General features: G+C 48.5%; 2 protein-coding genes across 2 annotated transcripts; one reads left to right on the forward strand and one right to left on the reverse strand.

Moving 5' to 3' along the window:
* Positions 1-7,775: 7,775 nt before the first annotated feature.
* Positions 7,776-73,189, reverse strand: LOC144161454 (superkiller complex protein 2-like). The gene is made up of 24 exons (XM_077692111.1): positions 73,026-73,189; positions 72,333-72,424; positions 66,782-66,911; positions 62,330-62,384; positions 61,245-61,390; positions 58,701-58,766; positions 56,790-56,912; positions 54,481-54,626; positions 51,998-52,144; positions 51,383-51,467; positions 46,016-46,122; positions 43,206-43,331; positions 43,046-43,103; positions 41,049-41,375; positions 40,388-40,524; positions 38,359-38,578; positions 36,272-36,607; positions 34,373-34,441; positions 31,814-31,965; positions 19,462-19,663; positions 14,863-15,195; positions 11,372-11,512; positions 10,396-10,609; positions 7,776-8,423 (listed from the first exon to the last, which is right to left on the reverse strand). Exons 1-23 carry the CDS (start codon positions 73,116-73,118, stop codon positions 10,400-10,402), a joined length of 3,501 nt encoding a protein of 1,166 aa, XP_077548237.1. The 5' UTR covers positions 73,119-73,189; the 3' UTR covers positions 7,776-8,423; positions 10,396-10,399.
* Positions 73,190-92,367: 19,178 nt separating this feature from the next.
* On the forward strand, positions 92,368-101,729 carry LOC144161450 (uncharacterized). The gene is made up of 2 exons (XM_077692108.1): positions 92,368-92,667; positions 100,205-101,729. Exons 1-2 carry the CDS (start codon positions 92,560-92,562, stop codon positions 101,693-101,695), a joined length of 1,599 nt encoding a protein of 532 aa, XP_077548234.1. The 5' UTR covers positions 92,368-92,559; the 3' UTR covers positions 101,696-101,729.
* Positions 101,730-144,179: the final 42,450 nt, after the last annotated feature.

The raw sequence follows: 144,179 nt of genomic DNA on the forward strand, positions 1-144,179 counted from the left end.
ATTACCCATCAATTCTGGGCTGTGTTCCTTTATTGGTTACTGCGGCTGAGGGGCGCGATGTATTTCCCGTTTGAGCCCGGGTACACCAATATTCACCTCCGCCAAACCCCGTAGTTATTCACTTCCGGCCGCATGTACGGTAGCCCATTTTGGTTGCCTTGACTCCTGTCGGTTGAAAACAGTGAACCTCGAGATATCTTGAATAAATCGGGTGAAATCCAAAATATTTTGGGACGTAAAATGTAAAAGTATACTGCAATTTCAAGGCGCGGCACTGGGGCTGTATGCGTCTTGGCGGCTGTTTTTCTCGGTGTCTCAAGTTTAGAGCCGTATCCGAAAATACAGGTCGTTATAAGTGTGGAAGCTGATGCGTAATGCCTGCCACAATGTGCAAATAGCGGTATACCAAAATGAGGATCATTCTGAACTTTAAAGCGCGAATGCGTGGCGTGCATTTATCATCGTCATCGATATTTTTTTGGAAGGAATGCGTCCTTGTACTTTCCACTATTCACTTCATCTCCGTAGAAAAACGAGTCACCACATACCTTCAATCCCTTCAAGCGCACGATACTGTGGGCAGAGGTCAGCGGAATCACTCATCAGTCCACTCACTCAGACTCATTTGGACTCAAACTCACACGTGATGATTCGAACACTTCATAGGTCAAGTGGACACCGACGTGCCGGCAAAAACCCGACGCTTGAAGATGAACTGGTTTATTGCAGATATGCGTAAAGACTTGAAATGAAAGCGCATCTCTGCAATAAATTTGTTCGTCATTCAGCTCTGCATGTGTGTTTTTGTACACAAATGTGGCAATAAATGCCTTACAAAGCAGAAACCCCACTGTCTCCTTGCAAAGAGAAGCCGGAAAACGCGGCTAGGACATTCACCACAGCAAATATTTGTGTTCACACGTGTAACAAAGCGAAACAAAAGTTATTTGAGCTTTTTATATTGGGATGTAAAATATACGGGTCTGTGACACCATATGAAATCCCTATATGAAAGAAGCCCTATATTTTTCCCCCCATATCACCATATACCCATATCCAATAATGCCATATATATGGGCCCCATAAGATCCCATATACGGTGTTTTTTGGTAGGGGAGTTTGAGTTTGAGTGAGCGCAAGGCTGTGGCATGGTGAGTTTGAGCTTGAGTGAGTTTGAGCCCGACTGAGTTTGAGTATGCCTGAGACCGAGTGAGTTCTGAGTCCATTTAGAGTTTTGAGTACATTTCGAGTTTTGAGTACATATTGAGTTTCAGTACATTTTGAGTTTGAGTACATTTTGAGTTCTGAGTACATTTTGAGTTTTGAGTACATTTTGATCATTGAATCCGAGTGAGTTCTGAGTTTTGCGCTCACTGTGAGTTTGTGTTTGAGTGAACGCAGATGCGCTGCTCAGCATTGATTCTGAGTTTGAGTGAATGGTGATTCGAAAAAAAAAAAATTTGTGAGTCAGTTCGAGTGAGCCGCGCCAAATTTGCCAAGATATGGCTGTGGCTGAGCTTGAAGATCAGGTTGACGGAGGGAGCTGTTTTCTCAGTTTGTACATGCAGTAATAGAGCTGTCGCTTTAAAATTAAAAGCTACAAAGCTGCGCATAACAAATCAAAGGTGACAGCAGAATTGACGTTGTCCTCTTTGCGCGCAGCAGTTTTCATTGCAGCGTCTCCAAGCAAATAGGCAATTCAAGATGGAGAACTCCATCAGTATCACTGCTCAGTGCAAACTACGAAGCGATGTAGAATCCTTGTTATTTGGCACCCATTTCAATTACTATTGCATCCGTAACAGTTGCACCATGAGATTTATGAATCACAGAATTTACCTCGCAGATTTGAACACTACAAGCCCACGTCGCCCAGTGATGATGTCTTCAATGTGTGCAATAGCGGCAGAGGCATGGTGAGAGCACTCAATGAATATCAACGTATACATATACGTTGACACTACGATGTGGCGAGTCTTCCATTGCCAGGTATCCAACTTGAAAAAGTTTTTTTTGCCGCTAATTATGAAAACTTCCGCCGTCATAATGGGAAGTGGAAGCATTAGCGTACGAGATTTATGCAAATGATGTGTGGTTGTTACACCTACATTATTTCCATTCTTTAAATATATCATCTATTTTTCCGCACATGCAATTCGTAACTTCTCCAACTACGTACTCCACGAAAGCAGAGAAACTAAAGCCCCTGTTTCTTAGTCCTAAATTAACAATTTACTCTGGTGATAAATTTTTTTATCCCGCATCGACTACGCGCTACAAACTATTGGGAGCCTTTTTTTTAGGTGATGGATTTTTCTGAAGCTATCTTGCATAATGCGTTGAAAAAGCTTTCACCATTGCTCGGCCTTCGCTTCCGTCTCCAATTTCGTTTGCCCGTTCGCCTATAGTTTGTACGTGTTCTTGCCTTGGCCAGCTCCTCATATTTCACGTGCAATTTTCTTCGGCAGGCGCGGAGCACAAGCCCTGGAACGGCTCTACTGCCCTACCACACTATTGGAGGCAGTCATGCAACAGGCGTCCGTAGGAAGCAACGAGGCGGCTTCGATGGTACGACGAGCGCTGCAGACCATCGAAGACTTTGACGGCTTTATGAGAATCTGCGGCGTGGTGAGGGATCGGGTCGTCTGTCTCCCCCGCCGGGATGGTCGTCCACAGTTGGACAGTCTGGACGCGTACTGCTGGTGACGAGTGCAGAGATACCTGCTTCTTGAAGACGTGCACACTCCGGCCGACTGTAAACGTCTGAACGCGTTGCGGTTCGAACCATCCTCAGCGGTCCTGGTATCTTGTCCGTTAGTTAGGTTATTACCCTGAAAGTGAAAGCGAACGTTTCCGGCCGTTACCGAGGTTCCTTCAGTAGAAGGGGCCCATTCAGAGGAAATTATAGGTGAACATTAAACGCTACATTTGAAGACTGCCCGATCACAGTCTTCTTGGTTTTCGTCTTTGACAATAAAGTTGCTTTTCATACTGAGCTTGCCGAAGAACTTTTCTGACGTAAGACAAATTCACATTTGAAGGGATTTTCCTTGTCAGGTTCTCAGTAGCAGCTTGCTTACTTCGTAAATACATTGTTTCACCAACCTAATTAAAATGGTTTGCCTCTTTTGTTCTGGCACCACGTAACAACATCTTAGAGTGCTGCGTTGCGATCCGCAACCGAGGGAATATGAGCTAGTTGTGAGATGTACGTGTTGATATGTTCTGCATATGTAAGCCCTGTTTCTTTGTTTTTCAATTCTAGCAACTGCGCACTAAATATTATAACATTTTTTTCCGACTTCCTCAACACACTACGAATGCATTTCATTCTCTCTCTGCGACAACTACATCCAGGTGAAAAAAACTGTGCAAGTCGCATGCTGTGCACGCCGGCCACGTAAGAACACCTCTGCACCAAACATCAGCTGAGCCTCAAAATATTCATCCCGTTTCTACCCACTTCGTCCCAGGTTCTTCAAGCGAAGCTTTTTACCTCTACTCGCCAAGGGTTCTGTCGCGACCTTTCGTTAAAACAGAAAACCCCCGCGAACAAATAACAAGTAACTTGGCAACGCCAGGATTCGAACCTGGAACGAATAGAGGAACGGAGCGAAAGCCGTTGTCTTACCTATTGAGCTAGCTAGGAGCCGACGCCGAGACGGGGTTGACGGTGCACTCACCTAGCCCATCTACACGTTTATTCCCTGCGTTCTCCCCGAATTCCACGTGATAGCGTCACGCGGCCTCTCGCGCCGCTCTGCGCTACACCCACGGCGCATGTAGCAGCTGTGTGCGTGCCTTGCGCATGCTCTAGGCGTTACAAAAATAAAAAAAGTTCATACCAATGCATGGCATTTCACTTCTCCGTCTCTGCCGCCAATCTCGCCACCTCTGTCGGCGGCGGCAGCGACGGAAGAAAAGTGAGATCGTCGAACCCCTGGTCCGAGCTTCCTTTAATTTTCTTAAAAAAGTTTCCACTCATGTACTTTAACCAGCCACCGTTCATGTATCATGCATTGATTTAAAGAATGCATCTGTAAGATATGAAAAATCTGAGGACGTGGTATACGTAGACGCCACTGATTACATTGCTCGCGACGCCATGGCCCTCGCAGAGGTCAATTTCCGTGGGGATTCAATTGCCTCATGCTCAGTCCGCACGACGGACACAGAGGTGGGCGAAGAGGTGGCCATCGCCCTGGCGATGACAGCTTCTCCAAAAATTAAATTCATTGTTAGCGACTCTAAGTCGGCTATTTTAAATTATTCGAGAGGGCGAATTTCACCCGAGGCATCCCAAATCCTAAAATCCCGATCCCATGACGAGTGGAACGGGAAGGTATACTTGATACGGGCACCGGCCCACTCCGGCCTGGCCGGAAACGAGTGTGCGCACGATGCGGCTCGAGGCTTTACCGACCGAGCTGGCGTCGACACTTCTGACCCAGACACTCACTCGCTTCACTGGATGGGCAGAGACAGATCTTACAGGGAGCTGACTACTTATTACCGGCTTGAACGAGCCCGCTGTGAACGATCATTTCTGTGAATGTCCCAAACACGCGAAAGATAGTAAAAGTAAACAGGTAATAACTAAATGATAAAAAGATAAAAAACTGACAAACACAGCATGGATTGGCTCCAATCCATGCTGTGAAGGTGGTTGGAAAGCAAAGCTGTCAACGAAAGCCACAATTGCCCATGTGGCGTCACTCAAATTCACACACGTGGCTCTACAAACGAGAGATTCTGTCGCTTGGAATTCACGGGGGCGGCGTCCCAAACGCAGCAGCGTCGGCCATGGCTGGGCTCTAGAGCGGTGGATGCTGCCACCGCAGCCCGGCCGTGTGTTGGCAGATAAAAAACGGAGAGCAGCGTCTTTCAAAGGGTGAGAGAGCGGAACCTAGCCATCCTGATGTGCTAGCTCGGGCCTACATCACTGCGCGACACAAGGGCGGACACCGAAACAATTCTGCACATGAGCTTAGTGATTCCAATTTATACCGATTTAAACTAGTTAGTTTAGTAACTTTGAGAATTGCGAGAAGGCTGAGGGAACTCTTATAATCGTTATTTATCAGAACCAGTTGCTCCTTTCGCCTTTTGTAATACATACCTCTTAAAACAACCGGACTGGTTTTCACCAATTTAGAAAACGGAGTCCCATTCGTGGTAAGCAGTGCACAAAAGGTAGCGTTTCTCTAGCGGCCAGATGTGGCTATGTGGTTTGTACATTTTGTTTTCGTGCCCGGCTAACCAATCTTTAACGTATCTTTGCCGTACGACCACTTCATTCCGCCTAGTGCGGGTTACCCATGCCATTAAGCACGGCAAAAACATTCTCTTCAACCTTATGAAGAAGACAAATTGCGGTTCCACACAAAATAAATTTACTTAATTGGCACTTTCAATGTTTAAAACCATCCCTGATACAAGGTGTGCACTCCTTCCGGGTCTGTGGAACATTGTTACCCTTCCGCAATTGCCAGATCGCCTTGTGGCCATCCACATCGCCGAAGTGGCTTACGTATCTTCGTACAACGTCCAGTTTTATTGGATTCTACAATTCAGTTCAAAGTTGACAGTGGCAGTCAAAACTCTTTAATGAAATTTTTTTTCTCAGGTCGGTTCATTGTTGATTAGCTGAAGAAAGTCAAGTTTGTCTTTAAGTGAGAGGACGTTCTGTTTTCTTGACAGCGGCCACCAATGGCTGTGGCAAAGGCAAACAAAGTCTGAAAAATAGTAAACTCTCTAGCAGAAAACACGTGCAACAATGTGTACAGGTGCGGTCGAGAGTTCCCGTTCCTGTGCGAATAGGGTAGTGACAACTGTGACAGTGACAATGATGATGATGCCTACAGGTGCTGTACTGTGCCCTCTTATTTCCGGGATTTCTGTGGTGCACCAACACAAGTTGCTGGGGGCTACACAGTTCTGTTTTTTCTGGGCACTTTTATCACTTTAGCTACATTTTTAATATATCTCCCCTGTAGTTGCAACGTATAAAGAAGGAATGTTGTCGTATTACGACGGATTATGTGGGTTTGTAAATTTTGTAATGCAGTAAATCCTGGATATATTGAACACGGATATACCGAATTATTGCATATATTGAACAGCCTTAAAAATACCCTCGAAGATCCCATACAAAAGTAAAGCACTTTTTGTATGCGTTTATCGAACTCTTGTCCTTTGTCCCATTCGATATATTGAACGCCACGCCGCAAGTGTACCTGCAAGTGCACTTCTCCTGATGGAGTTCTGGATAATGGTAATGACATCTCGTGCATCGCATCGCTTCAGTAGCCTTTAGTTGTTACTAAGAAACTCTATGCTCAACACCTGCCATGCCACCTGCCATGCCACCTGCCATGCCACCTGCCTTGCTCGATGCGCTAGCATGGGGATAGCCTCATAAAAAGGAGAACGCAGGGTGTGATTGGATGTGAAAGGGGATAAAAAAGGGGAAACATGCGGGAGGCATTGGGACGTAGCGGCAAGTGTGCTACCTCTGCTGGCATGGAGACCGGTGCGGCGTGGTGCGCTTGTTTGGCTCGTGGCGACCTGTCTTCAGAGCTGTGGACGCGAAAAGAACAGAAGAATTTGGATTTACCGAGGCAGGCAAACCTCATAAGATGGGTGGAGGCCAGTGAAAAGTAGTCGTCGAAGTTTCCTAAGTTTATCACAGCTTGTTTGAGCACACCACCGCACAGCAAGCCGACTTAAGGCGAAGGCAGTGTGGCCCGGCCATTATGGAGCATGTCGTGTGCGTGGTCCTGCCGTTGGTTCAGCAAAGCAGCTTCGTAGCACCTCCAGGAGAGAGGCATTCGGACAGAGAGCACAACAGCGTTGAGTGCCTTGAGAGTGAATCAGAGAGGCGTCCCCACTCCCATGTGAAATTCCAGATGTCGTAACAGCACACAAGTTCGCAAGTGCTCAGGACAATGTGCTGGCTATGGTGGATTGCAACGATGTGGTGATCGGCGTTACCGAAGAAGGGAACCTTGTTAGCGACCATAATGACATTCCCAACCGCCTACAGCAGCCGAGCTTGTGTCAGCATTGAGCACAATGCGCGGCTGTGGCGGCGTTGTGGACTGCGCTGGGCTTTCTTGTTTCAACGGAATGAGTAAGCTTGAAGACAGTTTGGTGAACTTTATGACGCAGACAATAAAGCAAGCAAAGCTTACAGGCTTTTTTCGTGTGGTGGTCATCGGGCCATGTTTTTTAACCTCCATTCTTTGATTCACAAATCGAAAAGCTACCATTAGTCGCGATATAGGAAAGCTCTCAGTGATGTGCGGAGTTTTCAGATAAGCTTCAGAAAGGTATATTTTATATTTTGAATTATTGATATATCAAACTACTTCGCAATCCTCTTGGAGTTCGATATATCCGGGATCAACTGTACATAGATGTGCATGAATATTTCAGTGGGACTACGTTACCCCCATGTAATAGCCAGAAAACGTAATACTAGTGAGGAACGTATAAGTAGGGTTCTGCTTTACGACATAATCTCTGGTACCTGAATTTTCTGAAACATTTCCGACTATGAGTAGGGTACCGAATCTCAGAAATACTTCAGTAATGTAGCGCTTTTAATTATTAGTATTCAATTTCCATGACAATCCAATGTCATAATACATTTGTTTCGTTATTAGTATTAACTTGTGAATGTCTGCCCATTCCTTAGGAATGCTACAAGCTTTCCTATCAGCTAGCACAGCATAGAAGCAAGTGTGGTTTCAGGAATGGAGACTACGCAAGAATATGCAGCTGGCAGTTTTTATTGGCAGGAGTGTAAAAAAAATAAATAGAAAGAAACAAATTCCTTGTGCAAGACACACGTCACGCAATCGACACAAATGCGAGCATCAGCAAACACATAAGTGAACGTAAGCACACACTGCTCCCTCTCAGTGACAAGTACCACACGTAACATGGAAGTATCACAGCAAACGAAAAGAAAAAGAAAACACCCTTTTTGAATCCAGACGTTTTACTCAGCCGTAAAACAACAAGATGGAGAAAAAAACGCAGAAGTGCCCAGAAAGTTCACCCCAATGACACGTGAATAGAGAGCAGAATTCCAGCAACAAACCGGGAAATCTGTGCACCAATTATGGCGCAGAAAAGTGCAAAGAGTAGAGGTGTGCTTAGCAGAGACCTCACTTGCAAGGCTGGAAGACTGCTGTACTTTGCAGCTAAATGTAACCCCCTCACTCGTAGCCCACCTTTTTGACATATCTAGCACCTCGAGAAGTGCCAGGCGGCTACTTTATTCGCATAACAAACGCACGCAACATGGAGCTACAAAGAAGGCATCTGGTGACTTCATCAAGGGTCCATAGAGGTCAGTGCACCGGCAGAATCACAGTCCACGCCTGGGCAACCAAAGCCAGGCAGGTTGTTTCCAGCTGAGAGAAAAAATGTCCCATCTGAACAGTTGTGACGGGCAACTATGACAAGTGATGAGGGCATTTGTAGACGAGTGAACACCGATCCATCCTGCATGCTATTGCTGGATATGTGGCTCTTATGGCCGTATTTCGAGTCTGTCCTTCACTCCATGCGTTCCTTCCCTCGACTCGGCTAAGTGGAAGATAAAGCAATGTTTTTACATTCGAAAATCGCTCTCTGTGATCTCCTCCACTAGAGGCTTAAGTGGAGAAGGGATTAAGAATACGGAGGTTAGCACTTTCAGTCCTGGTGTCGTCATTTGACGATACCATGAAAAATACACGCCAGAACATCGAGAACAAAACAAAAACTGCTAGTTTGCTGGGCAAGAGTTCTTCAAGGATGCCTCTTGCGATAGACATCACCACTTCTGCGCTTTCACAAAAATGGATGTTATGAAAAAGGAGAAGCTCCATTGGACATAGGATAGGACATTGGACAGGGCAGGTAAGGAAACTGAAATCCAGGATTGTGGAAATGTTCATAAATATGTAAATTCTTGCCCTACTACCGTTTTTTTTCCCCACGAGCTGAGAATGTAGCAGTTTTTACGAAAACAAGAAAAATACTTCGTCTACACGAAAGAAAATTTTTATTGCCTCATGACCTAATTGACAGTCATGCATGTAAATTATAAATACTTTCCTATCAGCTCAATGTTTTGTTTTTATGCTTCTGAAGTCCAAAACTGTATGAAAACATGCAGAATTTTTGCTTAAAAAATATAAAATCCTGGGCTGAAAAGGTTGGATTGCAACTTTGCTCCTCAAAAGGGCTGCAAAAAAAAAAGCCACCCAAGAAAATTATTATTTAAAATTAAAATTAGCTGTAAAATTAATTCCAAGCAGTGCACCAAAAAAAAAAAACAGTTCTCTCATGCATTCACCGTGGCTGATAGTACTGGAAAATGTAAAGATTACCGTTTTACAGCAAACACTTTTTTTCCTATTGTTCCTCCAAAAATGACTAATCATCTCTCATTATCTTGGTAACTAATTGACTGACTCAAAAAATAACGCCATATTTAAGATCAGTGTAAAAAAAACAAGTTTCACAGAGTTTACTTAACAATTCAAGGAGGCTGTTTTAAAGGGACCCTGCAACACTTGCCATCGACCACTAGTACTGTATTTTGGGATAAAGTCTATTGTCCCAGAAATCTCCTCCCGCAAGAATTATGAAAATCCGTTCACAATTAACGAAACTACGCGCGATGAGAAATCGCGCATAATTGTTCCCTCTCAACTCGAGCGCGGACAAGGCGACGAAAGCTGCGCGCTCTCTCCCGGAGAAGGGGGCGGCTCGCGGCGTTCTCTTCGGCGGCCTTCGATATATCACATGCCGGGTAGTTTTCTCCTTTTCTCCGCAACGCGGAGGGGCCTATTTCCGGTCTGGTGCCACAAAAAAGCAGGCACGGGTGCCTGCTCGCAAGTGCGCGCTCGGGCTGGTAGGGCGTTTTTGAAGCAATGAACGTTTGTAGTCAAGTGGTCCCGTTGAAAGGGAAGTATTGAGCTCATCACTCAAACTCCGCGCGCACTCAAAACACAAAATAAACGGCAAAACTGTGCCTACAGGTTCAGGCATAGAAGAGGTTCGTACACAGCGATGACGACGACGGAAATGGGAGAATCTAGCCGCGAAGTTGACCAGTGACAGCCGATCAGGCAGCCATGGCCTATGTGACATCCCTTAGGCCATGCATAATGAGGACAACTGAAGAGAGAGCGGTTTGTTTTTCCGCGTCTTTCACATCGATTTGCGCGCTCACCGCTTCACGTGCACGTGTAATATTTGGCTCAGGTATTCCTGGCAGTGTAATCTAAACGTCGCGCAGGTTTACTCGCACTGCTCAAAGAGTGTTGCAGGGTCCCTTTAAGAGCAGTCCCTCCTCCGCCACTAGCACAGGGGGGGATACGGCATGCGGTATACCTGGTCAGTTAAGGTAGAGGCTCCCCGGGTAGACGATGTCTCGCTGCAGCAGCCGCAGGGTCTCCTTCATCTTGTCGCAGATCTCGTCGTTGCCCACCAGCTTCGCGGCGGCCGCGGCGTCCTTGAGCAGGTCGTACAGCCGCTGCACGCACCGCACGATGGTGCCCTCCTGGACCTCCTGCTTGCTGGCCACCCTCATGATCTCCACAAAGCTCTGCATTGTTTGTTATTTTCGTGTTAATTATTTATCCTCACGTAAAAACCACATTTAGTCACAGTAGGAGCATCGATATTGTTTGCATAGAATTTAGTATAAAAGTTCAATGGGTTCAAGTGTATCAATTCATGAGGTTTAACGTGCCGATGCTACACAGCTGACGAGGTGCACCGTAGTGGAGTGCTCCGGATTAATTTCCACTACCTGGAGATCTTTAATGCGCGCTTAAATCTCAAACGCACCGGCGTATTCGTGTTCTGCCTCCACCAGAAAAGCGGCCACCATGACTGGGAAACCGTTTAAGGATATCGTTTACACTGTTTGAGTTACGAGACTAATCACCTTCACAAAATCATCCCTGGGTTAATTTAATTCATTCATTAATTAGGTAAGAACCCTGCGATTATGACGTCAATGGGAACTTAAGGCGCTACTATGTGCAAGGAAGCTGTTGGAATATTTTCTTTTTCACTGCGCATCGAACGAAACGGATTGAGTGAAGCTTTTTTGACACGAAAGCTATTATTGAGAGTTTTGTTGTGCCCGCGGAAAGGAAAGTGTGGAGGGCTGAAACCCCGATGAAGCAAGCGAGAGAGTGAGAGAGATGAAGAGAAAAGGATAGAGAAAGAGAGAGAGGGGGAGAAATAGGGAAAAGGGATAGAGAAAAAGAGAAAGAAAAAGAGGAAAGAAAAAGAGGGGGAGCGAGAGCAAGATAAAGAGAGAAAGAGAGAGAGATGGGGGGCGATCTTTTCCCCCTACCGTTTTCTTGGCCCACTCGTAGACTGCCTCACAGAGGCTGAAGCTGAACTGCTCGATGTAGTCCCCAGGAGGGCTCTTGAACTCGCACTCATGCTCCACGTCCCCGATGTGTCGCGCCATCAGCCGGAACTTCTCCACGGCCTGCAGCAGAAACAGGGAAGCCCAAGAGCAGTTTCCTGTTAATCCTACGATGGCATAAGCACAAAATCAAGAGTCAGTATTACTTCCAGTAGGGTACTCGTCACTCCGTCAAAGCGACAGAGAGACCCAGATGTAAACGCGTTTTGAAAAAAGATTGTGCTTAAAGGGACCCCGAAAAGCTTTGTGAAGGTGGCAATCAAATGCATTCAGGTGGTAGAACACATAACGGGGGATTTTTGAGCCAAGTGTGAGCCCCATACGTTGTACAGATAATTTGTAAACAATTTTTGAAGATCGCCTTTCTCAGCCGATGAGTGCGACGCTGCAGCGAGCCGACCGCAGGTGACGCAACGGCGACCGCGGGTGACGCAACGGCGATCGCTGCTGACGCAACGGCGAAGGCGCCCCCTGATTCGCCCAATCGCCGGCAAGGTCGGCCGCCGGCGGCGTCACTGCCATTGGCTTCCGGCTGCTCTTCCTCCTTCCTGCGCGATCCCGAAGCAAAGGCGGCACAGGCGGGTCCGCAGTGATTGAGGCGAGCCTAGGCGCAGGAATGCTTTGAAGGAGGCAGAGAGGGAGGAGGAGTCGATCGGCAAGTGGGGAGAGGTGCATTTAATTGCTTCTGGCGCAGCTAATACTGAATGTAGATCAATAATTCCAACGGCATTCCATCGCTATATTGGTGCTACGTGACAATACAGGCCTTTTATAACTTTTACAGCAGGCTTTTCTGGGTCCCTTTAAGGGGTCTTAAACCCAAAAAGTTTATTTTTGCAGTTATGATAATGAAAATTGCAGGGCGTATGTAGTTTTGCATTCTCGTTGTAGATATAAAATTTGTATTTGAGTGAAACGACTACACTCAAATTTATTTGGAATTTTATATTTGATCTTTTGACAGCCTCTATAAAAAAAACCCTGGAGGGATGCAGATGAACAAGGTACCAGTGAACTGTGCACAAATCACGGAGCGCAGTAAGACTAACATTATCATTGTATCTGGTCTGTAGCACAAGTTACAACCGTTTGAAGTTTGGGCTTGAACGATGGAAACACTGTTTTTCTGACATTGTTTGTCGTTGCTGCAGTAATTTCTAAGTACGTTATGTCTAAAAAATCGCAGGAATGACTCGACTCATGTTGAAAGCGCTCGCAATAATGCCCTTTTTGCAGAGGCAACTCCTGCTGTTCTTCAGTTGTAACTGGGTATACCATGTGCAGCCTCTTTTCAATGACTGGAGGGGTCAGTAAAATATGCGCTCCCTTCTCTAGATGGCATGTTGAGCAACTTATATTTCTTATGTAAACATAGACCAAGCTGTTGTTGCTCTGCTTAGCCATCTACCCTTAATCCTTTGTTTTGAAGTTTTTCCACAATTTTCTTGCCAAGCACTACCACGTGAACACCCAGACCTGTGAAGTCCTGGCTGCCTGAGTTATGTTTTTACTTTGGTTGCCACGTTTCACAGATTCTGTACACACTAAAGCAAAGGTATCCATATCTTAAGATATTAGATTCAATTCGCAGTCACTATTAACTACTGGCATTCGAATATATTCTATACACAGTTGGTTTTTACTTGTTGTCATTCGATTCGCAGTCACAAATTTGAAAGTTTAACACGCCTGGAAGAAACATTTTTGTTCTGGAAAAAATGCACATGTGTACTTCGGCATCACATGAACTTTGCAGAATTCACTCTCACCCACACCCTTTAGCCTCTCAAAAATCACCCCCACGCTACTGCAACTAATCCTTCAACTGCATAGTTTTGTTTTTCGTGCTAAATGAATGCATTCCCCTTCCCAATTTTTCCCTTGCTATCCATGTGTGCTTTTACCACATGTTTGATCACATGCCAAGTCACACTTGCTTCACGGTGTTAAAGAGGAAGCGTCCTTTTTTTTTTTTTTTTTCCAGCACGATCGAAGTGGACGAACCCAAGGCGTCCCTCCTTACCAAGGTGCCCCCACTGTGGCAGCAACGAGAAACCCAACCTTTTCAACCTTATTTGGTCATGTTCAGCCTTCTCAGACGACCATACGCAGTTGCTAGCAAGCGCCACGGTTCCGACGTCGGCGTTAGAGCATGTCGAGTATGTTAGGGTCAACCCAGAAATGTTAGAAAAAATCACAGACTTTGCCCTAAAAAATGGTCTCTATAAGATGGTTTAATGGCTGACCGACTACCTGTTCAAGTTCACCAGTCACAAATGAACACCGGTGCGCATCCGTCTTGCCCCACCAACCGTAATGTGCCATCAAGAGCTATGCCGGACACCCCCTCCCCTCAGGGGAAGGCCAGTGTGTGTGTGTTGCCCCAACGGAACCTCGAGAGACAGCTACATTGACCGCTACAGTGAAGCATGAACATTACTTAGTTGTACTACAACTTTCCCAATCCTACTTTCCATTCCCTACCCACAGGGCTTTATAGCCTCCTCCCTGAAATAAAGTCATTCATTCATTTCCAGCACAAATGAAAAAGCGTGCAGCGCGGCCAACTCTGCTTCCAGTCTTCCTGTGTGGCACTGCCTTTGCTTGTGGGTGATTTCTACTGTGAATGCATGTTGGTGGTCCCTACGAAAGCTTTCCTGGGTATCACTCACATGCTAGCGAGTGAGTGAAGAGTCCTCGGACATCTCTGCAGACTATCTGCAATGAATCTGTGACTACATCGAAGAGCCCCGATCTTTTACAATAACATTGTGTTTTTTCAGCCGCAGGCAATATCAAAAATTGTTGGCAAACTATGCCGAGAACGAGTGGGACATTAACCTGCCCGGTATGTACAGTCCTTGTCAAAATTTTCTAGGCCAAGACGGAAACGCACAGGCCTAAAAAAATTCAATGAACAAGCTTACGTTCCGAGTGAGGCTGAAACTTCTTATGCAGGAAAGCTCGAGAAAACACCTTTCTATCCTACTGTCATTATATATTTTTGTCACATTTAAAGGTAAAGCTCGTTCTTTGAATTCTTCGCGGTTGAGAAGGCTTAGTATTGGCCCACAAAAGTTTGACAAAGGCTGTACATGACTGCCCACTCACTGAAGTGCAGCTTGCCGATACACTAGCACCAGATTTCCCTCCGGCATATATTAGTACCAGGAGTGTGCGAATACCGAATAGAAGCTTTCGAATCAAATACCGAATCGTATTTGTATTCAAATCGAATCGAATTTGTATCAAATCGAATACCGAATCGTATTAGTATTCAAATATTCACACACCCCTCATTAGTACAAAGCTCTACGGAGCATTTGACGGCCTGTGCTCCCAGTTGCCGTCTTGCAGTTCTGTACATGACAGTAAGGACGATGCAGTCAGGTGGGAGTGGGCCCTCATCTCACCTCCTTGAGGGGCTTGGGGATGACGGGTGCGTACTTGCGCGAGCGCTGCTCGCACACGAAGCTGGACAGCAGCCCGGCCAGCTCGGCGTGGCCCAGGGCCATGAGGGAGTCCTCGAGCAGCACCTCGGTGAGCATGACCTCGTGGGTGTGCAGGGTGCGTGCCAGGCGGCCCTTGATGGTCAGCGCCTGGTCCCCGTCCATGAAGCCCAGCCGCTGCAGGGCCCGCACGTGCCGCCGGTACTCCGCCATCGACACCAGGCTCTCCTCCGACAGCAGGCTCTGTGCCTGCTCCAGCTCCGCCGCCAGCCGGCCCCTCCGGCACTCCTGCACAAACTGCACAGAGGGAGGGAGGGCATTCAAACGCACGTTGTTTTGGGGCTTTAAAGGGGCCATGCAGACAAAATACAAGTTTGTTTTAATCGAAAGATTTAGTGTTTTATAGGGCCCTAAGTGCTTGTTCAGCAGGAAACGATGCTTTATTCACTGCGAAATTAAATATTTTAAGTCAAAATTTCAATTCTCCTGCTAAATTGTATGTTTTCATGACGTCGACCAGAGCTGCTGCTATTTCAAAGGTGCCTGTTTTGATTATCTTGTTTATCGCCCCTTTCATAGATGGAACTGCAATACTGCTGAAGTGCCAGTGTTTGGTTATCTTGTTTATCACCCACTTTCATAGATGCCGCTGCAATACTGCTGAAGTGCCAGATTCGGATTTTGCTTCTGGCCGGACTTCTACACCTGTCTTATTTTTATTACGGTTCATACTAATCGTTTCCTAAAACTCAAGCTATGACTCGGCAAACATGGTCACGTAAGCGACCGTGCCACTTGTGTCAGTTCGCCAGTGTTGTTTCAGGCAAGTCCAGCGTGCCCGACGACTGTGTGAGCGGTGTCAGCAGGCGAAAACCACACTAACTGCTTCGGTGTTTACATGTTCGTTTGTAACTTTAATTGCTCACCCCACAATTCTTACTGCTATAAAAAGAATGTGCCCTACATTTAAGCGCAAATAGCTCATTCGCCAAGCTTATAAGCCCTGCCTAATTTGCGTTTGCTCTTGCCAGCCTCAGCCAATCGCACAGCAGGGCTTATGACACCATACGTTCCGTTGTGGAAAATGAGCTTGTGGGTCGCATGGTCATATCCTTTTTTCCTAATTATGTAGCTTATTAGAGTGAAGTTTACGTCAAAAGTGGTGTCAGTATGATTCTAACAAGGCAATCTTTCAGATGAGCCAAACGTGTTTTGTCTGCATGGCCCCTTTCATGTGCCGAAGGTGCGCCTAGTGGAGGGCTCTGGATTAATTTTGGCCCCCTCGGTATCTGTAACATGCGCTGAAACCTCGACAAACAGGCATTTCCACTTTTCACCTCCATCGGGAAAGCGGCCACCGTGGCCGGGATTGCATCCGCGTACTTGGGAACGGCGGCACAACACCTTAGCCACTAAGCTGCCCCGGTAGAAGGACGAAGGAAGGAAAGAAGGTTAGGAGAAATTTTTGAAAAATTCAGAGTACATACACACATGAACTGTGGAGAGAAAGGACACCACAGAGCACTAACTTCACTAGACTTGCAATCATTTAAACTCTGACAGTTCAAACTTTCGGTCAATTCGAATAAATTTCAAAGTTTTGGTTGGCCCACTTAATTCAAACTGCCGTATTCTGTAATTTCACCCAACCTGTACTTTTTGCTTGTCCTTGACGAAAAATAACTGCTGCTTGTGCCACTTGTAGCTGCACATTTGCATTCTTATAGCAGTAGCAGCCACAAACAAAACTGATTACAATAAAACCCATTTATGACGATCCCACATACAATGACATATCGGCTAGAACGATGGGATTTTCGCAAAAATAGAAATCCAAGGTCCTCCCCCATTGAAACTGCTTCCAGGTATAACGACCGCTTTACACAACTGCTTACTGTTACAACGAGCCCTCAAAGCCGTCTTTGTGGAAAAAACTTAAAAAGAAGTGCAAGGGAGATACAAAACATCATCAACAGCATGCCTTCAGATCCTGGGAGTGCTGCACACGTGATCATTTCACCCACACTGCCTTTTAAAATGTGCTCCCATGGCGCACGCGTGATTGATCGGCTTCACTGTAGGGCCTGTTGGCGCGCCCACGTGGTCTGTGCATGCGCGCCCATACCGGCACAAGCCAGCACGGAGGTCATAGCCTCGCTACCATATCGCTACATTCCTTTGCCAGCCCTTGTATGAGGCTACATGAGAGTCTTGTATGAGGCTACATGAGGCTACATTGGCTACATCAGCTACATTGGCTGCGTGGTGCTCGTGGCCTGTGGCGGCAGCACTGCTACATTTTTGTCCGGCTCTGGTTTGTGTGTCCTTTTTTGAACGTGTACAATCTTCTTTCATTCTCTAACTTGAATTAGTCGGCTTGGCAGCTACCAGCGGAGCGTAATGGCCGCAAACGAGGGCCATGCGCCAAACAAACGAAAAGCCATCGATGTTGGTACCAAGGTGGAAATTATTCGCAAGATGCGCTCATAGGTGAGAAACGCTGAAGTCTCCAACAGGTATGCACTGTTGACACCTACAGCTTCGACTGTACTCAAAGACGAAAAGAATATCTTAGAATCGGCAAACCTCAACGGTCACGAGGAGAAACGGAAGCGTTTACACGAAGCGACATACCAGGATGTAGAAGACCCGGAACCCTGTACAGAAACCCTGCCCAGAAACCCTGTACACGTGGTTTCTGGACATCAATATTTTGCCAAGTGAGAGCTGGTCTGCAGTTGGTCTCATTGTCTGAGCACAAAAAAGGCAAGCAAGTTGCGGGCCAAAATTTTTACGGTAGGTCTCATGAACATAATAAAAATAATAAATAAAAACATAATAAAAACTCCGCACACTGCCTCCAGCCGCTTTGCAAAGTGGTGCAAAATGCAGTGTTTTCATGAATTACGGAACGTGCCGGAACGAGTTTGCTGCGAGGTGACAACCGGGCGACCAATAAGTGGCTGCCACTGTCCCAGTGCGGGACATCAAAACAGACATGGGGGCCGACGTAGCAATTAAGCTGAGTGCATTTTTTTCTTTGTCTTGCGAGTACATTATGTACATTTAGTGAGAATTTCTTCCTACCAATATTGAACACATGCTTGCCGATATCGCTAATATCGGCAAGTCTGCGGCAACAACATAGCCATGTCCGCTTTGAAAGGGAAGGAAACAAGAGGTAAGCATGATCATCATCAGCTAGACTTGGCACACATACAACATACTGCTGCGGCAAGTTCAGGGTGCATTCATTGTGCGGGAAATTTAAAAAATCGAATTTTGACGACAAACTTCAGGGGTGCGAACATTACGCGAGTGCGATCATTATGCGAGTAAATACAGTAATGACGACTTTTTGCGGAATTATTGGGTTCGTTACAAGTGGGTTTGACTGTACCTGCCAAAGCATGTCAAAGCGAAACTCTCGCAATGAACTAGTTGCCCTTTCTGGCATCTAAAGCTTTGTTTTGGTACATGCTGCATGATCCCTTTAATAATTTGCACCTTTCAACCGGTCGTTCAGACATCAGCCAGTTTGACTTATGTATTGCTTCCTGCATGACAGAGAGAACCTTCCCCAGGATGTTTCCACAAAAGAGTAAATTGACATTCACCCAGCGGAAAGCGCTGTACACAGCGCAGTGATGGAGAGGACAGATTGTACTCGGTTGACTGATGCGCTCCCACACTACAAGCACCCAGCCCCACCCCCAGTAGCTCAGTTGGTAGACCACCCTAGACTTTATTGATTGATTTTAGGGTTTAACACGCCGATGCAACGTAGGCGATGTGGCGTGACGTAGTGGAGGGCTCCGGATTAATTTTGAACACCTGGGCATCTTTACCACGTGCTGAAATCTCGTACACACGGGCATTCTTGCTTTTCGCCTTCATCAGAAAAGCGGCCGCCGCGGCCGGGAATCAAACGCGCATCTTTGTGCTTAGCAGCACAACGCCTTAGCCACTGAGCCACCGTGGCGGGTAGACCACCCTAGACAACTACGGCCCCTGCACCAAACAAACCCTAGAACAGGTCAATTTCTGCGCTCACTAAAATGTTCCACAAAAAGGGCAACTTCCCTCTCCAGCTGTAAAGCTCGAGGATTTGCTCATGTTTATTTGCTCAAAACATTCTCTGCAGACAGTTTCATGTGACAAGAGCCACACAAAAAGAGCAGGCAAACAAACAAGCACCCCTCCGTCTACGGATGGCGATGGCTGAACGCGAAGCTTTTTCGTGAGGCATTCCCCTATTGATACGAAAAACTAAAGCAGGCTTCACCTGTGAAAGAGTATATGGCAGGCAGAGTACACTTTAAACGTGGAAGTTGACTTTCCTGCATTGGGTTTTGAGGTGGACTACGGACGCCACCAGAGAGACATAGAAAGCTTCGCTTTAAAATCAGCTTAAATCAGCGGTGGAACTTGAACACTGCGAAGTGGTGCAAACTTGGCACAGGCACATGAACAAGGAAGTAGACAGACCACTTCCTTCTTGATGTGCCCGTGTCGAGGTGTTCAGAAACCACTACCAACTTACAGAGCCCTCATCACACTCACGTGGCTGGCAAAGAGCGGGCACTTGAGGCAGGGGCTGGCCAGCAGCTTGGTCTCGAGCGCTTGCGCCTGCTTGACTGCGTCCACCAGGTCGAAGTGGGAGAGGCGCAGGTCCTTGACCACGTTGATGCTGGGCAGGCCGGCTGGGTGCCGCTCCACCAGGTCAAGCAGCTGCTGTGCCAGCACCTTCTGTTGGTGGGCGCTCCTGTGTTTACAGGGAATGCGAGGAAAGAGAGGAACGTTAATCAATCGTCCCTTCTTCCAGGGGGGCTCTCAAAGGAAGGGGACACGAAGACACAATGCGAGTTTGCTCAACCCTGAAAAAATTAAAGCCGTTCCACTCAATCAATGTGAAAGCTGTCGGAAGTGCAGAGCAGTGATTTGCCATAATGGGCTGCGGCACCGTTATCCACTCACTGCTACCACCCAATGCAATTCAAATTTCCCGCCTTCGCAGTGCTCGCGCGCCCCCTGTCTGAAAGTGTGCCAGCGGGAGTTCTGTTCTTTTTGTGCTAGCTTTTCCTCCCGCACGTGCTGGCGTTGCACTGCCACTTTTTTTCGCTTAGTATCGTAGAAACGAACCCAATGAGCGTTCTTAACTAAATGAACGCAGCCGCTGGCGGTTAATTATGCATATTTTGCCTCAAATGCACCTACAGTTTTCTTTGCGCTAAACAACGGAGAGATGTATGGCAAGCGCCAGCGGTTCACGAGTTTCGAAAGCTTATGACTGCATAAACCGCTTGGCATTCAGTATTTCTCGCAGCACAGTCAGTATGCCCTAAGCCATAGATTATATGCATTGGTATCAATAATTTCCGTAAAAAAATCACTGTTAAATGCTGCGACAGTAAGGTAAATTTTTAACGCAGAGAACATATTTTTATTTCTATATTCCTAACTCAAACCTGTTTGCATGATTATTACAGTCGAATCCCGCTACAACGAAATTGACGGGACGTGCGAAAAATTTCGTTGAAGCGAAAATTCGTTGAGGCGAAATCTGCCCCAACACACCACGGAAAGGCCAGAAAAATAGCCCCGTGCGTTTCCGCAACATTGGCAGCATAATACAATGTTTAGAAAAAGGAGTGACGCGCAATAACTCATGTTTATTCGGATAACAAACATACCAATGGTTATCTGTTTTTTCACCACCCAAAGAACGCGTTACGGAGGGGGGTGAAGATATGCAGGCGCAAAACGTATCGCTGTACAACAAGGCGTGTCCACCGAGCTGATTACTTGCAGATAGCTGCTAGGCCGTGGGAAGCCCGCCTCTCGCTTGTGGCAGGAGCAGTGCCGTTATCTTATCCTCTGACAGGGCACGGCAGCTACTGACCTTGGCAGGCAAGACGCGCGCGCTTGCATTTAACAGGACCGCGCGCTCGCGACTAAGATAGGATGACTAGGCTTCAAGACCAAACGCGCAAACATGATTTTCGCTCTTGGCTATGAAGAATGGTAGAAGGAAAACGGCAAGGACAGCTGCTCACAACGCATACATGACGGCACCGCGCCAGCAGCGGAGCACATTCATGCAATTTCAACTGGATACGGATTGGCTGTAGCTCTGGGGCTCCGCCTTGGCGAAGCGGGCCTGCGCCTCGTGTAAAGACGGCCAGCCACATCGTTATCACCATCAAGCAATGGCGTGCGCCCATGAGTTATTTTTTGTTTTGTTTTGGGTGGCGGTGTGGTCGCAACGCGCATTTTCGGTGAGACTAAGCGTCCTGGATGTATAAAAAGTTACAGATAGCTGGCGCTATGCTTATTTTATTGTCAAATAATTGTTCAAACCCAGCCCAAATCATCGAAAATTTCGTTGAAGCGAAAGCAAGCCTGACAAATGGTTCGTTGTGGCGAGGAATTTGTAGCATTAACTTCTATGGCTAGCTGACGGGGAATTGGAAATATTTCGTTGAAGCGGAAATTTCGTTGAAGCGGCGTTCGTTGTAGCGGGGTTCGACTGTAGAAGTGCACAGGAAACGTTGTGCAAGAAAGGCGATATGGCTCGCGCGCATCGTAGCACACGCATACCGCGACATATTGTACTTTGATTGTCCCTGATATGGCTTGTCAGGATGGTTTTAAGATTATATCTAACGTCGCAGGCATTAATTACAGCTACTGGCGTTCAATGGTAACCGGTTACGCAGTCATGCGATGCTCCAATGCGCGTCGGCTATGCTGTGCGTGCCGCTGCGTTTGACGTGTCGACCGTTTCTTTCCCAAGGCTAGCGAGCCCACAATCAAAACACAGCAATAACTAAGCATGTAAACATCGCAAATCTGACTAAAAGTTCACTTCACGAACCGCTATCACAAGCGCGCACACCGCGTCACCCTCCGGGGTCTGACGACGGTAGAGTCACGCGCACCTCGAAGCGTTCGATGACTTCCGCCTTTCGAGCCACACAACTTCCCGTAATCTGGCTCATGATCTCAGGCCTTCCTATCACGATAACGTCCGTGTTGAATACCACAAACTGAACAGAAAGTTGGCCAAGCGAAGCAGCGAAAATGAACTCAAACCGCCCACGCTACGCAGCTCAGGCGGCGCCTTCTTGCGTTGCACCGCGACAACCAATCAGGAGGGTCGTCTTAGCGCGCCCCGACCGGAGGACGAATAGCGCTTCAGCATCTATTTCTAGCTTCGTTTGTGCGGCGTTTCTTTTCTGCCGTTCACGCATTTGTAAATGAATGAAGATAAAAGAGACGAGCGGAACCGGAAAGACGAATGCTTGGCCGATCTAATGATATCAAAATGGCCGCGCCCGGTGGCACCGTTGCGGAGATACAGCGCTCCGAAAATTGCCGTTTTTTCGCTCTTTCGCGCTGATAGTTTGTCATTGCGCCTGGCAAAACTATTTTTTTATGCCACTTTGCGACGCTTTTCAGCAGTAAAACTTTGCAGACGCACAGAATAGGAAATATAGAAGCCGAATATGTGGCTTTAAAAAACAACGATGTTTTGGTAATTTTTCTGAAGTTGAAAGTCGCGTCCCCCCTTAAGGGGGGACGTGGCTTTCAAAATCAACTTTTTTATTTCTTTGTGGATTTTGATGAAAATTGGCACAGCAACTGGAAATGCTTCCGTGATAACACCATAAAAATTTCAAACTAATATTTTGAAAACTTTTTTATGTATTAAATTTTCTTTCTGTTCCGCTTGTACCGAGCTTGAGCGGCTTATAAAATACGATAGAAAACTTGTTCGAAGTGCTTTGCATTCCCAAATGAATGGACGAGGTCGTGACAGTTTTAGAATTTTTTTTTACAACACAATGTTTTTTAGTTTTCATTTTTTTAGAGGTTAATGTGCAATAGGCATGTTGACTGTGAACGATTATTTGAATAAAAAAATCACAAAAAACAAATCTGGAAAACCAAGAGTGTCACGACCTGAACTGTTTATCAAGGAATGTAACGCAAGAAACGAAATCAAAATAGACCCAGCGGTCACAAAAAAATCCCTGGTACAAGCGACGGAGGTGGCAAAAAAAACTGTTTTGAGAAAACGGCTTCCGAAGTTGCAACATAGGTTTCACTTATCAAAAGTCGTCACGGTTGTAGCCTTTCATGTCCTTTTGAACATGGGGCTTCTGGGATGCCTTGCCTTGAAATTGGAGTGCCTTTTACAGCCTTTTTCTTTCCAGAAAACATCATTTTCAGCTCCTCCGTGAAGAGTACATACCCCACTTTGCAGACCAAACGAAGGGGGAGATGGGTTTCAATGGGCTTTCAATGCAAAGTAGGTTAGCTGGTTGGCTGTATCGCACTGAACAGCCTCCTTTTGCAGTGTTGTCACCATGGCAACAAGTTGAGCATTTTTTTAACTTAAATTTGAACATTTTTGGCTTTTTTTTATGTTTTATCATCTTGCCTGGCACAGCAACTTAGTACTCATACGTGCAGGTGTTCATTGCCAAAAGTTTGCATATCACAAGGATGAAAATGAGCTACTTTGAAGCTTGGTAGAGTATTCTGCATAACTCCCAACTTCAATGCAAGAGCATATTTTTTTAATACTTTTGACATTCAAGGCATCCAATATTTCTAGCAGCAAAGCCAGTATGCCCTAAGCAATGGTATCAATAATTTCCCTAAAAAATCACTGTTAAATGCTGCGACAGTAACGTACATTTTTAATGCAGATAACATATTTTTATTCCTATATTACTAACTCAAACCTGTTTGCATGAAAATTACAAGTGCACGGGAAACGTTGCGCAATACGGGCGATATGGCTCGCGCTCATCGCAGCGCACGCTTACCGCGACATATCGAACTTTAATTATACCTGATATGGCTGGTCAGGTCGCTTTTAAGATTAAATCTAACGTCGCAGGCATTAATTACAACTACTGGCGTTCAATCGTAACCGGTTGCCCAGTCATGTGCTGCTCCCGTGCGCGCCAGCGCGTTTGACGCGTCGACCGTTTCTTTCTCAAGGCTAGCGAGTCCACAGTCAAAACACAGCAATAACCAAGCGTGTAAACATCGCAAACCCGACTAAAAGTTCACTTCACGAACCGCTATCGCGAGCGCGCACACCGCGTCACCCTCCGGGGTCTGGCGACGGTAGAGTCACGCGCACCACGAAGCGTTCGATGACCTCCTCCTTTCGAGCCACACAACTTCCCGTAATCTGGCTCGCGATCTCAGGCATTCCCATCGCGATAACGTGCGTGTTGAATACCACAGATTGAACAGAAACTCGGCCGAGCGAAGCGGCGAAAATGAACTCAATCCGCTCGCTACGCAGCTCAGGCGGCCGCCATCTTGCGTTGCGCCCGTGACATCCAATCGGGAGGGTCGTTGTTCTGTGCCCCGACCGGAGGACCAATAGCGCTTCAGCATCTATTTCTAGCTTCGTTTGTGCGTCGTTTCTTTTCTGCCGTTTGTGCGTTTGTGAATGAACGAAGATAAAAGAGACGAGCGGAACCGGAAAGAAGATCGCTCGGCCGATCTAACCATATCAAAATGGCCGCGCCCGGTGGCACCGTTGCGGAGATAGAGCGCTCCGAAAATTTCCGTTTTTTCGCCCTTTTGCGCTGATAGTTTGTCACCGCGCCTGACAAAAGTATTTTTTTATGCCACTTTGCGGCGCTTTTCAGCGTAAAAACTTTGCAGACGCATAGAATAGGAAACATAGAAGCCGAATATGCGGGTTTCAAAAAAACGATGTTTTGGTCATTTTTCCGAAGTTGAAAGCCGCGTCCCCCCTTAAAGTTCGTAGACTTCCTGCGCAACAGGTACATCATCAAGAAACGAAAATCTGCTGCACTTAGACATTTTTTCACTTGTAGAGCGCAACGAAAATGTCAATGGCGTAACGCACCATTCGAGGGACTTGGAAAAGCTCGCGTGAGCATGCCTGTCACAAACTCGAGCGTACGACGTCTAAAAGTACTTTATAAATTTTCCATTTCATTGTACAGCGCCTAATTCTTCTTGCAGTCGTTCGATTCATTCAGTTCGGTTCCATTCGCCCCTAGACAATATGGAGCTTTCTCGAACGAAGAGACGGTAACACGATCACTCGCCGGCTCGCCGGCGAGAAAACAACAAAAATAAAACATCCGCCGCTCCGGTTTCGTCGAAGCTTCCAGTACTTTCGAGGAGGTGCGCGTGGCCTTGCCAGTGCTAAAGAGCGGCGATGATTCTAGAAGGGAGAAGAGTGAAGTTATTCGCTGACGGCGGCAGGCGCGTTGTGTGTTGTGCTCTCCCCCCTCCGCGCCGGCGCGCCTATAAAAAGAGAAGCCGCGCCTAAACAAACCAGCTACGTTTGGACGTCGTGATTGACAACTGCACCTGCCAGTTTGTACATCACACCATCGGCGACCCGCGCCCTGGAGGACTCCAACGTGCTCCCGGGCCTCGAATCACCGTGATCGTCTCGGACGGCCTGGCCTACAGCGAAGCCACGCTTCCCAGGTAGCCGACTCGCCTCCGACAGCGGTGCATCGTCCGGCCCGGTCGGTGAATATGCTGGGACTCTGTCTCTCATATGCATCGAACTGTTCATTTTCTTTTAGTTAACTGCTCCGATTTGTAATATTCATTTCTGAACGCTCCTGTTTGTATCATTTTATCGAATTGGACTGTTTCTTGTATTTGAATTCCATCTAAGTTGTCTGTCATTATCGATCTGCTACCTCGTGCTTGTATTTGTGATTTGCCTGTCTGAATATAAGTCTTTGTGCTGTTTTCCGTTCAAGGCTCTTGCTCATTCTTGCCGCTCTGGTCGGCGAAAGCCGCACATCAGACGGCCACCCCCTTTGTCACCTGTGCCCTGTGGATTCGGTGGGGTTTGTTGGCTCTCTTGAATCGACTCCCCATATCTTCTGGCAGTGCACCCTAATTTAAGGAAACGGGTGACAATTTCTGGCGTCCGCGACAGGACCTCTGATGTGAGCGGTAGGGAGGAGAAAGAGCCTGGAACTTTTTTGGCATAGGTTGCTACTGCCTTCATAAGTTGGTGCTCTTGTAAACTTTCTCTGCGTAGACATACCTAGCTAGAGGCTAGAGTATTGTGGCTAGATTGCGATACATTTGCAATCATGGATTTAGAGAAAATAGTAGCGTTGGGCTGTCAGCTGGGCCTGTCAGGGGCCGAATTACGGAAGTGGGTCGCGCAGAAAGAAAAGGAAGAAAACGAGAAAGCAGAGAAAGCAAGACAGGCAGCACGAGAAGAAAGACAGGCAGCACGAGAAGAAGCTGAGAGGGCTGAAATAGAAAGAGAGAAAGAATTTCAGAGACAACTTCAGTTGGAGCGAGAGAAAGCGGAGCGAGAAGAGAAAGCCCGCCAGGCAGAGGCAGAAAGGGAGCGAGCGAAAGCGGAGCGAGAAGAGAAAGCCCGCAAAGCTGAGCTCGAGATTCTGAAAAGCCGACTCGAGATACAACGGTTAAAGGCGGAATCCTCATCAGATGAGGAAAATGCGAGAGAAGGGTATAGGGGCCTAAGTGTCAACCCTGAAACGGCAAAAGAATGCCAGGATAGCTCCGGAAACGAAGAGGCGGAAGTATCCGCAATCAGGGAGGAAATACCTCCAGAATTGTGCGAAAGCGCACCACTTCAGACCTGGAAGGACGATGATCCTACAGGTGATGCGGAGCTTGAGGATGGAGATAACATCCCGGTTGTGGATGCCATCACGACGTCGGGGCCGAACCCTCTAGACGAAGGGGTACCCGATATTGCGGGGAGAGTGCCCGAGGAAACCGTTGTCTTTCCGCAAGACGCGGGTAGTTACACGCTCGTTGTGCAGGAAGACCCAGCTCGAGACTGCGGACTCTCTGGGCAGACTAGCGCCGCGTGCGTAACTGACAGCTCGAGGAGCAAAGAGACTGACTCTAAGGTCAAGTTTGAAACCCCCGTGCGAAGCGGAGCCGCACTCAGCGGAGGGAACGCGCCGTACATAAGCGTCGGCGACGATCCTGTGACTTCAGCGGTGGAAGAGAAACCACCCGCTGTTTCGAAAGAAGAACCCCGATTCGATGCTTCGGAGAGAGGCGAAGCCGTGCTCGTCGTAACGCGAGCACCGGCAAAAGCGAAGCTGGCACATTTCCGGCGCCCAAAGTCTGCGGCCCCTGCGACGGTGCCGCTTCGAAGAAAAAGGAGTGCCGAAGGGCCTGTAAAAAGCAAGTCAATGAAAACCGGCCTCCCAAAATTGTGCAAGCAGCTGAGCTGCCGAAACAAAGAGTTCAGGTTTGGGCTCAAGAGTAAGAGAAAACATCTCTACTGCCATTTGTCCCGACGGACAGGTGGGAAGAAGCGCCAATCCGTTATTAGCCACTCGGTCGTTCACCAGGTGAAGGCCCAGGCAGTGAAACATTTTCGCGAGACCGCTATCACGGTGGTCACGAAACAGTTTGTCGCTTCGCGCGACCTTTGGAAAGGATCTTCTCCGAAGAGAAGAATTCCGCAGGCGCAGTTGCGCAAGCGCCCGATAGACACGGGATAAACATGAAGAATGCCAATTTAGGTATGCACGTGGGATATCAGTGGAATTGTGTAAGACAGAGTTGTATTTTCACGTCGAGTACTGTATACTTGAACGTTGTATTCATGGTTTCTCTGTTGTACTGTACGCGAAACTTGTACTTATTTTGTCACTCTGGCTGTACAGTGTATATTCACGCACTAGTTGCTTCTTGCGTGAACGCTCGCATTACTTCTTGTACAGTACATTTTCTGTTACTGTGTAATCAGGGTGTCGAACCGGAACCGAACCGAACCGAAAACCGGAACTGAACCGGTATTTTTGCCGGAACTGAACCCGAACCCGAACCGTTATTTTTTGAGCACGCTGAACCCGAACCGGAACTGAACCGAAAAAAAAATAACGGTTACCGGTTCATGCCGAAACGGTTCGACCCTCCTTTGTTGACACTGCACAGTCAATGCAATTCAGGCCTTTTTTTCTTCCACGTACCGTCAACTTCGTACCCGCTCGCGCACTTTCCCCTCCAGACAATTGAACGCTACCACGCTCTATGTAACAGCAAGAGAAATGAATGAGCACCAATGTAGCAATGGTCTGTTGCTGCTGGAAGCGCGAGCGTAGTGCAAGCTTACCAAACGAAATGTAATTCTCCGCAGCTTGCAGGGGATATAAAACGACTTTGCCCTTCTCTAGCTGCGACTTTAGGGGAGCAATCAGGCTGCAGGAGTGCTCCAGTGCGCAGCAGCGAAAGCCCATACCCGATGTGTGCAAACTTTTTGCATTTCATAATTTGTTCCCCCCACCAGGCGGGTGTCCAGACAGCAGCACCGAAGGCTCGCATAAATAAAGTTTATTCCTTCTCCTCCTCTTCATAATTTGTTTAAAAGGTCCGACACCTGCAAATTGTTAATACTTGACAAGTGTGACCGCAGGAGCTGCTCAGTGGCTAAACCGCCTGCTGCTGACCACAAGTGGCTTCGACGTCCCTTACCCACGACCGTTTTTGGGGACAGTACAGTGGACAAGTTCCGCTTTTTACAAGTACAAATAACTGCAGATATGTCAGGGAAAACTGTTAAGGTGCGCACTCAATCCCTTGGCAAGAAACTGCAGCCTTTGACCTTGTCTTGGAAGCAGAAACAGTAATAAAGCAGATGACACGTGCAGAAAGGCAGGCCGGTACATCACACTGTCCCATTCGCCCAGCGATCATCTTTTCTGTTTGTTCTGCAGTTTTGTCTCTTTCAGATCTGCTTTTTTTTTTCGAAGGTGCACTTGTACTGACTGCCCAATTCGCTACATTACTTCTACTGCTACTTGTTCCGGAGGGGAGTACTGATTTGATTTGATTGTGGGCTTTAACGCGCCGACGCAGCGCAGGCGATGAGGCACGCCGTAGTGGAGGGCTTCGGAATAATTTTGACCGCCTGGGGATCTTTAACATGCGCAGAAATTTCGTACACACGGGCGTTTTTGCTTTTCGCCTCCACCAGAAAAGCGGCCGCCGAGGCCGGGAATCGAACCCGCGACCTCGCGCTCAGCAGCGCCTTAGCCACTCAGCCACCGCGGCGGGTCGGAAGGGAGTACTGCTGTGGACGAATTAAAGAGCGTCTACCCAAAAATGTTCATCTCATGCTCCGCGCGTCAAATTTCCCTTTCATTTTGTAACAGCATAATCTGTTATAAGATTCCGCAATGTAGCACACGGAACGATGGCCGGGGGTCAGGCGGTACGATGACATACTGATTGTAATGCACACTATTAAGCGCTGATATTTGAACGCGCCAGTACGCAGACCTAAATTTAAGGCTTCAAGGTTAGCGTGATGGGCGATTCCATAGCGACGATTGCGAGAAATGAAAAGGCAGAAAATATATCCCACAGCCATATCTCTTGGCGGTTGCTATATGAATAGTCGCTAGGACAACATAAAGTCTGGACGAGAAAGTACGTGGTAAATCGTCACCACTTCATCTGTTTTTCTAATATCTCGTGAATGTTTAAATTTTGCTTTGCAATTGCGCCTCCGCCCTTGGGGAACAGCAGCATTTTGAGTTTTTGTTAGTGTTTTGATTTTACTGTCGCTTTAAACTACTAAATATTTTTTTTCTAATTTCAGTGACAATTCAACTCATCGAACCGTTTCGCGAACCGGTTCAAGCTCCCGAACCGGTTCGCGAACCGGTTCGGTACGTGATTTTGTCGAACCGGAACTGAACCGGAACGAAATTATTTCACCCGAACCCGAACCGTAACCGAACCGGTATTTTTTTCGGTTCGACACCCTGTGTGTAATATTGCCGTTATTAGTGGAGACATTCGTGAACTTTGCGGGTGCATGTCATCGTTTGTGAGCAGCATATTAGTTATGTTCTTATGCGTTTCCTTGTACCAGTGCATTGTATGCTGTGTACTGACGTACACTCACCGTATTTGAGCCTACGAGACCTTCGCAATGGAGCGCACGATGTATTTTCACGAGTTTCGCACTTGTAATTACTACTGGCCAGACATTTATTATGGGCACTGGCTAATTTGAATGCTAGAACTGTATTGTTCTTAAACTTATGAGTTGTCCCTAGAATGTGTATTTGTTGAGAAATCTGCGCCAAATCGCTGTTCTCTATGCGAATTCTACCTGCCATTATTCTTATGAAGAACATTGGGCTGTACTCGATTCTGTGTTAGTAGGCACAGCCTCTTTTGTTCACTAAGTGTGAACGACGCGTACGCACGACTTTGTGAGTTTTGGGAATATTATTGCATAATATTCTGAAACTGGGGGGCTGTGTCACAAACTCGAGCGTACGACGTCTAAAAGTACTTTATAAATTTTCCATTTCATTGTACAGCGCCTAATTCTTCTTGCAGTCGTTCGATTCATTCAGTTCGGTTCCATTCGCCCCTAGACAATATGGAGCTTTCTCGAACGAAGAGACGGTAACACGATCACTCGCCGGCTCGCCGGCGAGAAAACAACAAAAATAAAACATCCGCCGCTCCGGTTTCGTCGAAGCTTCCAGTACTTTCGAGGAGGTGCGCGTGGCCTTGCCAGTGCTAAAGAGCGGCGATGATTCTAGAAGGGAGAAGAGTGAAGTTATTCGCTGACGGCGGCAGGCGCGTTGTGTGTTGTGCTCTCCCCCCTCCGCGCCGGCGCGCCTATAAAAAGAGAAGCCGCGCCTAAACAAACCAGCTACGTTTGGACGTCGTGATTGACAACTGCACCTGCCAGTTTGTACATCACACCATCGGCGACCCGCGCCCTGGAGGACTCCAACGTGCTCCCGGGCCTCGAATCACCGTGATCGTCTCGGACGGCCTGGCCTACAGCGAAGCCACGCTTCCCAGGTAGCCGACTCGCCTCCGACAGCGGTGCATCGTCCGGCCCGGTCGGTGAATATGCTGGGACTCTGTCTCTCATATGCATCGAACTGTTCATTTTCTTTTAGTTAACTGCTCCGATTTGTAATATTCATTTCTGAACGCTCCTGTTTGTATCATTTTATCGAATTGGACTGTTTCTTGTATTTGAATTCCATCTAAGTTGTCTGTCATTATCGATCTGCTACCTCGTGCTTGTATTTGTGATTTGCCTGTCTGAATATAAGTCTTTGTGCTGTTTTCCGTTCAAGGCTCTTGCTCATTCTTGCCGCTCTGGTCGGCGAAAGCCGCACATCAGACGGCCACCCCCTTTGTCACCTGTGCCCTGTGGATTCGGTGGGGTTTGTTGGCTCTCTTGAATCGACTCCCCATATCTTCTGGCAGTGCACCCTAATTTAAGGAAACGGGTGACAATGCCGAAAGTGCGTCGAAGCCGAAATACGTCCTGAGAGGGTTACCTAGATGCACGGTAATTGTCATCGACCTCAAAACGAGAAGCAAGCACCAAAAAAAAAAGAAAAAGAAAAGATAACTGAGTAGCCGTAGCATTTACACTTCACTATCGCAGGGAACAGCTGGCCGACTCTGGCATTTTTGGACGTTCGTCCCCTTGCGGTTAAAACTTTCAACGTCGTCACAAGAAAATCTAATCGCAATTAGATTTTCAAAACACATTCAAATAAACACACAAGATAGTTGTACATGGGTTCAATTCGTTAAAATGCGTTTGCAAAAACAGTTACAGTATTATTGAAGGCCCTCTGCTTAACCAGAAGCTCGCCACGATGAAAGGAACGCAAAACGGACATTTTCAAAATGGAGAATTATGAGAATATAGCCCCTGAGCACTGTGGAGGAGTAACTCTTCTTTCAAACAAATCCAGCCATGTCTTTTTTCCTAAATTTCCCCCACAGTCTGCAAGGCCGCCACTTCATATGTAAATGGCAACAGCTAGCCTTAGAAACAAGCGACCACACTTACTGTAGGTCCTTGAATGCCCCCGACCCACCAGCCACTCACATGGTCTGTTTGCCGTCGACCTGCACGGTCTTGGAGTAGACGCAGAGGACGTCGGAGAAGGAGACGGTGAGGCGCTTGATGCTCACGGCCCCCTGGGGGAGCGAGATCTTCTTGGACAGGGGCCAGGGGAGCGGCGGAGGGGCCCCACTGGCCTGCACAGCGTAGCGGTTGCAAGAGGTTACGAGGAATCCTAAGCACTCACCGCGATACGGTGGGTTTGAAAGCATTAGTGTCCTCCCATTAATACCACCATCTTTTACTTAAAGGGTCCATGCAGACAAAACACAAGTTTGGTTCATTCAAAAGACTGCCTCGTTAGAATCATACTGACACCAACTACTTTTAACGTAACCTTCACTCAAATAAGCTACATAATTAGAAAAAAAGGGAATGGCCATGCAACCCACTAGCTCATTTCCTATAACAGAACCTATGAAAAGCAAACGCAAATTGTAAGGCAGGGCTTATAAGCTTGCTGAAGCAGCTATTTGCGCTTAAATGTAATGCGTATTCATTTCATAGGAGTAAGAATGATGGGGTTAACAGTTAAAGTTACGAAAACACCCGTTAACATTGAGGTGCCGATGCACACTGCTGTTGCTACTGGGCGCACTATCTTTGTTTTGGTGGCACAGCATTCCGCCGCTTTGGAGTTGTCTTATGTGACCCTGCTTGTTGAGCATACCTTATGTTTTGCGAAACGGTTACTACCTACAGTAACAAAAACAAGCCAGGTGCAAATACGGTCAGAAAGAAAGCAAAGGCGGACAGCTGTGTGGAGCAGTGTGGTGACGCCATCTAGGAGGAATGACGGCAAAAAAGGCTCTGCAGTCCGCTGCGGACCGAATAACGCACTTGAATTTTGCCTGAAGACCCTTCTTTCTGACTTCATGGCAGATGTCACGAAAGCACACGATTTGGTGGGAGAATCAAAATTTTAACCTAAAGTGATTAATTTCTCAGTGAATATGGCATTGTTTGCTGCCGGGCAAGCGCTGGGGGCACTATAAAACACGAACTCTTTCAAATAAAATAAACTTGTATTTTGTCTGCGTGGCCCCTTTAAATAAAGAATTAGTGTCCAACGGCCAAATGTGTCCTCTCCTTAGTATCCCCATCTTTTCCTTAAAGGTATTTTTCTTCTTCTCTCTGCTATGACAACTCAGCACAGAGTTCTTCAGAATCTGGCCAGCGCAACAAGCACCCTGCTTGCTCGTTGAAGCCAAGGGGCAAGTACATTGGCGCGGCACAACTACGGGACAAAAACTGTACTTCGCCAGAGATTTACTCAAAAGCACAAGTTAATAAGGCTTGCATCTCAAATGAGGAAATATTAGACTGGGTAATGCTCACTTAGGTTTCCATGGTTCTTTTCTTTTACGACTCACTGCAGCAGCCGCATGCACTCGAGTATGTACTAGATCAATCAGCCTTTACTGAGAGATGGCAGTCTAGTCAACTTGCCTCTTGCTTGTTGTCCCCGTTCCTCACCCCCCCCTCCCTGCAGGGGGCCCAATCGCGGACCAGCTTTTGGTACATGGTGCATAGGGGAGCTTCACAACTGGTGGTGTGTATTGAGAGACTCTTGACATGGAACATACCCACATTCGCATCACCCAGCCAAGAGGGCTTGGCAGGACATTGCTACTCCCTCAATCGCTGCTTCTACAATTACACGCTGGAATTGCTCACGCAGAAGTCCAAGGCCACACACAGTGGGTCCACCTTTAGTCCCCTACAGCCATCGAGGGGTGTTGGGGGTGCATGTTCGCCTCACATTCCGGAAGCCTCTGTTTTGAATCCCACCCATACCCAAACACACCCAACTTTCTTTTCAACTCAATCAATGTTTGCAGGAGCCTCCCTGAGAAACATGGCGCCACTCCAAGCATTCTTCGAACTGTTGTTTGTTTCTTGGGATGCCAACTGTCTTGTGCATCGCCTGTGAGCGCCAGGGATGCAGGATTTTCCACCTACCAAGTTAACTAGTGCTTCCACACTAAAAATGATAGCACTATGGCTTGTATTCACTGACGAGGCGCACATGCAGGCAACCATGTGAGTGCGCCATCAGTGGTTACGTTGGGCTCCGCGGGATGGCAGTACTTGTCCGTGCTAAGCACATGATGTCTGTTGGACGTTCCAAACTCTACCCCACCGAACGCAGAGTAATGCCTCGACTCCAGTGTGAGTGTGATTAATAGCATTTCTATTGACACGACCGTTGAGAATCAGATTGAAACGAAGCAGACGGCGCACACCGGTGTGTTTTCTTGTTTTTTTTTTTCTTCTGGCGTGCGGGTGCAGTGGCACAAGCCGCGCCATGTCTGTGGTGCAGCGGCCATGTCTGTGGCCATTTCTAGTGTTTCCAAGCGAGGAAATTGACAGCTAAATTTTTCAATGAATACCACCTATACACTCGCAGAACGAAGTGTGTGCGTTTGAAGAGCAAAACCACAGGCTTCACAAGCTTCACAGGCTTCACAAGCTTCACAGCAAAGAAGAGTATCGAACTTGCTCAAATGAGCTCTCTCCCCATCAAAGACTTCCAATGCACACCTGAGGTTGAGCAGCTGAGACTTCTGGGGGTCTTCCTGTTCCGTCCTCGCCTCCGCCTGCTCTCGGTGCCTGCACAAACGGAGTGAGAACCCATCGTCAGTGTACTGCTGGACACAGACCAAAAAGTCCACACCTGTTCTACAAATGGGACGCATTTGGGCAATCGGTGGTCCAGAAACCCGGCATCAATACAGAGTCTAACCGAACCTACACTGTCCTGGGGTGACCATGAAAAGGAAAACCTCGAATGTGTGTCTCCATTCACATTAAATTTAGAGCACCAGGAGAAATAGAAATTGTATGAAGACGCACAACACTAGGATGTCTTCTCTGTCTTTATTCGTGTCCTGGTACTCGTTAGGGCCTTCTTTCTTTCACAGGGCCGTATCAACTTGCCACCACTGCCACACTGGCACAAAAATGTAAAATCACTCGTTCATCGCGGTCTTCTTAGTACATACCGTGATGCTCCTTTCCTAAAAGAAGAAAAGAATAGTAGAAAGATGGCAACAACATGCTCAGCACAGACTGCACTCGAGTGCTTTTCTCAGCGTGTGGAAGTGCAACTGGCACTCGTTTAACCATCACCCATTTTCCAGCCAGCCACCATATAGCCCAAAGACCTTCCCCACATAACAATCACCATGCACGGAATTCGTAGCTTTAAAGATAAGCTAAATCATCTAATCCCGATATGCGATTCAAAGCTGAATCAAATACTGCGCTACTCGCTTCCGCATATGAAAGTTTCGAATATTCGCACAACCATAATGCAGAGTGCTTTGTGTGATGGAACGGAGACGCCGACAGGCTTCTGAAGAAAGTCAACCACAAAATAAGAACAAAAGCTAACATACACTACGTAAGTACCTTACAAAAAAATCTCGCCCACCAGCATACAGTCGACCAGAAAAGCCAATTCGTCAGGACTGCAACACAGCCCAAATACAGTAACTCTGTACCACCGATCCACCTGGCAGGTACCATTCAGCACAAGGCAAAAAATTTTGTTTTTGCAAATTTTGGGGGATTATTCCACCTAAGGTACACCTGAGTTACGAGGTACGCCGTAGTGGAGTGTTCACGATTATAATGGCCACCCGGGGATCTCGAATGTGGGCTAAAATCTCGACACACGCGCTTTTCGCCTCCATGTGAGAAGTAGCTGACAAGTAAAATGCTCAGTTGGGGGAGTTGGTTAATCGCTTCAAAAAAATGAGAAAAGAGGGCAAATGACGTGGACAAAGAAACGCAATAAGATTCCAGGAGCACTTTTAAAATGGCTGATAGATCACTCACGTGTGAAGGAACAGAAAAATTACGGCCCACTGTAGAAGAAAAGTAACTTAATAAAATGCTTTGCTGGGCGATTCGGTCTGCGATTTCAAACAATAAAAAAACAGTGCAAAGGACGAGTGTTCGTCCAGTTTAAATGAGTTTCTTTGCCCACGTCCGTTGAGCTCTTTTTGATTCACTATTTGATTGATTGTGGGGTTTAACACGCCGATGTTCCTCAGGCGATGAGGCGCACTGTAGTGGAGGGCTCCAGATTAATTTTGACCCCCTAAGAATCTTTAACATCCGCCGAAATATCACACAGACATGGGCGTTTCCGCTTACCGCCTCCATCAGAAAAGTGGCTGCTGCGGACGGGAATCGCACCCGCGTCCTTGGTATCAGCAGCACAACGCCTTAGCCACTGAGTCCCCGCAGCGGGTTTGAGCTCTTTTTTTTATTTTTTGTGGTAGCTTGAGTTTGGAATAAAACCCGCATCCTTGGGCTGCGAGACTGAAGGAGTGAACATGGCTCGATGTCTTAGCATTCCGTATCTTTGACCAAATGATAGGATGCAGAAGAGGGAGAAGTCGCACGGGCGGCGGAGTTAGCGATACCACGTGCCTGCTGCTGCGCGTCGGTCAGTGCCCAGAGGGAGAGCTTCTGCTCTCGCACCAGCACGGAGTCGAGGACACCCAGCAGGGGTGGCCCTCCTCCTCCGTCCTTGCCCTCCTCCGGCCCCGGCGGATGGTCGGCCAGCAGCAGGCGGCCGGGGGAGAAGAGCCGGTGGCCGTGGGCCTTGGCCAGCACCCCCTGCCAGGCGAGGCGTCGCTTGGCGGCCGCCTCCTCCAGCAGGGACAGCGGCACGTTGCCCTCGCATGAGGCGCAGCCCAGGGGCCCCAGCCGGGAGAGCTCCGTCTCCAGCCGCTGGCACTGCTCGATGCGCTGCTTGGTCTCACTCTGCGCGCAGCCAAGGCAGGAGAAACATCTTAAACCTCGCTTAAAACAGCTACTTTTAATGTTTAAGCGAACTCTGTGAAACTTGCCAGTCTTGCTGCTTTTCCCACTGATTTCAAATACAGCATTATTTTTTTTAGTCGGTCAATTAGTCACCAAGATAATTATGGATAATTAGTCACTTTTTGGAGGAACAATAGGCAAAACAGTCTTGGTCATAAAAATGTCACCTTTACATTTTCCAATACTATGAACCCTGGTGGGTGCAATAAGAGAATCTTTTCTTTGATGCACCACCTGTAACTAATTTTACAGCTCATTAAACCTTGGTGGCACCAGTCACAAGGACCCATTTTGAACGCCCATTTGAAACACCAAAGTTTAAAACAAATGTTATTTGACAGTGACGGCGGTGACGATTAGCAAGCTCACAAAATCGCAAAGCTATAGTTTAAGTGCATCTGAAAGGTTGCCACATAAAATTTTTTTTAACAAAACAAATCACTCTTTTTTAAATCAAAAAGAAGAAAATCATTGTTTTAGGTGACATCACAAGCCGAGACAAGTCCGCAGGAAATCCGTATCAGGGTAGCAGCGAAAACGGCGGAGCTTCGCTTGTACCTGTTCATCTTTCTTTACTTGAAAAACAATATGAGGGGGAAAATACAAGTTTCTGAAATTTTTCAGAAACAGTATTCCTTGGTTTACCACTGAAATTTCTTGTCTAACAATGCACTACTGCTGTTGAGGCTACTCATTCGGTCACTGAGTGATATCTCCAGCCTCATTTAGCTACTAAACGCCATTCACCTCGAATATTGTTTTGTATCCTCATGTAGCGCTGAACTAATGACATTGAGAGCAAATGTGACAGGGCTATTAGTCCTGGACTGGATTCACACAGTGTGGTGCCGGCGGCCAGGCATTCTTCTTCCCCCATCATCGATCCTTGAATTGAATTCCTTTCGCAGACACCTCACCTCCGAGGTCACGAAGCTGCCTGAGACTAATAGGTATCTTTCCGTCATTTCTGGCGGGACGACGTCGATTCTGCAACCACCCCATGTATGCTTAAGCAAACCATTCATTAAGGACAATGCGCAAGCTCTAAAATGACTGAATTTGTGAAGACCACGTCCTTACAACCTCCCAAGTAACGTGGTAGTTTGTGACTTCAAGAGTTTTTGGTCTCAACTGTGCTTGACAGCACGAAAGCCGTGGGGTTTTTTTTTTTTTTTTTTTTTTGGCGTGACAAAAAAGTCACCCCTCACATTACACTCGTGATTTTATTTTTCCTTTCTGGATGCAATAAAAAGCCGCCCTTGCGTTACAATGGCAGTCACATTACAATCAAGTAAATACGGTAATGCCTCTCTTGTCAGTGTGCAACGATGCAAGCATAAGGTGCTCTACACAGGATGCCCGATTGCTTCAAGAATCGTGCAACTACGGCTATCCTTGTTGCAATTACAACGCATTTGTTAGAGGAGAGGAAATGCATTTACATTGTATTACAGGCAAAACATGACCCCTTATAGCCACAGCTCTTCATCGTTCTCTTCTACCATCATCTGCACTTGCTTTTCTGTCATCAGGAAAAAAAAAGCTTTACAATCCTAATGGCAAGTCCGCACTACGTCTGATTTCTTTTCACTTTTTTCACAAGGTCCAAAGGAACTGGCACTGGAGTTTCACCGTGACCCTAACCCAAACCTTGGCGAGGAAAAGAAGCACGTGAGGACAGGGCCCCTTGCCTGTCGGAAGTTCTCGAGGAAGGAGTCGCGCATGATGTCCTCGACGCGTCGCTCGGCACTGTCCTTGAGGTTAAGGATCATGGAGTAGGTGACCCGGAAGCGAGACTCCAGCTCGGCAGCCCTTCCCAGCAGCATGCTGTGCAGCAGGGGCAGCGGGGGCACCTCCCGCTTGCACATCATGATCACCAGGCCATCCGGGTCCTTGCCTCGACGACCCGCCCTGCATACACCACCAGGCGACAGGAGTTTGTTCAATCAAGCGGAGCCACCATGAGTACGTACGCAGCCATGGGTACCGTGGGTACGCAGTCATCATGCGTATGCAGCCATTGACTACGGCAAGCAACTCCACCAGACAAGCATATGCAGCCGATGGGCCACTTTGAATGAAGAAATATTAAGTGCAGAGCTCTTTAGGGGCTCGCCTTGTCGTCGTAGCTCGCTCGCTGGACCCAACTAGAGCCACACGGCGTTCCGTCGTAGCGGCTGTTGTCGCAGCGTCCCACAGAGGCTTCAAAAGCCAGACGGTTTATACAGTCATAAGCGTTCGAAACTCGGGAACCGCTGGCGCTTGTCATGCATTTCCCTGTTGTTTAGCGCAAAGAAAACTGCAGGTACATTTGAGGCAAAACATATGTAATTAACCAGCAGCGCCCGCGCATTCATTTAGTTTGGCACATCTCCCCATTGTTTAGCGCCAAGAAAACTGCGGGTACATTTGAGGCAAAACATGTGTAATTAACCAGCAGCGCCCGCACATTCATTTAGTTTGGAACGCTTGTTGAGCTGGTTTTTACGATAGTAAGTGAAAAAAAAGTAGTAGTGCAATGCCGGCACATGCAGGAGGAAAAGCAAGCACAAAAAGAACAGAACTCACTGCGAAGGCGGGAAATTTGAATTGCACTGGGTGGTAGCAGTGAGCGGATAACGGCGCCGCAGCAGCCAATTATGGCAAATCACTGCTCTGCATTTCCGACAGCTTTGACATTGAGTAGAAACAGCTTTAATTTTTTTACCACCCCTTCCTAAAGAAAGTTGACAGAAGCACGAAAGCTACAAGTGCGTCCAACTTTCGCTGAAGACGTATCCAATCGATCGTCACACCTTCAAAGACCCCAATTTCAAAAAAGAATGAACCCATGCGACGATTTTTTTGCGCACTAGGTAAATGCATCTTGTGAACATATATATGTGAATATATACCAATACATAGTTCATGAGATAAAGGTATATTATTGTGCTCCTTTTTCATGATTGATGCGTGTATTGAGTTATCTAACACTGCTCCTCTCTCACAATTTTCAAGCGAGCGTTTTGGCAGTGGAAGCCCGATCTCACACACGCGTCGTGTGTCCAGACCTTATGAGAGCCTTTCGGTCGACCAACTGCTCTATGGGTAAATGCATTAGTTTTTTTTGACAGGACACCATTGGTCCTGCTAAAAAAGCTTTCACTTAAGAACACAGCGCTGGCACCGTGAAACTTGTGCAAGGTTACAGCAGTTCTGAAGCCCTGTCGCTTTGTGGCACCGAGTAAGAAACAAGACAGGAGGCGAAACTGCACTTCCTGGCTGGCAAGCTTTGTAGTCTGCATTAGCGTTCATTGTGATCTTTCGACCACCTAAATATACCTACCCTTGTTCCATGCTATAGGGTAATCTACGGGACTCCAAGAATTCTGTTTATGTTATCACTACTAATGGAGGTATCGCTTGTCAAATTTGGCACAATTTCTGCCAATCTCAATTACACCCTTCAAAACGTCGTGGAAGCTATTGTGGCAGTGGCTGGGGATGCACACAGAGTGATCCTGCAGATGTCACAGATGAAAGATTGCCTTGTTGATGAACAGCGTAACAAAGTCCTCCTCCTGTAACTACTGTTGCGTATGAGCGGTGCTCTGTGATTTTAGGCACACCTCTTTACAGTGCCCATGAAACAGGATAAACAAGGCAGCCCATACAGACTCGTTTAAAAGACCTTTTTATGAACTGAGGGTGCACAAACTCCGGGGCCACCATCACACCCACCTGCCGGCCATCTGGATGTATTCGGACGGCTTCAGGGGCCGCCTTCCACCGCCATCATGCTTTAGGTGGTCATCAAAAACCACCGTCCGGGCAGGCATGTTGACGCCCATGGAAAACGTCTCCGTGGCAAACAGCACCTGAGCAGAGATGACAACAGCAGCCCATCTTTTGTCAACCTACTGCGAGAGTCACTCAAGCAAACTTGGGAGGGCAGTTGAAGGGGAACCGCTGGTTGCAACAGACCGCACACCCTATACACAAGTGGCATGAGAGAGAGAGGGGGAGGGAGAGAGAAGGAGAAGGAAGCAAGACAGAGGGAAAGAGACGGAAAGACAGACAGACAGAGGGGGAGAGAGAGAGGAAGAAGAGACGGAGACATAGAACAAGCAAGAAAGAGGGACAGAGAAGATGCACAGGAAGAGTGATAAGAACAGAAAGAGGGGAGGGAGAGGACAAACATAGACAAAGAGGGAAAGAGGGCAAAGAGAGGCAGAGGAAGAGAGAGAGAAAGAAGAGGGACAGAGAGAGAGAGAGAGAGAGAGAGAGAGAGAGAGAGAGAGAGAGAGAGAGAGAGAGAGAGAGAGAGAGAGAGAGAGAGAGAGAGAGAGAGAGAGAGAGAGAGAGAGAGAGAGAGAGAGAGAGAGAGGGAGGCCCTCCTTGCCTTGATGAGCCCCTGCTGGAACAGCATCTCAACGGCCTCCTTGAGGATGGGCAGCACACCCGAATGGTGCACGCCCACGCCGGTCTGGAGGAGACGCGGCAGGGCCAGCACCTGTGGCAGCTGCCGGTCCGACTCGCTCAGCTGCGACAGCACCCGCTGCCGCACAAAGGCCATCACCGCCTTCTCCTCCTTGGCCGAGTTCAGCTGCAGCCGGCCCATGTGCGCTGCCTGCTTGTCGCACCGGAAGCGCGAGAACACGAAGCAGATCACCGGCAGCTGGCCCTTCTGCCGCAGGTGCCCGATCAGCTTCTCGTACAGGGCGCTGTCCTGTATGAAGGGCAAAACAGGGAGAGGGCAAATCATCACCCACTGACATCCACACCTGCTGGCACCAGCCAAGAGTACTTGTGGCAATTTACAGAGCAATGAAGCCCATTCTAAGTGTTTTTTACCTTTGGAGATGGTTGTCAGATTTTATTTCATGTAATTAAGATAGTGTCCCCTTTAGTGGCATCAAAACTTCTATAAACATGTAGCAGGCATAGTGAGCACCGCTTTCAACGCTACAGCATGGCACAGTGTAGTACAGGGAGCCTCAGGCATGAGGCAATTTCATAAACCTTCTTCATCATAAACCGAACAAACTGAACTTCAAGCGCAGCCTACCAAAATGGATAGGTTTTCTAGCAAACCAAATGCAGTACATCACTGCCGATGACTGCAATTCACTTACGCGCGACGTATTATCTGGGCTTCCCCAAGGTTCTGTCTTGGGACCTTTGCTTTTCTTATTTGTATGACTGACCCAGCTGACCACGGTGTGTCATCAATTCAGATTTTTGTACATGGCTCTGTTATCCATCATAAAATAATTAACCCTGATGACAACTCTTCACTACAGTGTGACTTTAATAACGTGTCATCCCGGTGTGATAACTGGTTTATGACCCTTAACCAAATAAAGGCGAATATATGAGCATTCTGAACATTTCTGAAGGGCATAACCTGCATCAATACTTTGGGAATCAATACAATACGAGACACTGAAGTCAAAAGCCTAGTTGCTGTACATCAATGGATTAGCTCACCAAGAACACAAATATACCACTTTTACACTTCGCTATTTTTTTAAAATGAGGCAGAACATAGCAGAAACGTAAAGACAAGTGCCACCGCCACTTATACCATGCAACTTGCGCCAGAAGTGGTTAAAACATCTGGCATGCGCAATGGCTTTCCTGGCTGCCGCTGAATGGTGCTAATCAATCATTCTTGGGGCGGCGGTACCGCTTGTTGAGAAAGCGTGCGAGCTGCACACAAGCGGTTGGTTCGACGCCAAAAATCGCGAGCCTCAAAAGGACGCTAAATTTTTCTTTAACAAAGCGTCAGTACTGGCCATGAGTTGTAGGAATGGGTTAAAAAAACATTTCACTTAGTGATCCAGAGCTGCAAAAGACATGGGAGTTCAGGAAAACCCACCTGATTTAAGCGAAACTGACCAGACTGCCCGGTATGTGGTAGCGCTGTATTCGGTTGCTTCTACGCCACTATATAAATCACCCCTGCCTCGCTCACTTCCAGTTTACCAGGATGCAAACAGTGGCGGCAGTCACTGTTCGCATCCCGTTTTATCAGCATTTGATTATTGATTTCTCAGCAATTAAGGCATCTTTCTGCACCGAGTTGACGCTAAAATGGCTATGGGAAGGTCAGACTTTCATTCGAAACTAACTTGCTGGTTGCCTTCAGTGTCCTTTTCATTAAACTGCATTACACCACCGGCAACTGCATTTCTAAGGCAGCCAAAGCGATTCATGGTCATGCTGCAGACCGGCTTTTTATCTCACCCTGCCGAAAAAAGTACTTCCCGTACCTTGGTTTTACGCATTACAATAAAAGGTTCAATTGTTTTTCGTTCCTTATTTCTGTTACTAACTCCAGTAAAAAAACAAAATAACAGTAGAAGAGCCAACAAGACAAGGCCCACCACAACTCACCTCGGTGTTCTTCCACTCAGCAGCCGCTTTCTTCATTTGCAGACAAGCGTCGGTGTAGCTGTAATTAGAGAAGCACCGCAACGCCGCATGTACAACATAAGCTGAGAAAGAGAGAGAGAGAGAGAGAGATCGGCCAAAACAAAGAGCGTAGAATGAATACCTCTCGGTGCTGATGATCTCCCTGTTCATCAAGCGGTACAGGTGACCGTGCACGTACAGCTCGTGAACGAGTGGAACAGGCCGTTTCGACGTGGTGAAGACGTACAGCTTCCTCTGCTTGATGCGCCTGGGCGAGAGGGAAAAGTGCCATCATTACCTCCAAGGGGAAGATGGTGCACTCATTATCATCCTCATCGTTGTCGTCGACCCATTCATTTCGACGATGATGATGACTCTTCATCATTGTCGAAGACTCTCCAAAAGACTTATTGGAGAGTCGAGGACTCTCCCATAAGTACCGTATTTACACGATTGTAAGACGACCCTTTTTTTCAAATTTGACAATCCAATGTTGGGGGGTCGTCTTAGAATCGAAATCGAACCATGTACCGCTTGCAACGACAAGAGAGACAAGAAATCAGGGGTGCTGCGAGGTGTGAACGGCTTTGCACGCTCATTTCCATGCTTACGGTAACCATTTCATACATTCTGGCGTCAATAAAAATGATGCACCTTTTGTAAGTTGGACCTAGAGCGACTAACCTCCCACTATCGCGTTCGGAAGTGTACTAAGCAACGTGATATGATAGTGGCTACGTTTGCACCGTGCATTGAATAAAGGGATTCACTAATACTCATTTTGTTTATCAGAGACCACGACGATAAAGCCGGTCGTGTTAGAGACGAACAAAATGCTTCGTGAAAGCGAGTAACGTGCTCACGGAAATTGCGAGCGGCTGCTTCCGTCAGCCGCCATGTTGTTTTAATCACGATCGCGCGTGGCTGCTGCCAGTTGCTTCGATTGTCATCTCGAATAGTTTCCCGCTCAACCCAACGCACATAGTTTTCCGCGTGCTTATACAAAAGCTTTTCTTTTTTTAGCATCTACTGCGCGCATTACGAGTGCCTTTATGACGAGCGCACGGCTCTTGAGGGAGCACCGATAATCGATGGAAGAGCCGCCGTAGGGGGGTATTGGTAGTTGACGGAAGAGCTTCTCTTTGTGCTGATACAATTTTCTAAGCGGACGCGTCGCCGCGTGCTCCTGTCACTTGTGTCCACTAAAGCCCCTCCATACTGCTCTCGCGTGATGGAGGGCTTTAGGGCGGCCGTACCACGCGATGCCGTGGTGCGGTCGTTCGCGAAGTGTGGACTCACACTTGACGGCAACATGCTGTGGGACTGCAGCAGCACCAGCGAGGACGACTCCAGCGACGATGTGTAATCCTCCGCAACCTCGTGAATAAATTACCGTTGTGTAAAATGCGCACGTTTTTTTTTTTTTTTTTTTTTTGAGATGCGATTTTGGGGGGGTCGTCTTACATTCGAGTCGTCTTACAATCGTGTAAATACGGTAGTCTTCAATAGACGTATTGAAGTTGAGTAGCCTCCAACAGACTTATTGGAGAGTATTTGACTTTCCTTGGAGTCTTCAATAAACTTATCAGTAGTCTTCAATAGACTTTTGCAGAGTCTTCGACTTATAGATTTCAGTAATGTTCAGTGTTCAGAGTGTTCAGTGTGTTCAGAGAAGAAGGCCTTTGAATTGAATGCCGTATGACTCAAATTCCACCTTTGAGCTTCTACAGAAAATTTTCAAAGGCATTGGGTGTAAATGCCATTTGAGTCAAAGCAGCACCACCACTACTAACCTTTGAAGTTTTCAAAGGCGAGAGTGTGAAGTTGAGCTTGTTGGTGAGGCATTCTTGAAGACGAAGCGCAAAAGTAGACGCATCGTCTACAACAATTCTCAAAGGCCTTTGAAACGCGTTCACACTCTCGGCCACAGCATCTGCATGCTGTACTTACAAAATGAATTATTTACCAGTAGAACTTGGCTTTTAAAGAGCATGATCTGATTATTCCTCCACTTTTTTTTTTCTATTGCTCAATCTACGATGACGAGGTAACTTTGTGCTTTCTACACCGGCTGTGCGAAAACAAAAACAAAAAAAAAGCCTCCGGAAGCCATACTGCCCATTCTATTTTAAGTATGTTTTACATATTTTTGTAGGTTACAATCAATCTTATAAATTACTCACAATGGTGTTTTTTTGGGCCAGTTTAACTCTAAAATTAAATTTCTCGTCAAGTTACGAGAATGAACCTGGGCTTCATTGGCGACACCAAAACAAGGCACGCAAACGTGGAACAGCTTTCAACAACCCTGGAGAACTGTTGGGTAGATTGGCGGAACTCCTTCCAGATCGAACGCCATTTTCAAATACAAAGGCCACTTGACCCGAGTGTCCTTTCAAACGCCCCTGTTTAGCAGTGGTATTACCACTGCTCCCACACTGCGATGTCCGAATCCCTCTGTTTGACCCCCAAATTTTTTATTTCATCTCTCCATTGGGTGATCTGTCTTTCCCTACTTCTTCTAGTCCCACCTCTTGGTAGTGACCCTGTTAACCGAACGACAAGAAAAGTCAGTACGACAAGAAAAGTCAGTACGACAAAAGTACGACAAGTCAGTACGACAAGCCAGTACGACAAGAAAAAATGCTTTACGAACTGGTCAGCACATGTCCCCGATTCCAGCTGGCCCAAAACAGTGGGAGAACACAACAGCTGGCAAGAGCGCAAAAACCGAGCGGTGACTCGTCAAGTGGTGCATAAACTAGAACATGTTTCAGTTTCATTTTTGGTTTCAGGACTTACGCACTCGTCGTCAGCAGTGATGAAAAATAATGACTACAACCAGGTCCTGAAGACCTACCTGCGCACTGGCAGGAGCTATGTAGTGCCTTTTCTGTCGTGAAAGGCACTAATGTAGTACTGCAAACGGAAATGAACCCCACCGGTACGCACCCAATCCAGTCAGCCAGGCGCAGTGCATGAGGGACAGTAGCGCTGAGCAGGACAAATCCAACATGGCGTGGGAGCATGATCAACACTTCCTCCCACACGACTCCTCGCTGCGGAAGAAGGAACGTGCGTGGTGCCACTGTTCAGTTTGGAACCACGCGTGCCTCGGCAGGGTTCGTACAGGCTTCAAAAGCAAAAATTCAAGGGTTTTCAAGGACTTTCAAGGACCAGAAAACACATTTTCAAGGTCCCCGTCTAATGTTTTATCAGGGATTATTTTATAACTTTTTCAACACAATGCAAAAGTTTTTTGCACAATACCTATGCACATTAGTGCACATTTAGATAGGCGCTAACGGGTTTGTGAATGCTCCCCCAGCTTTATTTTTTATTTCATGGTTGGTAGTTAAAGGTTTTTCTTTTTTCTTGGTGTTTTGGTGAGGGTGTTTGATTTCAAAAGTTCGTTAATGTTGCCTGCATCTCCTGCTTTGTCAGCTAAGTATCAGTTGAAATTAAATCCGCAAGTGTTGCTGCAAGGCAGGACGAACAATGTGCACATCCACCATTTGCACGTAAAAGCAAATGCAGATGGAGTGTATGAACCACAGCAAACATGCAAGGAGCGAGCGTCCACAGACTAGATGGAAGATGCAAGATAGAGAACAGAAGCTGGCTTTCACTGAATAGTATAGTGACATGGATTGGATTGACAAGTGCCTGCTCTCAATGTTGCCTTGTAATAAAAAAAAATCCACCAAACTTGCCATTTCCCGCAATACACTTAATCTTGATTGTTAAATGTTTCTTTACATTTGTTAGCACCTAAAATCCACGACAAACACTTTAAATTCTTGTGAAAAGACAGGGCCATTGATTCTCTCTGGAAAAATCAAGGGTTTTCAAGGACCATTTGAAAATTCCAGGACTTTCCAGGCCTTGAAATTGGCACTTCTAGATTCAAGGGTTTTCAAGGTTTTCAAGGTCCTGTGCAAACCCTGCTCGATAGCATCGGCTGATGAGGCATTTATAGTAGTAAATCTGAGGTTAAGGGGGGACACTGGTCTTGAGGACCAAAAATTTGCCAAAAAACCAATTTTCTGAATTAATTTTATTTGCAGTCTATAATACGTCCCAGAGAATGTATCTGCAAAATATTGTAGCTGTACCATAAGTATTTACAAAGCTGTCACCATTTGAAGTTGGCTAAATGGCCATTTTCCCCCTGGATTTCCAAACTTTGTGCCTTGTTTTCTCAAAACCAGTTTTTTTTCCCACGAGGTCAACTGTCGGGTACAGCATCTTGGGATGTACTGGTCAGATTTGCATCATTCTTGCTGCATTTGAAAGCTTAAGAACTGAACAGTGCAATAAAACCAGAAAAATATGAGATTTCTTTGTACTAGTACAATTTTTTATGCATTTTGTTTTACGAAAACATTGATAATTGATGATGACCTGCCATTTAATAAGTTCACAGCAATTGCAGAAACAGCGATAAAATTACTGCTGTGGTATAGTTGCACTCCCTGGTCCTTCAAGAGCACAGACGAACAAAAATTATTGAAGTATATATCATAAGCAGATAATTAAAAAATTGCCCAAAGTGGAATGACATAACATGTTGCACAACTCTAAACTTAGACTATATAGACGAAAACTCGCTACATATTTTGTGCTCAGGGTAAAAAGCAGACTAACTGTGCAAATTCAAAGGAGACTGGTTCAATAATAAAAAAAATCTCTTCAAAACCAGTGTCCCCTCTTAACTAAAGCTGCTCAGAGGACAGAGCCAAAGAAACAGAAAAGAGGCCGTCAATATGAAATCTGTCCTCACAAATGCAGATTCCCCCGTAGGGAAACCATTGTTTCCCGTTGCACACAGTTGCTGGCACTGCGAACTACTGAACCTTTCAAATAAATTAAAGGGGTCGTAAGGAGAAAATACATTTGCCTTTCCTCAATTTTATCTGACTGGACAACCTTCTAGGAACATAAATCCAAGACAGTTTCACAATACATTGTTTCTGAGATTACGATTCGCCCCAAAACAAGCCTCTGAAAGGCTTGTTTTGGAGCACATCGCAAGCGCCAATGCTGCGATGTCGTCGTCTGGCAGCACAACTAGCAGTGACGTCATTTTACCAACATTCATGAGTTAAACGCTCTTTGTGCATATTATTTTCTAAAGCTGTAAACAAGATATTTTAGCAATACCGTATTTACACGATTATAGGTCGACACTTTTTTTTTTCGAGTTTGACAATCCAATGTTGGGGCGGTTGACTTTGAAACGAAACCAAACTTTGTGCCGCTTGTTACGGCAAGAGAAATGAGAAATAAGGGGTGCTACGAGCTGGGGAGTGTAACACCCTCGTTTCTATGGTTATGGTCAAAGCGTAGCGTTTACCATTGCATACATTGCAATAAAGGTGATGCCGACTGAAAGTTGGCGTTCCCGATCTGTGCCCTTTTTTGTCCACCGTACAGAGCAGCTAACCTTCCACCAGCACGTTGATTGATTGATTGTGGTGTTTAACGCGCCGACGCAACGCAGGCGATTAGGCGCACCGTAGTGGAGGGCTCCGGATTAATTTTGACCACCTGGGGATGTTTAACGTGCGGCGAAATCTCGTACACACAAGCGTTTTTGCTTTTCGCCTCCATCAGAAAAGCGGCCGCGGCGGCCGGGAATCGAACCCGTGACCTCGTGCTCAGCAGCACAACGCCTTAGCCACTAAGTCACCGCGGCGGGAACCAGCACGTTCGGAAGTGTACTGAACGTGATACGACTGTGCCTACATCAGTGCCGTGCATTGATTCAAGGGATTCGGAAATACAGTGTAGACCATTTATAACGTAACCGCTTATAGTGCGGGACCGGATATAACGCGTTTTTTTGTGACCACCGGTTCACCTCCCATAGAATTCAATGCATAAGTATACCGCATAGAATGCGGTTGGCCGAAGCACAATACCGTTTACAGTTGAACCCCTTTATAAGAGACACGTACCGGGGAGCAGTTTCTGTCTCTTATACGAGATGTCTCTTATAAGCAGGGTACCAAGTTTTCACCTACTATTCAGACCCTAGTTAAATGTGGGCACCGTATGACTAAAATAAGCTCAAAAGAACTCTACAGCATGTTGCAAAAGATTCATTCTAATTAATGTTTGGCCCCAGAATTTATGAAACGTTGTTTGCTTCATGACTGTATTTACACTGTTTTTTACAACCAATTCTACAAGCTTTTTTTCCTTTCCTTGTTTGTGGAAGATGAATCGTAGATGTTGAGTTCACAAGCCTGATGAATAGCCAGAGCGCACAGCTTCTTCTGCTGTGTGCTCAGGCTATTCATTACGCTCGCAGGACTCAACATCTGCGATGCTTCTTGATTGGGAGCTACGCGAGTGGGAGAGCCCGCATGTGCGATCGCGCTCCATCCAAAGATGGCAGTAAGCTTCAACCACTTCTGTCAGTTGCATTTCCATTGGCAGGGCTTCTCATTGTCATTTTATAGCTGACTGAACCACTTTGTGTTTGCTGAAGTTATAATAAATAGCGACTGCAGGTGTCTGTCGTCCACCTGTGTTTCCACAATGGAAGCAACTGCAATTAGTGACTGGTGGCACCGCATCTGAAGTTAAAATGTCTGTTACAAGCGAGATTGTTGATTGAAGTTCAAGGATGACTTGTCTCTTATAACCAATCTTCTACATCCAATGTCTGTTATAAAAGAGGTTGATTTAATGGGAAAGATAGGGCAGCCAACCATGTGGGTGAATAGTGTCTCTTATACCCATTTGTCTCTTACATCAGTGTCTCTTATAACGAGGTTCTATAGTGCGGTTTTCTGGCGGGACTGCTGATCGGCCGGCGCCTCTGGGGCATCGTTTTAGGGTAGCAAAAGAAAAAAGAAGGGATGATTTCGGCCATCTGACGCAGCGTGCACCCCTTGCTCTCCTCTAACTTCGACACACAAGAAAATAGCCACACATTCATGCGCGCATACGTGATGACCACAACTGACCTTGCTTGACGCACCTCGGAAGATAGCGACCCCCGTCCCCATCCGCGTGCGGCAAGTTGTTTCTGTTAATTAAGCGTGAACCACATGGCCCGTTTTCGCACACGATTCGTGAACGACGGCGTTGCGCGTGTTTTTTTCACGCTCGTGTCGACGATTTTCCGCTCGCGGTGGCTTGTTCGCATGGCAGTGGGAGGAGCCTGAGGACTTGCACCAATGGCGAGACGCTCGCCTAATGGTGGGAGATCCGAAACGCTCCGACCAGCCGGCTGACCGCGCCAGAGATGTTTAGGCCTACCACCGCGGTGTTTTTTGATGGGCGCTTTCACAAGCAACGTGGATGGCAGTTTATATCTCTTCGCCCACATTATCAGCTCTTTTCTTGCATGAGCATCCTCGCTTGCGCCTCGTGCGGCATTTCAGCGAGCAGTTAGAAGCGGTCGCTGGAGCTGCCTGCACCACTTCAAGACCAGGGCCGACGCCATGTTGGCGCCTCTTACCACGCCGCACACCACACAGTTGCAAGCAGGCCGGCGTCGCCGCGCCTGCGGTTCCCGAGAAGAAATCGCTCCATGCGGTTCACGCTTTAGAACGTTGTGGAGATTAGCCACCGCTCTTTCCCTTTCCGAACAAGCGAGCCACGTGAAGCCGAAGATTTCCACCATTAGTACGCTGCGCTGATAAGCAGCCGCCTCCGGCATCGTGAACACAAGGTGGGGCAAAAAAAAAAATCCCGCTGGCGTTCTTATCACGTTCCGCGGCATCTGTTCATAGACGATAAAAACGCAGCCACGATCCTTCGAAACACAAACACAACGCAAGTTAAAGCCGTGCTCGCTGTAAGAGCCTGCAGCAGCAGCTGATGTGAAAAAAAAAAAAAAAACGATATAAATACCAGGCCTTTGCATTTAACATGACGTCACTTCACGAGTTGAGAAGAAAAGGCTCGATGAAACCAAAACTGCATTTTTTAACCTATTTGCGAACATCGCGCAATGGAATGGTGAGCATAGCTTGTTTATCAAGGTTCAACAGTTCTAAATACCCACATAACACAACTTCTTTACAAATCTTTTCACGACCGCTTTACTAAGCATTCACTGTTTTGGGCTTTTCAGTAACAAATAACAGACAAACCAGAGCAACAATTGAGTGCACGCAAAGGCTAAGCAGCACGATAATACTGAACACAAGCCAAAAAAAGCCGTTTCTCACTCACAGGTAACCAAAATCTAGATTCGTTTTTTTTTTTTTTTTTTTTCCAAAATTGCAAGTTATTTTTTCAAATTTTTTTTCAAACTAGCAGTAGCAACTCTGGAAAAAGTAAGACACGCGCAAAACTCACTTCAGGGTCGTTGATGTAGTGGCATTCATCGAATATGACCCATCTGAGATTCTCCAGAACATCCGACTGGCCATACAGCATGTTCCTGCAAAAGGGCACCAAAATGAAATAAAGGTGAGGGTGGCAAAAGGAAGTGACTAGTTGAACAGATCCTAATCGTTAGCACCTTTCCAGTTTAAGGCGAAATATGAAAAATCGTGCACGCAGCACTTATAGTAAAAACTTATTTCTTAATGACCCAGGGGCTGAAGAACCATCGGGAACCACTACGAAAAGTTTTACAAATACTTGAATATGTTCACAACAGCCCAGTTTGGTTATTCTGAGAAATGTGTCCCTTATGTAGTGAAATGAACTCGCACTTGCTAGACAGGTAGCACCATCTGGTAAAGCTAGACAAAGCAAAATGTTGTTTCTTGTTTATTTTGTATTTCATGAAAGACCTGATATAAAATTTTGAACAGAAGCACACTGGGCCATTAGGAACATTTCTATGGGTTTGTAAAAGTTTTCCTATCAGTTCTCCATGGTTCTCAAGCCCACAACCAGGTAAGTCCCCCTTAAAAAGAAAAAAAAAGCACAGTTACGTACAAAGATGAAATGCATGGGAAATACCTGAGGATCTCGGTGGTCATGATGACGCACTGGGCCTTCTGGTTGATTTGGACGTCACCAGTAACGATGCCCACATCTCCAAAGATCTCTTTGAAGTCGCGGTACTTCTCGTTGGACAGCGCTTTCACCGGGGACGTGTAGATGGCCCTGTGCACAAGGGACACTCGGCATGAGGCATGGCAGACACGTGAGAGAGAGATGCGACCCATGGCAGAAAGGGGCTTTCTTGGGGAAGAACTCGGCCAAGTACTACACAATCCACTTATTACTATGTATGCCACATGTAACACCACATCAGATCCACGGTTGTTAGCTTGCACAAACACTCGGAAATATTCATTTTTCCCTCAAAGAAAATTTGACAGAAAGACGAGCCTACCGGTCACCACAGTTATTTCTGACTATTTGCACGCATGAATTTTTCTATTACAGAGACTAATCACTGTAGAATTGTGTTTCACCCACAATATTTGTAGTTGTGAAGGAAAGTTTGACATCCACCTCAATGCAGCCGTACGGCTACAAAGGGAAGCTGTACAGCTTTCTCAGAAACATCGCAGTTGAAGAAAAATTCGTCCTGGTCCAGGATTGGAACCTACAAATGCTGCTTAACCGGAGCAGTCGCTCTACCAACTGAGCTAACCAGGAGGCTAGCAGTTTGTAGCGTGAGAGCGAATTGATCAACAACTCAAAGTGAAGGGCAGGTGTTAATTGACAAGATTTAGGGGAAATCCCCAAGGTGAAGCAACTTACCCCTTAACGCCTGTCCACGTGCTCTGACGCTGGGTCTAAGCCATGGAGGAACGAAAACCTTAGGAGAGACCCTGACATCCCCTGTCCTGAAGCCACAAACACCATTTTCGGTGGCCTCTTTTTTTGCCTGTATTTTGCGTGCGCTTGCCACCTCCTCTGCATTTACCCGCTCCACTGTCTGCATCGAGTTTCATACTAATATATACTAGAGGGAAATATGGCACTGCATTCGTGGACCGCCGTGCACGGCGCCATTGCAGCTAGCGGCGTTCCTCGCCTCCTTGGCTTGGTTAGCCACATTGCCTCTTTTTCGTCTTGATGCCAAAATCAATAAAAACGGGTAACATTGTTTTTTTGTTCATCTTGCATGAAGCTTCTAAATAATACCCGGCAGATCCATCTTTCTGCAGCTTTAATTTTATAATAACAAAACAAATTCGATTAATCCCTTGCAGTAATATTGTTGCATTTTTGCAGCCAGAGGCAACTTTCCAGCCTGTTCGTCAACCATGCCAACGACAAGTGGAACGTGCCTGTTCGGTACATGACGGAACGCTCGCCGAAGCGTGGCTCCCCTAGACAGTGGCGCCAGATTTCCCTCTAGTGTATATTAGTATGAAACTCTATGACTGCCTGCACCTGTCGACCACTGGATATCGGCTGGGCTGTGCCATGAGGCCCCGGTGGGCCGGCCTTTGGCCGCCATTAATACGATGCTGTTGCCAGTGACCTCTTTGGAGCATAAAAAGCAGCACAAATTCTCCTCCACACTTCTCCAAATGCACCGAGGGAAGGCAAGGCCTAATTTTTCTTGCTTCGTTTGTCTAAGCAAACTGAGCCAGTGGGTCTTGTGGTGTGCAAGTCCACTTCTGGCATCTTCTTTTTTTTTTTAATTATTTGTTTTACTTGGAAGTCACTTCTTTTTATCCTGTGCGAAATCTTTTTCTGACACTGTGCATTGTGAACAAAATTCTGGGTCACTTTGTTCCCTTCAGGTCTTTTTAGCTTGTTTTTGTTTTTTTTGGGGCAGTTTTGTTCCTTGTATGTTTGTCTCGCCTGCTTTTTTTAGATTGCTTTGCACATTAGTGCAATTTCATTCATTCTGAGTTGGCTTTGGTTAAAATATTTCGCGGAGGTTGTATGGTTTTTGTCTTCTTTAGGTCAGTTTTAACTGTCCTTTTGCTAGCTACAAAACGTGTTCCTCCATCTCTTTTGCAATCAGGGTTGTTTTCCCAACTCTGGGTTCATTTTGCCTGTCACATATTTCACTTAGGATGCTTTCAAACAGTGCTATGTGGGTATCTGCTGTCAAATGTGCCCCTAGACTGCTCCACATGCCTGGAGGGATAAGATGAAGAGGTACAGTGGTGCGAAAGCTGTGGAACAGGCCACAGTGCGGCAACTTCAACACTACAACTGCCACAAAAGCTTCAGCGAAGGTCTGAGAATGTCGCCTAACGTGCTGCTTGATTCTTCCTTTGTTGGAAAGTGAAGGAACACTTTCAGCTCCAAATTTAACAGACTACCTTTCACATCGCTTGTACAGCACTCGTGTAACAAATGTAGTCCTGAAATGATTAAAGCATTTTCAGAAAGCTCTTTTGCTACGACAGTGCAGGTAAGACAACAATCGGTTACAATGACAGGCAAAATGATTTTATGGCTTCACATACACCATTACAAATGGACTGCATTGCAGTTACGACCACTCTGACACCAGCGATACCAACCTTCCCATCTGCTGTCGCGCGTGGGCGATAGCGTATTCGGCGACCACCGTCTTGCCCGCCGAGGTGTGCGCCGACACAAACACCGAGTCCCCGGCTTCGATGTGGATGATGGCCTTCTTCTGGAAGGTGTCCAGCTCAAAGGGCCACTGGAACATGCAAGGAGGGACGGAGCGCAGTCTAGTTAATCGTCCTGCTTAAGCACAATGAATCTCCCATCCCGATCTCTCACTAGCAACAGGGATCCCGCAAAACAGGCATATTCGAGTGGCACAGTCGGGATTTAGACAGTCTGTCCTACTGCCTCCCCCCCCTTCCTCTTTCCCATCCATTTTCGTGCGACCAAATATAACGCAATATTGTGTTCATTTGTCAAAAACTGGTGAATAATACACTCTTGGGTACAAATTAAGAATGGCAACAGCTCAAGTGGCGTATCACTCCACCAAAGCGACGTTCCCGAATGTCATCAGGCATGCTCGTTTTGTTTGCTGTTGCTGCATTAGTTTCAAGGCAATCTTAAAACAACCCGTTTCCCGTCCTTGTAACGTGGTGTCCACTCAGGCAATCCGAGTCAACACACTCTAGATAAGAAAGCCAGCATCATACTTGCACAGTCCCCGGTTTTCAAATCTAGTGACGCCAAAGGGAATAATCTCATTTTTTCTTTACCCATAATCTTCCTCTATCTTCCACATTTGGAAAGACAGCAATCTTGCCCCTCTTCATACTCCCGTGGCCGAATTCTACACAACAACAGCTGTCACTTAGGAATGACGCGGCATTGGCACATAAGCGTACGTATTCCCCAGTTTTGGAGACCAGTGGAGCAGGAGGAGGCTCTACGAGCCCCAGAACACGTCCCACTCCCCGATTTGCGCGTGGAACCAAAAAGAAGATGCGCGAAATTACAGTCCACTTTTGAAACTGGCAAGACAATACATGCTATTCTCTTGCCTTTACCACTGACACGAAATACCCTTTGCAGAAACCCAAACTTGACATTCCTGTGAACGCGGGGGGAACCTGCGGTGCCAGTCTCTCTTTTCCTTTTTGAAAATGAAGTGTATCGGCTGTTAATGGCAGGGCAGGGCACAGACGTGATGCCACGGAACGCAGGATCACGTCGCAGCACAGAGACGCTATGTTTAACAGTGTTTATACATTGCTTCGCGACTACTCGGCGTGTGTAATTCCCCTGCCACACGGGCACTCTCAATCCGGATTGAAGCGAAGCACGATTGACTTTCCAAACACACTAGACGCATCACCGCTGCTACACTGCACAATTACGATTGAGAAGTTGCACCCATTGCACTCACCTACACCAGATGGTGCCGAAAATGTATTTTGCAGCCGGCGCCCAATAACTTTGCATGGTCGTAGGTATACACAACTATGTATAAACATTATCGCACATTTATTTGAGTCAAGTTATTTGGTACAATTTGTGGCGTTAGTTGAAGTTGTCACCTTCTGTGCCATTACTCGGTGGGAACGAGAGTATCGCTGCTTTCGTCCGATCGCGCTTGGAAACCTCAATCGCGTGCTTGGGGAACCAGGATTGAGTTTGAGCGAGATCAGCCTGGATCGTAATTGAAGCTGGCCGTGTAGCAGTGCCCAATCCGGATTGAGCTCGACCCGTATCAACTCAATTGCAATTGAAGGTGCCCGCGTGAGAGGGGAAAAAGCTGTCACAAGTACAGAGCAGTGATTCACCATAATGGGCTGTGGCGCTGTTATCCGCTCACTCTTACCACCCATCACACCCTTCACCGTCCTGTCTCATTCCTCTCTTGATGAATTCAACAGAGGTTTGTTCAACACATTTCAAATTTCCCGCCTTCGCAGTGCTCGCGTGCCCCCTGCCTGAAACTGCGCCAGCAGGAGTTCTGTTCTTTTTGTGCTAGCTTTCCTTCCCACATGTGCCGGCGTTGCACTGCCACTTTTTTTCGCTTACTACGGTAAAGACCAATCCAACGAGCGTTCCTAGCTAAATGAACACGGGCGCTGCCGGTTAATTACGTATACTTTGTTTCAAATGTACCTGCAGTTTTGTTTGCGCTAAACAACGGCGATATGTATAACAAGCGCAAGCGGTTCACGAGTTTTGAATGCTTATGACTATATAAACCACTTGGCTTTTGAACCCTCTGAGGGACGCCGCTACGACGGGACGCCGTTACGACGGGACGCCGTTACGACGGTACGCCATGGGGCTCTACTTGAGTCCAGCAAGTGAGCTACGACGACAAAGTGAGCCCCTAAAGTGCTCTGCACTTAATAAGACCGCAATCACGGACGCCACGTACGGTGAGCGCAGGGCAGGGCACCCGGTCCTCGAAGTCGGGCATGGGCTTGGTCACGTCCTCCTGTTCAGCCCATTCCAGCCGCTCGATGCAACCGTCCTCTACTTCGCTGATGTGTAGCACATCCTGCATACACAGGACGGGAATGGTACAGCACACACCAAGAGGGGACATATTAGAGACCACTGAACGAGCACACTTGACACCATGCGAAGTGGCTGGGGCATTGTAGGACAGCTTTGCAAAACACCTCCTTCACTGCTTGCATGCACCTCTCATGCAAGGCCTGTGATTGGTGATACAGCAAAACCTTGCTACAAGAGATTCGCTTGCAAGAGACACGTGGAAACGGCCTAGCTGGTTTAAGTGGGGACGTGGGCATCAGAGCAAACTTTCTTGTTTTTTGGTGTAGCATAATGAAATTTGGTGTGCACATTGGAAAACACTCCAAATGGTGAAATTTAAAATTTCACGATGATACCTTCGGTAGTGTTCATGTTACAGAGGTTCATATGTTGCCCGCTAGTACAAAGCCTAGCAAAGTAGGTGACACATGGTAGGAAGTTCTGAATACTTTTCAATTGTAATCAAAAGAACACTACAGGGTATGGAATTAGAATATTTTTTATCCCCTTCATTTTTTTTTTACAGAGAACATTATTTTCACTCATATCCAGTAGTATACAACTGACAATATCACAAAAAAATATAACTAGGCCCTAAAATGAAAATCTGAGAATGTCATACCCTGCAGAACTCTTCAAGGATTGAAATAAAATAGACAGGGTCAAAATCCGCCCAGTGATTGCCATGCCATCCTTTCCACGAGCAATGAAGAACTCGTAAAATGCACTTCCTAATGCACTTTCTAATGCAAAGGAAGTGCACTCCGTAAAATGCAACTATATCTGCCATGTTAGCAACATTGCTTACAGGAGACATGGCTACAAGAGACACCCTGCTACAAAAGGCAGCTCTCTCAGCTCCCTGGAGCAATTTCTTCACTATCTAGATTAGAAGAGACATGACAGAAAAAGGGGCTGTTATGCAGGGTCCTGAGAAAAACTGCTCTTAAGACAAAGCTTGGGCCTGCATTCACAAGACCACAAGGATTCCAGAACCTTTTGAAGAGTTTGTGCCTGCAGATGGGGACCTTGCGTGCTCCAAAAAGCTTACAGATCATGCGATCTTTGCACAAGTAAATGGTGCCCTAGAGAATGACAGCAAGGACATTTCAGGGTAGAAACTGTCCCCAGTTGAGGCTGACAAGCATGTAAGAGCACTTGTAACAGTATCGTGAGCAAGAGGGTGGCTTGCAAAGTGAACAGCTTTACCTACAGAGTGTTAGAAAGAAGCTAGTACAGTCTGTAGTCACTGAAGCTACTACGAATGACTTCCTTGAGCCATCCTGAGCAATGCTCTGTCGATGCAATAAGCACACTTTGAACCTGACACATAATACTGTTAATCTATTCTGACTGCTCATTGTTTTTAGAACTTTCAGATACAAGAGGCCTCGGCTACAGGACATATTTTCCAGGTCCCTTGAGGGTCTCCTGTGACGAGGTTTTACTGTACCAGGTTTTTTGGCCTTGCCCCCTTCTTATAGGTGATAACGTACTCGCAGAAAATACGAATATCTGCCGCCAGTGTTCCCTTATGAGTACCCCCAATGAGAACAGTATACAACCTGCATGAAAGGGTAGTCCTCAAGCCTGAACAACTCATGCTGCAGCATAAAAACACCTGAATTAAATGAGTTTTTGCATATAAAAATGATCTGAGCCCACACAAGGAGGACTTTTAACGAGCCTCCAAGGAGATGCTCGTGCAAAAGGTAGAATCACTGCCCAGCGTCAAAGCAAGAGCCACGGTAGCCCAATGTTTTCCCACAAAGTGTCGATACTAACGCACCGAGAAGCGTTGCCCCGCAAGCTTGGCGACGTCCGTGGCGGTGGCCAGGTCCTCCTCATTTTCCGGCTGTGTACATTGAGAGCAACAGAAAGCCAGGCATCAGGGGCACAGAAAATGCCACAATAGCAATCCATAGACAGGTTGAAGCGGGTACATGAATCTTAAAAAGATTTTTTATTATTTGTTAGCAAACTTTGTGGAAATTGGCAGTCTTGCTGCTTTTTATCACACTGGTTTCAAATACGTTAGTATTTTTTGGGTAGGCCCCAATTAGTTCCCAAGATAATGAGATAATTACGCCCTACGGTGCTGTTTGTCCAGACTAAATCCTATGCATGCGCTGGACTGGTGAAAGTTCTTTGCGACGATACCTTAGCCCACAGGGCGAGAACATTTTCGGTAGGGAAATAAACCATCCGCATGTCTGTGAGCAGGCAATTGGACAACGTCGCACGAGAATAACATGCTCCACTACACCCCAACAAAGGAGGACAAAATGGCACCTCATGCAGTCTACGCTACCGACTTCGCCATGAATCCTTCTCCCAAGAAGAAAGAAACCGTGTACCAGGCACTAGTTTCTTCACGCTTTAATTCAGCATGCAAAAAAAAAAAAAAAAGGCCTGCCTTATTGTTCATCAGTACTTTTAATCCAGTGACAGTGTGCCATGCTTGTGAAGCAAGAACGTCGTTTGGCTACACCTCAAAAACTCGAATTTTGCAGGTTTAACGTGCCGAAGCTGCACTTGAGCTACGAGGGGCATCGTAGCAGAGGGCTCTGGATTAATTCTGACCACCTGGGGACCTTAAACCTTGACACATGGGTGCTGTTGCTTTTCGCCGCCGTCTAAAAAGTGGCCACCGCAGCCAGGACTAAACCCGCCTCCTTGGGCTAAGCAGAGTAGCAACAACTGGTAGCTACCATCTCCATCTAGTTTTCACCTGTGCCTATAGGACTCTGTGCGACCAGGCCTAAACAGTACATGTGACTGCAGCTGAACTCGTCAAGTGAACACAGCAGCAACAAAGGGGGGGGAAATATTGAAAACCAAAACGATGACAGTCTTTGCTCTACCTGCCAGGCACCACGAAAACCTCGAGGCTACAGCATGTTTAACGTTATCTACCGGACAGAAGATAATTGATTGACTGTAGGCTTTACCGCGCTGACGCAACACAGGCGATGAGGCGCGCCGTAGTGGGGGGCTCCGGATTAACGTTAACCACCAGGGGATCTTTAACGTGCGCCAAAATCCTGTACACACGGGCGTTTTCGCTTTTCGCCTCCATCAGAAAAGCGGCTGCCGCAGCCGGGAATCGAACCCGCGTCCTCGTGCTCAGCAGCACAACGCCTTAGTCACCCTGACAGAAGATGATGCGATCCCCCTCCCAAAATGTTGTTGCTCTGTGACTCCCGCACTGCAAATCCCTGCTGGTAAGGAGCACTACAGAGTAAGCCAACACCCGCAACCCCAAAACGTCACACAATCCTAGCAGGACTGTGAGACAGCAGGACAATCCTAGCAGGACATAGGACATTAACAGTTTCTACGTATTGTGTCCGTCAGTAAAATCACTTAGAATGGAAATTTTTCGCCTCAACTTACAGGGCCTCAAATTTTTCGCCTCAACTTTCCCATTGTCTTTCGCATCTAGACGAGCCCCTTGAACAGCTTCTGGAGTGATATTTTGGCCGGTGTCTTTCCTGTCTAAGCAAGCACTCATCACTGGTCGCCTTGTTTGCGTGCAGGAAGGGGGGGTGGAGGGGGGCGCACACGCAGGCAAGCTTCACACGCCCACTGACGACATGCCCCTTGTGCTAATGGGAGATTTAATTTGCGATTGATTATGAGGTTTAAACGCGCCAACGCTACACAGGAAATGAGGTGTGCTGCAGTGGAGCGCTCCGGAATAACTTTGACCACCTGGGGATCTTTATAACGCATGCCGAAATCTCAAATACACGGGCATTTTCGCGTTTCACCTGCATCAAAAAAGCGGCTGCCATGGCCCGGAATTGAACGGCGTGCTTGGAATCAGCAGCACAACACTTTAGCCACTGAGCTACCGCGGCAGGTGAGATTTGATTTGTATGTCTCACAGCCCAATGCGACTTGACTGCTATTCTCCATGGTCAAGCGGTTTGGGTGAGTGAGTGTGTCACACAGACAGTAGGATGCCTATGATAGAAGGGGGAAATGGACAGCCCCATGTTTGTCAGCTAGAATACAACTCTAGTCTTTGCAAGTTTTCTTTCAAACCAATTAGCTAGTAATTATACTCCATTGAAAATTACTAACACGCGTTTTGTTTTGTGCACTTCATAGACTGTGCCCCCCTTCCAGGCCATCTCATTTCACAGAGTGGACGGGCAGTGTACATTTTGCATGTTAACAATCCCCAATTGCTCCCACCTTGGTCAACAGTGAACGCGATACAATGGATACGATAAACATGAATACGATATGAAATACGATACAATATCATACAATACGAATACGATACGATAACACTGCACCCCGCGAGACAAGAGGAAGCGGAGACCTTGCTCTCCGGCGTGGTTTCCAAGAGGAACGGGTCCCCAGACAGCAAGTCGGCAAAGTTCAGCACGTGGCGTGCAGGAGTGTCATCCGCAGGGGGCTTGCCGAAATCAGCGCCTTCCTCGAACCCAGGAGGCACCGTGAGTAGGTCTGCACAGGAAAAGAACAGTGCGTGCGAGTCTAGTTATACCCCTGCTACACTAGCAACCGAATGTCATTTGAATCGAATGCGAAGTTGTGCTGCTGCTGCACTGGGTTTTGAAATGCCACTCGGCTCAGATGATATTCGAGCCAAATGAGCACCCAGAGAGACATTTGGGGCTCTCAAATGCCATTTCTAGCACTTTGGCGAACAGCATTCCAAGTCAGCATAAACAAATACATTACTGGCATACTTCAAACAAACAAAATATTCTTACTTGTGGGACTTTGTTTACTTCTCGTTCACCTAAATCGCGATATCAAGATGTAATTTTCATACTCTCGGCACCAGTGTGAGCAAGCGACAAACCGGTGCGGCCAGACAGCACAAAAACCTTGATTGCGATTCAGAATTAAGTTTGTGTCAAAGGTTACGTCATTGAAAATATGATATCATTTTAATGCCAAAGACTGCCGCTAAATTTGATTGTTGCATTATTGTGTAAAAACCGAGCTCGACAGCAGCAGGGCCATGCAGCACGGTGAGCAATTGTGAAAGCTTTCAAATGCCATTGAAATCGTAGTGGAGCCCGGTGGGTTCTGAATGGCATCCAAAGGGCCTCATTTGAATCAAATGACATTCAGTTCAAATGACATTCAGACGCAAGTGTAGCAGGGGTATTACTTGTGCTAAAGAAAGCGATATTTTACGACACTTGTGTACGGATAATGTGTGCATGTGTGTGAAACATCCATTTTAAGTGCTACCAGTGGCTATCAGCACACAGGTCAAGTCTTTAGTTGAGAATTCTAAAGGTTGAACAAAAGAATGCGCACTCAGTGAAGCAAGAATAACACCAGAAGGAGGAGCCATGAGAGGATGATGTAAACATTGCAGACGAAAAGTAAAGGATAAAAGGGGCAAGGAAAAAAAAAAATGCCGCTGACCTTTGAAGAGGTCTTCCCCAGACACGTCTTCTGGCGCCTCTTTCTCCAAGAAAATCTGGTGGGACGGGAAGGAGGAAAACGTACCACAAGTTAGAAGTGAGGCAACTAACAGCCATTTTGGAAACAGTGGTTCTTCAAACATGGCAAAAGTATTCAGTTTGAGTACAAGTAAACAGTGACTACATCCAACTCAAATGCTGAAGCAGGCAGAAACGATGGCAGAACCTGCTGTGCAAGAAATGTACAAATTTTCCTACATGAACATTTAGGCAAAAAAAAGAATTGTTTTGTGCTCGCGCTGCAGTCAACTAGAAAAAAGAAAATGAGCAATGAAGATTTGTGATTACAAGCTCACAAAATCGTTATCATCATCACTGCATCTGCGTCGACCTACTGATGTCCCCTAGAGGCTCTCTGGCCTCTCTCTAAGATGCCCAGTTGATCTAGAGCAAACGTCATTCGCTCTAAATGTCATTAATTTGGCGCTACACGAGAATAGCGAATGAAATTTGAGCCGAATAGTATTTAGCGGCAACTGAGGTTTGGGAGGTCATTCAGCAGCCAAATGAGTAGCCTTGACAGTAGTGGTGTGTCACTAGAGAAGAAAGTTCAGTAATAAACCGAAGAATACCATTTCTAAAAACTGCCAACAAACTTATATTTTCCCCCTTATGTTGTTCTCCAAATAAAGAAAGACAAACAAGTACTAACAAAAAAGAAAATTAATTTGCCGTGCGCGTGCTACCCTAATATGGATTTTTTGCGAACTTGTCTCGGCTTGTAATGTCTACTGGTGTTACCTAAACCGGTAATTTTCTTATTTTTATAAAAAAAAATAATTGTTTGTTCTGTTTTAAAAATGTTCTGCATGAAAACATTCTAGACGCACTTGAAATTTAATTTTGCAGATTTTGCGAGCTCGCTAATCGTCACCACTATCAATGTCAAATGACATTTGTTTCACCGTCTAGACCTGCACGGTCAAACCAAATGTCATTAACAGCTAATGTCATTCACTTTGAATGATATTAGATTTGCCGTGTGACAGGAGTATAAGGTACCAGTCTGAGGTTATGGGATTCGTCCCAAGAGCTGGAGAACAGAGACTGACAGAGCACACTGCTGCGGTGGCACTGTCTTTGCATCGTTGCCAATGTTGCTAGGATGACAAGTTAAGATAACGCTCAGCACCTGCCTGTGCCGATGCACCCGTCACACATACTTTCAATAGGTCCTAAGACTCCTGAGGCCAATACCATGTAGAATTGAGTGTTTGCAGCCAGTGTAAGGCGGTAAGACAGGAAGGAATCAGAATGATGCCGATGAAATGCAAATGTTGGTGGACAACAGAAGGAACTACAGGCAGCCATGCCATTGCTGCTGCCAAAGCAAGCAAATGTGACCACTGAGACGGTCAGAGTGCTGTGTATGAGTGAGGTTGTTCGTTTTCAGGTAAAAACCTATTTTACCCGATTTTTACACCTCAACACATTTCAGGAGAATCGGGTGAAACCCAATTTATTTCTCCCCGAATGGACATCTTCAAAATAAGCAATCTGCACAACCATGCACAGACAGTCCACCATTCTCAACCAGTACTCGCTGGGAGTAAGCCCTAGAGGCACAGCTTTTGAACAGTGTGAGCATAGGCATAACTCTACCGCTCGCTACCCCAGGCTGGCAAATGCTGGACTAGAATTGTTGTGCACAGCTACCGGAAGTTGCAATGTTCAGAGAACTTTCTCTGAGCTGAGATACGTTCAACGATCGATCAGGTATCGAATGGATTGATTGATTGATTGTAGGTTTAACGCGCCGATGCAACGGAGGCGATGAGGCGCGCCGTAGTGGAGGGCTCCGGATTAATTTTGACCACCTGGGGTTCTTTAACGTGTGCCGAAATCTCGTACACGTGGGCATTTTTGCTTTTCGCCTCCATCAGAAAAGCGGCCACCGCGGCCGGGAATCGAACCCGCGACCTAGGTATTGAATGGAGGCCAACATGTTGCACAGGCAGGTGATAATGTATGTAAACAAGTATGTGTAAAAAAATGAATGACCGGCTTTTTCTGAATCAAATGCTTCATTTCTTCGAAGTTGTCAATACTTTTTACAGACATCATTACTGAGTCATTTTAAGCAACCACCAAATTTAAGAGTGTTTGCTAGAAAACCCTGATGGCCCCCTGATTACCAGCTTGAAACAAACACCAATTTTAACGCGTTAGAGTTAAGAAGCTCCTCATACCTTCTGATAAAAGAATCTGAGTATTTATTAAGCACATCTGCAGATTTAACCCAGAAAAACTTTAATTGTGGAATGGTTTTACAAAAAAACCCAATTTCTCCCCCATTCTCAATTTTAAAAATAGCACCCGATTTTTGCCCCAATTTTAAAAATATATAAAACTCGGAGATGAACAACCTGATGATGAGGGGTGGGCAAGACATCGGATGAGCTTCAAGTTTGCAAGAGACAGACAAAACCCAAGTTTGGTTAGAAACTGGTCTTAGAAACGTTTTTTTTTTTTTTGCTTTCTACCAAATTTTGATGAAACTGGCTTGTTCAGTTTTTTTAGCTGATTTCAAATATCTAATTAGTTTCGATGTGAGGTAACTAATTTCCAATTTAGTTCAAATCTTCCTTGATTGTTCTTGACAACAATAGGAAAAAAACTATTCAACAAAAGATTACCAGCAAGGAATGAACAGATGCCAGAAGTTGTGGAGCATGAAATGTGGCAAGCAGTTTTTTTGTTTTGCAATCACATACAAGTTTATAACAATTCTAACTTCTAGGTTTGAAGTACTCTTCCTAACCAATTAAAATTAATGCTAATTAAACAACTACTGAAACACAAAATGCAAAATCTGCTTCCCATGTTGCATGGTTTGAACATTCAGCTTTACGCTGCAAAAAAATGATCTTTCTAGCTGCTCTACATGCTGGGACGTACCTCTCAAGAATTTCGTATCACTACGATACCACTCGCGGCAAAAAAAAAGGGGGAATTATGGGAAAATTGTTATTTCTTTGTTCAAATCGGGTTTCTATGGCTTGATACTGTTCCACGTATGGAGTTTTCAGAGGAAAAACTGCAAGTCAGGAGAAAAGTGATACCTAAAAAAAATGATTTTGGGGGAATTTTTCGGTCCCAAAGGCCCATGTGCCCCCTTAAAACAAGAGAATAAGACTGCTTTGTCCAGATAACAATGATGCCAATTTTATAGCAAACTTCCACCAGGTTCGCCAGCCACTTTCTGGCAACGTCTCTCGATGTCACAGAATATTGTTTGCGCGATTAATGGCCGCCAAACGAAGCCACTACCAAGAAACATGACTCGGTGATTGTACTGGGGCTTCTAGTTCCATTTTATCGTATGACTTTAGTGCTAAAGTGCAGTCAAAGCACTGATAACTATGCTTTTAGTGCTGCCCCATTATACATCACTCCTGCCTATAACAAGTCACCGCAGCGCAAAATTTAAGTTTTTCAACATTTCTTTCAATATTTTCACCATGGGACGATAAAAATGTCTGCCGGTCAAATCCTACCACCCGAAAGCTTACCAAAGCATCCCACGCTTTCCAATGATCCTTTCGTGCTACCCACGCCGATGCCAATCCTGGAACCATTTTCACTGATGCTTCCTGGGATTCAATCACCCACCGCGCAGGCGCTGCTTTTCACCACTTCCTAACATGGCGTGCGCTATGGCCTGGTGCTCCAGTACGATGATCAGGAGTGCCCCACGTCTTGTGAACAGGAGTTGCACACTATTCATATGGCCCTGGACTAAAGTGTCTCAAGGCGCCTTGCCCCCTGGGGAGCGCCTCACCATTTACACAGATTCCCTTCAGGCCCTCAGAAAATTACAGCAGATTCCACGGTACGGCTGCCTAGCTCATAAGGTCATTTGCCACGCACTTCGCGTACAACAAACTGGACGCACATGTGACCTGGGTTCCATGTGTCTCAATATTTCTTGTATTTTTTTAGTGAAAAAAAAAAGTATTACATGGCTAGAATTGAGCTGAGTGAGTCACCAAAGGTTAGTTTGGCAGTAAAACCAAGGTTGTATTTTGTCTTCTTCATGTCCCCTCTCTGCGATTTACCACAGGTCTTCAATTTTATTATTCCTTTTTGTCGTGCTTTTTGTCAAGCTTGCAGACCGCAAGTTTACAGGAACCATTTAATGGAGTGCTACATCTTGCAAAAGCCGAAAACCTATCCAGGAAAATGGAGACGGCTGTCAGAGGGGTAACACCACGAAACAAGAGAGATTTTTTCAGAGCACATGTCCCGCCGAATCTGGCAAACAAAACAAAAACAAAATTACGGTAGTTCGTTACCTATGGGGTTAATATTTACTAAAGACACAACAGCATCAGAAAAGATCAGCACTGAGCAAGAGAAAAAAAAAACAAAGAAAGAAAACATGGGTTATTACCTCTCGGATTCCTTTACTGTTAGGCACTTTGGACGTTTGTGAAAAAGAAGGCATCTCCAGCACGGCAAAGTCCTCCTCCGTAACATCGATGGAAAACAAGCGGATCGGATCCAGGGGAGCTGAAAAGCACCTGAAGAAGAGAGATGCAATTGTTAAAACACGATGCTATTCAATAACAAGAGGCACTTGTTTTGCATTAAGTGGACAGCACACAGGTTCTATACACTAAGTGCGAAACCACCGAATCAGAAAAAGAATGCACACAGCATAGCATTCAGCCGTGAGAATCATGCCGTACTTTCGCGTGGGCAAAGTGGAGAAACCTGGTTTTTAAATGGTCTGTCGAGAATTAACGGCTTGCCTTCATCAACGAAGGCATAACTGAGCAACACTGTTATCTCTGACAATTAAAAAAATTTGGCACAGACTATGAAATAATACGCTGTTTAATTTGCACAACCTCTGCACACGTTTTGGAGAAGTCTTCACATCATTGCCATGCTATTACAAGGAGACACTACAATTTCTATGCAAAAGCCATGGGGCATTTCCTCACACACTAAAACCAAGGCAGTACGTGTCACAGGTCTAAAGTTAATGTTATGCCAAAAATGCCTTAAAGGAGCCATGAAGAGAAAATACAACTTCATTTAATCTGAAAGAACTAGGATTCGGTATATCATTCCACTCCATTACAGCCACAAAAGATGTTCTTTTAATGAAAAAAAAGCAAGAAGTAATTAAGAACTTTCAAATTTTGCGCCACAGTGACGTGTTATCAGGAAGAATGACGTCGTATGGGCCAACAATAAAATATAATTTTCAGTGCATTAACTGCACGTTAGCATTCAAGTGATGCGGTCAAATGGAGCTAGAGGCCCCATTACAGACGTTCAGTCATGTGTCGTCGCGACAGGTGAGTTAAGCGGACGCCAATCGCACAAACAAGGTTTCGTGACGTCATAGAAAAGTTGCGGGAAATTGGCGAATTGGCTAGAGGGTCGCGACTGCATCACACATTTTCTTTAAAGGATTACTGACACCAAATTCTGACGCTTAAAAAATGACATAATTGGCTTCAGTAGTTTGTACAGATGCCTCACAGAAATTTTTGCAGCGATCCGAGGCCGGAATCACATCTAAAATCGGTTTTGATTGCCCCGGTCGCGAGATTCCACAAATCGGCAGCACTAGCGAAATCGCTTTCGGCGTGACGAAACATCGGCCTGCGTGTCTGGCTGGTTCAGGGTGACGTCATATAGTCGTTTTCGGAACCGGAAACGATATCCTGCGCTGCTGTTGTCGGTGGTATTCGTTTGGGCAGGAGACGTACGGGTGTAGCTGTGTGAGCAATGCTTGTAAACTTAGCGTGTTCGACGTCTTTGCTCTTCAGTTCGTGGCCGGCGCATGGTGTTCCCTTGCACTGGTGCCGAAAACTATGCGGTGCCGGCACCGCGCGGTGCACGTCGCCGAGCTCGCCCAAGTTCTGCTATGGCAAGCTCGCGGAAAGCGAAATACTGCTCGTGGAAGCCTGTCTGAGCAAATCGACGACGACGCCAAGATGCATTATTTTCCACGCGACGACATGCAGCGCTAAACGTGGACTGAGTTCGTGTGCGGAGGCGGCCGCAAGAACTGTCGCCCAAGCCAGTGGGCTCGGCGTTGCTCGGGTCAGCTTGGGTGTTGGGAACTTTAGGCTTAGTATCGTGGCGAATATTTGATCGCCGGTATCTGTACAACTGCGAATGACCATCCCTTACACAACTTTTCACCACACTATCATTCCCTTTATCGCATATGTAGCTTCATTTTGGCGATAATTGCCGTTTCAGCGATTGGTAACCAAGACATCTGTTGTGGCCTGTTTTGATTCTAGCGCGCAGGTGGCACCATCTTTCGGCCGCTCGCCGCACCGCGATGCCGGCAGTGCTGGGTCGGAGCGCCGAACCTCCGCTACCGGTCAGCGTAGGCTTACCATCGCGGCAAATATCTGAACGCCGCTTTTAAATTCAGCGCTGATAACAACCCCTAGCACAATTTTTCAACACACTAACATCTACTTTCTCGCATGTGGAACTTCTTTTTCGCGATCAGATTGATTAGAAGAGTGGCGACAAGCTGTTGCTATCACCGCCTGCGCCGGTTCGAGCCGCAGTGATATTAAAAAACGGACGACGGCGAAGACATCGCTGGCCGAATCGCCTGGCCAAATAAAGTTGTTCTGTCTGTCGGGTGGCAGCGACTCATCCGAGTCTGACGATTCAGACGACATGTCGACTGCGCGGGCGAGTGAGGACTATGTGCAATCATATCAGACGATGCGGCAAACGTCCCTGACGTCACGGGTGAGACCGTGACGTAAGGCTGGCCCGCTTGCAGGCTGGCCTTCGAACGGCCATTTTCCCGCGCGGCGACCAAATTTGAAACTGGTTGCAATAAACGTGCTATAATTAATTCTGTGTTGGCGGCTGACGGCTTTCAGTTCGCTTTTCGTAATTACTGGGCCAATAGGTATTCTTTACAGCATAAAAACTGAAAGCGAGAAATTTCGTGTCAGTACTCCTTTAATATCTCCGTTATTTGTTCGAAGATTGCAATGATATTGGCATCATTGTTATCGGGACTAAGCAGTCTTTCTAATAAACCCAACTTGTATTTTGTCTTCATGGCTCCTTTAAAGGGGCCATGCAGACAAAATACATGTTTGGTTTATTCAAAAGATTCCATGTTTTGTAGTGCCCCTAGCGCTTGCCTGGCAGCAAACGATGCCAGATTCAATGAGAAATTAGTAAATTTAGGTTAAAATTTTCACTCTCCCGCCAAATTGTGTGTTGTCGTGATGTTTGCCATGAAGTCATGAGGGCGGGTATTCAAACGAACTTCCAGTGCATCATTAGGCTCTTCAGCCTTGATTACCGTCAGTCCTCCCAGATGGCGCTACCATAGTCAGCCATGGACCGTTGTCTGCCGTTGCTTTGTTTTTGACCGTATTTATACCTGGCTTGCTTTTGTTACGGCAGAAAGTAAGCGTTTCGTGAAACATGGGGTATGCTCAAGAAACAGGGTTACATAAGACGTCGCTTATGCTAATCAGCCAGTGTCGTGTAAGACAACTCCAAAACGGCAGGCTGCTGTGCAGCTAAAAAAAGCACAGAGCGCCCAGTACCAACAGCAGTGTGCATCGGCACTTCTATTTTACGTGTATTTTTGTAACTTTCATTGTTTACCCCACCATTCTTACTGCTGTAAAGTGGATAAGCATTACATTTAAGCGCAAACAGCTCATTCGGCAAGCTTATAAGCCCTGCCTAATTTGCATTCACTTTTGCCGGCCTCAGCCAAACGCACAGATAGCCATATGATATCATAGGTTCTGTTGCAAGAAGTGAGCTACTGGGTCGCATGGCCAACCCCTTTTTTCCTAATTATATAGCTTATTTGCAGGGTTCGTACTGGCTTCAAAAGCGAAAATTCAAGGGTTTTCAAGGACTTTCAAGGACCCGAAAACACATTTTCAAGGTCCCCAACTTATGTTTTATCTGGGATTATTTATAACTTTTTCAACACAATGCAAAATCTTGTTATTGCCCAATACCTAAGAACATTAATGCACATTTAGATAGGCGCTATTGGTTCATGAATGATCCCTCGGCTTTATTTTTTATTTCATAGTTTGTATTTAGAGGTTTTTATTTTTTCTTGGTGTTTTGCTGAGGCTGTTTGATTTCAAAACTTATGTTGCCTGCATCTCCTGCTTTTTCAGCAAGAGTATACGCTGAAATTAACTCAGCAGGTGTTGCTGCAAGGCAAGATGAACTATGTACACGACCACCATTTGCATGAAAAAGCAAACGCAGATGGAGCGTATGAGGCACAGCAAACATGCAACGCAAGGCCGTCCACAGACTAGATGGAACATGCAAGATAGAGAACCGAATCCGGCTTTCACGGGATTGTGTAGTGACATGAATTCTATTGAGGAGTGCTGCTCCCAATGTCACCTCGTAATATAAGAATCCACAACTCGTAATTTCACGCAATACACTGAAACTTGATTGTTACAATGTTTCTTTACATTTAAATTCAACACCTAAAATTCACAACAAACACTTTAAATTCTTGTGAAAAGATAGGGCCATTGGTTCTCTGCAGAAAAATCAAGGGTTTTCAAGGACCCTTTCAAAATTCCAGGACTTTCCAGGCCTTGAAATTGACACTTCTAAATTCAAGGGTTTTCAAGGTTTTCAAGGACCTGTGCGAACCCTGGTTTGAGCAGAGTGTGCGTTAAAAGTGGCGTCAGTATGATTCTAACGAGGCAATTTATCGAATTAACCAAACTTGTGTTTTGTGTGCATGACCCCTTTAAGCACGCACACACAACAGGCTTCCGAGAAAGGTTCTCGCTCGTCGTCTGCCTCGACGATCAGAGTTTGTTGACACATTTTGAAAACAGAGAGCCCACGACATCAGTGAAGGCTTCCCAGCATGCCACTCAGACCAGTTGGAACCGGTTACAACCAGGCTCCGCTCAGCAGAGGCAAGTGGTGCTAGGCAAAACAGTGGTCGCGTCTTCTAAGTATGCACACCCAAACGAAATCACTGTGGCAAAAACGAGGTGCACTGAAAGCCACTGACTCACAGCATCACCGATCCCGGTACATGAGCAGACACTCGAAGAGAACTTCATATGCTTTTAATGGCTCAAGTCTCACTAACTCAAATTTTGATACGTTTGCCCCTAATCATAATTTGCCACTACCAAACTAACACTCACATTATGGGAAAACAAACCTTGCCACACTTTCCCACTCTTACGTCTTAGAATTCTCTACCAACTAAGGTTAAAACACTCGTCATCGTTATACGCATTTAAAGAAGTCTTGCATTTCTAGTACAGTCATAACCACATATTCATTCATTCATTTATTAATACTGTTAGCCCAGAAGTGGGCCGTTACAGGGTGGAAGGACAAAAAGTTTCACTCGAAAGCAGGTTATCAAGTTGAAACAATATTTCTCGGGGCTGTAGCGAGCAACAGCTCAAATTATACATAAAAATGGAACACTCACGGAAAGGAATACACGCGGTCAGAGCTGGACAATGACTCAACGCTTTGCGACGCCTGGAAGGCGGCACCAATAAAACAAGCATGGGCGTTATCATGCGAGTAACATCAAAGTAACATATGCCAGAGTTATTGTTAATATACATAACAGCCTTTCCCTCGTTACCGACGACTATGTGCTTAATTTTGTTGACTTTTTTGCCCACGTTATGCCAATACTTCGAGTGGGATTGTGCGCGTCATTACTTACAGGAGGTCCCCTTTGACCGCCTGGCTTTGGGACCTCCTCCTGTATTGCCATTTGTGTACATTTTATCAATGAATGAAACGGTGCTCATGTCATTCAAGGCACACACTACATAAGGTAGGTGAAGGAGTCGTGGAACGAGTTCACATCAAGCACCTCCCTCGGCTGAACCTGCACAAGTCGATGAAAGCTTTATAAACTGAGAACTTGTGCTATACCTTAATCAAAGACACTTTACCTTTTAGAAGGATGGACATCCAGAGTCTCCAGCCAAATTTCGTCGAGTATTTCATTCGGCGTCTTATGTAACGGCGGCACTCCGAACGGAAACTGCATTAAGGAAGAGAAAGTTTACACTTTGACAGCTTTACTATACACAAGTAGGCGAAGTATTTACTTCACGAGGCAATGCAGCAATAAAAGCCATACAAATGCAAATGCACGAGACAAAACGTGCAGTGCCTCTTTATTCCACAGCAGCTCTGTATTGTATTTGCCCATAAAATTTCTGTTACAAGAACAGATTACGGCTGCCCGTGAACTGCTCTGGACAGAAAGGAAAATAGAAGTGACCAAATGTTACAGAAATCGCACATGGGTAACCGACGCCGATCAGTTCTTTGAAGAAACAAAATCCCTTTTGCAGTAACATCACACTGCAAAATTGCACACTGAATCGCGCTATGGACGGCCGAAGCGAATGTTTTGTTGACGCCTGCAAGATCGATACTACGTTTTACTTTTAACGCGAAGTTTTCAAGGCGAGAAAAAGTAGTAGGTGGTTGCCCCAAACTCGCGGTAAAGTTGTGGCAATGTCGATCGGCATCATTTTGACGATTCGGGCCAATTTTTTGTATCGAAGAGGCGTGGTTTCGTTCGAACTTGCCACCGCAGAGCATTCCTTAGCGCGTCTCTAGATGGTCCCACTTACCGGCGTGTCAAAGATATCAAACGGCTGCCCACATTCGACCTCAACGTCATCTTTTGAAACTTTGAAAGACAAATTCTTGAAAAACTCGTCCATGATTCTGCGTGCGTCGGTTAGACGCTGCAACCACTGCAACGTCCACACGAATTTCTCTGATGCACGCTGGATCACACTAATCACACGGAACGGGAGAAACACGGGAAACAGACTGCTGCAGATGCAGACAACTCCAAAGTACGAAAACTTTCAAGACAAATGTTCTCTCATCTTCTGTAACATTGTTTTAAAAAAAATCTTTATATTTACAGTATTGTACAGAGGTGTACACTATTGTATGTATGATTACAATTTTACATAAGTTGCAAACGTAGTTTTATAAACATAGACGGCGCCGCGGACGGCAACGATTGAGTGGTGTAGGCATGTGTAGGCAAAAACAAAAACCCACAGCCCGACGCGGGAAACATAAAGCTGCTGACGCTGAGACGCGGTTGCTTTAAAAATTCCGGGTTAAATAATCCCGCGGCTGTTGTACGCGGACAAATTAACAGCCCCTTCATCAGCTGCATAGGGACTTCAGACAACTTTTTCCCTGCGCTGTAAGCAGTGGCGGGTCCAGAGGAGGGGGCACAATATTTCTTTACGGGGACACAAACACAAAGGTGATAGGGTGCTTTTGAAGGACGGTGAAATGAGCTTTTATTCTTTTGGAACGAAGGAAATTTCAGGGAACTTTTACGTTTCCGGATTGAAAGCGGAGACAAGGAGCTCGCTAAAAACCTTACTCGTTCGTCACGCCGGGAAACGTACGTCAGCAAGACCATTCAGAACGAACTCTATCATCGCAGAAATACCTAACACTGTGGTTTACACAGTGCCACATGTTTGATGAGACACCGTATATCGCCCAAGAATCGCAACTAGTGCTGGTTTTGAGCTACGATCTCAATGGCGTACTCCGCGAGGACTTCCTTGAATTTATATCTTTGAAATAGCTATCTGCCGAGCGCTCTGAGACAATGAACAAAAGTGTCCGCGAGCCAATAATTGCAGGTAAAGATATGTTGCGCACTGTTATCGCCATCCTATTGAGGCATTGACTGAATTTAAATAACTGTGTCGGAGTTGGAAAGAGGTGGTAGCACTATCTATGGTGTCTGAAATGAAGGGGGTGGTACCACAGATTCAAGGAAGGGGGCCGCATGCTCTGAGAGGCTCATGCTACAATCACGTGCTTAATTTATCAATTTCGAGTTCAATCAAATGCACGATATCCGGAACGCTTAGGCCAAGTAGTGACCCCGGATCCCAACCATGAGACAGAGATAATTAGAGGGATAAAAATGGGGTGGAGTGCATTCGGCAGGCATTCTCAGATAATGAATGGCAGCCCACCATTGTCCTTGAAGAAGAAAGTGTATTACAGCTGCATCTTACCGGTACTCACCTACGGGGCAGAAACTTGGAGGCTCAACATAAATTGGGTTCAACTTCAATTGAGGACGACTCAGCGAGCAATGGAACGGAAGATGATAAGAGAGCGGAGCGGGTAAGGGAACAAACGCGTTTTAAGGACATAATAGCAGAAATTAAGGAGAAGAAATGAGTGTGGGCAGGACATGTAATGCGAAGGCAACCGTTGGTCATTAAGAGTAACAGGGTGGATCCCTAGAGAAGGCAAGCGTGGCTGGGGGGGGGGGGGGGGAGCGGGGGGGGGCAGAAAGTTAGATGGGCAGATGTGATCAAGAAGTTTGGACGCTGTTAGCAGAGGACCGGTATAAATGGAGATCCTTGGGAGAGGCCTTTGCCTTGCAGTGATTATGATGATGGTGATGACGACGACGATGATGATCCGGAGCGCTGTCGGTGTGATAAAGGCAGTAACTACATTCCTCACAGCTTCGTCTAAGAGGAATGAAGTGTTAAAACAGATGTTTGGAGGGCAACTCGCAGGATTTTGACAAACCCGATGGGTCGACCGCCATAAAAGTGTTCAGCAGTGCCGCAGCCCTCTCCCGTATATTGCTGGAACGTTAGATAACATTGCCCATTGGAGGCGATATATACTTCTCGCTGCGATATCTGATGGCCACTTTGTTATTGCTTTGGTTGTCCTAAATTATTTCTCGGCACACACGCATCCGTTCACCAAGGTGTTTCAAAAGCCATCGATAGACGTCAAAGCGCGTACGGCTCAAGACGCTGTACAGGAGGCGTCACAGTACTGCGGGGAAAGCGAATTTTGAGCAAAATTGGGTTTTCTAACATTTTTAACGAGGCCACTGCACTTGCTAAGGTCTGGACAGATCTTCGCCTGAAGCACGCACGAAAGAAAACAGGCTTGCTCCCAAAGTATGTCCACGAGTGGCGTTGCCACTTACTTCAGACAAACTGTCTACATGCCTCTGTTGGAGAACATGATCATGGACATCATCCTAAACTTTCCATCTGAGACGCTGGATATATTCCAGCTCTTCTCTTTGTAGCCTTATAATTTAGAACATACTAGATGCACTTTCGGAGCTATCCTGATTTGCAGTAGCCTTGCAATGAAGTACGGCTCAATTACTCGCATACCACCGACTCATCCTGTTGCGGAGTTCCACGTTGAGTACGACTTGTGGTTTGTGGAGTGGCGCCGAGAAAAGGAATGTGGTGCGTGCATTCCATCGACAGCCATTGAGGCCTTCGGCGCTTGCGACAGGGACATTTTTCTGACCGTTCAAACACTCCTACAGGTCCTGGTGACGCTGCCGATCAGCGTAGGGACACCAGCAAAGTGCTTTTCAAGTCTTCGCAGACTGAAGACGTGGATTCGGTCCACCATGTGCGAAGATAGATTGCTAGGACTTGCTTTAGTATCTACGCATCGGGACATTTTCGACGGCATAAATAGTGTAGTTGAGCGATTTGCTCATGGTGGGAACAGCTGATAGCTGCTATCTCTGTCATCCGTCTAGAATTGGAAATCGAATGGCTGTATATTGACTGCTTTTATCTTTGCAATCCGTCCATAAGAGAAAAACGTATGCCTATATATTGACTTTCTTCTGTTGGGTGCGTAAGTTAATGCGTCTTTTCGTATCATTGACATCAATCATTTGTGTGTTTAGAAGCTTAGAAATTTATTTAAAATGTTTATTTATGCACAGTATACACCTTCATTCTATGCTGCCTGGTGTTGAGCGATTCCATGTCTGGCTGAAAGTATGCCATATACCTGACTAGAATTTTGTTTGCGCTTTTTTGGCGTTGTGGTTCAATTGCCGACGCTCCTTTTGCATTGAATAAATTATCAAAACAATGCATACGTTACTTTTTTTCCGCATGACATTTGCTTCCGGTACATAGGGTATATACAGTCAATCCTTCCTTCTTCAATGTGTGCGGGAAGATTGAAAGTGCTTCCGGTACATAGCATATATAGTGTCAATCCTTCCTTACCTGGACCAGAGTCCTTCAAAAGGGACTCTGCCTGGACTTAGCAAGCGCGAGGAAGCCATTCTGCATAGTCTGCGCTTGAATGTGGCCTACGCGGGACATTACCTGTGCGAAATCCAGCAGGAATCTTCACCTCTTTGTTCCATATGTGACTCACGAGAAGACCTTTATCATGTTATATGCGTGTGTCCAAAGTAAACCGTGCAAAGACAGAAACTCACATTATCTTTGTACAGGCAGCTTGGTGCGGGACTTGAGCTGAGGGCTGTTTTGGGTCCTTGGTCGGGTCCCAGTCAGGCTTTACGGGCAATCAAAGCTCTCTTGGAGTTTCTTCGGAGCACAGAACTGGACAGAGTTTTGTGATTGAAAATTTTAGGCGCATCAAATGACATCTTTTCGTTTTCACATTTTTTTCTCTTTCTTTTTCTTTTTGTTTTTCTTCTCTGATCTAGCGTAGCAAGCCAGCCCGACGGCTCGGCTAACATCGCTGGTCTTCATTAAAGTTATTCTCTGTCTCTCTCTGCACTGCAATGTACCGCGCGCACTGCACTGGCACATACTGAGTTGCGGGCGTAGTTCTTGATTGCCGAGCGGGAGTCGCTCAGTATGGTAGAGCACCGACGGTCCGTGAGGGCAAGCGCAATGGCCACTTCCTCTGCTTGGCATGCCGACGGTGCCCGGATGCTGCAGGCACTGTACACTTCACCGGTCGTGGCTTTGACCACCACTGCCACGTAAGTGTCTTTTCTGTCTGCGTACTTGGCCGCGTCCACGAAGAGGGCGCCGCTGTCGTTCGCGTACGTGTCTGTAAGGGCCTTGGCTCTTGCGGCACGTCTCCCCGGGTTGTTGTCGGGATTGACATTCCGTGGGAGCGGTGTTATCTTGAGCCTTTGTAGGGTTTCCGCCGGTAAGACTCCGGCTTCTTGCTGCTGGGGTGGTGTTGTTGCCCCTGCGAAGCCCAGCCGGGCGAGGATGCTCCTGCCCGTTCTGGTCGTCGAGAGGCGTTCTAGTTGCGCGGTTCGTTGAGCTTCTGCAATCTCTTTGAGGGTGTTGTTGACCCCCAGCTCGAGAAGCCTGGCCGTGCTGGTGCAGTTCAGAAGCCCCAGTGCGGCCTTGTGGGTTTTGCGAATTGCTGCGTTGATTTTGTCTCGTTCTTGCACTTTCCAGTAGTGGAACGCACCGATGTACGCCACGTGACTGGTGGCGAAGGACTGGACCAGTCGGAGGAGGCTTGCTTCCTTCATTCCGTGGTGTCTCGTGGCTACCCTCTTTATGAGACGGGTGGCCGTCCCGAGTTTGGTGATGAGTCGGTCTACTGTGGTGCCGTTGCTTCTGTTGGCCTCCAGGAACATGCCGAGGACCCGGAGCGTCTTGACTTTGGGGATGACGGTGCCGTCTTTCGTGTGAAGAGTGATCTTCGCGGAGTCTTCCGTTGCCTGTTTGCGGTACCTTCCCGATGGAGGGATGATCAGCAGTTCGGATTTTTGCGGCGAACACTTGAGGCCCGTACCATCCAGGTGGTCTTCGATGGCGTTCACTGCTGACTGCAGCGTCTCCTCGATGTGGCCGTCACTGCCCCCGGGGACCCACAACGTGATGTCCTCCGCGTAGATGGTATAGCGGACTTGTGGGACCTCCGAGAGCAGTCGGTTGGCCACGCCGATCATGACGAGGTTGAAAAGGAGTGGTGATATGACGGAGCCCTGGGGAGTACCGACGCTCCCCAGTGCCCTTTCTGACAGTTGTAAATTTCCCGCTTGGATCTTCACGGTTCGTTCAGACAGGAAGTCCCGGATGTAGTTGTACGAACGTCGTCCCATGCCCAGCCTGGAGACCTGCGCCAAGATGGCCGAGTGGCGCACCTTGTCGAAGGCACTCTGGAGGTCGAGGCCCAGCACCGCCCTGTTGTCGCGGGTGGGGACGGACGAGTCGAGGATCTCGTGTTGCAGCAACAGCATTGCATCTTGGGTGCTGAGCTTCTCCCTGAACCCTAGCATGGTGTCAGGGTAGAGGCCTTCGGTTTCTAGGTAGCGTTGCCATCTGTTCCTGAGAACGTGCTCAAGGACCTTTCCCACGCACGATGTAAGAGAGATCGGGCGCAGGTTCTCAATGCTGGGTGGTTTGCCGGGCTTGGGTATCAGGACCGTCCGGGCCGTCTTCCATTGTGGGGGTAGTTTTCCCGCTTGCCAGCATCGGTTGAAGTACTTTGTGAGGGCGGTGACCGCCCCGTCGTTGAGGTTTCGCAGGGCCTTGTTGGGGACCTGGTCCGGGCCGGCAGCAGATTTGCAGTTGAGTTCCTGCAGCACTGCGCGTACCTCCCATTCTTCGATGTCTTGATCGAGGGTCGGGTTGGCCGCGCCTTGGTATTCTTCGTGTTGTTCGACTGCTGTGCTGGGCAGGTACTTAGCGTTTATCCGCTTGCCCGTTTCTTCCTCTCCCAGCTCTCTGACTGCAGTGAGCATGGTCTGGGACAGTCTGTGCTGTTGGTATCCACGGGTCGACGTGTCGTCCAGGAGATGTCGAAGGAGTTTCCAGGTTTGACCCTTGTGGAGTTGGCCGTCTGCAGCACTACATGCCGCGTACCACCTCTGGGTACACAGGTCTTGACTGTACTTCTGGATGGCTCTTCCAAGCTCCACCACCCGTTTTCGGAGCTTGCGGTTGTGCCGTTGGCGCTTCCACCGACGCTGCATCGACTGTCGCGCTTCTATCATGTGGGCCAGCTTGCTGTCCACTTGCTGTATGTCATCATCAGTGTCCAGCTCTGTGGTTGCTTCGGACGCCACCTGTTTGATGGCTGAGGTCCATTTGTCGATGTCTGCGATGTCCTGTTGCGTGCCTTCCATGACCGAGCGGAAACGGGCCCAGTCCGTGAGCCTGTGCTTGCGCCTTTGTTCTGCTGTGTGGGGCCTGGCGGTGGGTAGCACCAACTCGAGAATATAGTGGTCGCTGCCCAGGTTATGTCCTGTATTGCTCCACCTGACATCACCCTTGGTCCTGTCTGACACTCGGACGAAGGATAGGTCCGGGTTGGTATCCCTCGTGGTGGATGTGCCGATTCGGGTAGGAGTTGCCGGGTTCGTGTAGAGGATGAAGCCGGCGTTCGTGGCTTCGTCGAGCAGGTCCCGCCCTTTGACTGTTGTGCGACTGTATTCCAGCCTTTGTGGGGGGCGTTGAAGTCTCCGCATATAGCAATTGTTTCGCTCGGAGCCGTCCGTGTCGCTTTGTGCAGGAGAGCCTTGAACTTCTGTTGTCTGTGCGTGGGGTTGCTGTAGACTTTCACGAGCAGGAAGGATTCCTGCCGCTTCTTGCCGATTACCACCTCGGTCGCGCAGTGTTCGATGGTGCTACGGCCGAGGAAGTTCTCGTGTTTGATGAAGGTGAGTCCCTTTCTCACGAAAGTGCACACGCCCTGCGCCGCTCCCTTACCGCAATCTCGAACGCTTGTGGGGCTGGCGTGTGCGCGGTAGCCGGGCAAGGACGGTGCATTTTCTGTGTGGGTTTCTTGAATCATGATGATGTCCGGTGGTTGTTCGATGCTTAGCAGGTGTTGTTGCAGGACCGCCTTCCGGCACCGGAACCCGTTGGCGTTCCAGTGCCATATCTTCAGGCCTGGGCTTGTTGGTGTGCTGGCCATGTTGGTGGACGCGGTTGGGCGGTGGGGTTGCAGGTGTTTGCCACGTCATCGTCGCGGCCAAGCTTGCGGTAGAGAAATTCTTGGAGTGCGTCGAGACGGCGCTCGACGGCGGTGAAGCGGGCGTTTACACGGTGCTCGAAGGCGTCCATCCGTTTCTCGAGTCTGTCGATTCGTTCAGTACAGCGGCGGAGACGCACAGCGAAGCTGATTCCGTTCTTTGCTCGTGGTTCCTGCTCTTCGTTGGGCGATTGTGGGGGTTCGTCTTCCTGCTCATCCATGTCGATTTCGGGGGAGGGTGATCGTGGAGTCTTCGCCTCGGGTTTCGGGGCTTTCATGCTGGGTTGTGGAGCTTGTGAATTCGACGGTTGGCTTACCGGTTGCTTCGCTGCCTGTTGTGGTTGTTGCTGATGCCGTGTGTCAGCGACTGGGGGCGGGGAACTCGGCCCTGTTCCCACGTAGGCTGGGTTGATGCTGGCGGCGTCGGACGTTCGCGTTGCTGTTGCGGGTTACTCAGGTGTCTCAGCGCCTCTTCAAGGCGCGGCCACCCATCTGAGGTGGTTCCCGGCGCATACAATAACTACAGGCAGCGGCAGCAGCAGCCACCCCAACCGCAACGAGACGGCGGACGCCGCCGCGCGAGTACTTACCAACCACGCGGCCGCCCCCACCGCCCTCGCCTCGGCGGAAGGAGCGGACTGTGAAGACTGTGATATGTGCAGTGATGACGACGACGAAACGGACCCACTACTCGGGTATGCGGAGGTGCTGGGCTGGTACCGGTACGGTCGCCGAACTATGCCCCCGCCCCACCCGGGACTGACACGCGAACAGGCGGTGTTATACAGACAACTTCAAACTAGATCCGTGCTCACGCCGGCGCTTGCGCGTTACGTGTGCCCGGAGGAGTTCGAAAGTGAAGTGTGCAGTGTGTGCAAAAGGGCTAAAGCAACTTTGACCCACATCCTCTGGGACTGTGACCTACATCCGGAAGAAGCGGTCGCCTCTCCCGGGCGACTGCCGGAAGACATAGCTCGTGCAGTGTTATCGCAGGACTTGACAGAACAAGTGCAGGCCGTCCAGCGGCTCGAGGTGGCTCTTGCCCGACAAACGCGTGGGGCTGAGCCGGCCGGAGACCGGGGGTATAAACCCCACAGGTCGACAGCGGGCCGGCCTAGCGGGAGTCGGGGAGGCAACACCCCGAAGACGCCTTAACTACGTCGGGTGGCGGGCGACCCTGCGTGGTCCTCCCCGCTACCTCCGCCGGACATTCTCAATAAAGTTTACTTCTCTCTCTCTCTCTCTCTCTCTCTCTCTCTCTCTCTCTCTCTCTCTCTCTCTCTCTCTCTCCCCTCTCAATCCTTCCTTTTTCAATGTGTGTCGGAAGATTGTACTTTCACCACTGACTAGAAGAACTTAACGCCAGAAACCACGACGGAAGTGCTGGGACTTGTCTTGCGAACATACAGGCCACTGCCCTAGGTCGGCTCAGTAGAGTAGCCTTATTACGTACGCGGCTATCACCGCGCACTACCGCCTCCTCCGCCAGAAATACCCCCAGCCCACTCCTCACTTTCTACAAAGGAAGGACGCTTGTGGCGGCTCCTTCAAACTAATACCCTTCCGTGCTGCGCCAGCCTTTATCGCATATACCCCGATCAGTACCCATTACCCCTATGCCCCCACTGCAGAGATGTCGACACCATCCGCCACGCTATGTGGGCGTGCCCTCGAAACCCCTTACCCCTAATCCCCTCTGTTGATCAATGGGAGGCGGCGTTGGGCGGCCCTGACCCCGGTGTCCAGAAAGACTTGGCGGAACCTGCTGCCGAAGTCACCGCTGGACTGCGCCCAGTGGTCACCACCCGCCCCTAAATTGCATACAGCAATAAAGTTTATTCCTCCTCCTCCTCCACCGCAAATCAGGAATGCGCCGAGAGATTCTGTTGCACTTGCACAAGGCTTATGTTTGCCCCGTCCTGGAGTTTCCGTCTGCGCTGTTCTCAAGCACCGTCGCTTAGAAACTGCGGCTCAAACAGCGTGCTCTTCGTACTCTTTGTGCTCAGAAAGCGTGCTCTTCGATTGCTCCTTGAGTTACCAAAGTTTTTTGCTGATACGGTATACTCTACCTCGAGGCACAAATTCCATCACTAGCGACAGTGTTTCAGCCGCTGACCATGCCAACGTTGGTTGTATCGCCAATTGGGAAAGCGCAGGTTATATTCTTACATCAACCCTTCGGGTTCATGACGCCTCTTTACCTCCGTTCTACCGCCCTCAGTTTTGTTGGGCGAACTCGATCTTTTCCCGAATTGGCGTTGACCTTTTCTTTATAGAACCATTACAATCAGGGCGTCACTAAATGTTGGCCCAGGTGGTATATTTGTGGAGAATGCCAAGCTGCTTCCTGGACGCATGTTACAGAGTATATTAGATGAACATCTTGCACAGTTCCTTGGTAACGTTGTTATTGCCACTGACGGTTCGAAAAGCGAACCTAAGGCTGCTGGAGAATGTGCTCTTGCGACCTGGATTGGACCTTCTACTTTAGATTATACCAGGCTACATACACACCAGTCCTCGAAGTAGTACCTCTGGTCATTGCTCTCGTTACGAAAAAAATTCCTAGCTCCGCCTCAAATGTAATTTTCAGAACATGAAGACTGCCTGTCTCTTTGTACTTGGTGTGATGAAACTTTGAAATGTATTCATATAAAATCTTTTCGGCATTTTTTCCAAATCACACAATCTCTGTGCGCATTTGTGGGTCCCTAGACATTAGGATTTTGTACTCAGAGAGATTGCCGGCTCTTTAGCTGGTTTCGCTTTACGTGACCCAGCATTTCATGTCTACCAAAATCTGACATAGTTACTTCGACCCGATTACGACGCTATTTTCTGTTAGTGGCCAATCCGACGCTATCCTGGATAGAGCGGGGTATGAGTACTTAAAATTTAAATGCAACTCATCCCCTTTATTTTCCCGCTATTGTGAAGTGTCTCTGACAGCCCAGCGATGCCGCCTTACTAAATTCAACTTGTATTTAAATCAGCAGACGCTTGCATTACTTGCAACCAACTATAGTCCCTAGCGCACTACGTTTTTTGAATTTCGCCGTTTCCTCGACCAGAGAAAAATTGATTTTACTGCCCCATTAAAACGCCTTGTCTCGATCTGGAGGGATGGAGGGATCCTTAGAAATTTCTTAGAATCGGAAGGTAAATGCCTGGTTAGACCTCCTGTTGATCGTTTGTCGATCTTCTGTAGAACTTTCTGTTGTACTTTGCGGCCGCGCTTGTCATTAGTTGACCATCCCGGGTCTAAACAGCACCCTGCGAAGCTTGTTCCGCCAGCTTGTCATCACCAGGAGCCACCCGTTGACCCACTGTTGAACTTTCCGTTGAACTTGGAGGACACGCGCGTCACCACTTTACCAGTCTTCTAGACCACGCCCTCCGAGAAAGAACGAGAGAGAACCCTTTTATACATGACTCGGTCAGGGGAAGGAGTTGGCGGGGACCCAGATGGTCGAAGCTCGTTCCGGTCGCTAGCCATCGATATTTCCTGGTGCGCGCTGCGTCACCCTCCCTCAGAGCCCTCCACCGACTCTCGTCCCGAACTGCTGTTTCCCTTTTCCGACTTTCGATACCAGACGCGACATACCATTTCATCTGCCGTATAGAAGCGGCCCTTCCTGCACGGCGCAAAGCAACAAGGTGACAGGTTGCCCACTGCCTTTCGCAATCTTACTGCCTTACTTAGCCCATCATACTCCCCGGACCTTTCGGGGTGGCTTGGAGCGCAGCGTGTGTCTTGGGACCGGGAGCCGGACTGCTGGGGCAGTGATCATTATCCCATCCGCACCGGCTCGGCTTTCGTTGTAAAAAGTCCGCACTGACGCCGGTGGTGTGTCGCAGATTGGGTCTTGTTTCGAGAAGGTCTGAACACCTCAGTTCATGCTCCCCTAAATGTGCTACGTGCCGCTCTTCGGGGTGCCACGCGGACGTGGGTAGAAGAAAACAAACGAACAACAGACCTACATCTCATATTAAATTTCCCTGCCGCGGCGGCCGCTTTTCTGATGGAGGCGAAAAGCGAAAACTCCCGTCTGTACGAGATTTCGGCGCACGTTAAAGATCCCCACGGTGGTCAAAATTAATCCGGAGCCCTCCACTGCGGCGCGCCTCATCGCCTGCGTTGCGTCGGTGCGTTAAACCCTACAATCAATCATATTAAATCTGTGGGCTATAGCTTGTCGCCGAGCAGAGCTGGCGGCCAATGGAGATCCATCAAATCCGGAATTACGCAGCTCGCTGCAGCGTCTTAAGGCTGCAGTTTGCCGCCATGAGAAAGAAGTCTCTATCTCGGCAACGGTGACTGGATTAATGTACCTCACTAAGGCCATCCTCTACCACCGCGCCTATCTGGCGCCCTTTTCGTTGTATCGAGCTCGGTGAACGCCCCCATGAACCGGCGGCTACTGCGTACCTCGCGTCTTGATGTACCCCAAGCCTTCGCTCCAAAAGTGGCTAAGGAGCTCTTTTCTAAGTATGACCAAGCTTCACCACCATTTGCCTGCTCACGTACACTCTACCACCCCAGGCTGGTTCGCCTCCCAGTCAGGAAGAGGTGGACGGGATTCTGGCACCATTTGCATGGCTGAGTTCCTGGCGGCGATTGACAACGCGAAATTATGCACAGCACCAGGCCCGGATGGTGTGACTTACGATGTGTTCATAAACATCGATGGTCCCAGTTTACAGCGGCTATTCGACTGGCTGAACGCTATCCTGACCTTTGGTATACCGTTCCGGCGACATTGAAGCAGAAGTTGCGCCTACCCCAAAACTTGGGCAGCCTCCTGATCGCCTGAGCAATCTTCACCCGGTCGCACTAACATTGACCCTCTGTAAGCTACTATAACGGATGTTAGCCAGGCGCCTCATCCGTTACTGATGAGGCGCCTGGCTCATCTGGGACGTTACTGATGACACCACCCGGCTTAGACTGGGCTTCGTGCACATCTGCAGGGGTACAGAAGATGGCGTTGACCACCATTCATCAATGGTGCTCTCGTGTGGCAGATCCAACAAAATCTGCTCGATCCTAGCTATGGATGTCCAAAAAGGTCTATGGCAACGTGAACCACTTTGCGATAATTGGATTGTGCAGTTCCTCCTTCCACCACCAGTATGCCGCTTCGTGGGGCCTTTTCTGCAAAGCCACACTTTCTTCATCCGCATAGGAAAGGAACGTGTGGGACACCTTGTTTCGGAGCGAGGTGTGCCTTAGGGCTCTGTGCTGTCTCCTGTGCTATTCAACGTGACAATGTTGCCTTTGACAGGGAAGCTGGCTAAAGTACCGGGCACTTTCTTCCTCGTCTATGCAGTCGATGTGACTGTGTGGCCTGTACACATAAACTGCACCGGGAAAAATCCAGTCTGCAGGCTGCCTTGGACATTACTTCACAATGGTGCTCAATTGTCGGATTGAATCTGTCACCTACAGTCTGTCAATCACCAATCGTAGGGACCAACGTCGGTTGTCGCAGGCACCAATATGCCTGTCTTTGAATGGTGAGCCCCTGGATGCTGCTGCTCATATGCGTGTATTAAGGTTGGAAATAAGCACACTGGGTTCGGCAGCTTCATGGTTTCGTTAAACTCGACAAAAGGCTGCCAGCATGCTACACTTGTTCCTCTGCATCGGCCAGAAGTCAGGGGGCGCGTTCTCCCGTGTCCTGCGTGTACTACTGCAGGCGGTCTTTCAGCCTCGTACCTTGTATCAAGCCCAGCTCCAGCATCACTTCGCACGACTGCGATAGTTTGGAAACCGTGAACAGGGAAGCAATAGGGATCACCGGCCCTCCTTGCATAACCTGTATTCCGATCCTTCAAGCTGAAGCACAAATTAACACATTGGACGAACTTGTACAGCAGTGTCGATCGGCTCGTCTTCTAAAAATTAAATACATTCCTGCCGTGGCTGCACTAGCGCGCAACTATGACCACGCATCGCATCTAATATACCACGTCCAGCTGAGCCACCGCCATATGTCACCGTCCACAGGCCACCGACAACGGGCCTCTAAGGCGTATAAAAAGTATTCGTCCAATGCAGCAGACCAAGCGACCCATCCCTATCGACACCGTCGATTGCCTCCACACCCATGTGGTTGCGGGGTGGACTATAGGGGATATTGCACGCGCGTTCGACTCGTGAGATATTTTTAACAGTCGACATTTCTTATCATTGTATTCCTTCAGGCTAGATGAAGCGGCGTTTTGTTAAGTTACAGGGTAAGACTGCCTGAGTGCATCGACGGGTGCACCTTACATGCATTTAAACAGGTCCTCAAAGGCACTTTGTGCTCACTAAAAGAACAAGCGCAGTCGTTAGGTGGGGTGGTCCACGTCATCTGTGCCAAGTATAACTTTTTACATGCAGCGGAAAGCTCACACTTTTGTTGCAAAATGTGTTGCCGCTTTCCTACCCTTTCCTGCGTGTTTTTGGACACCGCCATCAAAACTCATGTACATCATTCCTTCTCGCACGTGCGTCACGTAGCAGAGATCCTGCTATTGAACGGCTTTTTCTTGCACTTACGGCGAAGAGAAGCGTCGTCTGCTCAGCGTCGAGGGGTCGCAGCGGTACCTTTGGTTAAATGGTTCCTGCAGCCCGCGTACACGCTATCGTGTTCGTCTTACTCACCTTTTTGTAGTCCAAGCTACACGATACCTCGGGCAGTCTTTGCGGGGTGACCAGTTTTGCCCTAGAGCGCTAGAGGTCAAACCACACCCCCTTCCGCAAGCGCCCGGTACGGAGCAGCGGCCCGATGGCGGGGAAAGATAGGCGAGGAGGGAAAGGAGACATGCGCGGGACGTAACGGAGGAAGGCGAGGAGGCCGCCACCGCAGCGATAAGCGCGCGCCACGAAGGAAGGCCACGAGGCCACGTGCGGCGAAGCTGTGGTCCCTCGTACAGACGCGAGCCTTAAATGAGTCGTGAAGACAAAACACAAGTTTGGTTCATTCGAAAGGTTGCCTCGTTAGAATCATACTGACACCACTTTTAACGCACTCTTCGCTCAAATAAGCTATAAAATTAGGAAAAAAGGAATGGCCATGCGATCCACCAGCTCTTCTCCCGCAACAGAACCTATGAAGTCATATGAGCCCAGCTGTGCGATTAGCTGAAGCCGGCAAAAGCAAACGCAATTTAGGCAGAGCTTATAAGCTTGCCGAACGAGCTATTAAAGACGATAGTCTTTCTTGGGCTACTTAAACCCAGAAATTTTGGTCTGTCTGTATGTCTGTCTGTAAGTCCGCCTGTCTGTCTGTAACTCGATTCAGCCACCCGGCCAAAGTAAAATTGATATTGCGCAATAGTCTTATATACTCACAGCCAAATGTAAACGTCTAAGCCCGGTTTATATGTTCATACTTGTCAACTTTGTTGCACAAGAGCAAGACATTACGCAAATATAAGACAGGAAATTCACAAGGGATATTTACAGTGTTCCTTTATTAAAATATTCATGGATGCTTGGTTTTTCGATAATAAATGATATCCTACATCTACTTTAGGAAACCGCCGCCTCCTGGCGGCATATCAAAAATCACGCGGCAACAGCAACGAAAGGTTCCACTAGCTAGGTTCCACGTTCTGCTTGGAACGCACGTGCACGGCCACGCGGTTCCATAAACCTTGTAGTCGGCCGCCTTCATTCACGCGCGTCTCCGCCGTACTGCAGCGCTGGCATCGAGGAACCCGGCCTGTAGCAGTGGAACGCGGTAAATTAAAATCGCCTTGCGCAAACCTTTAGTGTGTTTACCTTGGGATGAGCGCGACGGTACAGGAACAGCATGAGAGGTGAGCGGGAAAGCAAAGGGGGGCATTTCCGTGGCAAATGTCTACAAAGACTATCGTCTTTTGACGACACTTGCAACGAAAGGAGCAGATACGCGGCCAATTTTTTTCTCCTAAATGCAATGCATATCCATTTTACAGCAGTAAGAATGGTGCGGTAAACAACAAAAGTTACGAAAATACACGTAAACATAGAAGTACCGATGCGCACTGCTGTTGGTAGTGGGCGCACTTTGCTTGTTTTAGCTGGATAGCAGTCCGACGCTTTAAGTTGTCTTAAACGACGCTGGCCGATTGGCGTAAGCGACGTTGCCATACGTGACCCTGTTTGTCAGGCACACTCTATGTTTCACGAAGCGATTGCTTTCTACCGTAACAAAAAACAAGCCAAGTGTAAATACTGTCAAAAACAAATCAACGGCGGAGGGTTGACTATGCTAGCGCCATCTGGGAGGTTTGACAACAAGTACGGCTGCAGAGCCGATGGCGCAGTAGAAGGTCGTTTGTATACGCGCCGTTATGAATTCATTGTAGACGTCACCAAAACACACGATTTGGCGGGAGAATAAAAATTTTAACCTAAATTGATTAATTGCTCAGTGAATACGGCATCATTTGCTGCCGCGCAAGCGCTGGGGACGCTATAAAAGACGATACCTTTCGGATAAAACAAACTTGTATTTTGTCTTCATGTCAACGCCGTGAGTCGAAAAAGAGGAAAAACGCTACTATTGCGTACAGCTCTGCTACCTTCAAGTATCACGCATTAGTGTGAGCTTCCTTCATTTTTACTCTATCACCACGTCTCTCATTGAGGCACGCTCACACTAGGCCGGCACTAGGCCGACACGACGACGACGCCGACTTCCGAGTTGGTAGACAGCGTTGTCGACGCCGATGGCGACACAAACACGTCGACGGATGGAAAGTCGGTGTAGTGTGGCTGGCTCGCCTACCGAAGGCGCAGACGAAACCGGTCGGCGGACCGGATGGCCGACAGGTCGTCAGGAATAGATCGAGAAGCGAAAACTACGCTCAGGCAACATTCATGCCGTGAATACCGCTGTGTTTTGTTAGTTTCTAGATTGTAATAAACTTACTAAGGTCCATGAAGCCCATGCAACTCAGCCCTAGGGCCAATGCAATCCGTATTTGGCTTACAATGCTTCGGCCGTGCGCTTCGGCGATTAATTCGTTTAAAATTGCATATGCGTGTGCAACCGGCACGTTTTTTTTTTTTTTTTTTTGTAGAAAATATGAGGTCGCCTAAGTGCCGATGAAGAGTTACGGAGGGTCATTCAGGTAATAAGGAGTCAATACCGGTCAAAGTTTTTGGCGCAAAGCGTAGAATAAAACTGCGGCAAACACTATTCCGGCCGTGAGAAATCGCAGTCGCAGCTCCTTGCGAAGGCTCGCATTCGCAGACCCGTTTCGCTCACTTCGCGTGTGGACAAGGTGGCGGAGCATGCGGGGCGAAATTGGCTGACGAGGTACCTTGAGGAGAATGAGGTGTACCCCCACACTGCGATTGGTATTCGCGCCGGGCTGTCGACTCAGGACGCAATGACGCTCATCAAGCATCAGGACACTCTAGGGCTGCACCTGCAGAAGGCTTTTGACAACATTCGGCACTCGTATGCTTTTAAGTCCATTTCGGATCTTGGGCTGGGCGCACGCTTTCACGACTATGTCAGGTACTTCCTACTTCCTGTCAGGTGGGAAGGCTACCCTGAGGGTTGCGGAGCTCGAGTCTGAGGCGCTGGATCTTGGGTACAGAAGCAAAACTCAGGGGGCCGTCATCTCGCCCACATTGTTCAATATGGATATGGTCGGATTCACAAGGAAGTTCTTGGAGACTGAGGGGATTAAACACACCATGTAAGTAGATGACGGGACCATATAGTGTCCTGGGGTAGTGAGGGCTATATTGAGAATGCTCTTTAGGGGACAGTAGGTGTAATTGAGACTTTATTTGGTCCCAATGGGGTTAAGGTCCACCCCAAGATCACCAAGAAGGTGTTGGGAGTGCCGATGTGCACTAGAAACGACCGGCTTCTCCAGATGGGCATACATAATACCTTGGATGAGATAGCCCAGGTTCAGTTGGGCGCAGATGCACGGTGCGTCTCTCTACGACTAGCGCGTGTTGGAAGGTTCTGATGAGTTAGGTGTGCCTCAGGAGAGGATTTCGCAGCTTCACATGGATGTTCCCTTGAAGGCCCGTAGGAGGGATCAAGTCAAGCTTGTTCCCAGGAACATGCATCCTGAGCGAAATGTGGGTAGAAGAAGGGGGCTTTCCTGCTGAGACTCATTAGCGATGAGAATCAGAAGGTCAGCTTCGTCGATGCTTCTTTTAACGAGGAGAGAAAGGTGTTTGTTGTAGTTATCGTGGACAATGAGGGCAGGGTCGTCAAAGCTGCTTCCGTTCGGACTGATGGGCCGGACGTCGCGGAGAGGGCAGCTATATATTGCGCTCGCCCTGGTTGACAGGCGCATGACGTTTGTCTATATTGATTCAAAGTCGGCTGTTAGGGCTTTCTAGAAGGGCTCGGTGGCTAAGGTAGCTTTCAGAATTATGCAGACATATGAGGTCTCTCAGCACTACTTATGTTGTTTTCCTATTCATCTTGCGGTGATTGAGGGAGCCCCTATGAATCTCAGTGAGGCAGCGCGACCCCTTACCCACCGCTCCGCCGCGCGCCAGGGCGTGGTGGTACTCCCTGAGAACAGATGGTAAGTAGTGGTAAGTGCTTTATTGAAATAGAAAGTCGAAAATAAGTGGACTGGGGATATTGTGAACTCATTTGGGAGTTCACCAGCATACAACCCAGTCCGGGGGAAGGGGAGAGGCGGAATGAAGGGGGATAGGTGAGAACAAATGGGGACAGAGAAAGAGGGAGAGAAAGAGATAAGGAGTGCGTAAGGCGGGCCGGCAGGCATTGGGCTAAAACCGATGGAGGAAGTTGGTCTCCTCGAGGAAGGCCAGGACAAGTCGGAAGGCTTCCCGCCGGATGGAGTTAGGGCCCGTCGGGAAAAGCAGGTTCATCAGGGTGTGGCTGGGCAGCCCGAGACGCTGGAGTGCGGACCGAAGCTCTGCTCTCAGGGCGTCGTGCTTGCGGCAGGAGCAGAGCAGGTGCTCCAGGGTCTCGGGTTCTGGGCAGTCAACCCATGTGGGCGACGACCGGCAACCTTGACGGTGCAAGCCGGCTGCCACATTGCGGCAATCGAGCAGCATGCGGAGGAGTAAGGAGCGGGCGTCCCTGCTGATGCGGCCAGGCAGACCTGTGAAACCTGGCCGCTGATGACTCTTGGGTCCGGGTGCATCGTCTCCACCTCCCGTGTCAGGAGGCTTCTCTTTCACATACAAAGAGATCACGAAGTATTATCTTTTTAACCGCAGGGTTTACGGTTTGCCGCATCCTATTCTAAACAGGGCTCAGGCACTTACGTTACTAAGGCTTGACGTTGGGCTAGTTGGGTACACATTATTCACTCTAAAAACAGCGCAGGGACGAGGACGGAAGGAGTGACAAACTAGAGCGCTGTTAGAGACGTTACGCTTACTGCAGACTGGTACTTATCCTTGCTCGCGGAAGCTGAACATGTTTTATCCTGATAACGTATACGGAGCCCTATTGCCAGAATTGTGGTGCTTTAGCCGCACTCGAACGCATGCTCTGGTCTTGCGACCGAATCGAAAACTCGGCGATCAGGGACGCGGCCAGGTGGGAGGCTTCACTTCGCAGTCCGGTCCTTGACGATCGACTCTGGGCTGTCCAGAAGGCTCACGACGTGGCTGTGGGGCTTGGGCTTCCGGTCCCGACGTGGCCCGCTTAGTGTTTAATAATCACTACTTGCTGGACCAAACAAAGTTTTCCATCCATCCATCACCTCTGGTTCCATAAACGTTGCATACGGCTGGCCGGAATTCTGGCGCCCGGACGCCGTAACTGAAGGAAACGGCATATGACACGCGGCCTCCGTTTACCGGCGGCGCCTGTCCTGGCTAGCGGTGCCAGCAGCTCTCAAGCCCATAGCGCGAGCAACCGGTTCCAGCCCGCCAAGCACGTGCCACCACTCTCTCTCTCTCTCTCGTGACTTCCGACTTCCAGCGGCAGTCACGTGACAAGCAAGCTCTGAGCCGACGAGCAACGCTTCGTTCTCCTCTTCCTCTATAACCACGCGCCTTCTAATTCCCACAACCTTGTAGAACTTGAAAGATATCTATTTCTCAAATCTAGCCGTCAGAATGAGCCCAGCCGCCAGCGACAAGAATAAATCGAAGCTGGAAGACGAAGAAGGACAGAATGAAGAAAATCGAGCTCTCAGCGATTTCCTTCTTCGTAGGTGGCTCACACGACCAAGGGGGCCGCTATCATCATCACCAAACCAGCGCGTGGGGACACGTCAGCAGCGTGTGGAGTAAGCAGGTCGTGGCTGGTCGCGGCTGTCGTTCCGAAGTGTCCACTTCGGCGTGCCTGTTGTGAAGGGCCTGGCGTCGAGTTCTCGCCGCGGACTGCTGCTGCTGCTGCCTCTGCTGCGTCGCTTGCTTACGAGAACCGCGTTTGCTTGGGACGTCCTTACCAGCTGGACATGGAAGGCGAACAGCCACCGCAGCGAGCCGATGACGGAGCCCGTGGCGACGGCCCAGACAAGCCGCTGCTGAAGGAGGCGCCGGCACGCGACAACGCAGAGGGCGGGGTGAGTGCGGACGGCGTTCTCAAGTTCTATTTCAAACGGAGGCTGGAGGCTCTAGACTGGCGTCCCACAGCGTTCCTGCTCAGCGCGGAAGGTGTGGCTATAGAGTGCTGCTGTCCGAGGACGTTCGAATTTGCAAGCCTTGGTTGGCACAGGGCACAGCGCAGCTGCCATTGTGGTGTAAAGGTTGCGTCCTAACTGTCTGGTATCGCGCGCGGTGATTGGAGCCCGCCTTTTCTCTAGTTTTTTTTTTTTTTTTGCACATCGAGGTTTGTTTACCTGTCATAGCTTAGGTTAGTTTTCGGTGTTCTAAATGTTTGTTTTCCGTTCGTTGGGCCGTGTTAGGCCGGGTTCAGACTGTTCCCGAAACTGCCGTAACAACTTTAAAGAATGACGTCATTTTACGTGTCAGCCAACAGAACTGCGTGGCACGCCGTTTTTTAAGCCCGTAGATCACGATATGGCTTTTGCGTCGGTAGTCTGAACATACCCTTAGGCCGTGTTTAGACAACCGAAGTAAAAGGCATATCGTGATCAATGAACGTAAAAAAACGGCGCGTCACGCAGTTCGGCTGGCTGAGATGTGAAGTGACGTCATTCTTTAAAGTTATTACGACAGTTGCGGCAACAGTCTGAATCCGGCTAACTCACTTCGAGTGTTGATCGCGAAGGTAGTCGATGAACACCGCCGCAGAAAGAAAAAGAAGCCAGTATGCGTAGGCGCACGAGACGGGCGGCGAATATTTGGAACGTGTTTTTGTTGATCGCGTTTGAGTGAGAGTCGACGTTTGGAGCGCGTGCTAGGGCGCATCGATCGAGAATGAATAAAAGTAAAACGCCAAGACGCACGAGATGGCTCGCGGCTGAGTAAAACGGCGTTTTGTTTTCGTTGGAACCACCGTTTTGAGCGCTTGTTAAGGCACGTGCGTGCCGTATGGTATTTTACTTAGCTCGAGCATTGTTCACGAACATTAAAGCTGTACGCAGCCGTGCAAAACAATAAAGAAGCCGAAATTCATGAGGCCGGGGGCCCATTTTTACAGCGGCGTCTCTTTTTTTTTTTTTTTTTCATTTGTTAAGCTTGTTTGCCCACGAGGATTTTCGTGCTGGGCACCGCAAGGGAGAAAAATGAATCTGCTAAATGCACGAGGGCCGGTGAATATTAAAAGCGGCGTCTTAACCGGCGTTTGACGAACGTGTGCGGGCCATCGAGCTCTTTTCTGCAGAATGACTTCGGGACTCAGAAGGCCAATTAGGCATTAATTTTATTTTTACGTGATTGATAATTTTTGGTACGTGTTACCGCGTACTGCGTATTATAAAAAAAAAAAAACGTTGCGTCTAATCTCACGGCAGCCGTGAGAATTACCTTCGATAAATTCTCACGGCAATTTCCATAAAAGCTGGCTGGTCTAACATTTGCTGACTATTACGTCCCTATGTAACCTAACGTAGCATAACCTCACAGAACCTAACGTAACCTAACCCAACGCTTGAAACCTACCCAAATCCAGCCCAACTACAACAAACCTAGTCTAACCCAGCTCAACGACACGGAACACAACCTATATTAAACCTAATTCAACCCATTCTAAAAGTACTGTGCGTCGATCTCTTGAAATATAGGAAAAACCAGAGTAAACAAAGCATTAACAAAATCACGATGACCGAAAAAATTCCGAAAGCTAAGCACCTGAAAAAGGTGGAGGAAATGAAAGGATGCAAATTAAGAAACCAAACGAAAAAAAAAGGTGAAAGCCGAGAAATTATTGAAATTAAACAAAAGAGAATTCGGGGCGATGCCTAATTCCCCATAACTTTTCGTTTCTTTTGTTCATTTTTCCACAGGAAAATTTTAAAATGGCTAATTGTTGTGGTAAGAGCATGCGTGCGTCGAAGACGCTTGTCAGCGGGGCATAGTTTGCGGTGCAAAAATAATTATCGTGTAGTCAGTATCTGGCGGGCAGATTTAGTGGGTAGTTCTTTCCAGTTGCTAACAGCTGTATTTTGTCTTTGTCCCCCTTAGGTGTACCGAGGATATTCCTTGACATGCAATGTCTGACAATTTTTACGTGAACCGTTTCGTCATACCGAAAAAAATTGGCGCGGCTTGCACTACTGGTGCAAAAGGCTGGAGAAACAGGAAAGGGGGGGGGGGGGGTGGACCCATAGCTTATTCCGGTTTTGCAAAGTTTTGTTAGGCTGTGTTGAGGGGTGAGGCCAAGTTAAGCCGGATTTTACAAAGCCGAAGTTAAGCCGGATTTTACAAAGCCGTTCCAGTCGGTCCACCATATAGAGTTTCATACTAATATATACTAGAGGGAAATCTGGCGCTGCATTCGCGTGCCGGCGTGAGCGGCGCCATTGCAGCTAGCGACGTTCCTCGCCTCCTTGGCTTGGTTAGTCACATGGCTTCTTTTTCGTCTTGAAGCCAAATCAACAAAATTGGTAACATTGTTTTTTTTTATTCAGCTTGCATGAACCTTCTAAATAATCCCTGGCAAATACATCTTTCTGGAGGTTTAATTTTATAATGATAAAACAAATTCGATTAATCGTCTGCCGTAATATTGTTGCATTTTTGCAGCCAGAGGCAACTTTTCAGCCTGTTTGTGAGCCATGCCAAGGACAAGTGGAACGTGCCTGCCCGGTACATGACGGCACGCTCGCCGAAGCGCGGCTCCCCTAGATGGTGGCGCCAGATTTCCCTCTAGTGTATATTAGTATGAAACTCTATGGTCCACCACACTGACAGCGGATCCCAGGGGGAAACAAGCTTGGTCGACCACCAGCACCGCTGTTTCTCCAGCCTTGCACCCCTAGTGCAAGCTGAGCCAAATGTTTTGCGTTTGAGTAGCCCAGAAAGACTATCACCTTTATAATGGTGTAGTGAAAGCACACGAAAATGCCTCTTGTGCTCACCATCGAGCAATTAAGCGCGAAAGTCGGCTTCCCTGTTATAAAATCTATCTGCGGTGGTGCTCATTTCACAAGCGGCGCAGATCTTTTCTTGGTATTACTTGCTATACTCGGTTACAACTCAAGAACGGCACCACCTCATGTAGTGTATCACTCCGCCAAAGCGCCGGACCAGTCACGTCAGTGCGCGCACGTTTTGAAGGGGGTTTGCTATGAATGCGTGATATCGTCTGCCTTGTCTCACGCAGTTTGTTTGTCGTCACTGGAGTCGTTTAGAAGCATATTAAGTCCAAAAAATCACGGGAACGGCTCACGCCATGTTCAAAATATTCCCAGTAACGCCCTACTTGCGCCGCGCGGAGAAACATCCGGCTACGGTGATAAGGCACAGCGGCAACTTTCGGTGCCGTTCTTAAGGTGTCACCGAGTATAACGCCACCGGACCAAACTCAAACTTAAACATCTCTGCTGTTAAAAAAAGTGGGAGTGTGCAGTGGTGGCGTCCGCGCAGTTAAACTTAAATTTGTCCTCGCCTGCCACCCCCTCCTCTTCCTCGTCGTTCCGTAAGCCAGATAAACGGAACATCAATGTGCTCTGTTGCCAAAACAAGTAGATCGGCTTTCTCAATAGCAAGTGAACTAGGTGGTTCACTTCGAGACCAGATCTTCGAGTACATCTTAACGAGGCCAGCGGTTGACAAAGCGAAGAGCGGTGTAATCGTCAGGCGATTGTGGTTTCGCTTACCTGGAGCCGACCGGTCTAACTGTGGTCGTGGTCCGTGCTGCATTTGAAGCTGCAGTCTTGTCCATGCTTAATACCAGGGATGACACGCACCTATGCCAGTCACTACTGCATGTTAAGTTAGTATCCTGCTTCCGTTGCACAAACGTAGGCCTATCGAGAAGCCGAGCACAATTGCTATTGCACAATAAACCGGGCGGCAAACGAAGGTTTGTATTCACAACAGAACAGACAGGGCATAATGAGCGCGATGTGTGGGCTCACATAAACTGCTACGAACCTGCTTCATAGCAACTGTTTTTTCCATAGAAGCACAGTCATTGTCCGAAGACAAATATCGAGGCCAGCAAGAGTTTCAATGCAGAAGCTTAGGTCTCCGCAGCAAGTGAAATTTTTCATGCCAGTATCAGAAATACTTTCGCCAACTTCCTGGCACACTTTCTCTGAAACACTAAGGTTAGTCTTTGGCGTTGAACTTTTGAGGTTCAGAAACATAAGGCGTGTTCACTGCTGTCGAAAAAGAAATGATTACTCGCGCCGACGTACTATTCTCAATATTAAAAAAATAAAGCCCGCCCTACGGTCGTGCATCTATCAACGGTAAGCATCTGCTCTTTAGGACAATTCCGTGTTTCAGCTTCACTGCAATGTACTTGCTTGATGGATTCACGCAGTCAACAACGAAATTTCGGTGAATGATAATGTCGAGAACACGATTTGACTCCAGAGGTTCTGTTTGTACTGTGACATCACGCATTGCCAGAATAACCAGAGAATATTTTTTGAGTAAAGTAGTACGACCTTGGTCGTCCGTCGAAGAATTACTTTGTTCGCGGCATAGATTGCTCACTGGAGTGGTCTGTGGGGAAGACGAACCAAGTGATTACGTCAGGGTGTAAAGCATCTGCGCGAAAGTCTACAATGTCGTCCACAGGAAGGACGGAGACTGTATCAACCAAACCGGCACAAAGCATTGAACAATAACAGAGGGTGTGTTGTTTACAACGTTTCTGAAAATCACCGTGCCCGGGGCTCAATACTGGAGCTGCAATCGGCGATTGCGTAGTTCAGCTTCAGCGCAAAGCATGAGGGCCGTTGCGCCGTGCATTGCCGAACGTCATGCTTGAATTACGCGATGCCACGGAGCAGCGGAATTTTTCGGGCAAAGCATGCGCTCAACGCAGTCATTCACCGAAATTTCATTGTCAGCAGCATGATTTGGTGCACTCGAGTGCGCTGCGGTATAGAGCTGAACTACAGCGTCGAAATAGTGTGTGGAGAAAAATAAATACTTAGTGTATACCTTGCAGTCACAGGATGTGCTTAGGGAAACATGCTCTGCATGCCTAGATAAGCGATTATCACACAACTAAATGCTATCGAAATTCATAGAGAATCAGTCTGTATTTCCTGCCTTCGATTTTTTTCCCCCCAAAACATCACCTTTCTACCTCGATCCCCTGTCCCTATGATTGGATTCGGGTAGTATGTTGCGAGCCCGTCGTCCAAAATGAAATTTTGGTGTATATCGTGCCGAAGCTATACGCCTGGGCTATGTCGCCTTGTAGTTGAGGTTAGCTTTGACCATCGTGGGTTCTCTAAAGTGCGACGAGTGTGTTGTTGCTTTTCGCCTCACTCCGACAAGCGGCCACCACGACCTCGATCAAACCCGTGTCCTTGGGCGCAGAAGCACAACGCCGTAGCCACTAAACCACCGCTGCCAAGCCTGTCGTGGTCAAAGTACGAAGTACTATAGATGTGTTCCTCCTGTAAGTGTAAAAAAAGTTAAATACGTGCGCAGGTATCCGAGGTTATCAACTGTTACGACAGGGAAATGCTGTAGGGCCACTCAACGGGATGTGCGCGTGTGTGCGCGAGCGCGTGTCTGTGTGCGTGCGCGCGTGCAGTTATGTAGTTATCGGTTCCTTTTAAAGTGTGTTTAAGCATAAAGCCTGTTTCGATTTTTTTTGCGACCTTGGATGGACCGTGGGACAGCGATGAGCAAATCTGTCGATGCAGTCACGTGACATCACGGAAGCCGCCATAGCAGCGTTCCCTTCTAATCGACCAGGCTTGCATCAACACTGTTTAGGTGCCCTAATGACAAAAGCGGCAACAGGGGCGAAATTTGTTCTTGTATAGGCTGCGTGAAGCTTTTAAATTCATACTCCATCCTCCGCGCTTTTACTATCGTAAAAACTTCAAAGGGTACTCTAAGAGCAATGATTGATTGATTGATTGATTGATTGATTGATTGATTGATTGATTGATTGATTGATTGATTGATTGATTGATTGATTGATTGATTGATTGATTGATTGATTGATTGATTGATGAGGTTTAACGCACGACGCTACACAGGCGATGAGGTGCGCCGTATAGTGGAGTGCCCCGGATCAATTTTGACCGCTTGGGGATCTCTAATGTGCGCCGAAATCTCGAGCAGACTGACGTAGCGACCACCATGGCCGGAAATCGAACCCGCGTCCTTGGAAGAGCGATGATTGTTTTCTCAGCTAGGGGCAACATTTGAGCTTGTTTGCGAGCCACGCCAAATAAAAATGGAACGCTTTCCTGCGGCACATGACGGCACGCCCATGCTTAAGCCAGACTTACCTTTAGTATACATTAGTAAGCAACTGTATAGGGGAGACCGCCATCTCTATAGTGGGGGGGCTGAGCAATATGTCGGCATGCAGCGTTCGATGGAAAGCGCGTTGAGGTGTTTTAGATAGTTCCGTTCAAAGCTTGCGATGCTTTTACATATGGAAAACGGAGAGCATTGCCGCTTGAGTAAGTGTCGACGATCCGACATTTTGGCAGAGTGCACAGGATAACGATACGATGCACCATTATCGGTACGAAAACGTTTATCATCATAGGCGAGACGCCGCTCAAAGCATACTCATATGTCCGCAAGCATGAAGCGCTGTTTAATATTTTGTCAGTTCTTCGGAATATCAGTAATTTCCTTTCGAGTACCATCAAATTTCGGCCAGGCAGTGAACGCTGAAGGGCGCTTTCCTTGGTTTTCTTTCCGTATGCTTGTTGGGTTGGTTTTAGCGGACACCAACACATGGGTTAGCTAATAGGCTGCTTTATATGAATGACTCTTGCATAATGTAATTCGAAAAAAAGGGTAAGAAACAGTTACTTACGTCAACCTCTTAAGCTGAAAGAATACTCGCGGAGCTTAGCGATACGGCGTAAGGATTGAAGGGCAGGAGAAAGGGGGGGGCTAGTATTGCGTAAAATAACGAATGTTGCAGGCTTCTTCCGAAAGGTTGAGGGGGGGGGGGGTTAAATTATTAGGTGAAGGCGGAGGTTCCGAGTACCTGCGGATTGGCTTTACAAGGCACGTCGGCCATCCCAAGGAAAAGCAGAGTTTTTGACCGATACAGGGATACTCAGACCAGATTTGCGGCATGCGGAAATCTTCACTGCGTTCTATTCCCATTATTCGCTTGTATCCCGTTCGTCATATCACGATAACTGTGCGGATAACAGCTCCTTATGTAGTCGCGAAGCTGTTACACGAAGGACTAACCAATATTTAACCGTTAGATACTTCACTTACCTTTGTAAATTTCGTCGGGAAAAAACAACAACCGGAAATCAGAGTCCTAATGTGTAGTGGTACCAAAAGACATCAGAATACGGTAATCTTCGCTGTCCAATATTTTTTCCTTAAACGACCACTTCTATGACCAGAGTGATTTTGCCACTACCACGAAGTCATCAAAGCCAACAAATTACCTATACACATGCGACGGCCCCTCGTCAATTTATCTATTGATGTATCGAAAAACCCACCAGTGATTCGTTAAAGAAATCAACCCTTCTTTGACGGTAAATCAATGTCTTGTTTTTCCCTTTACAGGAAACACCCTCCAAGCCTTTAGAGTTCGGTGCAACGGAGCCAGAAAACGGGGTTGTTTCAGGAACACCGGAAGAGACCGAGCCTTCGAAGCCTGTGTCGAAGGAAGCAGCGGCAGCGGGTATCTTTACAGCGCCGGGTTCTACGCTGCCCTCACATCAAACGTCTCTGCCAACAGGAAGCACAGCCGCTTTCGAACCGTCGGAACCAGCAAACACTTTAGATCTGCAGTCGAAGGAGGAACCGGAGGATCCTCGTTGTGCCTCACCTCTGGAAGAAGCGACTGCTGTTGATACACAACCACCGGAATGCAAAGCTGCTGCACTAGAAGGAGTGCCGAAGCCATCGGAGCTTACCAACGACGCCAACACATCTTCAACGGTCAACCGTTACTCAAGCCAGCAGTCGGAAGAAGAGTTCGTGGAAGCTGCTGAGTGTGCTTCTAAAGACCTGGAAAACAGCTCGCACTCTGGTTCACCACAACTTCCTTCAGCATTGGAGCCTGAGTCACCTTCTTCAGTCGATGCGACCAGCCTTGGCCCCGCGGAACCGACAGCGCATTTTGAATCGACGTCGCCATCATCGTCGGAGGAAGGTTCATCCAAGGTTGAACAGGCTAAGGCGCTTTTTTCACAACCTTGCCATGTCACTTCAAAGCTTTCTGGCGACCAAGTGAAATCTGCTGCTTTCCCATCTGAGCAGAGGTCAAAACCTTTGAATCCCTCCTCAGCGGCGCCCATCGGGGCGTCCAGCTACAACACACCGGGACGAGCGAGGTCGTCAGAGCCGACCGCCCACCCGCGACGATTCGGTGGCGCTCGGCCCCGAACTTCACCGAAGCCACCTTCACCGGCACAAGCAGCATCTTCCACCTCTGTGAAGCCTGCTGGAAGCAACGGGGGCACTCCAGCTCGGCCGCCGCCACGATCATGGGCGCCGTTCCGCACGCCGAACTTGTCCAGGTACTCACCGCGGGCAAGGGACCGAGTGTTCGCGCCGTCCGATCGAGGACCGAAAGACTGCGTCGCTCACCGCTCCGGCGGAAACCCCGCGACATGTGGCATTGCAAGCAGCGGCGGCAACTCGCTTGGCCCCGATAACGGCTCGACGAGGCGGAGCCCGCAGAAGAAAGGAGCACGGCGCAGGAGTACTAAGGAGGACCAAGAAGGAGGGAAACCTGGCGCGGACGAAACGCCCAACACGAGACGAGCGTTCCGCAACGCAGGGACGCCCGGCGACGGCGCCCCGGATCGTCGTGAGCAACCTCCCGTACCCCTGCCCCGAAACGTGCCCGTGGACGGCGAGAGAAGAAAGGCTGAGGCTGAACGGTGGATCCAGTGCCCGCTGCCGCACGTGGATCCCACCGACTCGGCGACCATGTACTTGATGAGCCTTCGCGAGCGCATCGCCCGGTTCTCTCCGAAGAAGAAGAGCATGATGATGGTGAGGATGCAGGAGGTACTGCACGAGGTGGAGTTCTTGTCGGAGTCTTGAACACTGGGACTGGTAATAAAGTTTCACTGGGGTAAGTGGCTCCCTGTGTCACGTGCTTGTTTTAGCGGAGTCTCAGGAGTAGCGGGTATTATTTCCGTAAATAAAAAGGGTGGCCACCTAATAAACTCAATCTAGGAGGTTGAGGCTGAGCACGAACACGCGGGTTCGATTTCGGGCCGCGGCGGCCGCTTTTGTGGTGGAGGTGAAAAGCAAAAACACCTGTGTTCCTCGGCGCACGTGATCCCCAGGTGGTAAAATCCCAGGTGGCACGTGAACCCCGGCGTGTCTCATCTTTGTAGCATCAGTGCTAAACCCAAAAATCGAAGAGCAAGTACTAGTGGCGCACGCAGGATTTTGTTTCGAATTGACCGGATGGGGGGTGGGGGGGGGGATTGAAAGGAGAAAAACGAACAAATGAATGAGAGCATGTGGACATTAAGATTCTGACACTCCGAAATTGAGACAAAAGCTCTGTTGGAGGTAATGCTACCTCTGTGTTTATTAAAGGAAGCAGGTTAAAAAATTTGCAGTGGGTTAGCTCGGCTATGCCAGGATATACGTAGCGTGAGCTAAGGTTCAGCTGGTTATTCTTAGCTCTCCTGGTTGTCTGAGAGAGAGAGAGAGAGAGAGAGAGAGAGAGAGAGAGAGAGAGAGAGAGAGAGAGAGAGAGAGAGAGAGAGAGAGAGAGAGAGTAAATGTTTATTGAAAAGGAGAAGAGGTCGGCCTGAGAAATTGATCTTGGGCCTGCTACTTCCCTCTGGGGGGAGGGTACTGAGGACAGAAAGAGAAAGGAATGAATATGGAAGGTATGGGAAATGACAATGAAAGCGACAAATTAACTATGTAGTACAAGCAGTAAAACCAATAAACGTCTCACGTACAACGGGGCGCTGATTCAGATGACTACAGTTCACTTTTTAGCACATGACTATCATCCATGAAAAAGAAAATAAAAAAAAGAGAAACTGCTCAGACATTATTTCGCAGTCTGTTCAATTTTGTCGCGACCTAGAGGCGAGACTCCAAAGAGGAGTCACCAAGAAATGTAAGCAGGGCTTTAACGGCTAGGCTTTGCTTCCTGTTGTCAGCCCACGTGCCCAAAATCTTTGGTTGTCTGGAATTAGCTTATAATGCTTACTGCTGCTTCAATGACATACACACGGTAATTGCATTAAGTGACACATGCATATTTATCGAGCGGCTCCGGTGCAGCGTCACCAATCGCCCCAGAGGTAAGATGGTTCCACAGGCGCACGCGGTGTTGCTGCGACGCGCAAGCCGTCGATTCCACAACCAGCTAGCCCTCGCATGATCATCAAGTGGACCGGGTCGCCACGTGCGGAATGTAGGTCGGCGAATACGCTGGGCGCGTGGGGTGTGTGAGAGAGACGCCGGGCAGCGAGCAACGTTCTGTGCGCCGTGAGGCGTCACTGCTCCTCGCGCATGCGCAGTACGGTTCTCCAGGAGCCGCGCGAAACGTGCTCAACCTCGGCCAGCGTAGCTCACGCTACAAAAAACGCAGAACTCCCTCTGGTGCAGTTTCAGGCAGGGAGCGCGCGAGCACTGCGGAGACCAGAAATTTGAATTCCATTGGGGGGGGGGGGGGGGGGGGAGTAGTAGTGAGAGGATAACGGCGCTACAGCCCATTGTGGAGAATCACTGCTCTGCACTTCCGGCAGCTTTCACGTTAAGTGGAACGGCTTTAATTTCTTATTACGCCATCGTACACCATATCGCCCCCACCATCTACCCTTCCCACTGCCAGCACTGCAATACCCCTCTCACCACTTACCATCTAGTATTCTCCTGCCCATACTCACCTAACCCCCTCCCCTCACCCTCCCTGGAGCAGTGGGAGACTGAGCTGACCAGCCCGGACCCAGCCCGCCAGCAGGCCCTGGTCTCCCGCGCTCTCCAGTCAGCGCGGTCACGAGGCCTTCTGGACTAAGGAGGCCTCCCACACCCCTTCGCCTTCCCCTGTTGCTCCAATAAACGTTCACCACCACCACCGTACTCCTCAGCCATCTCAACCCCCCCCCCCTCGTGATTGGTTCTATTTCTCATCATCATCATCAACAGCCCACTAGGTCAACTATAGCCTCTATAGGTCAACTGCAGGCCGGTGGTCTTTCCCCCCGACCTCCAACCGCTCCTGCCACGTACCGCTCGAGTCCATTGTTTGCCTCCGAAATTCCCTATTTCGTCCCTATTTCGTCCCCATTCCCTATTTCGTCCCCATGACCCGTCTCTCGGTGTCCACTATGTCACCCTGGTAGTCCACTGGCTGCCCCGGCCAATCCCCCGTTGTGGGTATGAGCTCCTTAAGAAGAAGAAGCGTGCAGTGCAGAGAGACCCTTCTTATGATATATAAAATGTACGTTCGCCCCATTTTAGAGTTTGGGTGCGTGTTATTCTCTGGGTGCGCGGCGTATAAGCTTCATCGTCTGGTTATTCTGGAGCGCCAGGCTCTTCGCTGCTGTTTAGGGTTGCCTAAGAATGCAGCAAATGCAGTAGTTTACTTGGAAGCGCGCGTTCCTCCTCTGCTTGATAGGTTCCGGATTCTGACGGTTGAAACTTTTCTGAGAGCTTATAGCTCTGAGGTGAACAGGGAGCAGTTTATCTTTATTGCAGAGCCAAGTGCGTTTATGGTGAACCAATGGCCCAGGTCCTTATGTCCACAAAGCACTTTGATACAGAGCTTCCTTTCTCCATTGGGTGTAGCAATAAATCAGATTATTCCATATACTGACAGGAGTTCACCTCTTTCTATCAATTTCCGGAACATCTTCCCCAAAAATGCTAAACTTTTACCAGCCCGGCTACTCAACCGCCTTCTCGAAGATTATTTGGCCTCTATGCAGCCAGGTGCTATAATTTATACAGATGCCTCTCAACGAGAAGAAAAATCCGGTATCGGAATATTTTCCCTTTCCCTTAACTGGACCTTTTCGGTTCGTCTGCGTGATTTTATCCCCATATTCTTTGCGGAATTCCTGGCAATTGTCCTGGCGCTACGAAAGCTGGATGTGTCAATTACATCTCCAATGATAATTTCCGATTCCTTTTCTGTATGCCTAGCCCTTTCTTCCCCTAAAGACACTCCCCTTCTGCGGACGTTTCGGTCACTCCTTCCACCTCACTTCACTGAAATTCACCTTCTTTGGGTTCCTGGTCATGCAGGGATCACATTCAACGAGACTGCCGACTCTCTAGCAAGAGTAGCACTTTCTGGGCCTGTAGTAGACGTCGTAGAGCCGACACCTTTAATAACAGCAGCTAGGTACCGTAGGATGCTGAAACTCCAAGTACAGCAAGAATCGGTTTTATTATCATTAAAGGGGCCCTGAAAGGCATTTTGAGCACACTAAATGAACTAGCGCAATCGCTAGATTGGGTCGCCAACGTCACCTGTGCCAAGTATTACTCTTTTACGCGCAGCGGAAAGCTCACACTTTTGTTGCAAAGTTTGTCGCTTTTTTCTCACCCTTTCCTTCGTGTTTTTGGACGCCGCCATCTTCACATGTCTACATCATCGATTCCCAGATGTTCGTCATGAGCTAGACATCCTGCTATTGGGCGGCTTTTTCACGCACTTCCGGCAAAGAGATGAGTCGTCTGCTCAGCGTCGGCTCGCCGGCTGATCTGCCAGCGGAGTGCCGGAGTGCTTTGACATTTTACGACAAACGAAACAAGTGTAAACAAACGCTTAACCGTTTGTATTGAATGCAACACGGCCATAACACGACGTGGATTTTATCTTACGTGAGTACGTACCATAAAGAAAGTCCCGTGGCACTTCTTTGGTGCAATCGCAGAGAACGCTCTGAGCCGAATGCCCGGGTTTGACGCGTACATTTTATTCAACTTCAAAACAATCCAGAGATGCGTTTCGAACGAACGCAACGTCACAACATGTGTTGCAAGTCTGAACCGCGATTGACAGACGATGAGTTGCCTCCTCCTGCCCGTCGTAAATACGGCACTCACCTCACACCCGGTTTGCGGGGACGAGCAGCAAGTCACAACTCTGGCGCGCAAGAGAGAAGGCTTTTAGCCAGGCACACTGCACATACCCCATGCGAGGTTGAGTGGTACGTCGTTCGAGAAAGATAATCCAGACCATGGGAAGCACTATCCACCCGCAGAAGTACAATGTCGCATTTCATCGCGAAACGAACGCGTCCACAACACACAGGAGGCGATGCACACACACACACACAGCTTCGGTCGCTGCATTGGCTTAGCTGCAAGCTGCGTTCGGACAATCAGCGATGCTACGACGATACAGAGCTGCGTGAGGACGACGTGCTAACCACTTCACGTATTTAAAAACACAGGGGCAAAGAACTAGGTTCATCGGAAGCAAAAAATCTTTCCTTCATTATAGTGCCTGAAATATACTGGCTAGTGTGCCGAGGGCGGGCTCCAGGCGGGCGCCGGGAGCGATGTACGCGGCCGTCTGCCGCTTGGGGCGCTGCCGTGCGGGAGTGTGCGCGTTCATCCGGCCCGAGCAGATCGCGCGGTTACCTCCGAGCTGCGTAGCAGACGGCAGCGGCAGAACTTTCCATTCCCGCTTGCGACGAAAGCGAGCGAAAGCGACGGGAATTCTGTCGCGCAACCAAAATTTGTCCCGACCATTCGACAAAAACGATCGTCGCGCGACAAAGCGACGGAATTCCTGCCGCTCTCACTCGCTTTCGTCGCAAGTGCGAACGGGCTTTATGCGCAATCTCCGCCCCACATAAAACAAGCTCTTGCTTGTCGCCTGAGCATACGGTTGATATCTGACTACGTTACACTGTGCTTGCCAGTGTATTTAAACTATGTCACTAGGTTTGAAACGTACGCGCTCGGCGTGCAGCTTTGTAAACGCAAGCGGTTTCACATACGCACGCTATTTTGCTGCTAATAGAGTTTTAGTACAGCGTTTGTGGCCTTTGCATACGCTAAACGCTAAATTTTTGCGTCCCGCTACGTGACACCGCGATGGGAGTTTTAGTAGAGCGTCTCATCAGTTTTGCGTAGCGACACACTAATGCATACGGCGCCATCTGTCAAATGTTTTCCGAAATGTCTCGCCGGCTGATCTGCTAGCGGAGTGCCGGAGTGTTTGGACATTTTACGACTATCCAAACAAGTGCAAACAAACGCTTTCCCGTCAGTGTTGAATGCAACACATGGGTGCAGCTTGTCAGAACACGGGTTCTCGCTGATCGAGTGCAGCGTTGGTTTGCTCTTCCGAAGGCCTTCACGTTCATCGCCGCTGATAAAGCGATCCGATCCGGCGCGTTTTGTGCACGGGTTCTGTGTCGGTTGAAAATGTCTTTTTTCACATGCCGCCGGTAGTAGGAATTACAACCACCGCAAAATAACACCCGGCACCAGCGGGGCCACATCTGAGACCGCGCTTTTTGGATAAACAGTGCGCGGTGCACCAAAGGGAACGAACGCACGATTCTCCCCACGCGGCTGCGAGTTCGCCGCCGATACCAACTGCAGCCCTGCAGCTACGTACACCGCGAAAGGGCAAGGCCAGGCCGCACACATGCGGCCAGGTCATTCGTTCGCTTTTCCAGCCTGTCTCCATGGTGTCTACAGGGATGAAAAAGCCGAAAGAGCTGGCACGTAGCAGACGGCAGTCTGTGGGAGCGCAATAGCGGAAGTACGTCACCGCTGAGGAGCGGAGCATCATGGGAGGGGAGGCCAACAGCGAAGAAACAGTTGAAAGGAGGAGGAAATACGGCGCGACGATAATTCGCGGTTTTTGATTTACGATTTCTCAGCTAATACTCATCGCTTTAACAAAATTCTTGCAGGAGGAGATTGCTAATACATTGCTTTATTTGGTTACATGTACATCCATGCATCGGCGGAAGGCATTTCAGGACCCCTTTAAGGGATTTCAATCATCTTAAATTTTCATGGAAACCTGAATGGTGCCCTTCACGCAACTTAGAGGTGATTATTACAGCCTTACGTTGTCGAGTACCCAAGTTAAATAGGTATTTGCACAGGTCTCGTCTGGCGCCAACAGCTCTGTGCAGCTATTGCAACGAAGACGAGTCTGTCGACCACTTCCTTTTGACATGCCGACGTTTTTCCCGAGTCAGACGTCAGTCCCTGGAGGTGCCGCTTAACAGTTTGGGGGTATCCCTAACAGTGCCGGCTATTCTATCGTTCGGGGCATCCGAAACGGGGTTCTGCCGCCGGGATGTATGCTCTGCCCTCCTGCGCTACATTGAAAATTCAAAACGATTCTCTTTATGATTGCGATTGGTCACCCTCGCTTTGATTTTTCAGGATTTTTTTTCCCCCTTTTTTCTCAAACATTTTTCAAACCGGTCTAAATTATCTTTCCTGAAAGTCGCGTGATTAGAAAAGAATTCCATTCATTTTAACCATCCTCTGTTGATTGGCCGATCCCCTGATTGGGTATGTGCCATACCTAAAGGCGCAACAACAACAACAACAACCACGTTCTGTGGTAGCGCAGCCCGCAGCGGCCCACAGGCCGCCTCTAACGGAGTACAACGGGGAGGCCGAAGAAGAACCGGAACAATTCTGGGAGCTGTATGTTGCCCTCCGGAATGGCCCGTTGCCGTGGCTCAAACTACATGTCGGGGGAAGATACGCCAGTTGGCCATAGCAAGAAGACTCTTTAGTCCTTGGACAAGACCGACGGAGTTAGTACGTGGTTTGCTCTCATAATCGAACGCGTGGCTTACGTGTGGTATTTTGTATTGACGGCGTATTTTACCGACACTATCTTTTTACCGCTAGTGGTAGGATCGCCCGGCAGGGATTATAACACTCGGACTACGGCACTGTCATCTCAACCGTGGTGGAACTGTCCTGTCCAGAACTCTTCACCGGCTTTAGTTCTTCTCTCGTTTCATTTTTTTGGTTTTTTGGTTTCTTAGGAAACCGTTCCTAAAATGTTCACGTTTATTAATCACCTATGGTATTTCCACCTCCTGCCGAGATTTGACTAAATCTACCCGCCGCGGTGGCTCTGTGGCTAAGGCGTTGTGCTGCTGAGCCCAAGGACGCCGGTTCGATATCCCGGCTGCAGTGGCTGCCTTTTCTGATCGAGGCGATAAGCGAATTAGCACGTGTGTCCATATTTCGGCCGACGTTAGGGAACTCCAACGGGTCAAAATTAATCCGGAGCCCGCCACTACGGCACGCCTTATATCCCTAGCTGGTGTAGCTTCGGCGCGTTAAACACTACAATCGATCAATCAATTTGACTAAATGAAGAAGCGGAAACGTTGAACGTAATCTAATACCACAAGAATTGCAGATTGTATAAGAAGATCACGGCAAGTTGCTATTGCACGTACAGGGGGGGACGAAAGGGCGCCTATATTGAAGGCGCTGGTTTTGTGTACCGATGCGTCATACAGCCACTTCGCAAATGTCCAAAGAGACAAAATCATGCTATATATACCCGCAGGGAGTCTAAAGCTAAATAGTATATTGTTGTCAGCTGCAGGTAATCTTAGTTCAATTCCTGGGCTGTGAGTCTGGCTATCAAAACAGCCACAACAACACAAATGCAAAAACCTTACGCCAAACGAAACCTCGGCCACTTGGCAATTTCCAACATGTATTGCAGCCCTGCCTAGACAGACATCTACTTAGTTCGCCTCTACGGACACCAGGGAGTAAATTATAACATCATGCCTAGACAGCACTTCTGGCCATGCACACTATTTTTTGTGGAGCCATAATCTTTGCTCTCAGTGGCAACATCTGCAGAAATACTTGCTCCTAATTAAACGAAAAAAAAAACGTTGCTCCCAGACAAACTGGTGTTGAGATGTCGCCATCGAAATGGTTAAACAAAACAAAAATTGGAAGGAAGTCCTGCTTGACTGTACTCCTCAACCGGGTGATGTTTTCAAACCTTAGTGTCTAAAACAGCGGCCTTAACGTTACCTTCGAAATAATTCAGAACTTCATGGCTTGAGCTTCCTGTAAGACGCATGCATATCGAATAGTAATCATGCCGGAAGCGCTGATTTTTCAGTTATCATCACCGTATGTATATGAAACAACGCTCAACGCCGGCACCAAAAGACTGGGGCACTCGCGGACTCGCACATTGATCTAAAGAGCAACGATAAGAGAATGCGTCAGTGGGGGCGGGAGTCAGTGAGAAGTTCGTGTAATGCTCATTACGAAACGCAGCAATAAATGGGGGTGCCCTACAGCAAACGTTGTGCCATCATTCCTTACAGCGAAGCACCCCCGGACCTGAAGCACTTCTACCATCACGGCCACGTAGGAGCGTGCTTCTTCAATATTCATCCGGAGTCATCAGGACCAAATGGCCGCCAACCGCGCCATGAGGCGCTCGCCCGGCGCCTACCGCGGGGGCAGGGGCCTCAACGCAGCTTCCGGCTTCTTCAACAGAGAATCCACCAGGCCTCCCCACGACGGCGACGCGCGGTATCCGAGTCGGAAGCGCTACGCCAACACGAAGCCGAGGCTGCTCAAGCGGGAAGAGATGAGGCAGCAGGAATTACTCGAGCAGCGGGCGTCAGCCTCCCTTTTCACCTCGGAGGTGCCTCCGCTCAGCCGCGAAGGCGGAGGCCAGGTTCAGCACTGTGCCGGAGCCAGCGACGAAGCTAGAAGCGCAGACGGACCGAGTGGCGGCGAGCAACCGGCCCCTACGCCGAGACAGGAGGAGGAGCAGTGGCCGCACTGTAGGCTGGTGCACGTGGATCTGACGGACTGCGACACCCTGTACCTTCTCAGCCAGCGCGAACGCCTCGGCCGACTCGACCCGAAGAGGAAGAGCATTGCAATGAAGCGGATTCAAGAATTGATTCACGAAATTGAGTTCGACATGGCAGCCTCCTCGCCAACCTGGCCTGCCGGGGAAGAATAAAATATCACTGAAGCATGGGGTAATCAAATGCGAATTAAAATATACGCTAATTGGGCTGATATTGTGCTATAAAATATGGGGGAATAAAAGGATTGAGCAGCGCAGCATTGCGCTGCTTTACGTGTGGTTTCCGAGCGATCAGTAAAGCTTGATGTCGTGATAGTTGGTGTAGCATGCTAGGTAAGTTGCGCTTGTTGTGAACACAGAGACGGACACGAAAAAAAAAAAAAAACTTGTGACGCCTTCTCGTGAAAGTACGCTTTTTTTTCCCGTGTCTGTCTCTGTGTTCACAACAAGCGCAACTTACCTTCAAAAGCAAATTCCGAGAGATGACTTTACAACCATATTTTGTTCGCCGTGAATTAGAAAATAGGGTGCTGAGAAGAACAATTACGGCTTATTTGCAATAATATACGTTGTGGGCGCCACAGATGTATCAATGCAGGTGTTTCTGAAAGTTAAAATTACTTAAACACACAAGCAAAACCTGAAAGTTGCTTCTTACCAGAGCCAAAACAATACCTATAAGTGATCCGTTATCCGCTGTTACTGTCGACATCCTTACACTAACACGGATCGCACAATTATCCATATATAGCAGCTGTTGTGGAAAATCGGAACCAAAGGGCCGGGGCTTGCAGAGGGAGCCGTGAATTCTATTTACATAATGATGATGATAATGTCAGAACGTGCGGGAGTGGGTGGTGGTGGTGGTGGTGGTGATTTATTAACAAAGGAGGGAAGATAAAAGGCCTGGGGATATTGTTGAACTCAACGGGGAGTTCACCCTCATACGACCCAGTCCAGGGAAGGGGATTGGGGCTTCAAAGGATAGGAAGAGAGAAGGGGGAGGAGAAGAGCGGTAGGAGAGTGGGAGATAGTGCGGACGGTCGCGAAGCTTCTTTCACACCACCCTTCCCGCCTCCATAGGGTGAGTAAACAAGTTGGCCCGCCACTGTTGTCCGTTTCACTGGCACATTCACTTCCTGATTTCATCCAGCTCCGTTTTGGGACAGCTTGATCTTCCAGCGGTGTTTGTCGCGTCGATGGCGCTTCCGGCAGACAGACCTGTGTACCGTTATACAGACTTGCAAACAACAACCACTTCTTGTTTAATGAAAGTACATTGAGGGGCGACAATTTTCTTGGGAATACCTTGAAACCATTTATTACGCTTGAGTAGATCATACCGGTTCTGTTCACTCTCTTTTTGTCCTCTTGTGTGTTTGCTGAACAGATGCGTTTTTGTCGCTTCCGAGAGTGCGCCTTTTTGGTGCTCCTAATCGAGGACATCGGTGGTATCCTAAGTGTTTCGATAAACTCTTCGTGCACGTTTAAATGATCGACGCACTTGCTTGGTTGGACTGTCAAAAGAGTCAAGCGCGTGGGATTGCATGATTGATTGCAAGGTTTAACGCGCCGACGCAACGCAGGCGATGAGGCGCGCCGTAGTGTAGGGCTCCGGGTTAATTTTGACCTCCTGGGGATCTTTATCGCGCGTCGAAAAAGCGCGTGGGAAACCTTCTTGTTGATGCACATGGCTTTTGCGGTAAACAAAGGCCTTGGGGTGGTTTGTTCAGGCCTGTCTTTGCGGTTGTCTTTCTTGTGGTATGTGCAGGCGTAGTGAAAGAAGTAGTTTCCCGACTCCCGCGCATGCTGACATTATCATCATCATTATGTAAATAAGAATCCGCAGTTCCCTCTGCACGTCTCCTGGCTCTACTTTCACATTATATATAAAAACACATTTTTTGTTCTGTATTTCCTTTTCTAAATTTCTGGATCTAAAATATTATAGGCCACATCCTGACTAGGTAAAAAGCTTCTTGGCCAGTCCCCCACGTGGGTATGTGCCTTGGTCTGAGGCAACCAACCAACCAACGTCCCGGCCCATTGTCTTCTGGATTCCAGACTATCACTTATGTTCCCAGAAAAGTATAATGAGGACTGTAAGCAGTGTCACCAGAAGGCCGATCTATTCCACACAGTCTGGAATTGCCCAATTACTTGGGACAAAAATACCCACCAAACCTCATTAGAGTCCTGGGAGAAAGCCCTGTCCAGCCCGGACCCTGCACAGCAGCTTGCGCTGCTTAGTAGGGCCAGGGATGGCCAAATAGCTTCTGGGGTCCTGGAATTTGGATCCCACCCTTGATCTCTCCCCCTTTTCCCTCACCCCTTTTCACCAAATAAAGTTTACTACTACTACTACTACTCTTCTGGATTTCCACAGCATTGGTGTCGAAACCCAGGAACGAAACCCTTTCGACGACTCGGGAGTGTGTGACCTTGGATTCAAAGACGTTGGACGCCAGACACCCCCACCGATGCCGACGGACGTGCCTGCATACTGAAGGGCCCATGAAAATGCTGACCACAGCATACGCTCGTCGCGCGCTGCGATATCACGGTGAGTGAATCGAGAGCCACATCTTCACCTTGGAAAAATATGGTGGCTGGCGCGGAAATACAGAACAGCTTATGGAATCTTCGTGATATCAGAGTGTCTACTGTTGGGACTGGGCATCCCACCGCAGTCACCTGTGCTGGGAATCAGCCATCCCAGCGTAGTCACCGGTGTAACGACGTTGCCTTGCTTAGTCCGCTATCGACGTGGCGCAGAGCAGAACGATGAAGTTCCCGAGCCGACGAAAAGCTGAAGCAACATTTATATGCAGCATGTACAAGCGTAACAAAAGAGTTACATGGCTCACACAGAGGCGATAGCACATCTCCACTCGGTGCCTCCGAAAAGTGCCGGGCTCGCTGCGCTTCCGGGCGGGTTTTATACCCCCGGGAGCGCGTTGCAGCCACGAGAAGTTTGAATCGCTCCAATTAGGACTGTCGCTGGCCGAAGTTCGAATCCGACGAATGAAGGCGAAGCGCTTGAATCAGCCGAGCCGCCATGATGGGGAAAGACGCCGTCGCCGCCTCAGAGAAGCCGTCTCCAGGCAGCGGTTTGGTCGGTTTGGTCGAGGCGCGAATCGGCCCCGCTGTCGGCGCGTCGCCCCGTGCAACAAATTTGGGCCGGGCGCTCTGGCAAAACACTACCAGAAAACGACAGTCACTGCGTGAATACAGAAAATTTGAGACGAAGCTCTTTCCGCCGTGAACTGCCTGCATCCGAGTTACGTGGGACTCAAAAGCCTTCTTTACCTACTCCAAGAACGTGAAGCGAAGCTGAAGCAGTTAGACAAAACGCTTGAGCCGTACGTAGCCCCCGAATGTCTTGAAGAATTTACCACATGCTTTGAATAGGAAGAGATAATTATCGGCACCAGAGCCAGATTACGCTGCGCTTTAGAAGAAAAAATGAGAACAATCTCAGCGTACTATTTGTGTCTTATTCAACCTCTCCGATTCTTCAGTCATCCCGAAGTCAGAGAAGGAACTGATGGATAAGTGGCCTCCACATCATTCCATTCTGACATCGCCTTATTTGATCGCACGCTACATTAATGAAGCCCACCGGGGTGAAGCTTCACCGGACGATTTCCGAACAGTGAAGCCTGGATCCATTCTTCAGCAGCACTTATAGAAGACGCTTAATGACAGCCACCAACCGGAACGCGAGCCACCTTCACCAGACGTCCGCTTTAAGCAGCTGCCGCGGGACAAGAATTGCGACGCGCTTCAGCCTGCACGTGGCAAACACGCTGCGCACAGAGGTGAGGAGATAAGGTTCAGTTTATGAAGCCGCCGGTGACAAACTCAGCGCAGACCCCAGCGTGGCTTCATAACCTGAACATTATCTCCTCACCTCTGTGCGCAACGTGTTGTGTTACAAGTAGGTGACATCGGACCATTTCTTATGGCCTGACGAGAGCATGTCACGGAGAGGTTTGCTTTTTCTAAAGAACTTCGAAAGAGAGCCGCTCCTAGCGTCGCTAAAAAGGCTTTTATAGTGTCGGCACTCTCTTCTCTCATATTTATGTGCCGCCAGGATTTTCACGGATCGGTCGGCGCCACGTGATATTTGTTTACATATGTGCGGAGCCATTTTGTTTCTGGGCGCCTCTCCACTCTCTCTCTCTCTCTCTCTCTCTCTCTCTCTCTCTCTCTCTCTCTCTCTCTCTCTCTCTCTCTCTCTCTCTCTCTCTGCTTCGCGGACGCTAGAGTGGCCGGTCGCACTCTGCCCGTCACAACCGGCGGTGGTTTCATTTGAGAAATGGCAAAACTGCAAGCCAGAAAAAAAAAATGGCCACCAGATCATAGAGTTTCATACTAATATATACTATACCCGGTTACAACTCAAGAACGGCACCACCTCATGTAGTGTATCACTCCGCCAAAGCGCCGGACCCGTGACGTCAGTGCGCGCGCGTTTTGAAAGGGGTTTGCTATTAATGCGTGATATCGTCTGCCTTGTCTCACGCAGTTTGTTTGTCGTCACTGGAGTCGTTTATAAGCATATTAAGTCCAAAAAAATCACGGGAACGGATCACGTCATGTTCAAAATATTCCCAGTAACGCCCTACTTTCGCCGCGCGGATGAACATCCGGCTGCGGTGATAAGGCACAGCGGCAACTTCCGGTGCCGTTCTTAAGTTGTCACCGAGTGTAGAGGGAAATCTGGCGCTGCATTCGCGGGCCGCCGTGGGCGGCGCCATTGCAGCTGCGACGTTCCTCGCCTCCTTGGTTTGGTTATCCACATTGCTTCTTTTTCGTCTTGAAGCCAAAAAGGGTAATATCGTTTTTTTGTTCATCTTCCATGAAGCTTCTAAATAATCCCTGACAAATAAATCTTTCGGGAGCTTTAGTTTTATAAACAGAACAAATTTGATTCATTATTTGAAGTAATATTGTTGCATCTTTGCAGCCAAAGCCAACGTTTCAGCCTGTTCATGAGCCATGCCAAGGACAAGTGGAACGTGCCTGCCCGGTACATGACGGCACGCTCGCTGAAACGCGGCTCCCCTAGACAGTGGCGCCAGATTTCCCTCTAGTATATATTAGTATGAAACTCTATGCACCAGACGCTTCCGGGTGCACGAAGTGGCGGTACTCTTCAGCGTAGCTTATTTAGTGACGCTAGACGCTCCGCATGCCTCTTTGGATGATATAATTTTTCCTATGGGCCATTGGATCACCAGGAGAGACATTTTGCGCCTGATCATCGGGTTTTTAAGGGACACAGTGACTCCTGGTGATTTCCCGCGCATAGCGGCAAAAAAGTGTAGATCGGGGGTGCAATTGCCGGCATATCACGCAAGGATAGATCCATCCGCTAATAAAAATCATCACCACCACCACAATCATAGGCCTCAATAAGCAGCCTCAAATCCTTGGCCTTCAAGAAAGGCCATGTGCAACTACCAGGCCTTTTCATAGACGGTTGACGATGTTCAGAGTCCAACTGAGGAAGCGTACCAAAGATTGGGAAATAAACGAAGGCGGAAAATTTCGGAGTCCAGGCAAGCCTTTGATAAGGCGCACCAAATAGACGCACCCTCGGAATTGGGCAGAAACCTCGTCGTCTGTTCTGCGAGCACACAAGGCCAGAAAAAGACAGTGAATTAAACAGGCATAATCTACCTAAGTGTCATGGTCAATGGCTTCAACTGATCCCGAAGGAAATCCGCGGACAACATACGGAACTTACTTTCATCCAACAAACTGTGGTTGTCCACAAGTCTGTCTGCCGGAAGTGCCATCGACGCTACAAACACCACTGGAAGATCAAGCCGTCCCAAAACGGAGTTGGATGAAACTTGGAAGTGAATGTGACTGTGAAACGGACTACGGGGATCTGCCAACTATAGTTTACTCCCCCGATCGAGGCGGGGAGGCTGTTGTGAAAGCAGAAGATTTTCGACTCCCGCGCATGCTGGCATTATCATCATCATTATATAAATAGAATTTATGGTTCCCTCTGCAAGCCCCGGCACCACGTGTTCTAATTTACCACAACATCTGCTGTCTATGGAGAATTGTGCAATTAGTGTTAGGGTAAAGATGTCGAGAGTAACACAGCCGATAACCGGTCGCTTATAGGTATTGCTTTGACTCCTGTGCGAAGTAACTTTCACGTTTGCCTTGTGTGTTTAGGTAATTTTAACTTTCAGCAATACCTGCTTTGATGCATGTGTGGGGCCCACAACGTATAACAAATAAGTCCTAATTGTTCTTCTCAGCGCCCAATTTTCTAATTCACAGGCGAACAAGATATGGTTGTCAAGTGATCGCTCGGAAACCGCAGGTACTGCGGCGCAATGCTATACGCTGCGCACACCTTTTATTCCCCCATATTTTATAGCAAAATCTCAACCCAATCAGCGCATATTTTAATTCGTATTTGATTACCTCCCATGCTTCAGTGATGTTTTATTCTTCGTCGGCATGCCAGGTTGGCGAGGAGGCTGCCATGTCGAACTCAATTTCGTGCATCAATTCTTGAATCCGCTTCATTGCAATGCTCTTCCTCTTCGGGTCGAGTCGGCCGAGGCGTTCGCGTTGGCTGAGAAGGTACAGGGTGTCGCAGTCCGTCAGATCCACGTGCACCAGCCTACAGTGCGGCCACCGCTCCTCCTTCCTCGGCGTAGCGGCCGGTTGCTCGCCGCCACTCGGCCCGTCTGCGCCTCTCGCTTCGTCGCTGGCTCTGGCACAGTGCTGAACCTGGCCTCCGCCTTCGCGGCTGAGCGGAGTCAGCTCCGATGGGGAGAGGGAGCCTGACGCCCGCTGCTCGCGTAATTCCTGCTGCCTCATCTCTTCCCGCTTGAGGAGTCTCGGCTTCGTGTTGGCGTAGCGCTTCCGACTCGGATACCCCGCGTCGCCTACGTAGGGAGGCCTGGCGGATTCTCTGTTGAAGAAGCCGGAAGCGGCGTTGAGGCCCCTGCCCCCGCGGTAGGCGCCGGGCGAGCTCCTCCTTGCGCGGTTGGCGGCCATATGGTCCTGATGACTCCTGATGAATATTGAACAAGCACGCTCCTACGTGGCCGTGATGGTAGAAGTGCTCGCGGTCCGGGGGTGCTTCGCTGTAAGGAATGATAGCACAACGTTGGCTCTAGGGCACGCCCATGTATTGCTGCGTTTCGTAATGGAAATTGATTGATTGGGGCGTTTGACGTGCTGATGTGACGCAGGCGAGGAGGCGCTCCGCAGTGGAGGGCTCCGGATTAATTTTGACCACTTGGGAATCTTTAACCTGCGCCGAATCTCGTACACAGGGGTGTTTTTGTTTTTCGCCTCCACCAGGAGAATGGCCTCCGCGGCCGGGAATCGAGCCCGCGACCTCGTGCCCAGCAGCGCAACGCCTTAGCCATTGAGCCACCGTGGCGGGTTCGTAATGGAAATTACATGAACTTCTCACTGACTCACGCAGGCGTTGCCCTGCTGAGCACGAGGTCGCGGGTTCGATTCCCGGCCGCGGCGGCCGCTTTTCTGATGGAGGCGAAAAGCAAAAACGCCCGTGTGTACGAGATTTCGGCGCACGATAAAGATCCACAGGTGGTCAAAATTAATCCGGAGCCCTCCACTACGGCGCGCCTCATCGCCTGCGTTGCGTCGGCGCGTTAAACCCGACAATCAATCAATCACTGACTCACACCCCTACTGACGCATTGTGTTATTGTTGCTCTTAAGATCAATGTGCGAGTGCGGGAGTGCCTGAGTGCTAGCGTGCGGGCGTTGAGCGTCGTTTAACATACATACTGTCATGATAACTGAAAAATCGACGCTCCCGGCGTGATTCATTTGCGATATGCTTGCGCTTTACAAGAAGGTCAAGCCATGAAGTATTGAATTATGCCACTATTGCTTGAAAAAATCACCCGGTTAAGGAGTGACAGTTGAAGCAGGATTTTCCTGGCAATTTTTTTTTTTGGTCCAATCATTTCTGGCGGCACTACCTCAAAATGGGTTTGTCCCAGAGCAACCCTTTTCTTTAAATAGGAGCATGTATTTATGCACCTGTTGCTCTTGAGAGCAAAGGCTATGTCTCTATAAAAAATTGTAATCGGCCAGAATTAATATCTAATTGGGTCTATAAAAAGATGATTTGATAATATCCCAGTGTCGGAAGCGGGGAACTAAGTAAACAACGCCTGTCTCCGCAACGCTGCGGTTAACACTTTAGAATCATCAAATACTGAAGGTATCGTTTGACGTAGGGTTCTTTGTTTGGTGCGGTTGATGCTGTTTCGATAACCAGTCTCACAGCCCAGTAATTTAACTAAGGTGAACTTTTGTTGACAACAATAAACGAAGTAGTCATGCCCCGTGTGGGTTTATATAGCATGATATTGTCTTTTTGGTTATTTGTAAAGCCAGTGTATGACGCATCGGCAGACAGAAAGAGCGCCTTCAATGTAGCTCCATTTTATCCTCGGTTAGCACGTTCCAAAAAAGCAACTTGTCATTGTTATCTTCTTATAGAGGCTGCCATCCTTTTAGTATTTAGTTACGTTCAACGTCTCCGTTCCTTCATTTAGTGATATCGATCAATAATCGATTGATTGCTATGAGGCGTGCCGTAGCGGAGGGCTCCGAAATAATTTTGACTACTTGGAGTTCCCTAACGTCGGCCGAAATCTCGACACACGGACGTTTTCGCTTTTCACCTCCGTCACAGAAACGTCCACCGCGGCCGGGAACGAACCCGAGTTTTTCGGCCCAGCAGCACAACGCTTTGGCCACTGAGCTACAGCGGCGGGTACATTTAGGGAAATATCTGCAGGACGGTAAAATACCATAGGCGGATAGATAAACCTGAATATTTTAACGCGAGTTTACCGAACCCCCTCCCCCCTCAAAAAAAAAAAAAAAGCTGAACGGAAACCGGTAGAGCTTGAGTTCTGAATACGGCAGTACCACCACGGTCGAGATAACTGCGCCGTAATCCGAGTTGCATAAGTACTGTCCGGAAATCCTACCAGTGGCGGTCAAAAGGTCGTGTCGTAAAATACGCCATCAATGGGAAGTGCGACACGCAAGACGCGCGTTCAATTATGAGGGCAAAACATGTACGAACCCAGTCGGTCTCGTCCAAGGACTACAGAGTATTTTTGCGATGGCCAGCAAGCGTGGCTTCTTCCGCCGAGAGATAACTTGAGCCACGGTAGCGGGCCATTCCGAGGGGCAACATAGAGCACCTAGAATTTGTTCCGGCTCTAGCTCGGCCACCCCGTTGAACTCCAACAGAGGCGGCCTGTGGACCACTGCGGGCTGCGCTACGACAGAGCGTGTCGCATGCTTCTTCTTCTTAATGGAGAGGCTCCTACCCACATAGGGGGATTGGCCTGGACTTTAGGCATCCTAATTAGTTAATAAGACTAAAACCAATCCGTTTGGTCGGGGGGAAGGTGGGAAAGATGGTCGTACGTAATTAAAGAAATCGGCCGCGTATGTGCTCACTTTGTTGCATATGTCGTCGAAAGACGATCGTCGTCTGGCGCCTTTGCCAAGTAAATGCCTCCCTCCTCCTTTCCGCTCACCTCTCATGTCGCTGTTCTCCATCTCGCTCCAGCTCCCCAAAAAAAACCCGCTAGAGGTTTGCCCAAGCCACTTTACATTTGCCGCGTCCCATTGCTCCACGCTGGGTGCCTCGATGCCAGCGCTGATTGGAGCGAGTGAATCAAGGTGGAGCGAGTGAATCAAGGCACCCTACTTCACGCCAAAGTCCTTGGTACCATAGAGTTTCGTACAATAACACCTATACAAATAAACTCCAGGACAACTTTCCGCCGAAATGGAGAGAAAGCTACGGGGCGGGGGTGGGGGCGGGGTAGGGGATAACTGCTTTGTGTTACTGCGCCAAAGTATTTCCGATGTGTTGGTTTCGGTTTCAGTTGCAGCGTGACAGATGCGCATTTGCTACAGCTTATTTCTTCGCATGAGCTCCTAGTTCAGTGCGCTGAACCACTATCACCGAGCATCCAGGCATATTGGCGTCTCCTTCCCTACGCTTCCCTTCAACACAAGCAAACGCTTTGACTGGATAACTCGGACCGACTTAATAAATTACAGCGTGGAAGATACTGTCCTACTCTAAAGGGTGGTGCGATGATATTTGGAACACTTTAAAATTTTCTCCTGAGCGAACCGGCCCTCTGTTTGCACAAACTTCACACGAAGGTCGAATTTCGTGGTATATTTTGTTTGACTCCGGGAACAACGACGGTACTTACCTGCTTATTCCAAAAATAAATAAAAACGATTTCCGCTTATCGGAAAATGGCGGCCTATTCGTACTTGCCAGCCAGCGCAAGTTGTTCTTGGAATGACGGCGCCACCTGGGGTATGCAGAACGAAACGCACGTTTGGGATTCACGGTAGGGAGGAGCCAAATGGTGTAGCAGACGATCAGAAACTGGGAAAGCAGGTGAGGAAACAAATTCTACGTTTACTGGCGCTTTCATAGTTTCTGACCTCTGACGTATCAGCCAAAGGCGTATCAGTCAAAGGGCGAGAAGCCTAAGCCAGCTTCGGGAACTTCACGGCAAGCGAAGAGGAGAGGCACCAGGTATGTCCATCCGAATTCTTAAAGGGACACTGAAGTGAATTTGTCAAGCTCCCGTTTTTGCTTGCATTGCGTAGACTGGCTCAAATTAGCACACTTTTCATCGTTTTTACGATTGACAAATCGGTAATTATTTTACAAAGCGCGAAAGAAGAAAAACTACCCTGCGCGGTTTGCGGCGGCCGCACCAACTAAAGCTGTGACGTTAGGAGGAGCGGGCACCGTGATTGGACGATGCCCAAGGTGAGCAACCAAACAAGTTTCGGTTTCGGTTTCGGTTCTGTAAAACACAACCGTTGGCGTTGTTGGATGGGCCTTCTCAATAACTCAGTAGTCATCGTACCGCGCTTCTGCCATGTTGTCAGCTGTAAAAATGCATAAAGATAAGCCTCCTAGGACGGCTTGGAATCGTAGCATTCACTAGCCGAAACCTACGCAGTGCATGAACGCCCTCCGCGTACCCGCAGACGCCCAAATGTCATGCGCTTTTCCCCCATATTTGGAGCTTGCCTCCCTCATGCCTGTATCGTAAAAAGTGTGTTCGCACCAGGCCAAGGGTCTGTTCATTCTGGCCTGTGCCCACTGCCTGCAAGCAGTCGGTGCTTATGGCAACAGCACGCCAACGAGAACTCGCTAGCGCGCCAGTGCCAGCCTGCGCGCGTTTTGTTCGTGGAACCATGAACGTTGCGGCCCAAAAAAAGGTGAACTCAATATAGAAAACATCGGCGGAAAACGAAAAAGTTAACTTGCAGAAAAAAGAAAAAAAAAGCACGCACCCGCGGGGATTCGAACTCCTGACTTGCAAAATACTTGCGGTGGGATTTCTAACGCCCTAAAACCACTCGGCCACGGAGCGGGGTCCGCTGGCCATGCTAATATAGGGTATATATTGTACAACCAGTTTACACTTTTATTTAGTTTTTGCATTTCAAGCAGCTTAGGTGACTATTTGTTGTATTGCGCTCGTGCAGTAAGCGTCGCCCGAGTTTCCACAATAGCTCACGTCTAGCAATTGCATTTCGTAGACGGAAAAGCGTTCGCAGATGCGTAGTCGTGCTGCTGACCGCTGTGCTTGTTCGCCCAGCGCAAAAAAGTGCTTCCCGCACCCTAGTTTTACGCTGTACGGTAAAAATATCAGTTGATTTTGTTTCCTCAGTACCTATATTGACTTCGCTGACTCTTCTCCCGCCTTCAAGAGGCCTTATATTTTCCTACTGGCGTACCAGTCAGCGAAGCGTCGCATGTGCGCTTGTGCAGCGCTTGTGCGAAGCGACCTTGACTTGGAGCTAGATACAGTGCACAAACTAACCAAGTAAAGAAAGGCAGATTCTACCATTCACAAACGTGTCCTGGCTTCGTTTCAACTGAGCGAACGAATTGCGACGACACGTCGGCGGCCGGCGGACGAAACGCTGGGCCGACTGACTGTCTGAAGGCAGGGGAGCCGTGCAGTAGCGCAGCCAATTGCGAGCTCGGCTCCTCTCGACGTCACACGAAAACGCCGCAGAAAATGGGCGAGCGTAAAGAGAGGAGGACAGCATTTTCGAATTAATTTTTCTACTAAATAAAATCGCGTAAACGCGCCCAGGGTGGTCGAAACATGGCCTGGGGACTCCGGACTACAATTTGCGCAAGTAATCCCGCAATGTTTACATATCACTTCAGTGTCCCTTTAAGAGATACCACAGCGCGAAATAAAACACGGACACAGAAAGACGACGGGACGAGCGCTCGTCCCGTCATCTTTCTGTTTCCGTGTTTTATTTCGCGCTGCAGCATCTTTTACAATGAACTGCCAACTCGCCCAACAGTACACTTTGTGAATTCTTAAGGCTCTTTTGGCGCATATGCGGCGAATCGTTTGCTTCAGCGTGCCGTTGAACCACTCTACAAGTCCGTTGGCCATGGGATGACATGGTGTCGTTGGCAACTGTGTAAATAAGAGCAGCCTGTTCAACTCCTTCATCAGGCCTGATGTAAGCGACTTTCCACGGTCGCTAGTTATCCTCGTGGGAAACCCACGCAGGAAAACATCAACCCTTCGGCCACCTTCTCCGTCTCAATACTCGCTAGAGCCACTGCGCCCGGATAACCTGTTGCAAAATCTACAATTGTATACGTACCTATTTCCTTTCGGGGTGGTTGCGGAGAGAGAACCGATAATGTCGATAGCTACTCGCTGGAAATGGGCCTCGATGACTGGTGTGCTTCCAAGAGGTACGAGCCCCACCGGATGTTAGGGTACGGTTCACTGGCAGATATCCCACAATTTTACGAATCAGATTGCACGCCTGGTCAAAAGCTCTTCCAGCGCTCTATCCATCGTCCTTTTTATGCCTTGGTGACCGTAGAAAATCTTTTCGTGTGCCATTTTCAGCACGAAGTCTCGAAGAACGGTAGGAACGACTAGTTGTTCCATCTCCTTCTTCGATAGAAGTTGATACCGCCGGAAAAGAATTCCGTGCACTGGGATAAAGACTATTTCTGCTGTCTTAGGTATAGCTTTCCTGCCAACCAACTCGAGGCAAGACTGAAGAGTGCAGCCTTCTTTCTGAATCGAAGTGAGCTTCGTTGGGCTTATGTTGAATGGGCTGATGGCATATACAGGTAGCTAGCTGGTTCACGCGTTTCGCCGCACCTGCGCATTCCTCGTTCACCTTCCTGACGGCGGTGACGCATTCTGGTTTGGCCTACGTGAGTTGTCGTTGAACTTGCTGGACTTCGACTTTCGCTTGGAAGCGGGATGTTCCTTCGAAGAAGTGGAAGTGTGTTGCTGGTCCCTCCAGATGACGTTCGGCGTAGCAGCATCACGAACTTCAGCGACATTTCCCAGAATCACCTCGCCAACGGGGTTGTCCGTGCAAGTCCCGTGGCCTGTGAAGAACGGGCAGTCAACATAAACTTCGGCTTCAGGTAGGCACAGCACTGCGGTCAAGAAGGTGCACAGTGCTCATTCCTCCTGTAAGCTTAGAGTCAGGAGCCAAAGATTGGTTAATGATTATGGTGTTACAGCCGAAGTCGCGTGCCACGGTTCCACGCCTTCCTTCCAGCCAACCGTAGGCGGTAGACAGTCGATCATTGGAAGCCGGAAACCAGGGCCCGCTTGCTCAAAAGCCCTTGCTCAAAAGCAAAAAACTTATTCGCAGTCTAAACTTATTGGCAGACATTTAATACATATAAGACGGTTTCCGGAAACTTATAAGACACTGAATAAGACTCTAAATAAGAAGGCGACAAGACTGTTAATAAGCCTGCTGTGACTTATTCACAGACCTATACTGACGTGGTTGGTTATTTCATCATAAAGATCGACCTGCATATTGTGTAAAACGAGTGAAGAAGCCGTAGAAGTGGCGAACGATGCCGAGCGGCTGCCACCCGACCATCGGCTTCGAACAAATAAATGCCTGTTCAATAGAGATCGACGACGTTGGAAAGACCGTCAGGAGAGAGGGTGTGAAAGGGCCGTACACCACCGGCGCCAGAAGCCGCAAGGCCTACCTACTTGGATGCGGCAGCGACGGCTGTAGCCAACCACAGTTTTGAACTTTCGCTGAGCGCTATGGGCGTGTGCTTGTATTCTGCGGGTAGTGCGGCCTTTTTAGGGGCGAAGCTCCTTAAGGCGTGGGTCTGTCCATCCTCGACGTATGTATGTAGCCACCTCTAGTTTAGTTCTTGGATTGTTTACTGGATTGCGTGGCTACCTCTAGTGTAGTTCTTGGATTGTTTACTAGATGGCGGTACTTGTATATGATGAAAAGATGCGCTTGGATTGTTTACTAGATGGCGTGGCTACCTCTAGTTTAGTTCTTGGATTGTTTACTAGATGGCGGGGAGCGTTGTAATAAAATCCGTTCGCTGTTGGCGCGCGCTCGGAGTCGCCCGATGGATAAGGCTGCAGATGTGCGAGCCCGCGAGGCAGAAGCGCTCCGTGAAGCTGCGCGACGCCGCCGCCAAGATCCTGCCGTACGAGAGCGGGAGGCCGAAGCGTGTCGTCTGGCTGCGCGACGACGCCGCCAAGATCCCAGCGTTCGAGAACGAGAGGCCCAAGCGTCACGGCAACGGCGCGAGGACCCTGCCGTACGCGAAGCGGCATGGCTGCGGCGCGAAGAGGATCTCCAAAACGTCAGAGAACGGGAAGCGGCGAGAAAGCGCGCGTATCGGCAGGCAGACCCCGATGCAGTGAGAGCTCGTGAGGCGTCTGCAAAACGCATCAGGCGAGCTCAGCCCCAAGGTGCCGACGCGCGGTTTAAGCGAGACTTTCTAGACGTTACGTTCGGACACAGATGTAGTGGGCGAACTTTCACTGAAGAGTCACGGTTTTACCGATGATTTCCCCTCAGGAGCTTCGCCCACTCATCATCATTCACCCCGTGGATATGCTGTGAATTTTTTTTTCTATAACGTCAAACAAAGATGGACATTAATGATCATCTGCGGCCCGATATTTGCCCAGTGTACACATCGGGCGGCCGAGCGCGCGGTGTGAATGTGTGTGATCATCTGCTATGTCGGCTGTCGGCGCAGTGTCTACGAAAAGGCGGCACGGAAATGACCTAACAAATGTATTTTTTTTATAAAATCATGCCCATTATCTCAGAAGTTCATAAAAAAACTACAACGTGACAAAAAAAATATACACAATAGCAAAGCGTTAACAGCCTGCAATACCTCTGTCCGTGAGCGTTGAATAAAATCGCGTTTTCAAAAAGCGCAGACTTCGCGTTTTTCCATCAATCCATTCGAAAGTGTCGGGTACGAAGGTTGAGTGTTTGGGTTTGTTCTTTGATTGCGCATTTTAGTTGAGCAATTTGGATGTTTTGCACGCAACATCGGCATGATATGAACATTCGGCCATATTCTACAGCGCGATTGTTTACAGCTGCGGCGATGGGTAAGCGAGCTATCAGCTAGGCAAAGGGTTATCGTGATCGTGTCGCCGTTCCCACGGGGGCGTGAGCCGCTGGACAGCTCGTTGCATCCGAGATACGATGATTAACCCGAAGCCAATTCCCATCTGTTCAATTCACGGGGAGGCGAAAAGCACGACTCGTGTTGCGACAACGTGACGCAACGTAGGTGCTTTTGGTGTCAGCCCAGTGGGTTTCTCGCGCCCACGCATCGCAGCAGACGATCTTTGTTTATGCCTTCATTTACGCGCCCGGGCCATCGAGGCCCGGCGGCCCGTCCGCGTGGGATGGCCTAACAAGGATGGCGGGCCATTGTAATGTATTCGTGACAGGGCCCGGATACTCTGCCTGGTGGCCAACGTTTCTTGAATTTATACGATCATGGTTCGAAATAAACGTTTGCCCAACACCGGCGGTGGCAACAAGCACTTTTGCTGCGTATTCCCCACTTTTTCCTAGAGATCCCTCCCGTGCGCGTCTAGGTGCCCGCTGTCTCTGTAGACTTCAATATGACCGCTAGTGCGTGTGAGTAAATAAATAAGCCTATGGGCTTTCGAGAAGGCCCACTAGTCCGAATCTTATTCCTTGACTTATCGAAGTCCGTGAATAAGACTAGACTGTGAATAATTAAGACTGCCAATAAGCGCGTTTGTTCGACCAAGCGGGCACTGCCTTTGACGGCAATGGTCTAAATAGTGTCGCATCATGGCGGCCATGGAAGCGGCTATGGCTGATTTCACGCAATCGGTCGAACCGCTCACTGACTAGCCAGAGTCACTGTTAATTATTGATAGTGACGCTGGCTAGTCAGTGAGCGTAAACAGTGACTCTGGATAGTCAGTGAGCGGAAGCGGTTCGACCGATTGCGTAAAAAATCAAGACAGACTGCTCCCATCCAGTACAGCTACCCTCGCTCGTGTCGTTTCGCGACGGCAAGTGATCCGTCTGTCTTGATTTTACCCAGCCGGACAAACCGCTTCCGCTCACTGACTAGCGAGCGTCACTATCAATAATTAACAGTGACTCTGGCTAGTAAGAGAGCGGAAGCGGTTGGTCCCGTTGGGTGAAACCAACTATGACTGCTCCTATGGCGGCCATGATGCGACACTAATTAAACCATTGCTTGCCAAACGCATCAGCCCCCAACGGCCATCCAAGCCCTTGCCTTCTACTCCTGCCGCTTTCCCTCAATGGGTAGCCTTCCCAGTGCTTTAGTCACGTGATAGAGTGCTGGGCTCTTACGGCGACGCGTTGTTGGAAGGCGGCAACGTTGGTAAAACTTGCTCAACCGATCTTTTCCCAATCTCTCAGTTAAGTTACTCACGAGAGAGAAGCTGCATTGGCAAAACAGACGGAGAGGAGAGTAAGAGTTGGGAGAGAGAGAGAGAAAACATCTTTATTTGTCCTGCAAACGCGACGCGGCCTCACGTCGTGTCAGCCGGCCAATCGGCTTCCGTCACCTACTCATGCCTACCCCCGGGTGGGGGTGACACTTTCGGGCGTTGAAGCTCGAGGGCGTCCGACACTTGCTGGACGGCCATGTGTTGTATGACGTAGTCTTTGCACGCCGCCGCACTGACAAGGTACGGCGGGAACGTCTTTGCTGCACTGGCCTCGCTCGGGTGTCTTCTGCAGTCCCACAGGATGTGGGCCGCCGTGGCCCTGTCCTTCTTGCACATCACACACACATCACTGGGGTACACCTCCGGGCATATGTGTTTAGCTATTACTGGAGTCATCAGCGCACGTGTTTGCAGCTGCCTAAACACCACTGCTTCGCGTCGCGTCAGCTTAGGGTGGGGTGGGGGTAGCGTCCGGCGGTTAGTCCGGTACCACTCCAGGGTGTCCTTGTAGGTGGTAAGTGGCACCACCTCGTCGTCTTCCTCCGCCGCAAGTTGGGGGCTCGGGCTCGCGCCGCGGCTGGTGAACGCGCGTGCCGCCCGGTCCGCCTCCTCGTTGCGGTTCTCGCCCGTGCTCAACGGGCCGGCGTGCGCCGGGAACCACTTAATAGTCACCGATGATCGTCTGGGGAGTAGTTGGTGCGAGCATTACCAAAGCATTGCATTGATCATGCACACCGATGAGGTAGGGAATGCGGGTTCAAGACAAAGAAGTGTTTTGCTTAAGGGGAAAGATTGCGCCACCTGGAGCCTTCTAGCCTGTGGTGATGTGAGAAATGAGCTTGGTTCATACCTTCCATGATCAGCATCCTAGCCTATATATATATGGTGGTGGGAGTGCCAGAAGAATCTTTCACACCCCCTGACTTGGATTCGCCAGTAAAGGGGCGCTCACCGATAGAAGTTATGCTCAGAATATCAGGAAAGAATGCATTTAAAGTGGGTGCATAGGGTCATAGGTCGGCAAAACAGAAAGAACTCACTCCAACTCAATCACAATTTTTTTCATTCACGCTGTACTCAATCAAACTCAGACTCAAAAAGTTCGTCTGTTCACAAAATCACTCGTACTCACTCATCAAAAACTCATTTGTAATCGTACTCACTTGTACTCAAACTCATTTGTCCTCACGAGTATTCATACTCAATCTGTACTCATGAGTACTCACTCTGTACTCATGAGTACTCAATCTGTACTCATGAGTACTACTCATTTTTCACTCATGAGTACTACTCATTCTGCACTCATGAGTACTCAATCTGTACTCATGAGTACTCAATTTGTATTACTCACGAATAATCAACTTATCTGCACTGTTAGCTAGGTCGTAGCTCGAATGAAAGACTAAGTAGAAAAAATAAATTGTTTAATTGATTAGAAAAACACAGGTTACATATAAATCAGGACAGAGGAAAAAAACGTCTGACGCGGTGCACTGTCGTTGGGCGACTTACTGCGCGAAGGCAAGTACATGTGACAAAGCAAAACGGAACGTAAGCACTCGCGTTGCGTCTGGTGTCTCCTCTTGTTCTCAGGCCGGGTCGGGCTCAGGGGAGCTCGGGGGTTGTCGGTGCAGCCGTGGCCGTAAACTGCGTTTTTCTGCGTGTCTTCGGGTGGCAGCTTTTGTCGTCCGTTTTCTTGTTTGCACTACTGTCGGCACTACTGTACTCAGGAGTGCATATACTCAAGAGTGCAAGCACTCGCAAAAACAGTATTCATGAGTATTGTACTCATGAGTGCTGTGTACTCATGAGTGCTGTGTACTCATGAGTGCTGTGTACTCATGAGTACTCATACTCATTAGTACTCAAACTCATGAGTACTCATACTCATGAATACTGTACTCATGAGTACTCAAACTCATGAGTAGTGTACTCATGAGTACTGTACTCACGAGTAGTGGACTTACCCCTATACTCACTCGTCATCGTACTCACTATTTTTTTCTGGGTGTGTGATCACTCATCATCGTACTCACTCGTGAGTTTGAGTACAAATGAGTACAAATGAGTGTACTCACGAGTGAGTACGCCGACCTATGCATAGGGTAAAAAATGAGAATGAAGTATGAAGAAAAATGAAAGAGAAGCTGACCAAAAATGAAACCCCCTCCTCCTCCTCCTCCTCCTCCTTCTTCTTCTTCTTCTTCTTCTTCTTCTTCTTCTTCTTCTTCTTCTTCTTCTCCTCCTCCTCCTCCTCCTCCTCCTCCTCCTCATCTGGTTCGTACACATGGTGTCGCCTGACAAATTATTTCCCCTCCATTTCTTTTGTTCCTTATTCACTTCGGCAATCTCTTCCTTTTCTGCTTCCTCTTCTTTTTCACTGGTGAGGGCCGTGCGCTACCGTGCGCATTCCTCTTCACCGCCATACAAATTTGCCGCCATGGTCGTCTTTTTCGAACGCGCTATCATCATCGCTCCTCCTCTTGTGCCACGTGCCACGAGCGCGCCTGTGTGGAAGCGCCGCGTCGCAGATCGTCCACTGCCTGTCTCAAAGCCTGTCACGGCAGCAACCTCGGCGGCCATGCAGGAGACCGACTCGCCGCGGCCGCAACGGAATGCCCCAGCAGGAATTACTAGTTCGAGGATGACCTCCGGTTCGCGAGGAATCGAAGGCGGGGCTTCCACGCTGCCAGGACTGCAGGATCCAGCTCCCGTCAATGTGCATCCGGTAAGCCACGTCATTGAAGCTTCTTTAATTAAGCGCTGTGGACGGGAATCTTTCCGTTAAATAACACGCTCGGGTACATTCCTGTACGATGAGAACGTTTGTGAGGAGAAATCTAAATACCTTGCTTAGATGATTCGGGCCCATGAGGGATACAGCAAAACAATAGAACCAGGTGTGGTCATTTGTACAAACCATTCCCGTAGGTACTCAACTCGGTTTGGTAGGACAGTTGCTACTATCGCTAACACAATTAACTGAGATTTCAACGTGTATCTTTTCGTAGAAAGCGTTGAGGCGTGTCGGTCTACAGCGATGCTGATTAGTTATACCTTTCGTGTCAGCAGACTGTGACGTGGACACAAGTTGAATTGCAATGATTGGAAACTAGGTTACCGCAGGGCTCAAGGCTTTTGCGGTCTACAGCATGTGAAAGCGAAGGAGACGTTTCGTGAGACATCCCGCAGTTTAAGGCGGGGGAATAACTTATAATCGCCGTGTAGGTGGGGGGGGGGGGGGGGGGAGATTCCTACTCTTGTGCCAAAATATCCACCACCAGAGGAGGTGTTGTCTTCTACCTTGACCAGGTAAACATCCATGAGACATTCCACCTTCTGCAAATGAATGACCAGCGAAGGACTATAGTCATTGTGGTGAGAGGTACGCGTACTCATTTATTGTTTCGTCTTTTTTGGCGTTATTTCATTCGCGTGGACGACAGCCACCGGAGCGAGTAGCCGGACAGAACTAGACACACGGGACGTTTCGACCTGCCCGCCACCACGCGAGAGCTGAAGGAAAGGAAGCCAGGCACTCATGCACGTGGAACGGCGACCAACAAGAAGCGGTGCGAGCGTAGACATGGCCGACCAGTGCCGCAAAGCGGTAAATCTAAGGGAAGCCTTTAGAGTGAATGCAAGTGCGGACACAAGAAAAAGCAAGGAAGACATCACGCAAACAAACAATCAGACTGATTGAAGCGTCGCACTTCAGAGGCAAGTGGAGACTCGGGAGCCTTTGCTTACGCACATAAAGAGATCCACGATAACGGCAGCTAACCATACACAGCTCCTCTGTAATATATAACACCTTCAAAACTAAACCTCAAGGATGGCGGATAAGCTTGCTTACGAATCATTGTCTGCGACGTTTGCAGCGAACGGCGCCAGGCGATCCTGGAGTGTTGCAGCCGGTCACACGGGCGGAACCAACAGAAGCGGCGTCCGAGTCTGCTTGGCAGCAGCCGGATGACCAGTCTGTGGTAGGACGCCCTGATGAACCAGGGGAAATGATCCCAGGACACGAGGCTGACGACTTTCGTGGGGACACCGTGCGTACCATGCTTTTAATGAACAATGAGAAGTGCAGTGAACGGTATAGGGGGGCTGGTATTAAGCCGCACCAATAGTAGATGCAGCGTCTTTGAGAATGTATGTGTCATTTTGCGTTGTCGGCGGGGGAAAAGACCGGTCCAGCGATTGGGGAGCAGAGGAAGTTGCTTGTCAGTAGGGTGGCAGAACCAGTACTTTTTCCCGCGGAGATACTCTAACCCTATGTTTGTTAGACAACAAACAAAGCTACGAAACACCCATGACAGGATGGGTGTGCATAATTATTTACGTATGCCATCGCCAACCTGAATGACTAAGATTAAAAAAAGTTGGCTTTAATCAACGCTGTGAACGTGGCTGGACTGCGAAGCTGGAAACGACGCCCACAACGATTACCCATGCGGCGTCACTTGAATTCACACACGTGGCAACCGCTTACTGCTGCCGCTCATCCCACTCTTCGCCTCCCTGTCTCACTGCTCTTTTGGTGAATTGAACGGAGGCTTATAGAGTGCAATTCAAATTTCCCGCTTTCGGAGTACCCGCGCGCGCCCTGGCTGGAAGAGCGCGAAAGGGAGTTGTGTTCTTTTTTTTTTTTTTTGCTTGATTTCATGTTGCACGTGCCAGCGCCTTACTGCGCAGTTTGAAACGTGCCGTTTTGGCGACCGCTTTTAGCGTGTTTCGTAGGGTGAGGAGGAGGGCGAGACGCGCGTCTTTGGCGTCAAGTCTCTTACTGGTTCACCATCACTCTAGTTGAATGAGTCGCAGCCAAAGAGCGCCCTTCCCCTCCCCAAATGCTGTAACCAAACGACCGTCTGTCTCGTCCTCATACACGTCTGGGCGTTGCTTAGTCGGCAACACGAGGGGCTCTCGCTCCTCCTCTCTACGCGGGCCCAGGTTCGATGCCTGGCGTTGCCAGCCGTTTATTTGTGTAGCCAGGGTTTAGCCAGTAGCCTGTAGTAGCCTAGGATGTACGTTTGTGTAGCCAGTAGTAGCCTGGGAGTTTTCTGCTGACACGGACACGAAAATCTCCTTGGCGAGTTAGACGTATAATGCTTCGCAGTAAAAAAAACAAAAACAAAAACACTTTTATCAGCCGCTGGGTTGCAGACAGGGTGGAGGCAAGGGTAAAACGTCAAAAGTAGTCCCGCTGACAATGAATGGATTGTTTCTGTTGAAATTGTTCCATCCGACATGCCAGTTTCATTAAAGCAACGGTATCCCTGAAAACAGACTTTTATGCTATTGTTTTTCAATTACCCAGAGTAAGCCAATAAGGCAAGACAAAATTTTATGCCATTTTGGATGAATGCATGCGAATTTGAAACCGAGCAAAGAACTGGTGGCCTAGTTTCACTAAATGGACGCGCACATTTGACACTCGATGACACAACTGCGGTCGTGATTTAATGGCTTGATCGCGAGTCATCTGGTCAATGTCGTACAGGCTGGCTTAAGTGTGAAGCCGGCTTCTGCTCCGGCTGTACTTTTGCAACCACACTGCTTGCTTTGGAGGCTACACGATATCGTAGTGGCCGACGTCTGCAGAGGCGTTGCTATGCAAAGGATGAGAAAATGTGGACACTAAGCTTGAAAGCAGCGGCACCAATTCGCAATGATGGCAATTCTGAGTGGAGTTTTCAGATTTAGTCCTTGTTGGGGGCCTTTCTCGAAGAGGCTTGAACCAGCGACAATATTCTGCGCGTTCGAATTGACGCCCGCTAAGATCCATCCCGTTTCCCCTCATTGCAGCTTCCCCCTGTCATGGAGCCCACCAGCGTCCCTCGCCCTTACCCCTTCGGCGGAGGATCTCCGACGCCCCCGTTTGCCGATGAGGCAAGTGACATTTACACGCGCCTGTGACTCCACGCCTCCATTTAAACAGTAATTATTTCCGACCCGTTGCACGTTTGTGGCTGTCTGCTTCTAAGTGTAGCTCTGGCGTCCGCTCTGTTACGCGTGCGGTTCCCGTGCTGTATTTTCGTGTTTACCTTTTCACGTTTGTGGGGCAAACGTCAAGATGCGCAAAACGTTCTCCAGGCGCCAAGATTCTATGGCAGCCCAAGAAAGCCTGGCGCACATTTGATTGATTTACAGGGGCTTGAGTTTGGTGCGACCAAGTCTACTAATGAACCTTTGGGGAGGGAAAACTTGGTGTCATAACTTGTTAGGGTTCAGTTTTAATGTCTGCCAGTGTGTGTAAAAGACCGTGCAGATATTAGCGAAATGTGCAGAACGTTCTAAAGGCGGACAGAATATAGCTCGAGTAAACAGCGTTGCGTGTTCTATGGTTGCCCGCCTGACCTATTGCGAGTACAGTTGGATGTTCGAACCCGATATGGATCTTGTTGCCTTGTTTCCGCCGAGTTCTAAGAGGTTTATTGTGTCCCTGTATCAGAGCGTTCACCTAGCACATTAAACAGCTGACGAACTTGTGCAGCAAAGAAAGCAGTAGGACATTAATATTGTTTTAAAAGATGCGCCAACAACAACAAAAAGAGGGATTCTCAAGCCTGAGCGGAAGAACGCTTGCGGATAGAATGCCGAGCAAGCAATAAATCGGACACGTAACCGTTGCTACCAAACGCCCACGCGTATAGGCGCTAGCACCATTGGACACGGCCCCTACTTCTCCCGTTCTTTCCTGTTTTTTAAAGACAATAGTATTTTAATGCGAAGCTTTCTATGTCGCGCTTGTGTCGATGCCGTAAAAAAGGGCACTGCAGAAAAGGCAAACTTTACACAAGAGGTTTCCACAAAGGGCACATAAATTCTAGACCTCATAAACAATGGGACGTCTTTACATGCACAAAAGGTTCATTTCCGGTAGACGAGTGTAGTTGAGCTCATACGGGTGGGTGACGCTGATGATGATGAATGTATTCTTAAACAGGCGCACCGACGTCACGTTGATTGCGCCCCACGCTTAACCAATGGGAAGCCCACGTCAACGACAACAATGAGCTAACCGAGTCAGCACGTTCGGATGATCTAATCACAAACTAATAGATACAAAATCACAAAATCACGTTCGGTTAGCTCAGCGTTGTCGGAGGTTTGAATTTTGGCTGATTGGATTGTGCACTTCGCACTTGTGCCGGAAAAAGTTTCTTCCATAAAGCGGAGTTAGATATTCTTGGGCAACCTAAACCTACAAATTTCGGTCTGTCTGCCTCTCCCTAGATTCAGCCTACCGGCCAAATGTTAAGAGAATACCTGAAAGACACGTTTAAATGGGCAAAACTTTTCAGAACCAGTCAATCTAGAAACGAACTTCATTCTTGTCTGCATTGTTCAGGAAAAAACAACACAATAGGCAACTATGAAGCAAAACATCAATACTCAAATGGTATTCGAACTCTTCGTTTAGCTAAATATACATGGCTGCTTGATTTTTGCGATAGGAAGTAAATAAATATTGAATAAAATGTTTTAACACCAGTATATAAATGCGGTCGAGCGAGCCTGTACCTCCGGGCAGCGTTCCAAGTTGAACCGCAACAACAGGTTCTGTGCAGTGGAACACGGGAAAATTAAATTCACTCTAGCAAATCGCCTCTGCTTTTCTCGTGGGAGTGTCTAAAGGGAGAGGAAGAGAACGAGAAGATGCGGGGATATCAAACAGAGGCATTCACGTGGCAGGGGTGGCAGGAGATTTTTTGTCTTTCGACGACATTTGTAGCGAAGCCAGCAGATACACGGCCATTTTCTCACCTGTCCGTATTTATGACAACAGCTGTGATTGTCAAACTTGTCATTATGTGCCATCGAAGCGGGAAAAGTTGATGTTTAAAGTTGTTTTGTGTTCGAAATTGTTGTTGAGCTTACACATGCTTTTTTTGTATATCTAAGCCGTAATCACAGAATCGCAGAAGGCTGGGATTATGTGGGGTAAGGATTCCACGCAGTTATATCACTTGAAAAGGAAAACTCTATATTTATATTTTTTGCGGAGTTTTTCAGTTCTTTCTTGAATTTAGCTATGAGTGAATGGCCTAATTCATTGATTTGCTATTCGCAATCAAAAATCGGAACTTTTTCTTTGAGATGCGTTGTATATCAGCGTTGCCGATTTAGTGCATGTTGTTTGTGCTTTATTGTAATTCTTTTTGTTTTTTGAAGTGATCGTGGCCCGTGTTTCCTGTTAGAAGCTTCCCACATTAGCAATCTGACATGAGCTAACGGCGAAGAAATAAAGTTCAGCAAGGTATAGGTTTGGGCCAGTTTCTACGTAACGAGGTATCGAAGCGCAGCACAAGACGAGGGTCAGAAACACAGAAGACGACGCACAGAGCGCTACTGGCCGTGTAGCGCTCTGTGTGTCGTATTCTGTGTTTTTGTCCTTCGTCTTTTGCTGCGATTCGATACCTCGCTGAAGAAAGTTATGTAGGAAGGGCACTGCGGGCAGATTCAGTCAGCAGTAGGGCTATTTAGCTGACCTGCAAGTATACGCATGCTATATTGTTAGTTAAACTTGCGGGAGAGACGGACACGCTGCCGAAAACGCTCCAAGAAATAACTTCTTACGCCTTCGCAGTCCTGGCAGCCCGCACCGCGAACGCCGTTCTGCTTGGGCCCGTCCGTACCACAGCCTGGGCCACTGGAGACGGTGCCGTTACAATGGCCGTTCGCTGATCCCGCTGCCATCATTCCCGAGGAGGGTCCGGTGCGTGGTCGTAGTATAGTGTTCTAGAATACGTGCAGTGTGTCGTCTCCGCCGTGGAGCGATGGTGGAGGCCTGGCCGGCGCAGCGATGCCTTCCACCTGGCCCACCCAGAGGGCACTGCAAGTACGAGGAGAGTAGAGAGCAAAGATGGAGGCATGTAGGCTCCCTAGAGGAGGGCTGATCCAACGTTACTGGAATTGCAGTAATGTTGTGCTGAACGGCGATACGTTTGAAATGCGAAGCGCGCGAGTAGCCAGTCGTACTGTGGCCGTACCGGTGTTTTGTTGTGGCTGTGTAAAAAGAGGAGCTTCATGGATTGTAGTGTTGGGCGTTGCTTTTGCTGCAAAGCAGTATATGTCTAACCACCCCCGGGTTTCATTCCGGAGTCAACGATTTACTCGGCGCCGCTCCGGGGCTCCCTCTTGCCACCGCTGACACCTCTTTCACAACTATTTTCCCCCTCGCCTCCAGCGATGCCCCTCTGGCAAGTTGCGCAGTCGGCGGCTAACGGGAGTATGCGGTTATCAGATGATTGCGAAAAATAAAAAGAAGCACGGATGGGTGTAAAAAAATCCACTGACGATCACTACACTCCCTAATATGAAATTTGTGCGCTGCGCGAGCTGCAGTATTCTCGGTCACGGCGCATTTCTGCTGCATCTCAGGGTGTTCGCGTGATCAGCGAACGTACGGCGGCGTGCGCTACTCTACTGCTACCTCGCAGTGCGCCGCCGCCGGCGGCCAGCATGTTGCAGATTGGGTTTGAACCTCCCGCGCAAATGTTACGTGTTTCGGATTAGCCCTGCACAAGGGAGCAGCAAGCATGTTGTTGCATATCGGGTTTGAACTTCCCACGCAAACGTCACATGGTTTGGATTGCGGACAATAGAACAGTGTCTGGGCAAACTGTCAGGGATGGGGAGCTCTTTGGTGGCGACGCATGAGACTTGTGAGGGATCGTTTGAGGGAAAGGCAGGGAGAGAGATGACGCCGGAGCCGCACGTGTCGTACTCCACTTCACCCTTCGCTAGACGCTCCTATCTATTTCTTTCTTTCGTCGCTGCTGCATTCGCTCGCTCGGTTACGCGGACCGCGACATCCGCGACCGCGACATCCAGATAACGGCTGCCAAAGGGCTTCCCTCTAAAACGACCGAAACCCACCATCGCTGTTTCCGCTCAAAATCACTTCACGAAGTAGCGGCGAATCCCTCCCGTTAGAAGAGAAATTTCCCCAGTTGGAACGCCGGCTTGAGCTCGTATTTCTTTTTTAGCTTGGAAGGCCTTCCGAGCGACATTTTCGCAGGTGTCTTTCACGCCTAAGTATGCGCCATCACCGGTTGGCGGTTTGTGCGTGCATGATTTGCGGGTAGAAAAAAGGGTTCGTGCACGCACAGCTAGGCTTCATGCCGCTACCGATGAAATGCTGGTTGTGCTGGTGGCAGATTTAGGTGTAGAAATTACATGGCTCAATGCGGTTAGTCGGGTGTACTGCTTAATCGAGGGGTTGTGGTGTGGGTTGATGTACCACACAGACATCTTACACACACAGTAGCATGCATACGAGGGGGAAGGAAAACGTGCAGCCACGTGTTTGTACACGAGAATAGAGCTCAAGGGCTCCCAGGTTTTCAATCGTTATGGGACGGATACATGCTGTTCGTTTGGATGAAGAGCAAGAACTGAACTGTTCGCCCGAAGAAATTACACCATCTTCCCGTAGGGGAACCCTGAGTAGTATGCAAAGCAGCCATGGGGTCGATTCAAGTGCCGATTAGTTTCCAATTCGTCGTTTCCGTTAGGTTGAAATACGTAGCTACCATTATATTTACAGTTTGGTTTCCATGGTAGCTACCACATTTTTCACTTACCGGAACTACGAAATGGGAAATTGCGTTCAGCCCATGGCTGTTTCGCATACTACTCAGGGTTCCCCTACTGGAAGACGGTGTATTAGATTATTATTATTAGATGCGACGGGGCTATGTCCACACCCCCCCTGTGCATGCTCGGCTTGCTGAACGCCCGGTGGTGTCTTACCCTTTAATGGCTCCTGGAGCGACAGTGTTACCGGTGTCTTCCTGGGCGGGCCGGGATGAGCCCAGCATGCGTAGTGGGGGTGTGGGGACGGCGCCACAACAAGGGAGGGACATAGCCCCGACCATGAGATGCTGGAGCGACAGTGTTTCCGGTGTCTTTCTGGGCCGGCACGAGACGAGCACGCTTCCCCTTAAAGCGCTCCTGGTGCGGCAGTGTTGGCGGTGTCTTCCTGGGCTGGCGGATGGATGGACGACGGACGACGGAGCCGAAAACAAGAGATGTTCACCGTATGAGTACATTGGTGCTGTGATGTTTGGACATGCACCCATAATTATGTGTAAAATTCACCCTGAACATCCGCATTCCCCGCAGCACTCCATAGTGCTCAAATACCTATGAAGGGTGCTTACCAAGGGAAAACACATTTCAACTCTTATCAACCTATAAGGGCGTAAGAAATCCAGTTTATATCTTAGAAGTTGCGAAGTAAGTTGTGCAGAAGCATTGCAAATAATGATGAAAGCTCGCTGATGCCTTTCTAATAAACCTAATGTCTCACAATTGAAATTAGTTATTTAGGACACTGAAAGAGAATTGGTACGTATTGGTACGTATCCAGAAGTTAAAACACGCTATTGCTGCACTGATGAAAGTGAACGTCCCTTTCCCCAGTTTTAACAGACGAATATCGAAATATCTGCGCAAGCGACAAGAATAAGTAGGCTAGAAGGGTATGCCTAGATATGGCATGGTTTGCCGCGCCTCAATGTACAAAGCCCACCACTTTTTTTTTAAAAGAGCCTGCTGTAGCTTAGCCACACCGCGGCTTGATTTTTGGCCTAGAACGTCTAAAAGCCACTCTTCGGTTGAGCAAAAATATAACATCCCGCTGACCTTCTGCGGTTGTTAGCTTGATCAGTGTCGGTAGTTGTGTTAACCAAACAACCATTTGGTGGCGTTATAGTTTTCGACGAAATTAACTAAGGGCCGACGAGAAGGGCCGACGACATTATTTAAATTAAGGGCCGACGAGAAGAAATCGGGATGGATTGAAAACGGCAGTGCCGAAATGGTTATACTGCTTCACAACAAAAACAGCCACCGGCAGCCAAACCCACCGCTACGTCACGACTGAGTCAGAGGAAGAACGCCAAGTACGCTTGGCGGTGTGTCCGGATGTGTCTCTCTAAAGGCGTTCAAGCAGTAATAGGTTGCGGGTTCCCGAAGCCGGAGTAGCACATGCTCGCTGTGCCGATTCTTCAGTTCGCGAGGCAGAGGAATGCAATGCTAACGGACTTTTAATATACATTTCACAATTGCTTTTCTTTGGTTGCAGGTTCCCCCTCGAAGCCAGGCGCCGGCCGTGCAGCAGATGTGGCTGCCGATTGGGCAGCCAATACAGGTGCTGCCGCATCACTCGGCGCAACAGGCAATGCCGGAGATGACTACGTGGTCGCCAGAGCCGCAATTCATGCCGATGCCGATGGAGCTGGGGACTGGTCCCTTTGGGGGGCCAGGTCAAGTTCCCGGGCATGGCCCTGTGGTCTCAGCAGGAGGTCTGTGGTTTCCACCCCAGCAACCGACCGCCATTCCGGTGTTTCCAGACGGAAGAAGCTATGGTATAGTTCAGCCTGGACCAATTTCAGCGACAATATTCGTTGGAAACAAGTCGTATGAAGGCAGCACTGCCAGTGGTTCCGGGGACACCGTCAACCCTCGCGGCTCTGGCCTTTGTCAGACGGGTAACACCGAGGGGGCCAGCGGAGAGATCGGACCATTCATAGCGCCAATTTCTCGGTTTGGCCCGTCTCCATATCCGCGCAGCGACCACCCAGGCTCCGACGACGACTTCCTCAGGTTCGTGCAGGAGCGGCTCAGCGGCATGACAGGTCCGAGGAGGGCGGTCCTTCTGCGAGACATCAGGGCTCTGGTGGACGACATGGAGAGTCAAGACTGACGGCGGTGACTGAAAAAGTGCAGGGAAAAGAGTGCACGTACTCAGTGTCTGCTTACGTCAATATGTACCTAAAGTGCGACAATGCGCTCCCACGAGGGAAAAGCCATGCATTTCCTGTATACCCTAGCGCCATCTACCGGGTCACCTCGAACACTTGCGCTATTCGTTGTAGCAAGTTCTGCTTATTAAACGGGCCCACCTTTCTGACCCATGGCGTTCAAGTAGAGTCATGGACTCTGGTCGGAGTTAGGGCTCTACTGGTTCAAGCATTCTTTTTTGCTTTGTCTAAAAACCTTATTACATAGAAGAACTCTTGGTGCTGTTTTCAGAAATAAAACAAGGTTTGGTATCCATTAGCTCGGTTAAGTTCTGGGAACCATCGTATTTCCACTTTTATTCACAAACTGCATCGCTTCGTAAGTGCCGGACTTGTGTGTACTTAAAAGTGACAGGCGTGCGGTGACCGGCACGCTGGAAGGTTCACTGGGATAACGCAGTTTTGATGTATTCAGGAAACTCTATATGAAAACATTAGCCGTATCCATAAAAGTAGGAATATGTAGATAATTCTTACAACGACAAGGAAGGAAAAAGGAGAGGCGATTCTGCGGCGCCTGCATGTTAGGGCATGTCTTCCGCGGCCGGTTTGGTCGAGCCGCGAATCGGCCCCGCTGTCGGCGAGTCGCCCCGTGCAGCGAATTTGGGCTGGGCGCTCTGGCACAACAGTGTATATAGCGGGAGTGTAGCCATCATTGAGGAGCATGAAGTAACGAAATGGACGTCGGCCACTTGAGAAGCGTGAAGCCTAGTCATAAAAAATGAAATCAATGCCGTCCCAGCCATCAGTGTACCACACGACCCTGTCATTTGATCGTGCGGTAGAATGTACTGGCCTCCGCGCGATGCTGTCACACTGCTAACAACCGATGCAGATGCAAAACTAATGGACTAAATGTAATTATCTTCTCACAATCGTGTTTTCTGGTTGAGGGTACAATCAAGTACTCTGCTATAGTATCAAATGAGCAGTATAGTATATCGTTTCTTACTCGTTAAAAGAAAACGAATATTCTTGTAAACAAGTTTTCTTTATTGTGCCTTTTTGCGCCGATACATAGCGGTATAGGACCAAGGTTTATACTTTTATCTCGTAATCACACCTTGGGCTTCCCAAACTCGATTTCGTGCAGCACCGACTGAATCCTGATGATAGCGGTGCTCTTCTGACTAGCGCTGAGACGCTTGAAGCTGTCTCGCAGGCTTAGCAGGTACAGAATGTCGCAGTCGTAGGTGTCAACGTGCGGTCGCTGGCACGACGTCGTCTGGCTGACGCTGGCCGCCCACAGCATCGCAGTTACGGCGGCCATACCGTCGTCGTAGTCGAGGGCATCGTCGTAGTAACTGGGAGCTGCGGCATCGGTGTGGTAGTCGTCGTCGTCGTCGTCATCAAAGTCGTAACGGCTGTGACGTCGGCTTCGACTGCTTAGCTCTTCCCTCGCGCTTTCTCCTTGAGCCTCCTTTTTACGATGGCGCCTCGTAGCCTTGTGGTGACGTCGATGTTTGCCCTTCTCGGCGTGGCTGCTAGGACCGGTTGTTGGCCCGTTGGTGGAAGGGGCCGTACTGTGCCCAACCACGGCTTGGTCTCGCCCGCTTTGGGGTTGCCTACCCTTGCTTCCATCCGTCCCCGCCTCAGCGCCTGGTGCTCCACCGGCAGGAGCGGTGCTCGATGATTCCGCCAAAATGCGTTCCCTCGAATTGGAAGGGTGACCGGTGGTGGCTGGCCCTCCTTGCAACAAGGAAACAAAATAAATGTGCGTCATCGCTTGAGGGGGTCCACGTGTCCGCCGAAAACATTCATGCTAAGTACTGCAATAATTCACGCCCTCCTAGGGCCCTGGGGCGCATAGAAAAACTTCAGCAGGGACACTTAAGACTAGGTACTTAATTTTGGGAATGCAAAAGCGTTATAGTCTCGGTGGTGAAATGTTTCTGACTAAGGTTTAGCATGTAGTAAGGTGGTTTCTGCCGGTATTGTTGGCGACGTTGTACGCCAAAAAGCTCAAATGAGCAGAGAGGGCACAACGCTGGCTTGAAAGTGCAGCAGGGCACCGCGCACAGCTTCCGGGCTCGTTGGTGACTGATAGGTCGCTGGGTGAGGCAGTGCGAGAGAGCAAAGCTTGGCTGGAAAAGCTGGCGCCGGATACTCGGTGGTGCAGTATGCTCTTCAGCGACGCCGGCACACTCCAATGTGCTTACGTGACGAATAACGTGTTGTTTTCCTGCTCCGTTGTACTTAAGTTTGATCGCCCCGGTTTGGTGCTTACGCAGCGCGCTTAATGACGTACTTCTATGGCCAGATTTTGGTGACACCAGCGATGACACCGGTTGCCTTTCTTGTGATGGGATTTACAACGCGCTTACAGCACTCCTTTTAACTTACCGTTAGGGGTGTCCTCACTGCGTCAGGCCGAACACTGCCTCCCGTGCGAGGAAAAACGGCGTGAAACCATCCATCGTACATTCGGAAACTTTTTGTCGCATTTCTAACATTGATGATGGGAATGTAAATTGAATCCAAGAAACGTTTCATTGCATGCGGATGTTCATCTTTCTCGTATGCTTCTGTCGCTGTGTATGAAGCGGTAAGCTGTTACCTTCGCTCGTCATGGAATAACTGCAGTTTTTTAGCAGGTAATGGACATCGGTGCTCTAGGGTTTCCACGCCGGAATTCGCGAACTTTGCGCGTGAACACCGATTTCAGCACGTCCCCTCAAGTCCTCACTACCCTCAGTGTAATAGAATGGCAGAAACTTCTGTGAAGATCATTAGGACACCGACTTTGAATACGCGAGAGACATCTACATCACACTTCTGGCTTACAGGACGACACCGCTTAAAAACGGCTGCAAGCCAGCCAAGGTACGGATCAGACACCGCTGCTCATGTCATCCAAACGGATGGTTCCTCAGCTGCCCGACGGCCCAGCCATCAACAAGTTCGAACAAGTAGAAAAAGAAAGCCAGCGTAAAGCTTAAGATGGACGCCACGGTACACGACACCTGCGGTATGTTTTTGACGGACAGGATGTCTGGGTCACAGACGTCCAGACAAGGAACAGCAGTGTAAGCTGCAGCCAAGCCCAGATCGTACGTATATCGTCAAAACGAGCGATGGAGCTGTGCGCCGGAATTGAACCCACCTTGTTCCTCTCCCTTAACACGTAAATCCACAAAGGTCAAGGAGCTTCACTACAAGATGAATCGGGTGGGGAATAAGATTAGAAAAGACGCAAGGATACATCGCACAGCCATACCCACTGTTGACGCTAATTTGGTCGAACAAGTGTGCCGCTTGGACCTCCCTCGATCGCTCGATTATTTTGGAGGAACATCTTACATGTCCAACTGCCAATGTTACGGGTCATCCGCAGTACCATCTTGGTAAATGCGTGTTAACTGGCCACAAGGAGGCAGCTCGTTCTAGGAATAAATGCCTGTCGCGGAGCTCCCGGGTCTGCCTCCTGCTTACGACACACATCTACGACCATCCTTAAGACACAGTGTGAAAGTTTAAACCGGCGCTGCTCGCAGCTTTAAAGCAGTGGAATGCATGAACTTCCACTTTATCACTGATGTGGTCGGAAGAAATCTGACGCCGTTCAAGGTATTGCCGTTACCATCCGGAGCACGTCACGAGGACATTGGCAGCGTAAGAGGAATAAACCGTGTACCCACCTTTCGGATACCAGGTCCTTCGCCACTCTGCTTGCTGGTCGGCTGGTTGGACATTGTCGCTTAGAAGAGAGCCCGCTCACGCTTCAACCTCACACAACGGACGCCGGTCGTTTTTATGTGCTTGACTCTCGGCGATATCTCTGAGTGGTTCGCACACTCGTCGTAACAGATGGAGCAGACCGCCAGGGGTGGCCAGGGTAGAAATCGTGATTCTGGCGGCGTCACATGCGCGGGGTCCAGAATCATGATGATGGGGATGATGGCGTGAGATGGCGTGAGGAGCGCCCGGCTGCAGCCAGCTGGACTTTCGAGAACACTCTTCTACTAGCTCTTCTACTAGCCAGTTCATTTCCGTTCACGCCTGAAGTGGGGAGCAGACGCCTAGTTCGCGAAGCCCGTTGCCGATGGTTCTAGCGTGTGCTAATG

The sequence above is a fragment of the Haemaphysalis longicornis genome, unplaced genomic scaffold, assembly GCF_048455015.1.
Source record: "Haemaphysalis longicornis isolate Haplotype H1 unplaced genomic scaffold, Haemaphysalis longicornis Haplotype H1 scaffold_112, whole genome shotgun sequence".
In the NCBI taxonomy this organism is placed as follows: domain Eukaryota; kingdom Metazoa; phylum Arthropoda; class Arachnida; order Ixodida; family Ixodidae; genus Haemaphysalis; species Haemaphysalis longicornis.

Excerpts from the sequence above, each read along its gene's own strand:
- LOC144161450 (XM_077692108.1), top strand. The coding sequence starts at position 92,560 with ATGGAAGGCGAACAGCCACCGCAGCGAGCCGATGACGGAGCCCGTGGC. Across the intron at positions 92,668-100,204 it reads GCGACAACGCAGAGGGCGGG|GAAACACCCTCCAAGCCTTT; the intron begins GTGAGTGCGGAC and ends TTCCCTTTACAG.
- LOC144161454 (XM_077692111.1), bottom strand. The coding sequence starts at position 73,118 with ATGGACGAGTTTTTCAAGAATTTGTCTTTCAAAGTTTCAAAAGATGAC. Across the intron at positions 72,425-73,025 it reads TTGATATCTTTGACACGCCG|TTTCCGTTCGGAGTGCCGCC; the intron begins GTAAGTGGGACC and ends TCCTTAATGCAG. Across the intron at positions 52,145-54,480 it reads GCGCGACAGCAGATGGGAAG|GGCCATCTACACGTCCCCGG; the intron begins GTTGGTATCGCT and ends CCTTGTGCACAG.